This window comes from Vanellus vanellus, assembly GCF_965231255.1.
Source record: "Vanellus vanellus genome assembly, chromosome: 7".
Taxonomy (NCBI): domain Eukaryota; kingdom Metazoa; phylum Chordata; class Aves; order Charadriiformes; family Charadriidae; genus Vanellus; species Vanellus vanellus.
The window spans coordinates 23,499,843-23,636,508 of record NC_138912.1 but is presented as its reverse complement, the minus strand read 5'-3'; the positions used below and the strand labels follow the sequence as shown (position 1 = coordinate 23,636,508).

Below are 136,666 nucleotides of genomic sequence, written 5' to 3'. Positions count from 1 at the left end.
TTAATAACATGAAACTTTCGGTAGTACTAATTTTGTACTAATTTTCTGAATATAAAAAAAAAAGAGTATTATTTAAGATTTCCCAACATGTACAGGCCTGTTAGTTGCTCTTACTGCACATGGACGTGCCATAGCCAACTGCTAATTTTCTAGCTGTTGAAATTACAATTTTAGGAAGTGACTCCAATGCAGAGGTTGATATTTGGACAGAAACATTCCTGTTGCAGTTCTCTCTCTCCCTTTCATTGGTAGAACAATACTATTGGAGTAAAGGGAATCTGGGCAGAAGCAGCCCTTGTTTGTTTTCAGCTTTTTGTTAACTAGAGAAAGTTACAGTAGCCCCAGAATGCAAATGAGGACGTGGATGTGTATTTGACACTTTGCTTGACTACAGCGCTAAAAAATTCAGGTTGTAGAGTGAGGCTTAAGTAGTCTTGAACTCAATTATCTAAAAAAATAATATGCCAAAATAAAGTACACAGTCACCTCTTCAGGAATCAATATGGAGTATGAAACGTGTTCAAATAAAGAAAGTATGCGTGCTTAGATTTTTTTTTTTTTTAATTTATTTTAATCCTAGCTACTGGGAAGGAGGGACTACACTTCCATAAAGCTCTGCAGAATAATCCTGAGTTGGTGCAATTTATTTTAATCATCAGTGGTATCCCATTTTTCTTTATAAAGGGAATTGTTGGCTTTTATTCCATCATCATAGTTCTGCCTACCAGGTTTCAAAAATTACTTGCTATAAAATTAACTCAAACAGAGGCTTGAACAGGAAAAGTTGGAACTTAACCTCCTGACTAAACAGTGTGTTAGTATATCAGAATAGAAACAAACTGAAGTAGATTCAGCAATATATTTAACATGGGAGAAAATGCGAAGCTGGAAAAATACTTTTACTTCATCTGTAGCTTGTGCCTGCAAGTCTTGGTAAAGTCAGTAAGTTAATATTTACCTTGTAATTCATGTGACTAACTGCTAACTTGTCAGTCTCTTTGATGGTCTTTATTGGCTATTTAAACCCTAGAAAAATCAATTATGTATTAGTTTAATGGCTCCTTAACATTCACTCTTGCCTATAAGAAGGGTGAGGAGGAACCTTCCACAAGGAATTCAGCAGCTGTTTTGGAACAGTCTTTCTTCTTAGACTTTATAAAATTTGTAAGCTTTGATGCCATGCAACCAGGACTTTCTTTGTAAAATATCTGTTCCTGGCTGCAGAGTAGGTTAATGGATGGAATTAAGTGAAATGAAACTCCCACACACTGAAATTTACCTTTTTAAGATAATTTCATTTCAGTTCTCCTAAAAATAAATTTCTTATTCCCTATATTAGTATGATCTCTCATTGTGTCTGTAATATGCGTTTAGACCCAGCTGTGTAGGGGGCAAAAAAGAGCAATAGTAAAATGAAGAGTAACTTGGTGTTCTAGCAGTTGTAAATTTGTATAAATATAATCCTTCTGTATATGGAAAAAAAACTACCTAGCACAGTTCCTTCTCTTGAAGGCAACAGAGTTTGTGTACACTGTTTATGGAAATCCTACTCAGACCTGCTGAAATTTGTTCAAATGGAGTACATGCTGGAGTGTACAGCACTAGTGAGTTAACCAAAGCACACTCCCCGCGTTAGAGAAGTGAGCTACAAAAGTGCAAGGTAAGTGCCTGGTCCTCCCTAAACAAAGGCTGCTGCACCCATGTTAAAATGCGGGGAATTTGGGAAGAGGGAAGGAACCATCTTCCTGGTATTTCCCATGATTGCTAACATTGCTGGGATTGGCTTACCGGTATGGTTGGGGTAGGAGGTATGAAGTGTAGGCAGGATTCCAGGTAACTGGCAGTCATGCAGGTTTTCCATCAAATGTCGTTTGGGGAGAGGGCCAGGGTAGGAATGTGGCGAGAGGGAGGAAAGCAAAAGACAAGAGCAAGAGGGTGGATTGGAATAGGAAGGAACAGATGGATAGGTGAAGAAGACAAATTGAAAGAAAATGTGTGCATTACGTCTCTTCACTCAAATGTGTCCATCTTTCCAAAGAGCACCCAGTAATTGATCTGTCTGAATTTTCTTTCCTTCTTTCAATGGACAGATTCCTGTGCAGAGAGGGTCCTCAGCACCAGTCTGCTGCTGAAGCTTTTGAGAAGGGAAGATTGACTGACGTAGAGTGAGCAATGTCCTTTATAGGAATCTTTAATAATGTTCATGCCATGGTAAACGAAACTGTGCAGAAACACTTACATACCACTGCTATATGTATAAATAGGAGACATTAGGCAAACAGTGTAGGTTAAGTTAGTGTTTTTGCCAGCTGGGGCAAAGATAAAAATGTGCTTGGGTTTTACAAATACCTCACTTAAGTTAGATGCATTCTGGAGTCTCCTACTGCTGTGCTGTCTCCTGTTTAGCACTATGAGTGGCAAAAAGCAAAAGTGTGAGATTTTCATCCATCTGTGCTTGCTGCCTCTAGCATTTTATCACTGCATAGGCCAGAATGTTTTCAAGCCTAGTTAGATACTCCTTTTATTCTAGTTCTTCCACCATCATAACGATCACTGATAGAGTTACCTTTAAAACTTCAGAAAATGTTTTGGAAAAAGCACGTTAGATTAATTATTTTTCTTATCCTCTTGCAGTACTGCTGAAATTATTTTCTATCTGCATCATTTTTCTAGTTCACTGAAGGATTTTTTTTATCCTTTAAACCTCCAAAAATGTAACTTGGAAATGTTTTTAAGATTGCTATTTGATTAATGGAAAAATACGAATTAAGGCCAGCTATACAGTCACTTCAGAACACTGAATATGTTTGCTAGCATATTTATGGAAGCAGATGCAAATGGATGAGTTCAGCGGAAGAAATCTAAACTTCCTTATTGGCATCAATAGAATTGTTTTAGTATTCATTCTTGAGTGAGTAAGCACTGAATATACTCATGAATAAGATAACTGACTATTTGTAAACTAACTTACATTAGGTTTATTGAAGGAGGGTTATCTTGGATTTTGGGGTGGCCCAGTCCCAGATGATACACCAGTGAATCATAGGCTTGAGAAGCTTTATGTGTGTATACATCACTAATTAAAGTAATTTTAAATATGAATCCATGAGAAGTGAGTACAATGAAGCTGCACTTTAGCAATAAATCTAAGAATCATTTCACATTGTTAAATTTTGGCTTAACCTTTTTACTACTCAGGCAAAGTGATTTTCATGGCAGTCTAGGGTTATCTATATCATTCCAGGGGTTTTATTCAAAATTTATAGTGGTTAGTTGTTATGTGACTGTCAATTGAGGGAGTTCCAAACATAGAACTCTTGCTAACTACAAAAAAAAAACCAAAACAAAACACCACCACAATCTATTCAAGATTGTCTTAAGTAGCTTAGAGCACATTAAAGTATGAGCATGTTCACATGCAATGTCTTTGTGAAGAGTAAACAGTAGCTGAACACAAGTAGCTTTCTTTGATTTACAAATCTTGACTTACTAGCCTTGAATTAGTTGGTGGGAATGCTGCACGTAAGGCTATTTTAACTAATGAATGTATATTTCTACCCCTCTTGTCTGACAAGGTGTTGTGAGAGAGATCTATGTAATTGTATAACCTACCATCATAGCTTATATGCTATTTGAAAAACCTGTTTGCTATGGAGCTGCATGTTTTATTGCTTGAAAACAATTTGTTTTCAAATTTTTAAAGTTCCAATACAGCATACTAAACTTCAGCTTTTCTTAAAGGTTCAGACTAACTTTTTTAGATATAAAATATGTCAATCAAATGCAAGTTAACATTATACCAAGGTTGTAGAAATCAGGTATGTATTTTTAAGTACATTTAAGAAGAAAAAAACTGATTGTTCACGACCCTATGTATTAGTTGTTCCTAATTGGATGAAATAATGCATAAATAAACTTTCCATTTGCTCTGGTAGTTCAGTTAGTTTCTCCAGAGAGAGAAAAAAAATAAACCCTCAGTTGATGTTGAAGAACCATGTCAGCACTGCAAACTGGTTTTGGTTGACTGCCCTTAGAGGCTTAAAAGAAGCTATTTAATAAGCAGATATAAGAGTCAGGTGTTTATGACGCTACTCATCTGAAGAGGGAGAGGAAGGTCTGTATGTGAGAGTCTCAACTGATTTTTTCACAATAAACACAAAAATGTAATTCATATGAAGAGCTGAGATGGTACAGACCAGAAAATAAATGTATAACAACATCTCATAGTTTTGGGGAGTGGAAGGAACCCACGTGTCTCCAGAGGCTTTATAGTTTTCTAGTTGCATGTAAAGTTACTGGGACAAAATACGTAGTAGAAAGGCTTTTAAATCCTTATGTTGGATTATTTTGGGATATCCTTTTCTGCCTTCATTTAACTATTAGTCATGACCTCAGGCTTGCCCAGCTATGAGGGTCACTTTTTGTTCAACCACGTCTTACGCTATCTAGTCCCAATGGCACAGTTAATTATTATTAATATTTAATGTTGTTTGTTCTCAGTAGCTTGGTAAAAGGATGTAGCCGGGTAGGTTGGAGGCATAGTTGCGCTTCTGCCATCCAGTAATGATGGCCAGACGCGTTTGTGAGAAAATAGTGCATGTACTCTTCAGAAATGGAGTCGTCATATCTCTGCCTTTTGTGGGTTTGTTCCCCCCCCCAGTTTCCTTTACAATTGCTTAACGGTATTTCCCTGATCTAAAGGACATCGGGTTCATGGATTAACATGCTTCATCAAAGTTTTTAAAAAAACCAACAAATATCACACTGTTTTACATCATAGTTCCTGTTGTAGACATGATTGTTGTTTTTTAATGAGGTCCTGTACGTAGACCTGCCTGCCTTGAATACTTTGTCAGTTAAGTCTCTTGCTTGTGGAGGCTCTGAGAAAACTAGAGAGAACACAAAGGAGGGCAGCAAAAAGCAGAGTGAACTCAATTTTTAGAGTGAGTAGAGGTGACTGGATCATATTCTATTAATATCATCAAGGTAGTAAGATAAATGAAGAGAGGGAATTGCTCGGTCTCAGATGGTAGGAGAGCGAGCAATCGCTTAAGGCTAAGGAAGGAAAAGTTTGAACTAGATAATAAGGGCGGGGGAAGGAATGTTTAAGCAGAGCAAGCAAGTGATGTTTTGAGGAACCTAAGGAAGAGTTTGAGGTACCATCACTCCAGAGGTGTGAGATTTAAACTAGAGATGTGGCTGATAGGTTTTGGTACCAAAAAAAAAAAAAAAAATCACCTAAAATTCTAGAGTCAGGCCAAGTGGCACAGGCTGGGTTGCCTTAGCCTGTATTTTACAGTTGTGATATGATGCGAGGAACGACTGTGGCCTTGACTACCTTTTTATACGTAGTCTGTACTTCCACAGCCTGTTCGTAGAGATTGTCAGGGAATGAAGGATAACTGTGCAGGAAGGGAATGTAACAGGATAGAACTGTAATAGACCAGTAACATGTAATTTATACCAGCAGCTATCTAATAATTTGGTTTTGTTTTGTGGTTAGGTTTTTTTTTTTTCTTCTTCTTTTTATGTCAGTGCAGCTTCTCAGTACTGGATGACACTGGCAGCTAAAGTACTGCAGTGATAATGACTTCGTGGTGCTGGAGAAAATGGCTTAAGATTATGCTTTCAACCTTTCTGAATGATGCCATCATGTTATGGGTAGTAAGGTTTGCCATAAAAAAAAAAAAAAGGCTTAGGACTGCAGGGGAATCTTGTGTCATCTTAAAAGAAAGCTTTCAAGTATTCATATTGAAACTTAGTACAGGAATATGTCAAAATGTATTTAAAATAAAATGTGGCTTGCTCTGAGGCAGTCTCACAGTTTGTATAAACTGCAATACCATTTCTGGCAATTCAGAAAGGACAGTTTCAAACAGCCGCTAGTGAGAGTCAATGAAATGGAACAACCTCTTAAAAGTTTTGTCTTCCTCATCTTATTCTCCTGCTTATAGCACGTCTTCGCCTCTCAGACCTGGTTTATCTCTGCAAGATTTGCTCTATGCATCTTTTCTCTTGGGATCTGGAATATATCTCTCTCTCCTGTGATTCAATTTCCTTCTTAGAGTTTTCAAAAAGTCCTTGTTGGGTAATTAGATGATTCTGGGACATTGCATTGTGCCAGTTTTAAAGATATGTCGCTGTTAGAGTCAGAAGGGACTGTTCCAGTCATCTGACCTTCTGCATGAGATGGTTACAGAACTTCACGCAGTCATTTTCATGTCTAACTTCTGTCTGAACTTCAGTAAATGGCACTTGTTGTCTGAGGCAACGATTTACTAGAACACAGTTGCCGCTATACCTTGCAGTACTTGGGCAGGGAAGGTGTCAGAAAAGTCTAGGTTTTAGCATAACACCTTTTTGTTTAAACATCTTTTGCATGCAGCTTCAGTGTGTGCTGCTTTGAGATGAAGCAGGAGGAAGATGGGTCATCTGCATCCCAAATGTGGCTCCATTCCTTGTGGTATGGAATAAAATGGATTGGCTTGATTATTCCATGTGCTTCTCTTACTGAATTGTTTCTCTGTTATGAAAGCGGTTGTTCCAGTGCTAGCTAATGCTTTGGAATATCCAGTCAGGATAGGAATCAGGCTGCTTTTTTTTTTTTTTTTTCTTTTTTTTTTCTTTTTCAAATTAGGTATTAAAATGTGTGGAGTGGAATGGCCACTTGGTGGCAAAGCTGAACAGGAAGTAAGATGTGACTCTGCTTTTCAGAAATTAATGTCTGGCATTTGTGGGAAACTGTCAGGATTACAAAGGCATGCTGACTTCTACCTGCAAGGCCACGTTTCTGTTTGTAATTGTGTTCCTAAGTTCCTACAATCATAACGCTACTTGTGTGGTGCTAGTAGAAATTGTTTGATTCCTTGGCCACAAGATGTACCAAATCAATCAGCTTTGCTTTCACCATGAGGTAAGTTGGGGCAATGTGGATGCCCCTTCCAGAGTCTCTAGCAGATTTAGAGACAATACTACATGAAAAAGGTTCAGTGACAAGCTAAAGGGCTTAGGTAGAGTTTTGTAGTTCTCTCCCTGTTTTGGTACTGTGCTAATGACAAAGGCACACGCTCTGTATTTCAGTGAGGCAAGACACGATGTGTTAGAAAAATGACAACAATAAAACCCCAAGGTAACTGTGCTAGCTAACCTCTCTTTCTAGCTGCTGTTATTAAAAAAAAAAAAAAAAAGTCATTCAAATTATGATTTTTAGTGTTTTAAGGAGGTGTGGTTTGTAGGGAGACGTAACACCTCAACCTGATGTATTTATGGGGGAGGGGGAACCAGCAAGATTTCATCTGTGTGAGCCTTTTCTTCAGGTGGTGCCTGGATATGACTGGAAGCGTTTCAGCATGCAGGGCACTAGGTACGCTGCCAAGAAGCTGATAATGTTCTCCTTCTGGCACAGCATCATAACAAAATAAAATTATGCTTTGCTTTTTTCCTCAACCAGAGTTCTGACTGCGTCAGCCCCTTTTGCTTTGTACCCCAGGAGACAAGATGTATGTCAGCTGCAGGCTCATGAGAGGAGTGAGCAATTGAAAGAAGTAAGAGGCATCGCTCTTCCAGCTGCGCTTCAGGTGAGGTGAAGAGGTGATTCCTAACAGTGCTCAGCAAGGTCTCAGGCTCCCTGTGTGTTTGGATATGTATGGACAAATGAATTTCTTTATAATATGAGAATCTCTCTGCCGTTTCACACTGTCAAATGTTCAACCTGCATTTATTACCGAGCTTCCCTTGATTCTAAGTAGGCGACTGAATTCATTCCCCCTGCTCCTTGTTCCAGCCGAACTACTTTAAAGCTAATGCTAAGTCAAGAGCAGCAACATTTACTTACTGCCCTTCCTATCCCATGCTGTCATTGCGTGTTCTGAATGGACACACGTGCATGCCACTGGAGCAAATGAGCTTTTGTTCTGTTTGTTGTTTTTTTTTTGTTTGTTTGTTTTTTTTTAAAAAAAAAAAAAGGCCCTTTAAATTGGTTGTACAATGACAGACATTTGCAGAACATGTGATGCAAAGTAGTGATTCCTGCTACTGGAAAGCTTAGCGATAAATCCAAAATAGTCATCCAAGATTTCTTCCATGATACTCAGTTGTATCCTAGCTCTCTACTTGCGTGTGCACACACATTTTACTTGTGGACATGGAATTAATAGAATTCTGTCTTTCAGAAACCTTGGAGTCTTACAAGAGTCATTAATAAATAACCCAAGGGTTTATAATTCTGATTCCCCTTGCATGTCTTTACAGTGGTATTTCCTTCAAAATTTCATGCTTGGACTATCTTGGCCATGTAATAAAAAAGCAAGGTCAAACCAAGCTCTTGTAACCCATCAATTTTAATGTATTTTTGCTTGAGCCAAACAGCTTTTCATGCTCAAGATGGTAGGTACTCACCTCAGATGTCATCCTTTTCCCTTGGACCTCAATGAGGCAAGAACCAAGACCTTGCTGGAAACTATTACCTCTGAACTGCTTTTCTTTCTGAAATTCCTGATGTATTGTGTGAAATAGTTTACACAGCTCAGTACAAGTAATGTGCAAGAGCTGTATTATCAGCTGAGAAGCAAAGTGGCAACTCTTTAGATATAAACCATATTTAATCAAACACAGTATATGTATGTATTTAGATGTTTGCTAGAGCTGACTGAGTTTGGCAGATATTTAGAATCGTAGAATTGTCGAGGTTGGAAGGAACCTTTAAGATCATAGAATCCAACTGTTGATGTAACACTGTGAAAACCACCAGTAAATCATGTCCCTGAAATTTCAGTGGTGCCAAATTCAGAGGGTTTTGGTTTGGGTTATCTGGGGGTGGTTTTTTGTTTGGTTTTGTTTTTTTAAACCCAGCTCATTTCTGTGATCTCAACAACCCTGCAGCCCTACAGCCAACCTGCACTGGTACAACTGAGGACATGCAAAATTGGAGGAAAGAGGATGAAATTAACAGCTGGAGATTAACTTTCTACTGCTGAAAACCACCTAATGTAATACAGAATAGTCATAAGGAATGACCCGATTGGTTTAGGTATTGAACCAACCTTTCTGCCTTACGGCCTGCATAGGGTCAGAGACCCGTTGCTCCGCAGACCGCGTGTGTAATGGCAGGGCTGCGGCCTGCTGCACGGGCACGGGCCAGTCCAGAGCTGCAGTGCCACAGCTTTTAGGGGTGTCGGGGCCTGGGAGGGTGTGGTGGTACCCAGGGCTGGGCTGGCTGCCTCCATGTCCGCCATTGCCCAGCCCCAGCAGTGGGGCAGCAAAGCTCCCCTGAATTACCTGGGGGCAGGAGCGCGGGGTAAGCCGTGTCCCGCTCCTTCCCTGCGGGGGGAACTGCTTTTTCCTGCTCCCCCATCTCCTGCCCCAGGCTGCAGAGGTGAGGCCGTGGGGTCTTTTCAGGCGATGTCCTAGGTGAGAGGCGGCCCGCTGAGGGGACGGACGCAGCCCCCCCGCTCTGAGGCGCTGCCCGGGGAGGACCGACGATCCCCCCTTCAGCCTGGCCGGCAAAGGCGACCCCTTCGTCCCCTCAGCCTTCCCCGCCTGACAAAATGGCTCCCCCAACCCTGCTGCCGCCGGCGGGGAGCGGCCGGGGCGGTCCCGCGGAGCTCTCCATGGTGGCCGCCGGTCCTCGCCCGCTGAGGGGCCGCTGGGGGCCGGGCCGGGCCGTCCGTCGCGCCGCGCCGCCCCTCTTCCCCCCTCCATCCCCGTTACCGCCCCCCAGGCTCAGCCTGCGGTCCGCCCGCCCGCCCGTCCCGGGGGCGGGGGCGCACCGCGGCGGGGCGCTCCCGGCTCCTCGCCCGCCTCCCCCGGCCGGCGCGTGTGTGTGGGGAGAGAGATCCCGGAGGCGCCGGGCCGCAGCCTCCGCCCTTCCCCGCGCCCCGCGGCGGAAGCGCCGCCCCGGGGAGAGCGGAGTTTCGCCACGCTCCCTAACGGCCGCGCGCCGGCGGCGCGGCGGAGCCAGGAGTTTCGCCACGCTCCCGTAGTCCCCTCGTGGGGTGGCGGCGCGGTGCATGCCGGGCCCGAGGCGGACTGTCCCTTCGCTGCGCGAGGAGCTGGGAGCCGCGCCTGCCGCCATGTTCCGCTGGGCCGCCGCCGCCGCCCGCGGCCTCTAGCCGCCCCCGCCCCGCCTCGCCGCCGGCCGCCGCGCCCCGCTCTCCCCGCCAGCCCGCCGGCGGAGGAGGCGGACGAAGGCGCCGCCGCGCCCAGCAGCCGCCGGCGGAGCCCGGCAGCGCCCAGCGATGTCCGCCAAGGAGGGGAGCAAGGTGCTGCTGCTGCCGTCCCACGCCACCAGCGAGCGCGCCGTCAAGGGTGAGCGTCCCCCTACCACCACAGAACCTGCGGCCTGGCGCCGCCCGGGCCCGGGGCCCGGCGGGGGGTGCGGGGAACATGGCTGCCCGGCGCGGCGGGGAGCGGCGGCCGCGACCCCCCCGCCCCGGCGGGGCAGAGGCCGCCCGAGTGTCCGGGACGGCCTCGGGCGTGTGGTCGCCGCCGGGGGTCTGAGTGGTGCCGGGCCGCCCACGGGCGGGGACGGGAGCGGCGTGTCGGCGGGAGGGCCGCCCGGCTCCGTGCGGAGGCGTGGGGTGCCCGCACGGGCGTGGAAATACGCGGGGGTCGGCTCGGTTTGTAGGCGGGGAGGCCGAGCCGGGCGCGGAGGCTGCCCGGGGAGGCAGCGGGGCTGGCCCCGCCCGCCGTCAGCCCCCGCCGCTGGAGCTGCCCGCGGGGCCCGAGGATCGGCGTGCCTCGGGTGGGAGCGGGGCCCGCGGCCCCGGCGCGTCCCGGCCGGGTGGGCTGCGCGGGCGGCGTTGGCGGCAGTGTGCGTGTGCTCTCGGCCGGCCCGGCCACCGAGGGGGCCGCCGGCTTCCCCGCCCGGGGTCTGGCCCCGTCCCGCCTGGTTGTCTGCGGGGGTTTTTCCTCGGTCTGCGCAGAGGAGCTCCCGCGGTCGCAGAGGCTGACAGCGCCGAGGGGAGGGGGAGTGAGCGGGAAGGCGCTGCCGCCCTTTCTGTTGGCTGGGGGTCTCGGGTTCCCAGTCCCGGTGGAGAAAATTCACCTTGATCTATTTCTCCGTGGTTTTCCTTGGTGGCACAATCTCACGGGGAGCCTTTAAAAGTCGAACGTTATACTTCTGGGAAGAAAAAGTAAAACGTTTTAAAGTACCCACATCTGCGTAGAACTAAGATGGTCTAGCGACTAAAATGCTGTAAAATATCAAGATCCTTGCTCCAGAGCGCGTCGAGTGTGTCATTTTAGTATTTCTGGGGAGAATAATCCTTCACAACTAAAGTATCCTAAAATACATTCATTAGATCTAAACTGTCAGTTAAGAGGGATAGCCTAGGTAAAGCTTCCAAGAATGTCAAGGTTTTCTGTATTCAAATTACAGATAATTTTATTTTGATGTTGAAGGTTTTGATATTGAACTGTGTTTGACAATGGCAGCATGGATATTTGTGATAGCAGACCTGGGCTGTTGGAATTCATGGTTGTACACAAAGCAGTCTGCTTTTAAGATTGACGTTCCCAGGAACACAGCGTCTGACTGACTTCAAAGGGGCGGAGATCTGTTCCTTTAACTTTTTATACAACAGGGGGTCTTGAGAAACGAAAAGGATGTCTTTGTCTTCAGCAGGTCTTAATTAAAGCCTTGGAATCCCATAGTATGTTTTGGAAATCGGCATGTTTTCCAGTAAGCTGGAAAACTTTGCTCACAGTAAGTTGTTACTCATTTTGGATTGCTTAACCTGTTGATTTGTTTGGACAAATTGCAGGAGTAAAAGCAGAAAACGTTAAAACTAGTCTATTAGAAACTTGTACTCATTAGTGCTACTTTAACATATAGTGTTTAGACTTACTGAATTTCTGTACCTTTACCACAGTTTGTCTTAACAAATTAAGTTTTTCAGACAATGCAAGAGAACTAATGGTGGTTAGGTACTTCAGAGCGCACTGGAAAACCTGCTGATTTCCAATCACTTAGTAATTCAGCTTGTTAAATGAGACGTATGCATCAGGTTGTTTAAAATCATAATTAAGCCTTGCTTCATTGTAACAGGATTGCAGCCTGGGGTTACAGTATTTCTTTGAACCTGGGTGTGTAGGATACAGAACTATTGTAAAGGTAATCAGGCTTTGATAGCTTCATCTGATATAATTACAACCAGTTAAATGTTCCTATAGCAGCATTTTTCTGTTCCTTCTGTTGACCTGCCCTGTCCATAGCTATCGTGCTGAATCACTGGCTTCTGGAGAAAGCCTGGACAGCTGTGCCAAGCTGTCCGTGTTCTTCATGGGAAGGACAGGGTGGTTTGATTCCCCCATTCCCCCTCCTCTTAGGTGCACTGCAGTTGGAAATATTTTTTTTAGATAGCGACCCCACGGGTGCAAGATTGCAGGTTATGTCAGTGCTAAGTGGGAGTATCTATGCAACATAAATACGTTTGTTGAAACCATGTTAAAATGTAACAACTGTGCCACATCCCCATTCACAAACAGATGCGTGGCTGCTCACGCACCAAAAAATGTTCACCATACTCTTCCCTATTGTACAACGAATAGATTACAGATATGGCAATATTCTTTTCATATAGGCCCTCTGCTTTTGTCAAGACAATGCTGCATACCAGAGGACCTAAAAGTCCTGCTGGAAGTGTGTGGACCAGCCGTGCTGGTGAAACTGTTAAGGCTACTGTTCAAATGGTGGCACGCCTTACACTTTTAACTTGTGTAATGCTTATGAACTGTTGTAGAAATTGTCTCTTTTTCATAAATATCAGCTTATTTATTGGTACTTATTAGTGAATTTATTTACTGGAGTCAGGTTTTAGGATTCTTTTTAAGGCAATAATTTTTCGGGGTTATTTTGTTTAATGATTCACTATAGCAGAAAAAAAAGTGTAAAAGTGTTGTGAAAATGTTACTTTTTTTACTTGCCAGCTCTGTTTATTCCCAAGAAAGAACATGCTTGGGGCACCCAGGCTTTCTGTCTCTCAATTTCATTTATAATGTCTCAGGTCCTTGAGTACAGCCACAGAGCAAAATGTAGTAATATTATCTGGTGTATCTGTATTGGTCCATATTTCAGCTTTTATGCTCTCTGTATACTAGGTCTTTTTGGGAGGAAATGTGAATTCAGGACTTAATGTTTGCTAGTATTTGCATTGTTTCATCTCTTGCTTTTATTTTAGCTTTATTTTCTTCCTCTGTGTTACTGGAAGAGGGGAAAAAAATAACAGAAACCATTCAATTTCAGAGGCCATGAGAAATCAAGTTGTTTACCACTAGTAATATATGTTGGCAGAAATAGGCAAGAGCTGCTCACCCAAGAAAAAATGGTTAAATTATTGTATCATCAGTAACTAATCTTTTCTAATAAGGTAGGATAGTAACTAGGATGTGTCCCCCTTTATATGTTGACCTGTATATTTAGCAATTAGTGGGAAGTGCATGCATCTAGAAAAATATCTGACAGATTATCAAGTGTAGTGTTCATACTAGACATATATATAATAGATATAATAATGGCTTTAAACATGCAGTCTATACAGTCTAGCTGTATTGGTCTGGCATACCTTCCCAAGTATGAATTGTATCATCAAAGATCATTGGTTGCTTTTAAAGTGTATAAAAAGCTCAATTTTTCTCTTTTCATGGCTTAGTTAAATTGTCTAAGTAATTTGTACTTACAGAGTTCCCTATAAATTAATGGTTAGCTATGGAACTGAAACACCTAAAGTCAGTTTTCGGCATTTGGTTCCCAAAAGGTGTCTTGTGTGGCTTTTGTTACTGCTTTTTTTAACAGAGATGAGAAAATGTACCTGTCGTCTTGATTCACTGTTTTCTAAGGCACCCTCTGAATCTTTGGAGAATGATAGTTAGTGTTTTACTGTCTTGTGGAAGGTAGCATTTTCCTCTATTATGTTCTGTCAAAATCACGGGGGGGGGGGGGGAATAATTTTTCTTTAAACTGCTGTTGATATTTAACTGCTGTATCTGATTCGTTTGGTTTTGCCTTTTTTTTTTCTTGGATGATTGTCTGACTTCAGCCAGCACACTTGACCTTTTGGTGCAGGTGACTTTAATAAGTGAACCTTATTATTGTATTGTATCTTTTCTACTAAAACAAATATTTCACTACCTTGTAGTAAAGTGTTTTTCACTGACAGGGAGGAGGAAGCGCTTGTAAGCGCAGACAGTTTGACGAAGCGGTCCTGGGCATGGCAGGGACGAGCCTTCATTGGCTTTCCTTTGAGGGAAGAGCACCAGGGCTTCTTGGACCCACCTGTGAGCAGCTACACTGCAAAATTGTACTTGGAAGTCCTCTATCATCCCTGGAATTGCGCTTTGCCCACCATGGACACTGCAAGGCTTTGGGAAGCAATCCACAGGGCCTTGTCATGCTGATCTGTTAGATCTTTTTTGCTAAATTTGGAGATGATGTCTGTTTCTTTGGAAATGGGAGGCTTCAATATTCCTTTGTTTTGGATAAAAGTCATGATATGGTCTGTCTGGTTGGCAGTGATTTTGGCTATTAAGTGGTAGCTTCTTTAGAGAATCCAAAGGAGAAGTAACTCATAGCCTTGAGCAGGGCCCTAAATTAAGACACTAATAGCTTCTTTTTAACAATGATTTCCATGTAGGAGAAAAAGAAATCATCGCCGTATTTAACTTTAAAATTCAGTCTGGTAAAAAAATAATTAAAAAAAAAAGGTAAAAGGATAAATGCTCACAGGCAGCATGAAAGCTGTTTTAAAAGTATTATAAGGCATTTTACAAGGCCTTTATGCTGCTAGTCGGAAATTATTCTAAAATGATCCAGAAAAGCAGCAGAGTAAAGAGAGTATTAAAATGTCATACTTTAAAAAAAAAAAAAGCACCATTTTGTTTTGGGAGAGGCAACAGAATGGAACTGAATTCTGATAAGTTAGTGTTTGACTGGCCTTACTTTTTTTTTTTTTTTTTTATAACGAAACCCAAAAAACCCCACCCCAAAATGGAAACCTGCCTTAATTTCAGTGGGGCCAATTGGTAGTTGAGGCTTGGGAAGGTAAGGTCAGAGCAGAAAAATCTGGCAAGTACTTACATCTGTGTTAATTGCAGAAGGAACTAAGGACTCTTTCACACACGAGTCAATTCTTATTGCTGAATGGGACCAAAGAATTGTCTCATGTAAGTGGTTTCAGAACATATCAACAAAACAAATGTTCAAAGAAAATATCTCAGGACCAGAAGATATTTGTCTAGTGGAGCTAAAGGAATTCTTTGGGGTTTTTGGGTGCAAAATTGCAGATTTATTTTCCATAGCCTGTGGCACAACTCATCTTCTGAGTCTGAGAAATGGAGCACAGCAGTATTTTTTTAGAAGCTCTAGATTTTAACGCTCTAGATCAGTAAATTTAATTTAAGCGGACTCATAGCACTTGTAAGAAAGAGTGGACTAACTATGTCCCTGGGGAAATAGAGTATTAAAGAGGAGTTGGTACAGTTTTCATAGATGGAAATCGAGAGAAATTGTTAGAATATTTTGGAGGAGCCAATGAGTTGGTTGATCCAGGCAAAACTATTCATGAGGTTCCTTCATTGGAGCCTTTAAAGTAAGCAAAGGAAGAAATACCCTCTTTTGGATCAAAATTAGTTAGGAAAGGCTGTTAATCCTGTTAAAAGGTGAGAAACTGCCGTGATTGAGGGAGGTTTAACACCTGTCATTTGTGCTCTTTAAAGGTATCCATAAGTTATTTAGAAAACAGAGTGAATAGCAAATCCATAAGACTTTTTCAGGATAATAAACTTCCAGAGATGTTTCAGAAAGCTTTTGTTAGACTGAGTGCCTGGGCAAAGAAGTTATAGGAGATGCTGTTCTGATAAAAGCGGAGTAGGCTCTACAAGGGAAGGAACAATTCTTGCTCAAACATAGAGGGCGGTAAACTTGGGAAAGAAACGTTAGGGTCTGTATGGATAATATTCTGAAAACGTTAGTGCAGTGGCAGTCAAACAGGCTGGTAGGAATTTAGGGATTATTAGAATATCAGTTTAGAAAAAAGAGAATGCGCTGTCATGCCATTATATGTGTCTTGTGTTGTATGAGTGTCTTGAACAGCAGCATGTAATTTTGGTCCCCCTTCCAGTTATCTTCTTTTGATAAAGATATGTTCAGGGGCACAGAGTGGCTTTCATGCAAGGTGAGCAACAAAGATGAGAAATTCGTGACTTGGAAAAGGAGGAGGAGTACAAGATAGAGTTAGATACTGCTTACATCATGAATGGTATTTAATGGAGAAGTTGAATAGGAAACAACTGTAATTCTTGTCTCCCGTGAAAAGCAGAAATGAAAAGCAGAAATACTAAACAAAATTTTCCAGAAATGAATATAAACAAAAGATGAAATACCTTTTCATATAATGTGTAATTAAAATTGTGGAATTCATAGCGATAAGGTGCAGTGGAGGCACCCTATTCAGGGTCTCAGAAAGTAGTGAAAAATAGTTCTATCAGTGATCATAAACATGATGGTCTGGATGAAACTCTAGAGGAGATTCTTAAATCACCCTGTTTGGAAAACAGAGAATATGAGGAGGGAAAGAGCTATGAATCCATCATTGCTAGAAGCACATTTAAGTACTAAATAACTTTTTGGCATAACACACTATGGCCATTTTAATGGGAGGAGCATCTTTAAATACTTTTCAAACAAATAACTGTATTTTTCAGGAGAGAAACTTCCAAAAGCGTCAACCAAGTTAACTGAAAAATTACACAGACAGTATAAAAGATGGAATGCACCGTGGCATACTAGGTTTATCAATAGTTTCATTTGAGATTTAAAATTGTATGAAACTTTTAAGACTGCAAGTACATGGAAAGTGAGGATAAAATAAATAGTGCCTACAGTGCTTTTCTAGGGTTTCAAGGTTTACAGGGTCATTTTTCCTTGCTTCTAGAATGCTTGTTAATATAGCAGGCAGCGTGTGCTCAAAGAAACTGGAGTAAAGGGATAGTTTTTGTGGCATTTAGGAAAAATACCATAATTTGCAAGAAACCGACTTTGCTGAATCTGTGCTTTCTTGTTTGGGATGAATATGGTAAGTCGTATCTTTTGACAGCTATTGATTCTAGCTTTCTGATTCAAGTAGACGCTGCTGTGTATTTGTGCTTAACTAATATTTTCAAGGTTGCTGGTCCATAGACCATCTGTGATGTCTTTATGCTATTTCTTTTCAAATCTGTTCTGCCAAATGCAGAAGGATAATTGGATATATTCTGTCCTCATAGCAGTCATGGGTGCTACATCTCTTTCTGCTGTATAGATATTGGCAGAGGCGTGAAAATTCCAGGGACAGACTGAAAGATGTGCTAGGTTTTAGGCTTTTTGATTCTTCTGAGTGACAATACATAGACAGCAATGCATTTATAAAACCAAAAGCCCACAAAACCTGGCCAAACAACAGAAAAACCATAGACAGCTATGATATCGTGGTAATAAACCTGCTGACAAAATGAAGGATACTGGCCTATCTTTTCACAGAACACCATGGTTGTATTGATAGATGATATCACTTAGTGGAGACAAACATTATATACTGTTTCGCATATACCTACCGTCAAAGGAACAAATTCTTTACAAACACAATGTCTGTGTTTAGTAACCCTAGTAATGTGAGCTGAAACTTTATCTGTGAAATCAAAAACACTCTTAAACAGAAAATGAAATCTGGGATGTTGAGCATGCTTTTACAGCCAAAGCTGAGTTCATGAAACATGTCATGGGCTCCTGATATGGAAGAAAAATGGCTAGTTTTCTTTCACTGTCAGAGGAAAAGAATTGTATAAGTTTTAAGGTCATAAGAACAGAAAAGACTTTGCTTGTGGAGGTACAGTACCTTGTACGGTTGATCCCTGATACTTTTTCCTACCATTAGTCTAAAGGCTTTGATCTCATCTTGTTTCACGAGCCTGTTCCAACAGGGTGTCTCTGATACAAGGCAGATTTAACCAAGGTTATTAAAATGGGCATATATATCAGCGTGGTTTAAATTTACAGTGTCTACATCTAAGATTTTATTAGCAGCTACTGTTGTACTCAGTTACTAGGCAATAGGAGATCTGCTTTGGGTCTGGAAGTAGCATGTTTGTCTTAGTTGCCATACTGCACCTCTCAGCAGGGATTATTATATTGGGTAAAGCGCCATGCTAATGTAGTTTTTCTACTTTTGAACCTCTTTACAATGTACTGTGAATTTATCCATTCAGATTGGTGCTAAATTTTGGATCTCTGCAGCATGCTTTATAATAAGATATAACTGTACCCAGAGGCTTGTAGGAAGTCAGTGTAGAAGTAGGTTTAGAGGTTTTGCTTTTGATATCTGTTTTAAGTAGTACTGCAGTATAAAGGAAAGGTGATTTTTTTCTTCTTTCTAAATGCACATACAAATAGTAATAAAAAACATCAAAACCTTTTTGTTAACAAATCCCAAAAGCTACTCACTGTTGTTTTTCCCTCAACACTACTGTTTAAAATTTTGAATCAATATGGTCAAAATTATATCATCCATACGTATTTCAAAAGTAAAATTGGTTATTTTTTGACTAGTAAGAAATAGTTTGTTTCAGAAAATTGTGTATGTTGTTGTAAATCATGATGTATTATATTTGTGACTAACTTCTATACTTCTACTAATAGGATATAGTCTGTTATTTTGTACTGCAGTGTGTATTGCCATAGAGATTCATCTCTAAATGCTTTTCTGTTGCTTAGCTTTGCTGGTAGTGGAAGAAGGGAATCCTTTAATGACCAACACCATGTTATTTCCTTAGGGTAATTCCTCTTAATTACCATTCCGTTATAGTCCCGAGAGCGCAGGTTATGCACAAAGATTTTGAAACATGGATTATATTTCTGTCTTGGAATACATCATGCTGCAATTCTTTTTCTTTAGGCTATAACATTCTATTACTACTTCATCAAAGGTTTAATTAAACCCATTAGTTTGCAGAAATTGTCTACAAGCTTCAAAAATTATCATCCTTAACCTATTAAAAGATATTATTTGTAATATTTTTCAAAGGTATGAGCTCTAATATAGTGTTAACTATTGTTGAGACAAAAATTAAAGTATAAAAATTAAAGAAACAGTTTTCATAGTAAGTGTTACTATTTTATTCAGCTGGATAGTGCAGATAAAATCTTTATCGATGTTCTATTCTGCCCTCTCTGAAGATTATTCTAAAAAAAATGTCCTTCTTGAGCAATAGGAAAATACACACATGTTGTGTGAAAAGGATTTTGTTAAACTCTGAGAAACTAGTTTTAAGACTTTTTTTCATGAAGCAAATATAATGTTACAGATGCTTAACTACTGCTGATACTAACACTTGTGATTTTTGGACATTATGGATAATCCCTGGATATACACAGTTCTTAATATGAATCTTTGTAAGCATATTAATTCAAATAATTTGGCACAGTCCTTTCCAGACACTGGACAGAAACATCTGTTCTTATAGCCTCTCAGAAAACGTAACTTGCTAGACAAACTCAAAGCTGTAGTTTGTTAGAATAGTCAGAATTAATTTTTTTGCAAATCCAATCTGAAATATATTATGTGGACATAAGAGCTTTATTAAGAGAAGGAAATTTTATCTGCTGTATGCTTAGAAGCCCTGAAATACTTTTGAACTGTCATAAGCAGGAGGTCAACATGAGCTTTCTGAATTCTGCAGCCAGTAATGATTTCCATATAGGAGAATGAAGAACAGTTGGTCACCTTCACAGACCATTCTCCACCACACCCTGCATCTACCCAGAAAGCCTCCAAAAAGAAAGAAGGGTCATCTTTCTCTTAAGTAGTTTGTTATCTAGGAATAATGCTAGAACTAATGAAGCACAATTCCTGCAAAACTGTCTCGGAGGTGATTGACTTTGGTTCTGGGATCTGGTTCTGATCTCTAATGCTTTTTGCAACAATTAAAGCAGGAGATATCTACTTCATGAATTGTCTGCTCTCTTTTGAAAGGATGACCTCATCTTTGCATTGCTGAAGGCAGTTGTGGGCCCACAAACAATTGTGGGAGACCTCATCTGGTCCGAGGGATCAGAATGCAAGTTTAATATTGACCTTGAGCAGATACCTGCGTATCCTTGAAGAGACAAGGAGAGTCCTGAGAAGAGCTGAAGCAAACAAGATAAGGGTGGCAGACATCCTAGCTTTGACCAGAGCATGAACAGCGCGTGATCAACAATTGTATTGGCTGGCTGGTGTGTGATGTGAGAATGGATTGGGCAAAAGTAGAATGGTAGAGTATATGCATAGATAAGCATCCGGGTAAAAGGATATAAAAGAGCACTGCTTGTAAAATAAAGTACGATTGCTGCAACTTGATGTTCAGTGTTGTGTCCGTCCCTACAACGACACATAATGCGTTAAAAAAAGTGGGGGAAGAAATGGGCTAAAACTAATTTATGTACAGATTAATAGAAACTTCCAAATAATGCAAAAATAACATTAAGAGAATATGAAGGTTGGAAAGCCAAGTTCAAAAAAACAGTGAATGCTGGAATTGATGCTTGCATGGTCATAATTAAGGGCTTCTAGAAATTATTTAAATTTATCTTGTTGGAACAATGGATTTCTCTTTTGAAAGACAGATTTATGTTTTTAAACAATTGTGCATGGAACAGAAGCGGTTGTCTTTTGATTTTTTTAAATACGTTAAGTTTATTAAAATTTGTATTACATGGAGTTTGAACACTTCCAAATGAGACTTGAGTCATTACTAGAAGAGACTGAAAGGAAAGGCATGCCATTTCTTTTCTGTTAATAAAATACTTCATGTCCAAAAATAAGGTGCCAAATTTGTTCTACACTGTGTAATGTCAAGGAACATTTTTCAGCATCTTCCTACTTAGAAACTTTTATAAGAGGAAGAATTGACAATTCTCCAGTTTATTTTCTAGTATAATTTAATTTCAGTGAATATATGTCTGATTTATGCATCAGTTGTTTATTGACAGATTTTTATTATTGCATAAAACGGAAGGGTAGCAATGTGTTACTGGTAATCTAGAAGTCAATTTAAATGAAGTCAGTGAATGTCAGTATTTAAGCATTGATTTTTGGGATGTAAAGTTCAACTATGGAGAGTAAGAGAATAAAGTACGAATAGTCTAGCTACAAGTGTATTCATACTACTAATTGTTCTTGTCTTTGAATAGATGTGTTTCTTCAATTTTTTCTTTTTAAACGTTTAAAATAATATTTAAATGGAGAGAATTTGAATGGTTATCCTCCTTTTCTCTTTTATTTCATTCTTTCAATAGTGGTATGCTTTTTTTGTTAATCAGATTAGTTTTATTTCCTGTAATCCTGCATGAGTGCAATGATATTCTGATGCACAGTTTAGTGGCAATTTTGATGTATCCTCTTCATCCTCTTCTCCCATGTCCCATATCCATATTTCATTTGTGTAGTAACTGGACTGCCATTGTTTGAATTCATGTAAGCTGCTGGCCATCAAATGTGCTGGCTGGGCAGTTGCTGAGCCTGGGCTGGTCCCCAACTTCAGAACTCTCTTCTGCTCCTCTTCTTTGAGATACAGATTGCGTATGACTGCTTTTGACCCGTGAGCCAGGGTCCAAGGGCTTCTGATACTTCCTGTAATTTCTAAATTTGCATCTAGTATAAGGACAGCCTCTACTCCTAGTTTAAACTTTTTAGAGACAGCACAACAGGAAAATAAGGAAATCAAGCTCAAAGAAGGAATTTCAACGTATAATGGCAATGTTGTAGGCTCCCACAATTACTTTTTTTTTCTGATACTATGAACTTTGTTCTGCTGCTTTGTTGGTGGTTTGGCAGAACTTCAAACTGGCAGAGTCCAGCCTGCCCCTTTCTTCCGTTCAGGGGCTGAGAGCACGCCATGGCTGCTCTGCCTTCACCTCCTGCCACGGACCTCTGTTAGAGTCCCCCTTAGTTTTCATGGTTTCATGCTGAAGAAGCCTAGTCTACTTACTCCTGTAGCAGAAATCATTCTGGTTTTTATTTCTGTTGCTTGGATCTTTTTTAATTATTCCTTCTTTCTTATAAGGTGGGCAAACCAGAATTGCATGCTAGATTTATAAGTGGCATAATTGTATCTTCTTTTGTTTTCTATTTGCTAATAATGCTTAACATTCAGTTTTTTAGGTGTCTTTGACTTGTCAGCATCAAGTATTTTCCTAGAACTATCGGAAAGACCTTGCTTCTGAATAGTAATAATAATTCTATAATCTGTGATTTTTATATGTGAAGTTAGGATTTATTTCCTTCATTAATTTGCATTTATTAATATTTAATGTGTCATATTTTGCTGAGCCACGCAGTAGCATGAATGACTTCTGTAGCTGTTCATAGCCTGCCCTATTCTTCATTGTCTGGAATACTTACTGTTACCTGAAGGCCTCATCACTCCATGAGTTACCTTCTTTTCAGTGTAATTTATGAATTTATTAAATAGCACAGATTCTGGTGGGCCTCCTCTGGTAACCTTCGCCCTTTGCAGTGCTGGCTATTACCTCCTTTTATTTCTAGTCCTTTAAACGGTATTGTATCCTTTTCTTGCTAGCTGGATTTGTTTTGGTGGTTTTTTTGTTTGGTTGAGGTTTTTTGTTTTGTTTTGAGCCTTTGATGACTGGCTTATTTCAAAATGCCTTTTGCAAGTCTGAGTGGATATTAAATGGATCTTCTGCATCCCCAATTCTTGTTGAGTCCTTCAGAGAATGGCATTATATTGGAGAAAGATTGTGTCCCTTTGCAAAGGCAGTTTTGACTCTTCCAAATGTTGTAAATGTTATTATGCCTTCTAATTCTGTTCTATAGTTTCTACACACTTGCACATTTATAGATGTTAATTTTTCAGAATACATACACAGATAGCACTATTCCATCCACCTTTTAGTGATGTCATCAAATTGCTTGATTGAAAGACAAGTTTGCTACTTTGGATAGCAACTAATTCATGATAGAGCCAATCCTAGATGGAGTATATTTTTAAAATAGCATTGTTGTGACTATTGTGTCATCTTTTTAAATTTTAGCTGTCCCTTTTCCACCAACGCATCGCTTGACATCTGAAGAAGTGTTTGACACAGATGGAAGACCAAGGGTTGACATTTTGAAGAACCACTTGATAAAAGAAGGTCGAGTGGATGAAGAAATTGCACTTAGAATCATCAATGAGGGTGCTGCAATATTACGGAGGGAAAAAACTATGATAGAAGTTGAAGCTCCAATTACAGGTAATATTTCTAGATAATTTCACTCATAATTAAATTGGAAAGAAGTCAGATTTTTGCAGTAGTAGAGTTTGTCTTAAAAATTGCTAAAGTAAAATTTCTGTATAATCTTATTGAATTACCCCTCACAACTGCATTTGCTTAATAATACTCAAATGGTCTGAAAAAATAGGCTGCGCATTATTGTGCAACATGAAGGCATTAAACCTATTGGAAAGTAGTATGATTGGTATTAAAATGTCAAAATAGAAAGTAGTTAAATGCTGATGAATTACGGATTTCTAATTCCTGCAATGTTGTAAGTGAGAATAAAGATATCTACCTGGAATAGAAAAATGAACTCAGAATTATCCTGAAATGTAAATATGTGAAGAGAAGCTAATTGCTGTGGTTTGAAGCAAATACTGTGAACCGGAATTCTGAGTGAAAAATACACTGTTCCTCTGTAGGTGAGACTGACAATTGCATGTAAAACCATGTTCTTGTGAGGGTAGTAGTACTGGAAAGTGTTGAAAGATTGTTTTAGCTTCTTCTAGGACCAGGTCTGTTGTGATGCGAAACTGACTCTTTGGGGGTTTTGGAGTATTTTCATGGTTTGACTAGTTCTATTTTTGTTTGACCCGGTGAAAGGTAGAATTGGTGTCCTTTAGTATTCTTACTTATAAACAATGTAGACTCAGAAAATAGTTTATGTTGCATATCTGTTATTGATGATAATGAAAGTAGATTTGATTTTTGTGTTCAAATCAGATTTTCTTTCATTTCAATGTGTTTTCTTCTAAAAGGACCTGTATCAAATTAGCGTCTGAAAAACTTCTTTTAGGGCATCAGCTTGCTTTAATTTGTTAGTATTGGGTAAATGAAAACATTTAAACAGTACATTATAATTACTGACATTTTTAAAAAAAAAAAAAAATGATTGAAATGGTGGAAACTGCTAAAGACTCTGAACTCAGTCTTTTGAAGTTCCAGATAAAGCTCAAAACTATAGTGTTGTCCTTATGTTTAGAATTTTTATATTTCTGTTTGTTCAGATAGTTACTCAGAGCTAGTGGTATATTGGCAGCTGAAAAAGAGTGAAAGTTCTTGCTGTGTTGGAGTAGAAATCTTAAGAAAAGTGACATAAAAGAGGACACATTCTACTTAGTCTAATATTTTGTAGGTCACGATGACAAATGGTCTGCTCCAAGGGAATAACAACCTTTAACGTGTGGTGTGCCATATCCAATATTTCTTTCCAAAATTAGAACAACTTTTTTGCCAAAAAAATTTGCTGATAAACTCTGAGAAGTTAGAAGATGCTATTCGTCAGTTGATCCATCAACAGAAGGCATAATCTCTCAAATTGCTGTTAATTATCAGCAATACCTCATGGAGAAGCTAGAAGGCAGCTCCTGACTTCTGTTGAGCTGGGAACTCCTGTGGGAATGAGGAGTTGGGAGCAGGTGTCTTCTTCCATACATTTTTAAATACTTTTTTTTTCAAATTGTGAGATGACCTGGTTTTGCTGTATGCTCTTCAAAGTCTTCCCATCTGCTATCTTTGGCACTTCTGCCTTAGGTTGCTGACCACTGGTCTTGTCCTGTCTCATATTCTAAAAACACAAGAAAAATCCACTGTTGAAATAGTGAATATTTGAAGGAGAAAAGTAACTGAGCAAAGAGAAGATATGATGATATTAAAAAGGTATGTTAGTCTGACTCAGAAACAAAAGCGTACTCCCTGCTTTTTCAATCCCACATGGACACAGCAAATTGTTGCAAAGCAGCAGGCATTTTCAAATATGCATACCAAGGAGAATTTGCAAAGATATCTAAGGGGTTGGGGAGAACAGTAAAGAGCTGCTGAAAGCTTTTAAGACCTCAATGCTCAGTGCTTTAATTGTGTTTGAAAAATATCCCACAATCCGCTAGATTCAAATAGGTCTATCATCAGCGTTGTCACAGGTAGCGAGGACAGCATCTTAATGAAAAACAAAGGGGGAAGCTTCAAAAATTTCTGTTATTTCTGCTTTATACCTGCCTTTCCTCTTAATTAGAAGTACTTTCTGGCTGTTTACTTAACTATAACTTAGTAACTTTTCTGTTAGATTTTTTTTAAATTAATTTGAACAACATTTTTGCTTGCAGTGTGTGGTGATATTCATGGCCAGTTCTTTGATCTAATGAAGCTGTTTGAAGTGGGAGGATCACCTGCTAACACAAGATACCTCTTCCTCGGTGACTATGTAGACAGAGGTTATTTTAGTATAGAGGTAACTGAATATATTAATCTGTTTTGTCCTAAATTTTTCTATAAGCACACTTTCACAGAGGTTTTCAAATTAAATTTTAGGTCTGCTTTAACATTTGAATGTGTTTTCCCTTGCTGTGCTTTCTCCTATGACAAAGGCCTGTTTACAGGAGGATATTGACCAGCCATTTGGACTGTTCTGTTGAAATCACCAGACTTACTCGTTTTTCCTCCTCTTTCTTTAGTTAGTTTTTTAAAAGTTGAATTCTATAGCATTACTATACATAATTCTGCTTCTCTGCTAATATGCAGGAAGGTGTGTTTGTATGTTTTTGGAGAACAGGTGAGTCATGACTGCAAGGACTTTCAATTTATTATAACTTTTTATCTGTATAAAGTAGATTCATTTTACTTATGTAATCAAATGTTTTTTTAATAATTATTAATATTTTTCTTTACTAAAATTCTGAGGGCGATTACAGATATTCCCTAAGGATGACCTGTGTTTCTGCCATTAATTTTTCAGGTATTTTGAATTCAAATAATTTTTTCATTTTCAGAATGTTTATTAAGTATACTACATTCCAGAAATATTCACTTATTCATATTAATTAGTTTCAGAGCTATGATTTTTAAGTTATCTATTCTTCTGGAGGCAGCTTGGGAAGTGCCACAGCTTGGGATCTCTTCATACATACCAAATCTAATAGAGTGGCATACCATTTGAAATAGTATTTTGCAAGTCATGATGTATGATACTTCATTTCCGTATTAAATTTATGCTGTTCTAATAACACGTGTGGGTATATACTGTGAAGGGCACACACAATGCCTTTTGGGGTTATTAGGGATGGTAGACAATCCAGAGATGCAGTAAGAGTGATTGCCTCAAAGTCATTTATAAGGAAAAATTTCAACAGACGTTCCCTGTTTATTAATGTGATCTTCTTGGACTGTTCTTGATGATTACAAATAATGTAATTGTCCTTGAAAAGGACATTTACACAGCAACGCTGTATGTTAATATGTCAAAACATGGTATGAAAGCTTGTCAACCATTACGCTTTCAAAAGTTTTTTATACAATAGATGTTCTTGAATACATTAATAAGAACAGTCTCGTTTTTTACCCCATATGATTTTAATTTAATTTTTAATATCATATTTGGCACGCTAAATATACTTACAGAATATGGAAGGATATGCTAAATATACCTTAGAAAACCACTCCAAGGTTCTTAAAATGCTTGTCTGTCTCTATTGAGATAATCTGCTCTCTTCTACTCTAAGTAACTGTTGAAGTGAAGTACACAGCAGATTATCTGAATGAAGTTGAATTGCTGCAAGTGCGTGAAGGTGCGGCTGTGCTTTGTGGTCCTGTTGAGGAAGAAAATAGTAGTACATGAAAATCAGCCATTTGTTCTCCATTTTAACCTTAAAATTTTTCCTACTCAAGTTTTTGCCTTAATTGACATTTATGAAGTTTAAGTTCACCTTCGGGAATTTTCCTATGTGGTTTCTTTAAAATCTTTCTTAGTGATTGGAAATGCAGTATACTTCTGGTAAAATATTTGACTTTTCACCAAAAAGTGAAGGTGAAATTTTCCAAAAATGTATGAACAGTGAAATTTGATTTTTAACTAATAAATTCATAGTCAATTTGTCCTGAAACATCTTTAATTGCATTGATATTTTAGTAGTAACCCATTTCCAAATTAAAAATGTCATCACTTCTAATAGGAAAGATAACTACATGCTACTGTGATTGTATATAACAAACTGCTGGGATCAAGATGGAGTCCTTTACATAAGTGTGTGCAAATTCTTTTCAACACTGGAAGTAATAGAACGTAGAAAACTCTGACATTAGTTTGTCTATATTTGATAATAAAAAATAAATATGCCAGTACAGGAAAGGTAAAAAAAATTCTTTTTGTACTTAATGGGTAACATGCTTGAGAATGTGTAAATCTCAGCAATTTAGTCAAACATCATATCCATTCATTGAAAGGAAGGCATTATTTTGCCACTTTTCTATTAAATGTTTTCAAAGTTGCCAGCTTTTATAAATTCTTTTGTACAAACTGTCTTAACTGAAACAGTTCGCAATTTTAGAATTTGCCAGATTAATTCATATATTCATTTTATGATAAGCAGTTGTTTTATAAGAAACTGATTATGCTCTCTGCTAGGAAGGAGTCTTGGGACTTTGCAATATATCAGGATATTTTAGAGTTATAGAAACATTGGAAAACAAGTGGTATCACTAGAAAAATTACTATTTTGCATGTTTTTACTGAGAAGATAAGAAAAATTCAGTAACTGGTGACTAAACTTCGCAATAGAAGTCTTTGATGTATTTTTCCATGCTTGCTGTGTTTCAAAAGTGTTCCTTTGTTTTCTTTCTTCCTTCATGTACTTACTATTCTATGGAAGAAAAACTTTGAAAAATTATAGCTTCAGGGTACTCATATTGATTAAGAACAATGATAATAACAACTTGTGGGTGACCTTAGTGTAGTCCAAAACTTCTGGGGTTTTTAGTTTTCTCTGCTCAGTTAAAAATACAAGAACGGGATTTGAAATTTAAGTAATACATTTTGGGCATTGAAGACTGCTGGGTGGTAACAGACTATAAACTGAAAAAATTGTGCGTGTTTTGTAGCTCTGTCCTCAACTCTGTTTGCTGCTGATGTTGCAATAATAATAATGATATATAGAAACTTCCTATAATTCTTTCAATTTGCTGCTTGAACACTCAATAAGCAACCAGCTTTCCCGGTTTTGGGGGAAGAAAAAGGTTTACTCTGTCCATTCTTAGTTTAAAAACGGTCTCCAAATGATACAGCTGACTTTAATGTAAATAGTTTTGTGTTGTTTTTTTCTTCAATCTCTATTAATAAATGTCTGCTTTCCTTCTTATGCCGGTGTTTAGAATCATATTATAAAATCAGATTTTACGCACAAACACATACATTATTTGTCTAGATGAAAGTATTCTGCAGTATAATACTGCTGAGTTTATTTTATTATTGAGTATCCAGTAAATAAACATATTTTTTCAGCATTCTATGTGGTTGTTCTTAAGAAAATTAATAAGCAATTTACTTAACTCATGTCCAGAACTCAGCTCGGGGATGTAGTACTGTATTTTAAAATGGCACATTAAGCGGTACTTGCTTTTGAAGCTGTTAACATTCTTACTCAATATTTCTCAGTAATAACTTTTAAAGTTCTTATAAACTAGTGTATTTTACTGGATATCTTTGTTTTTCAACAGTGTGTGCTGTACTTATGGGTCCTGAAAATTCTCTATCCAAGCACATTATTTCTTTTGAGAGGCAATCATGAATGCAGACACCTAACAGAATATTTTACCTTTAAGCAAGAATGTAAGTACTGTGTAAGAATGTAAAATTAGCTTAGTTTCAACTTGTTGATCTACGGTCTGTCATTTTGCTTGAGAGATCTGTTAGTTTAATTAAGAGTCTGTTAGTTTAATTAAGGTTTTGCAAACATTTGGAGACCCCATTGATTTCTGTAGAACTGCTTGCAATTAAGCACGGCATCGGAGTGGAGTGCAAGTTATGTAGAAGACCGCTGTCTGTAAAGATACATTATGGAGTAAATTTTTATGTGTCAACCCTGATTTTAAAATCCTGGAGAGAGGAAGGCTATTTTGTTGTCTTGCCTATAATTCGGAGTGCAAAGTAACTTGCTGAGCCAGCATTGTGAAGCTAGCAAGAAAACCCTACTACCGAGTAATTTTTCCATTTGGGGAAATGATTTCAGCTACACTTGTAAGATAACTCTTTTGGTGATGGAAGCTACTCCTCTGTTTGGAGACTTGTGCAAGTATTGATCGAGTGATAAATGAATCATTTGCCACGGTAAAACCCTCTTTAGTGTAGTTAAAAGTGATGTATTCTATAAGCAGTTCTTAGCTTTTCGCTGTAAATGAGAAATCACAAACTTCTCAGTAGTACTTTACACTGAAGTATGCTGTATAATTGTATAAGGCAAAATAATTCTGTGATTTTTTTTTTTTTTTTTTTTAACCAAAAAGAGTTTCTCCACTCTTGAGATAACAGAAGAAGAAATGAAGAAAGTTTATGGTTCTGGAACAGAATATGTCTTAGAAATGTGCTTGCTGTTGTGGTCTTTGGAATTGCTCATTTAAACCCAGAAATATTCATTGTTTTGGGGTGTATTTTTTTAAGCACTCACTTTGAGATTTGCTCTTATCATTATGATAGACTACATTACTTCTTCCTTCTAATATGGATTTCTTAATGGTTTATATTTTCTTTCCTGCAGGTAAAATAAAGTACTCAGAAAGAGTCTACGATGCTTGTATGGAAGCATTTGATTGTCTCCCTCTTGCTGCTCTTTTAAATCAACAGTTTCTTTGTGTTCATGGTGGACTTTCACCAGAAATTAATACACTAGATGACATTAGGAGAGTGAGTATTTTGTGTATTTGAAAATAATTGGAAATACAGATATTTATATGATGCTATACAAAGTCATTTTTGTGAAATTGTCAGCATAGTGTTTCCTGTTCTTGTCTCTTTGGAAGTGTAAATCGGGAACTGATATGTACTCTAAGCAGTAGCATAATTAAAAACTCATGGATTATTTAGTGCATTTTGCATTAGTAGATCTCATTGGGACAGCTGGGACTGCTACAAAACACACATGCACAAAAAAAAAACCTCAAAAACTTCGCATAGTTTCCTGACAGAAGTAGTACACGTAAAGAGCTTCATATCCAATCAAAAAAGTGCTGTGCATTTTTTTGTAGGTAAGAGCTAGCATTCTTATGGCTTTCAGGACAAAACTTGCAGAAGTTGATTGTAGTCTTTAAATTGTTTGGTATATCAAATACCATATTTCAATTATTGTATTTCTTTGAAAACTTCTTTTTTACTCTCGATCATGTGGATTTTGGTTTTGAAAGAGTGTGAAATTGCAGTATTTAATAGAAATTCAGATTGCTATTTAAAATGGCAAATTTGGTAGGCATTTGAGTAACAGCTATGGAGTGCTTCTCACTGTGGTAAATGTGCTGAGTATATCAGTAAGAAGATTGAAAACAAGTTTTAAAAATTATACAATGAACACTAAATACTGACACACAATTTAAAGGGAAGAAGTTTTGATGACATGAGGTATCTGTTTCTAATAACTTGGTTTCAACTTGCATGGACTGCTGATGTCAGATGACGATTGTATCAGATGGGAATTTTCAAACTCAGTTCCTTTATGTTTTGCATATTCCTGTTGACTTATTTTAGTTAACTTAGCCGACACCTTGACTGCTGTGTTTGGAAATCAAAACCATTCCTGTTATGATTAGCAACAGCTAAAGTGTAGTTAATTTCAGCTTCAAATACAAATAGGTGGTTCTAAGAAAGCTTTGGGATGATAGGTAAGGATGGAAGAAAAAAGTTGTTTATCCACATATAGAAGAAGGTATGTGGGGGCCTATTTCAGAAGGTATGTGGGGGCCTATTTCAGAAAAGATCTAAGTATAAGAGGGAAGGAAAAATGTATGTTCCTAATTTGGTTTTACAGTATATAAATATTGATGGCCCATTTTGTCTTTAATCTTCTTTTATTGTATTTCTCATTTTCTTACCATTTTCTCCTTTATTTGTATTCCATTTTTTTTTTTACGTCTCCTCTCCTCAGGTTTATAGGATGCTGTCCAGTTGAATCTTATTTCTGAATTCATGAGATTTTTTTTTTGTACTGACTGGACCGTTTCAGAGGCTGGAATGTCAGCTTATTTCACTTACAGATATTACACTGCCAAACAGAATGATACGAGAGGAGAAGAAAATGGTAGAAACAGAGAGGAAGCATATTTACAAGCTCAGTGGTATAAGTGGAAAAAAGTACTGAGGCACATTGCGTTTTCAGAGCAAATACTAACGTGCAGAAATCTATATGCATTGTGCAGAGAAAGAGAAGTAAGAAAGCAAAGCAAGTAAACAGTGCCATTCTGACAAGACCTTAACACTTCTGATGTTACAGTTGAAAAGAAACACAGTCAAAGCTTTTTGGAAAGTAATGTAAAGGAAACGTAGTCTGCAAAAACACTTTGGAAAGCCACTGTCGTAAGAGAACTGTGATTCATTTTTCTTTTAGTCTCAGTCTTGCAACTAATCAGGTTTCAAAGTGTCAAGTAAATATAATTAAAAGGTGATTCTCTCATCTTGGCCTGTACTTTCTTATGTGCTTCTATAACACTCAAGCCTACATTAGGATGAAATATAAACTTGTATGTTTATATATATATATGAAAATCTGCATTGTATATTGCTTCTGATGAAAACCACATTTATAAATGTAAGGCAGTGTTATTGGAACTGTTCTTTGGGCCTTCTTTATTTTTTGAAGAGTCATCTGGTAACTTGAAAAGGCCACTATTCATGGGTTGGCAGCAGCTTCAATAGCTGCATTACAGATTGGCATGCACTGATATTGTAAATGTATTTAAATTCAATGGGTGATGTGAAATGCTCTTTTTGTATCTAGGAAAACATCATATACTTGTGGTACAAATGTGGTGTGTGAAATGACTTCTGTAAACAGTTGAAACAATTATATAGTATTACAAGCCTTCTGGTTTATTAGCAGAAGTTCTTATTAAGGAGAGGTCGTCTTTGCAAATGTGTAGGCATAATCATCTAGCGTAAAAAGGGAAATCACGGCTCTATAAACAGTATAGCAATCGCCTCAGAAAAAAAGAAAAATTCTGTCCAGAAGCAATTTCTTCTGGGTGAAGTATTTTGTCGGTATCATTGGCATTCAGGAAGGTGATTAAGCTACACAAATTAAATTATTATTTTTGCTGGCATAGACTTATTTCCAGTTGAGGACAGCTGTCATGGTAGGTATGACAGTAAAGCCTAACCAGAAATATTCCTGCAAGTGCTTCTCATTTCTGGGAAAATGGAAGTTTGTGAGTCTTGCAGTAATCTGATTTTTATTCTCTGAACTTTGTTTACAGAAATGTTCTGATTGTCTGATTCAGACACATATCCATCAACTTAGAGATGCTGTTTAGTTGATTTAATTTATACTGCCAGGACTTCTGCTGAAGCGAAATTCCAGGGATTGTGATTTTAAGCCTAGTGATTTATAAGGAGGGAAAATGTCCAGATGAGATTATGGGGACTATTAATTTAAAGAAGAGAGACAGAGAATTTTCTTCCTTGTTTACAACAGACCGTTATTCTTTTGTTTAGTTCTTGGTGATACGGAGGCTCGATCGGCAAAGTGCCTTGAAATATATGGGGGCGTTACTAGGAATCTGTCTTTATAATACCTTGCTTGCTTTCTGCAGTCTGCTGAAATTTCCTTTTCTTTAGTAATATAGAAGATGACTGCCACTCTTCACTGGCCTTCACATCATTTTTAGAGCTTTACTGTGTGATAGTTCTCAGGAAAATTAGGACAGATTAATTAAAACTAGTGTCTCTGTCTTCAAGTATGTGAACTTCTGTGAAGGTCTTTTGCCTCAAAAGTAAAGCAGTTTTAATTTGCTGTACCTTAATCTACCTCCAAGGTTTTGCTACTCCTGAATTTGAACGTCCGTGTGGAGGTATGATGCACTTCCGTTTAGTAGGCCTGCATAATACCTAGAAATCAATTTATATTTAAATATCTTATGGTATGTATTTAAAAAATATACCACCTATTTCTGTTTTAACACCAGGTGTAGTGATTCTTATTCTTGAATAAAATTGTTTTTCTTGGTTAACTTAATCATATTTAGAAATATGTTAAGCTCAGTTGTATTGAGATTCTGTTTTGCCATAGTTGCAACATGTTCAGAAACAGTTAATTAGTAACAAGTGTTTTGAATTGACTCATGTGCTTTGTTAACTTTCTTGCTGTCCCAATGTAGAGAAACCCTTAAGTTGATTATTGTGGTTTGATATATTCAGTCTGGGTTGACTAGGTTGCAGTGACATTTCCTTAAATTTTGAGATGTCTTGAGAACCATGCCAGTTGGTAGACTGTCTAGTGAAGGAGGCACTGATTTGGTGTCTATGTAAGTATATTTATTTTTTACAAATTGACCTCCTTACTTCAAGAAATGGCTACATTTTTGTTCCAGTGCTATGAGAAGGTGGTCTGGGAGAAAGGTGCGTTGCTTGCAGCAACCAAACCTTTTTATTTATAATGTCTCTATCATTTTGGCCAAAGTCATAAGGGAAATCCTTGGAGAATAAGTCAAGAAAATGTCTTAGCAATGCTTTCTAGACTTTCAGCCTTCTGTATTGCAGGAAACATCAGTCGGCAGACAGTTGAATCTTCCTTGTGTGAATGCTTCTGTTAGCTTCTGGATCCAAATTTATTGCTGGAGGTTTAGAAACTTGATGGTTTAATCTACAGAAATTCGGGTACTTGCAGAAGTTGATGGACTGCCTTCTTCAATCTGGAAGAAATATTCCATACCAGGTTTATCATCCAGTGTGTGAAATGTTAAACCACTGGATTTTTAACATTGAATAAATTCCAACAACAACTTCAGTTAATACCTGCCTTGCCATTATCTGGCAGGAATTTGTAAAGATCTGGACCTCTCCACTTATGTTACAGGTGGCAGCCTCGGGAGCTCTGATTTTCCAGGGCATGAGAGAGCTTGGCACTACTGCTGGTTCCATATTTGAATGGATTCCTATGGACCGTTAGACTCAAATTCACCAGGTGCTCACCAAACCTCCCTTCGAACCTGTCATGAAGAGTTAAGTGTTCTCTAGTACCATCAAAGTCATCTTCTTTGGTATGGGAGGTAAAGTGAGATAATGCACTGTCCATCAAAGAACTGTTCCTACATTTCTTGGATGAAATCATCTTGTGAACAAACTCCAGCTACATAAAGATCAAATGAACTTTACCTCGAATCTGGGATATCTAATTTCATTTCTGGGACATCAGAGGTTGATTGACTGTTACTTAAGCAGGGTATTTTCCTTTTATGTTAACAAATGCACTGTCCTCCTTACCTCTGCACCTTTTCACTGTGGTTACTAGGAAAGTTGCAGGCTGCTAAAGCAGGTGTTTCCAAGTGGAAATCTGTAAAGATGCAGCTAGAGAAAAGAAAACAAAGGAAGACATCTCCCAAAATGCTTATCGCCCATTACACCAGGGCTATAGCTGAGAAATAAAGCCTGTACGAAAGAAGTCTGAGACAGCTAAGCTAGTTATCTCCTCATTACATTGTTAAATAATGGTATGGAGATGGGTGTTTCAGGGGGTTTTTTTGGTTGGGTTTGGTCCTTGGTTTTTGTTTTTGTTCTTATTACGTATTTAGTCTCTTCTAGTCAGTGCTAATTATTCATGCTTTTCTTTTATAATTCCTGTTTTCTGTACTGTTTCTCTTTGCTAGTTCCTGGTAGTGTCTCCAGATTGGTAGATATGGCATGTGCATGAAAAAAGACCATTTTGTTCCTTGTCTGTAACTTGACCTTGTATTACACATATCCATCAGTCTGGAATTTATCTCCCTTCTTTTTACCACTAATAAATCTTATTGCTCTTAACAGGTTTGGTTCTTTTGGCATGCCTCTGCCTTATTTCATGAGGAGGAGAGGAAAAAATATACAGAAACTACTTCTCTTTGATATGGTTGGGATTTATTGTAGAATGCTTGGTATTGATGGATATGTAGTTTAACAAATGTGTAAAACTTACTGATTTAATATTCAAAGAGTCTTTGTGCTGTTGCCTTTTCTCAAACAGTTAGATAGATTCAAAGAGCCTCCAGCGTTTGGACCAATGTGTGACTTACTGTGGTCAGATCCTTCAGAAGATTTTGGAAATGAAAATTCGCAAGAGCATTTCAGTCACAATACAGTCAGAGGATGCTCGTACTTTTATAGGTGAGAGTATGCTGTGCTCTATTTGAAGTTTTAATGCTGACTCTTGCTGCATATTTTAAGAGAATTTCTTTTACTCATAATTGTTTTCATTTCACAGCTATCCAGCAGTTTGTGAATTTTTGCAAAATAATAATTTGTTGTCAATCATTAGAGCACATGAAGCACAAGATGCAGGGTGAGTACTCTGTGTCCTCCAAGAAATTATTCACAGTGTAAAATAAAAATTAATTGCTTATTGCTGTAAGATGTAAAATAATCTGTTTGGTTTTGCAGTTATAGAATGTACAGGAAAAGTCAAACTACAGGGTTCCCATCATTAATAACAATTTTTTCAGCACCTAATTACTTGGATGTCTACAATAATAAAGGTAAGAACTTGTTATTAATAACTGTATGTAATAATAAAATAAAAATGTCTTACTAGATAAGTCATCTAATATCAAGAATTTTTTGCCAGGTAAGAAACTAAAGGACAAAAAAAAGTCCATTGATAAAAGTTGTATTATGAAAAAGAGCATGTGACATAAATTACAATCTCCTGTAAGAGTACCTTGAAGCACAAGTGTGGGCAATCATTTCCTTTGTGAAAATTGTTGCTATTTAGTACTTATGAATGTATCACCGGGTGTTCTCCAGTCGGGCAAGGCTTTTCTGTGCTGTGAGTTTTCGATCCTCTGGTTGTCTTTAGTTTGTAAACCTAAGTAAGGAAGGGGGGAAGCATTGATCAGCAGCTGATGCATAAGGTAGTTTGTGTTGTGTATCATGGCATCTGCGAGTTTGATTCTGGACAGAAGAAATTACATGTGGATGAACTCCAAGAATTTGAATTGTGGTAGATGCCTTGGTGAAGAAAAGCAAAACCGCTGTGCTTATAAATAGGCGGTCACTGGGAAGAAAATGAGATAGGGAAGGTGTGTGTTTTGTGATGGTGCAGGGCCATAATGTCTGCGTCTGGGGAATCGAGAAAGAGCAAGTACTGATCTAAATACTGATCACCAGGGGAAATGTTATTAGGGAGGTGTAACAAAGAAGGAATTAATTTTTGTCCATCCTCTGCTTAAGATAAAGTTGCATAGGAGAATCATGCTTAATAGTGTGGAGAAAGATTTACAAGTCAGAATTACAGAGAAGAGCTTACCTCTGAATTAATATTATTCATAGATGAGACCAAAGTTCAACAACAGAAATAATTAGAGATAAAGCCTGCTGAAATTCAAGTATGACATTAAAGTACGGCATTTCAAGTATGTCACGAATGAATGATCTCCAAATGTTCAAACAGTGTTCCTTTGAAACCAAGACCTCTTTTCTATTAAATACATTTTGTTTTCTCCCACCCGCCTCCAAAGAACCACCCCCTAACACATACCACTTACGTGGAGTGATTAACTGTATAGACAAGAAGATGAGCTGTTGTTACTTGCACTGATTGTAAAGTAAAGGAGAAATAAAAATAGCTTCAGCTGGCTTTTTACAGTTTTTCACCATCTCTGTGGACGTTGCATTTTAAAAATCCATATTCACATTGGCTATTCGCAATGTAGTGCAAGCTTAACTACAGAAAAATGCAATCAATGCTTATTTAGCTTTAGAATGCTTCTGGTTTTCTGCTTTGTTTCTCTGTGCTTCCCATTCTCCCTCATCTTCTAGATTTCTATGGTTTTACTCCAGGCTTACAATGTGGAAAGACACATATAGAGAATAAAACCTGAAACTGAATACACTGCTCTTCTCAGGATTTTGTTAAAGTTGCTGAAATCCTTTTCAGGATCTTTTAAAATCTTTGTTCATTGTAGACCTGTAATAGGGTAGTACAGAGCTGTATTGGCATGTAACAGTACCTTAAACTGGTTAATCCAAAGCTCTCCATTAGAAATCTGTCCTGTAAATACTCTGAAAGGAAGAGAATGGAGTATCTCTGTGTTTATTTTGCCTATACTATAAAATAAAGCTAAAACAACCCTGTGACTTTACATTTGTGGTACTCACAACTTTTAAATGTTCTTTCCAAAATGTCTGAATTTTATTTTAGCTGCTGTATTAAAATATGAAAACAATGTGATGAATATTCGTCAGTTCAATTGTTCTCCTCATCCTTACTGGCTACCAAACTTTATGGATGTTTTCACATGGTCTTTGCCATTTGTTGGAGAAAAAGGTAGGCAAAAGTTACACGTCAATAAATTTCTGTCCTATTTCTCCCAGATTCATGATGGGAAGTTTTCTTTTTTTTAATATATTTACCAATGAGAGATTAATTGTATCATTTATGTGAATATGGGTATCTGTATTTGTCTTTATCAGGTAGACTTCTTGGATGCTTAATTAGAAAGAAGATTTGGTAAAGTTTTTAAACTGATTTGGAGGGTGTTTTTGGCATGTGAAAATGCCATTTCTGAGAAAGGATAGACTGGAATACAACTTGTTCTACAGGTTTTGGTTGCTTTCTTCACCTGTTTCAGTCAAGACAGTTAAACCTGCATCTGATAAAGCAGAGGTGTTAACAGAAATTGTAATTCCTGTTGAGGGTATATACCTGCATTGTTAAGTAGTACCTTTGAAGTCAATATGAAAATTGTTTGTATACTACAAAATGCTAGGGTTATATACGTTATTAATCCTGTATAGTTATAGGGATATACTATGCTGAGATGTTAATGTAAAATTTTTACTTTTCTATATGGTTATAACAGATTGACCTTCATTAAAGATAACTTTTTCAGTTATGATTTTTCTTGTAAAAAAGATAATTTAGCACAGATCCTCTTTTTTTTTTTTTTTTCTTTCCCCCTCTAGAGTTGATAACTCTGAATCTGGGACACTGGGGCTCCAAGTAGTCTTCAGTTAAAAAGCAATGAGGTTAGAGGCTATTTGGGTCTGTTTCAAATCCTGTCTGTTCCATGACAGGAACTACTGTTTTTATAAAAGAGATGTGGAAAGCTCTTTAAATTTCTTTGAAAAGTATACTTCAAATGAGACATTTACAGTCATATAAACATAGAATTCTATATTTGTTTATGTTATTTTAGTGAGCAGTTAAAAGCAAATAATAGGGCACGTTTTAGTGTGGTTAACCCACTCAACAATTTAATTTTTTTTTAAATGGAGGGACCTGACATTTGAAAGGAAATTTTTGTTTGTATCTCTCTTACCTGATGTTGCAGTAGATAACCCTTTGCTGTTGAAAATATTAATACTGTTTATTTTGCTTTGTTTATCATGCTGGTAATGAGACACCAAGTACTGTTAAATAAGTTGCTCGTTGACCCCCACTGTATGCTTAAGACTGCTGGAATCCTGGCCCTTGTAGGTTGTCTTGCCTGTGGGCAAATGCACACTTCCACTTTTGATGAAGGATACAGTGTCAATATCGTCCAGTCTGTGTTGAAAAGATCAAAATCAGAATAATTCTTTTTTTGTTGTTTTTTCATTTAAGTAGAGAGTAACTCTTTCCCAAGAATGCAGAATACCATAGCAGATAACACGAGGATTGTATGAATAAATTTAGACAGCAATTTACGGGGTTTTTAACCACCTGACTGAACTTCTGGAGTAGGTTTCGGAACACTCTGGGGCAAGGAGAAGTTTGACTGTTCTATGAAAGAGTCTGATAAATGTGGGAAGCATTGAGTGGCAGAATAGGGAGATTCCTGGAGAAAGAATATATAGGCTTTTTGTGGCAAGTTTATGTATTCATTATGTTGATACTTTTAAGGGGAGTTTAAAAAGACAAGTAGATTGCACCGTATTTATATCCCAATATTTTTTTGCTTCAGTGCTTCTACTACATGTCTGCAGGTTCCAGGAATGGAATGGCTTTCTCATTTTAAAACCTAAATTTGAGCAGTCAAAATGTTTCCATATTTAAGTATTTTTGCATAAAAACTAGTTCACATACTTGTCCTAATGTAAAAATACTGATAGACAAGAAGACAATCTTATTTAAAAGAACTTGTTGTGAGACAGGAAATGAAGTTCTGCTGTGTTCTCTGATTGTTTAGTGGTATAATTTTTACCTGCTTGTTTTTCTGAGCTTTTTAAATTCTGTGACAGCGCACATCAAGAAAACCACATATTTTTTGAAACCGGATTACTGAGAAGCAGCTGTGATGCGGGAAGTTCATTCACTGTAGTTGCTGGTGACTAGTTATATCTTGTGTGCATGGAAATATTTAAAATTCTGCAGGGAATGAATTAAGATTTATTTTTTCCTATACAGTAACAGAAATGTTGGTGAATGTTTTGAGTATTTGCTCTGATGATGAACTGATGACAGAGGGAGAAGATCAATTTGACGGTAGGGGTTACTTTAAGATACATAAATCTTTTTAATGCTAATAACTTGTGAAACAGTAGTTAACTTAGACTGGTGTAATATTACCTGGAATTTGAAGGAAATTTACTTCAGTTTTTTTTAGATAATGACACTGGGGGAGGGGGCCACAGAAGGGAATTGTGATTTTGTGTTTGTAATGGTATCCTTTGCAAATATTCGTATCTGATTTCTATTTAAAACTCAAACTTTTCATGATAAATTCTCAGAATTTGAAACATACTAAACTTACTTTGCTAATATTTGGAATAAATTTATCATAAGATCTTAAATTTCTTAATGATTGCTCTTCAGCAAAGAGTTGACGTAGGTGAAGGGTGAATATAATATTTCTTATGGCAAAGTACTATACAGAAAGTATGAAATACAAGTTTAAGTCTTGGTGTTTGAGTTTAAATCATGAAAGCTAGAAGGAGAATGTTTCTATGTGCATTGTATAATATGTATTTATGTAATGAATTATAACATCTTTCTGTCTTGTAAACTGATACAGTAGATTGTTAAGATGTTCGTAGCATGATGATTAAGATGCAACGTTAGCATATCACACTTTATTTTGTTGTTTTTTTACAGTAGTGCTTAATGTCACACCTAAAAGTTTCTCAGACTTGCTTCATTTTATCCAATAACAGAACTGATTTGGTGGATTATTTGATGATGGGGAGGAGGAGGGAAAGTTTCAGCAGCCTTTAAGGAACACTAAAGATCATTTATAAAGATATTACAGATGTTACCCCATTCTTATTGTTTGAGAACTACTGTGTTCAAATTTGATAGCAGAATAGTGTTGAGCTAAGCAGCTGTGTGTTTTAGATTGGAATGTGTTGGTTATGAGACACTTGAACTTTGCTGCCATTTAGATTGTTGCCAGAAGTGTGAAAACTTAGAAACAGTCTCAGATGTGATCCTGGAAACAGTTAATTTATGCTTTCCATTCAAGTAATCCTACTAAATTGAGCATAAAGCAATTACACCAAGCATTTACAGGGTTTCGTGGTATTGTGAGGTGTTAGGATTTAGGTTGTCCAACCTAAGTGCAGTCATCAGTTGATTGCATATGCTCTGTCTTTAGTACAATAGTTGCAGTTTCCTAATTTGAATTATTTTATTCTTCTGTCTCCTTTAACAATTTCTTTGCTTGATGCGTCTCTTAATGCCACCTAGGTACCGTCTATGCTTTATCTTTCTATGTGAATGGATTTTTTTTTTAACTGTTGACTTTCAAGCTTTCTCTTGTTTATCATCAAATTTTAAAATACACTCAACAATTCCACTACTTGTTGGATCAATGCATATTTAAGTGTTGCAGTTTTCCATTTTATTTTTTCACATTTCTTCTCCATTCCTTCTTTATTACCGCTGCCAAGTTAAATATCTTTATTTTATTTGTCTCACTCACCTTTTTCTCCATCGTTCACTTCCTTTTTTTCTGGACTCTCCATCTGAAGAGCGACTCATATATGGCAATAAAAAAGGTACAGACCAGACAGAGTAGGAATGTTTTGAAATATGACTTCATAGAACCTGGCAGTATAAGTATTAATGCAGAAAATACCTTTCTGTTGAGAGACGTATGTAGCATTTTATTATTATTACCCATTTTAAAGGGATGTTTATAAAGACTTGTGTATTTTATTATCAGAAGTCATATTCCAAGACATCTGTCTTTCTGTGCATGAATTTTTTTCCTCCTTTCTTCCATTCCTTTTTTTGTAGAATTTCATTCTTTACCTATTTCTAAAATTTTATCTTTGGTCCTGCATGTGTAGGGAGCGTTCAGTTGTCTGTCTTGCTCTTTAATAATTTTATTGTGAGCTTTTTTTAAGATTGTGCATGGAATGTGTTTATACGATGTTCCAAAACCTGGTTTGTATAGTACTTTTAGTTGCCTTCAACTGAGATGTCAAAAAGGCACTTGTTGATTGTATGTGCAATTTTGAAGATGGCTGGATACAAGATGTAAAAAGAAGCCTACTAACTTAAATTCGTGGTTTTTGGAAATTCCAGGATAGATAATTCTGTGCAGAAAAATTCTATCTGGCCATTACTTACCTAATAATCAATTTGCTCTCTGTATAAATTTGTCACTTCCGGAGAACATTTCTAATACTTGGAAATGTATTAGATTATAGAGATGTTTCCAAAGGTTATGTGAATTCTTTGGACCATAATAGTATGAGTGTTTCCAAATTTGTTTCTTATGCGGGCATTGTGTTATGGTTTGAGGAACTCACAACAATTTATTGTCATTTAGACAATTATTCTATAACCTGATGACACCTCCCCACCCAGGAAGGGGAATTGGGAAGAAACAAGGAAACCTGAAGATTGAAATATAAACAGATTTAGTAGAATACTACTAAGTAATTAGCATTAATAACAATAATGAACCAATATTGATCCCAACACCAATATAAAATATACAGGAATTATACTCAGCCCATTCTATCAGTGGGAATCTGTGTGCTTCCAGCAGTGGACAGCAAATATCAGACACTGAGAGTGCTGCGGCTTCGGGAGAAAGGGAAGGGCTCAGGGGTCTGGCACCAGGGCAAGAAGGTCTCAGGATGGCAGCCATCAAGGGAGAGAGACCTCCTCAGCAAACTTTCTAATTTATATTGAATGTGATGTTCATGGTATGAAATAATCCTGTTGCCCAGCTTGGGTCAAGTGCCCGGGTCTCGCTCCTCATTCCTGCATGTGGTGAGCTCAAAAACACTGAGACCTTGAAACCCACATACCATAGCTGGCTATAAAGTAATTATTTTCACAAATTTAGGCACTAGAGTCTTCTAAAAGTGCAGTTTTCCCAGACGTTAGAAGATAAATCAGTCCTGTGTCGCTAAAAACAGGACACATTGGGAATGGAGAATGGGAGAGTTGTTTGTTGTGTCTCCTCTAATTTAGGGTTCTTCTGCAAACAGATGCCACTTACTGTCTCTTTTCTGAACTTCTCTGAACTAACCCAGATTCAGTGGCCACATTAGTGCAGTGCTGCAGCCTGGAGTAATATGTTTGGACTTTTGGCTTGGCTGTGTCGCTTCTGGAGCAAACAGAGATCATGTAAAAAAAAAAAAAAAAAAAACAAAACAAAACCAAACCATGCTAAAACAAATAAACAAAAAAACCCTCACCAAACACACACCAAAACCACCCCAAACCAGCCTCTCTCCTTCTAAGGCACGGAGACCTTCCAGAGCTGAGATATGGGCACTAGCACTGCCTGAAATCTTTTCAGCCGGCACATTACAGCTCTGCTGCAGCGTAACCCTCAAACAGGGGTAGGTAGGAGGAAACTCGTGGGACTTGTAGGGCCCCTCATTTAGGCCCAGCCTTTTCAAAAACTCTGAAAGACTCTCCTTCTCATTCCAGGTCCTCAAGCTGTTGATGAATAGTGCTCAAAGAGAGAAAGTAAAAACTTACAGAACTTTAAAAATTAAAAGTTAAAATTTAAAATCAATTATTTTCAGTAAAAATTGAATGTTTCAGCCTATCCTATTCAAAGTTTTTCCTGAGCCTTCTGGTTGTTTTTTTTTGTTTGTTTGTTTGTTTGTTTTTATTTTGGTGTCTGCAGTCCATTAAAATTGTTCCTTTGTCTAAAAAAGCTTTACTTGCTAGTTCCTGGCTTTTTTATTTCATTGAAATGGATTGGCAGATATTTGTCATACCCCGAGATACTATCATTGTGTTCATAGAAGGGTTGTCTCTTGCTCCTCTTTAATTTGTCGCTACTATACCTTTTCCTTCTGGTGTGATTTTGTTGCTGTCGTTTGCTCCTATATGCCTTATCTTTTGTATTTTATTCGGTTTGGTGTTCGGGGTGGGAAGTCAACCCACTCTTGTGCAACAGAAGGCCTCGCGTTCTTGGAGCTGTGGTCGGGAAAGGGTGACTGTTGTGCTAGAGTGTATGTGCTCTCACATAGGTAAATACTAGTGAGCAGGGATGTAAAAAGGTTTCTTCCACAGCTGCCTCTTTTGAATGCGAGTAGACAAATTTGTGGATATGCAGTTTTCCCCTGCCCGCTTCTGTGGGCCTCTCTTCTACATTCTTGCAAATTAGTTTGACAGCTTTTTAATGAGTGTGTTTCTCCCAGGGTGGAAGAACAATGGTATATGGAAGATCTGGAATACCTAACAGAGCTGTCTGAGTTTGGTCGCTTTTGGTCCCCTGTGGTTGAATTCAAAGTATGACTGAGTTACTCTTATCTCGGTGTGATTAATAGTCTCCTTCCCCAATGGCTGAGGAGAAGTAAGGATTTTAGGTTTGGTATCTCCTCATCTGCCTTTACTGTTCTAGTGGAATTGAGGAGTCAGCAAAAGGAAAGGAGGATGGGGGAAAGGATGACTTTGACTTATACATTGAAACAAACCAGCAACACCTAGTGTTGGAAAAAGGAGCTTCTGCTTTTATAATGTCAAGGCAAGCAAAGGTGGCTCTCCTTCCCAAACCAAGCCTCCTTTCAGAGTTTTGTCTTCACTTTTATCTGTCACACATGGTGTATCTCTGCTCTGTGGAATGTGCAGCATTTACTCCAGATCTTTGGTATTTGTAATTTCTGCAAATAATGCAAACCTAAGATGATACGGAACGTAGACTTAGACGGTAAAGGAGGTAACACTGCATTTCTTTGGCATTTTGTGGGGGTGCGTTTTGGGGCGTTGACATAAAACCAAGCAAACTACTATTTTCTCTTGGACAGCTGTGTAAGAATTAGCAACAAATCTTTATTTTTTTGTGGCTTTAATATCTCTTTGGTTTCTATATTGGGCTGCATGCCTACATCTTGATATACACAGATGTCAGTGAAGAATTTCAAGTGTAAAATTTAGGCAAATGATTTATGATAGTTACTACACTGTAGTGGTGGTAATTTAGATGCTTGCTAGCTTTAGGAAGTCACCGTGAACATCCTCAACTTCTTTGTGTGTCTGTTGTGGAGACGGAGGTGATGGTGGTTTTGATGGCATTCTGAAGCCGTAACTTTATAACTCTGTGCCTGTAAGTGTTTGGGTACTGGCCTCCTGTGAAGAGTACTGAACTTAAACAGTTGTGTTGAATTCGATGCACTTTAAAATGGTGACCCTGTAAAATACTCATGAGCTTGAGACTCTTCTCTTATTCCATTGAAAGTAGGTACAGCTGCCGCACGGAAAGAAATAATCAGAAACAAAATTCGTGCAATTGGCAAGATGGCAAGAGTCTTCTCTGTTCTCAGGTACTTGCATGACTTCTGCATTCCTAAAACCCCTCTTATGTATATTAGCAAAACATCTCTCTACCAGGATAATGGATGCCAAACATTTTTCAGGGAGATCATTGTGCATCAGAATCTTGTTTGGCATATTGATGCACCCCATTGATGTTGGTATTTTTGGTTAAAGAATATTTTTAAGTTATTTTTGAGCATGTTTCAAGAAATTAAAGAACACGATCTTTATCTTACAAGTTATTTGTCCAACCATTAACTATGAGTGTTGGAAAGACAATACCAAAATAGAGAGACCAAAATCAAGGGTGTAATGGAGGTCGTCAGGACTGGCTCGGAAAATTTCTGGCATACCAGAAAGTTGAGGACTAGGGTTTTTTTGTTTCAGGTTTTTGTTTGCTTGTTTTCAGCTTTTAAAAAATACCATTTTCATTTACCTGTCTAGATCTAGAGATTGCGTGATCACACTTACCCGAAATGTATAGTTTTCCACAGACCATAATTGTTCAAATAGGGATAATTTTTTAAAGTTGGTATTTCCTGAAGCGTAGACACTTTGAACAAAATTGTGGATTGTTTTATGGCACTGAGCCTATGTTCAGTACCTCATGAGGCATTCAGTGCTAATTTCAAAGCTAATGAGCCTGCATGTGAATAATTGCTCAGAATTGGGTTCAGAAGTAATCAGTGTTTATAACTCCTAGGCAGAGGAAAGACTGGTATGGAATAGAAATATTTCCCCTTTCTAGTTGTTTGAATTTGAATTTACATTCAGTCTTGACACACATAAAGCACAGCAGAAAATAGGCTCTCCCCCTCCCCATCCCTTATTTTACTTTAATACAAGTTTTCCTGAGCGGATGTTTAAGGTTTTGTTTTTTCTCGCACCAGGGAGGAGAGTGAAAGTGTGCTGACACTCAAGGGCTTGACTCCCACTGGAATGTTACCTAGTGGAGTGTTGGCCGGAGGACGACAGACCCTGCAAAGTGGTAATGATGTTATGCAACTTGCTGTGCCTCAGATGGACTGGGGCACATCTCACTCTTTTGCTAACACTACACATAATGCATGCAGGGAATTTCTTATGCTTTTCAGTTCTTGTCTTAGCGGCTGATTCGAGCATAGTGTTATGTGTTAATCAGGCAATGTGAAATGGATACTTAACCAGGGTATAAAACTAAAAGCAAATGTGTTCAGCTGTGTCAGGCCACATTTTTCAGACTTTGAGCTTCCTTAGTTTACAATTTTTCAGGTGGCGCAGGTGCCTGAAGTGGGGTGACCTTACAGACCTGGTATTGAGGCATTTGATCCTTACAGATACAAAAATGGCAATGTAATTTTGCATCATTACTTGTCTGCTTTCCATTAAAATGGTTTTATTATAGATGCGTTAGTATTTTCATTGACAATGTCAAGTACTTGTTGATATTAATATTAACAAACAGCTACAGGCTGCAGGGTTCCATATTACACTCCATTGGTAGATTGAAATGTGCTACGTTTTGTACCCTGGTAATTAATGCCAAAGTTTGTTCTCTATGTTGTTTGTCAAATGTTCTATGTATAATTGACCTCCCTGAATTGTCCTTGTAACATGCTGTTTCCTTCCTCTGCAGATGTAGCTGCTTTCTTAGATCTGTCTGTCTCTCTCTAGGTATAGATGTATGTCTGTATAAGTGTTAAAATTAAACCACTATCCCAGACACTTGTCTGTCTCTTGATGTAGAAGCAATGTTGTAGCACCTTGTTTTTGAGGTTTGCTGCATTTGCTGCTGCACATTGTCTGTGCATTTCGAACAATAATGTACTTGAAAAATATTCAGTAATTGTTATAAAATCAGTTGAGAATAAAGGGATTGACTTTAAAACTTGTAAATAAATCAAAATAAAAGGGTGTTATTAAGTGTGCATATATTTTTGCATGAAAATAAAAAGAACTCTATACAAAATATACCTGTAATCTGGCTCATTGAATATTTTGTAAAAGGTTTTTCTTCTTTTTTTAGTTTGTTGAGTCATTGGATCATATTTTTCACAAGGCTCATAAATGATTAACTCAGCTTAGGGAGAATGGTATCAGATTGTACCAAATGTATTAAAAGAATGAAGTCCAGGTTTCTGTTCACAGTGGTGGATAACTAAAATATACCAGTCTGAAACTGGACTTCATATCAGCAGCACTCTTAACATAAATTATTCAAAGACTTTTTATTGGCCATCTTCAAGCTTTAATAGAAAGTATAAAACTTGTATGGGACCACAGAATTTTATAGCTATTGAAAGATTGTGATATACAAATACCACTTTTCACACAATCTGTTTTCCAAGAGTAGCTGCTTTTCTCATTTTGTGATTTAGGCTGTTTATTTGAATTTTTAAAGTTTTCTATGTAGTTTTTTTTAAAGCCTTTCACTACATTTTCTATTAAACTATCAAAGCTGTTTTTAATAGCTTTGAAACATGAATGTCACATTTTAAGTCATTTTTCAGTGGACATATAATGTCTACAAGTAAGTTTATATGTCCAGTGTACGTATGTGATTGTTTTGTGAATGTCTATAACAAGAAATGGTGTATGTTTCCTAATCCATCCAGCTCTTCCAAAAGCATATGTTCTAGTTTAAGTTTCATTGTTTAATAAGATACTTTATTATGCTTAAAAAAATAAGTCTGCATTCCTCTCACTCATTTAACAGATTTTTATCCATGTTGCATTACAAATATCAGAGAGGATCAAACTGACTAGAAAATTTTTTTAACATAAAACATATGACTTCCTACCATTATTGAAAATGTGGGACATTTGGAAAGTATTGGAAAGTATGCAAAATGCATTTTGGATTTTTGTGGGTGTGTTTTTTTTCTTGACTAGAACTTCTGATGGCAATATTCCTTGATGCACTACATTATATATCTCATTTGTTGTAGTCATGTTGATTGTTCAAAATAACTCATGCCAACCCTTAGTTCTCCTTAAATTGCAGTAACTTCTTTTTGCTGATAAGAATTTTATTGATTCGGTCTTTAAAAAGTAGATTTCAAACTATCATGCTCAATCGCAAAGCTAGAAGTAACCCAAAAATAAAACAAAACTTCACAAATTTACATTTTTCTAAACGATCATAATATCAGTGAATTCATATTCTTGGCAAAAATAGTCTTGGTCACTGGCAGTATAGTAGGATTTCTTACTACAAATATTTAATTACTTTTTGAAGTATATTGTACTGTGTTGATCAATAGACTATCAATAATTTAAACTAGTCTAGACTTGAGAAAATAAAGCAACATAATATTAATTGCAGTAATTTTTTTTATTCTATTCTTTTGTTTGCTTGAAAAGTCACAAAATTGACGGATATGTCAAGGGGTTTCCAGGTTTCAGTCTTACGAGTGCTCATTTTTCAATGGCACATTGAGAAAAGGTTTAGTTGTGCTGGATGCTAGTAAATCTTGTAAGCAACTTTGAAAGCTATAAGAAATTGGTGTATATCTGCATTTCTCCAGAGAGCTGAGCTGAATTTTTTTTATCAGGGCAAGTATATATATATATTTATATGTAAATCTCCATTAATGCAGTGCCTCTGCAATTTTTGCATATAAGCCTATTATAATTCTTAATGTCAGTAACATATTCTGTACTAGATCTTAGCAAATACCACTCCTGTTTCAGGAATTTGTTCCGCCACACCTGCTGTCTTGGGTGAGATATTGGCCGTTCGCAGAGGAGGGAAGTTTCTTGGCATTGTCATATTGCAGAGGAGGGCACCGAACACCTGAGTCAGTCTAATACAACTGCTCCACGGGCAATGCTTGAGCAGCTTCATACTGCAAAACACAGCAGTCTGAGCGTGAAATACAAATTCTAACTGTAGTGTCACTTGCTGTAGGTGACCCTGCTCTGGCGGGGGGGTTGGACTAGGTGATCTCCAGAGGTCCCTTCCAACCCTGACCATTCTGCGAGTCTGTTAAACAAAGACAAGTCAGTTAAACTAGATAATTTTTGGATAAAGGTGCTAAGTACATCTTATGGAACAAGTCAATATATGATTTATTCTTTTTCCCCAGAAATATATGGATATGTTTTTGAAAAACAAATCATAGGTTATTTTCAGACAGTTTTAACGTGCTAGGGTAAAAACAGACTTTGGGAAATCATGGCCTTTGTATGTTTCTAATTTTTTTAAATGTAAATTTATGGGTTTTATTAATTATGTTATTTGCATTATAATAGCTGAAATATTAAAGACCATGTTAAGTACCATTTTTTAAAGTAGCATTTCCTAGTGACTTATTCTGTGAACTGAATCCAACAAAATTATTTTCCAAACTGAGCCAACATCTGTTAAAAAAAAAATCCCAAACACCTAAAGCCTTATTCAGCAACATACTAAACACAAGCCAAAATTAAAAATTATAAGTACTTCCATAGAAATCAGTTGAACTGGCCAAATACTTCTTATCTTTCATTGCTGCTCTTGCTCTTAGTCAGAGGGGCAGTACGATAGATTTTTGGATTTATGTTGAAAGTTAGCAAGGATTTTGTACCAGATCCGTCCTTTAAGTAATGCAGGGGCAGAGCTGGAATTGAGGATGGAAATGCCATTGAACCCCGTTCCTTAAAATTTGCTCTCAGGTTGAAAATTTTCTGAGCAAAGACTTCAGGATTACCCATTACATTATTATGAGACAGTATTTATTTGAGGTTTATCAGGGTTTACAAAGGATGTAGGTTTAATTTAGATGTACCTGCAAAAAAGAATCCAACAAAATTATTTTCCAAATTGAGTCTTTACTGTGTGTTTTTTTTAAGTGCTTGTATTTTCCAGTCAGTTTGTTCTTTTATGTCAAGTTGAAAATTATCTTTTTCTTAACTGTGATGTATATTCCAAGATCTTTTTGGAATAACAGTACTACAAGTAGAATGAACTGGGAGTTAATTTTTAAATTTGTATTTATGACCAAGCTACGTAATTTACAGCGATAAATCAGTATTCGTGATCTTTTCAGGGAAAGATTGAAAACAAAGACTTCACAGGTAACAGGAAATGGTGGAAAGAGGTGGTTTTTTTACATAGTTTTGTATTTCTATGGCAAATTGATTATAGTATGAAAGTATATATCTGGTGACCTTCTAAAATAATTCTTAAACTTATTTATTTTTACAATTTGAGAAAGCTTCTTTCCCTTAACATAAACATAAATAACCATCCATTCAAGTGGATTCCTAAGGATTCCACGTTACTTTAGTAGCACTTAATGCAAGTATCTATTTTATTTTTATTTTTTTAGAGTATCTCAGTGGAAATGACAATTTTAGGCAACAGTGAGGGTGAGGTTAAGGCACACTGTAGGCAACTGGTACATAATGACATAGTGTAGGCAATTGAAATGTTGTGTCTGTTTTTTGTTGGATAGGAAATGAGAAGTAACAAACCTAATTTGCTTTAAAGAATTCTGTTCTGATCTAATGCCATATTTTCTTATATAGCTAGTTTCCCCATCATTTGCTTGAATACTGTTACATTTTTGTTGTGAACAATATGTATCAAGCATTACACAAGCAGGTTTACCACTATGTATGCTATTTTTGGTTCATACTTCTTAGAGGTATGGCACATAGTAGGGGAGGTTAAAAGTTGCAACTTCTCTCTACAGTTCAGGTCGTAGTTACAAAGTGGTTTCTGTAGCGAGTCTGCCCTAATAGAAAGTGATTTTGATATCCTGATAACCTTGTGTTAAAGCTTTGACTTCTAGAGCTAAAACAATTGGGAAAGATCTTACACTTGGAAATTACAGCAGATGTGATGGTTATTTAGTTCGAAAGACAACTAGTAGGCTAGATTTTTTTCATATTTGTATTAATTTACCTACCAAGACTATGTTATATCCAAACCTCTTCCTGCTGTAGACTTTGTTGTTGGTTCAACTGAACAATTTATGAGACTCTGTAAATGAGACTCACATAGTTCAGTTCTCAGAGATCCCCGTTTCAGCTTAAAATAGGGTAGAAGTTGAAGTACTAGTTAAACTTCAGGGAGTGAAACATAAAGAGAAAAATAATCTCTTATTATTAGAACACCGCTAGTGTTATTTTTATAGCATCCTTCCTGGTAATTTAATGAAGTCCACTATAATGCATTTTAATCTTCAGAAATAGTAGTCTCAAATAGATTTTTAGTATTTTTGTTTAAACTGTACCACAACTTCAACATCAGTTGAAATTTTCTGTTGCTGTCTTAAAACAAAACAAAACAAAACAAAACACAAAACCCCCAAACAAAACAACCACCCAACTTGTAGAAATGTGCAGTTAATAACATCAGTGAATTAGTGTTGCTTTGATATTCTTTTAGTTGACAAATTGTATTAGTTAAAATTTAGAAGTTTCACTAAGCTTAAAAGCAACCCCCCAAACCCTTAATTATCATTTTAACTACTTGTAATTGAGTCTGGCGTAGCGTACTATATGAAATTGATCATTGCCTTTTCTGCTGTGCGATATTACACTCTTCATCTTTCTCATTCATTTTGCATGCATCTGCTCACTTCTGTACAGCCACTGTAGAGGCAATTGAGGCTGAAAAAGGTATGATCAGAGTCTTTGCCACGGGCAGAGATCTGTGGTGTCTGGGAGGGAATTCAAAAGTACTCTGTGTGGGTGTGTTTTACTTTCAACTTGCACAAGCAGAGATGAATCAACTGCATTGATTCATCCCTTTTACATGTAACATTCATTTCTGGCTTTAGGGTGATGATTATCTTGAATATTTTAGGGAAATTCTTGGGGGGGGTTGGTCATTTTTTTGTTTGTTTTTACAAAACGTGCAGTAGGTTTTTGTATAATAGCATGTTGTGATACGTGGTGTTGTCTTGAAGTCCTTAAAAATGGTAGTGTTTAGTGTTTTTTTTTCTGCACTCAACCGCAAGGTTTTGTTTGATTGTGAGGGGGGGGGTTATATGTGGAAGGATGGTTGTTTATGCATGCCTTTTCTCATCAAATCTAATTTAATGGCTTTGAACATATTTTTTAAATTTTTTTCGTAACACATCTGGTAGTGTAAGACGTATACATGTAATGTTTTTTTCTATAGACATTGAACATAATTTGTTGACCCAATTTATTTCCAGTATATACCCCAGCCTGCCAGTATGAGGCATATTAAATTCCGTGGATTATCAGTGCTTCTGTGCTAAATAAGTTGTATACCCGTCCTATGTTAGTGGTATTGAGCAAAATGCCATCAAGTTACTCGGTGTTCAGTGTTCAACATCGGACTGTTGTCTTTTCAGAGATACTTCAATGTCCTCTTGCTCAATATTCAATGAAGTGAATGACAAACAGCATAGCAGCTGAGCGCGCTGCCTTTGGGGGTTTTCAGATTTGGTTGCAAAGCACCATTTAATGACTGTATTCTTTGTTTTTTAATTAAGGAAGTCAGATCTCCAAAAATATAAACAAGTGCCATATTCTGTTCTCACACACACGTGCAAGAGGTCCTGTTGTTGTGAGTGGAAAGCTGTGCTTAAATCTCCAAAGAATTGTTCCATCCCAAATAAATCAGTATTATTAGGTGGTCAACCATTTTCAGGTCTAAATTCAACTACAGACCTCATTCATTAAAATAATCAGTAGCAAAAGAATACCTATTTTCTAGACTTACTTTAAATACATCTGTATTTAAGCGATACCATTGCTTACCCACAGTGCTAACTCAGTGGTTGTGGTCGTGTCCATTTCCATCATCCCCCCGATTAGCGCAGAATGTGAACCGCATCCCGCAGCTTTGCCTGCATGAAAACTGCGGGATCAGGCCCGCGCGGCGTAAGCAGGACGTAACCCGACCGTTACTGCCGTAGCCCCGTGCTGCTTTGCCTCTGCCGCACTTGCTGTGCTGCTGAGATCCTACTGACATTCCCCCCAGGCGCAGGGGGATGTCGAGATGAGCCCAGGCGCTGGGCAGCAAACGCGGTTGGTCGGGAACTGGCCGCGCCGGGGACGGGCGGAAGCAATCAAGTGGGCTTAAACCCCTTGATTCCCACTCGCAGAATATTTGCCATACTTTGTTCTTTCTGTTACGAGCTGAAATCAGGATTGCCGTTGAGCGTTTCAGGAAAGCAGGTTAGAGCAGCTTTTACTAATGCAGATGCAGAGCCACACCTTTCTCTGGCTGATTTCTTACCTGTTTTTAAACATCGTTTGTTAGAAAAAGTATATGCTTTCAACTTATTTTCCCATTACTGACATATCAAATTTGCATTTTGTTAAGCAATACGAGGATTCTCTCCGCAACATAAAATCTGCAGTTTTGAAGAAGCAAAAGGTTTGGATAGGATCAATGAGAGAATGCCACCAAGAAAAGATGCTCTTCAGCAAGATGGTATTAATACTATAAACACCACAAATGCCAATGGAAACAATGGAACTGGCAACAACAATGCACAGTGACCACGTCAGCTTCTGGTTTACTCACTCATGTCTTGCCTGAGAATTCCTAGATTACTGCTTTTTGATGTGACAACAGCTGAAATAGCCAGGGGGATCGCTTGAAGGGACTACTTAATATGAGGTGGGAAGCCATCTGACTCGATCCCGCTGAAGAAGGACCGCCAGGCTTTGGAGACAACAGCCCCTCTCTTTACGTGGTGACCCGACCTCCTGGGAGAGAGCCTCACCTACCCGCGCACAGTCCCTCGCTGCCTGCCGAAGCTTCCGAAGAGATCTGGGGGAAGAATCGGGCTGTTGTCACTAAAGCACATCTAGACTAGCGTCTTATGCTTATCCTTGTCGACACTTTTAAGTTTACAAATGGGATTTTTCTTTCAGTAGAGGTAGTTTGTTTGTTCGTTTTTTTTTAAATCAGACTGTCAAATACAATCCTAAGAGCTAACTATTTATTAATGGACGTCGGTTTCATGAAATGTCTTTAAAATGATAGATTAGGATGGTCTTAAAATATCTGAGGCTGCGAAAACTGTATTTTAAAGAGACAGAAAAAATGCCAAAAAAAAAAAAATCTCAGTTGGTCATTCTGTAAAATGCTGACCTCAGGTTTATTCCTTAGATGTTGCTAATTCTATATTGTATTCACTGTATTTTTTAGTTACAGCTTATCGGAAGATTTCTATGTAGGAATGTTTATTACTTGAACACAGATTTAAAAAAATATTTAATTTAGAAACTTTTTTGCCCAGCTTTTTCAAGACTCTTCCCCACCTTGAATTTTAAAAAAAAATTATTATATATACTAATTTTAAAAGTAAGGAAAATATGGAAGTGTTAATTTTAAGGTACTTTTAATTGAACTTTGTACATTGTTTAAGTAAATTTTGATTCATATCAAGTCTGTAAAGCTTGGCATTGTATTTTGTGTATGCATGTTTTCATTTTGCAAATATTTAATATATAGACCTATGATGTACATCTATAGGTTACCTAGATGTTATGGGTACTTTTAGTTTCTTGTGAGTATTACGGTTGCATAAATAGCTAATAATCACCGGGCTGAATAGCTGCAAGCTTTTTATTATTTTTAAATCTGTAAAGGAAACTGAAACTGTACGGGACATACTTTTTGTTTAGGCAAAGCAGCGCGTAAGCAATTGCTCTGTTCAACTGCTAAGGCATTAGTGAAAGTGTAAACTTGAGACTGCATGTATTTTGGTATCTACGGGACTGCTTGGTTAAAATAAAAATTGAAGCCCTGTGCTAATTTGTTCACAAATAATGGACTGTACTGATTGCCACTGTACTTTGTTATATATTTTGACATTTGCTACATGTCCTCCTCATCCCCTGGAACACAACTTGAAACTTATGTCACTAGAGTTCATCTCCCCCCCCCCCCCCTTTTTTTTTTTTGTTTGCCATAACGTACAATCTGTACATACCCCTAAGTTGGAAATTTTATGCATGTTCTGAACTATTCAAGTATTTTATAAACGGTAGCACACAATAAATTTTGTGCATGGGCTGCGGCTCCTATCATTGTGTATTGGTTTTATTTGGCATATGTAGGTCTAATCTGACCTTAAAAACTGTTTAGAAATACTCTTCAAAATTGAAGCAATTGAAAAAAATAGCCTAAAAGGTCAGATTTAACTTGCAGAGAACTAGTTTAATGTAAATGCTGTTTAATTTGTTATTGCTGCTGCTTTCTTTGCTTTTGAGTTCTCTTTCATAAATAAAATACCTGGGTGTTTCCTGGCTGCTAAACGGGACGCCCGTTGTTGGGTTGCAGAGGGCTGTAAGAGCAGCGGGGGTTCATTCAAGAGAGGCAGAGGAGCGTAGCTGCTTTGTGGGTGTTGGTTTCACTCAGCGTCCAAAACACTGGTGTGTACTGGGGCTGCGCTTTGGGCAGAAGGGGAGGACTGACTGTTTTGACGGTCAATACAGATACCTGACTTAGTCTTTCTGATGTATTCTTTTTAAAGTAAGGACAAGCTGCTGAACAGGGTGAGAATTAAGATAAAAGTAATTAGTGATGCACTATTGCTAATGAAGTTTTAATGTTTGATTTTACTTTATTGCAGATGCATTCTAATTGGAAACTCTTCTCAAAGCTTGAGTGCAGAAGATCAAGTTAAATAAAGGTAAGGGTTTTTTTTTTTATGAAGTACCCGCACACTGGCGAGCTGTACAGTCTGCGCACGATGCTGTATGAGAGCAGAACAAACACATTACTGAAGTACTACTGAAGTTTTACAGGAGGAACACCGTGATGGTCCCTTCCTGCTTGAAAGCGCCGGTGGAAGATTGCTCAACCTCACAAGACAGTATTTTTTGTGATTTGATCCTCAGCTGTTAGTTGGGATTAGTGTTCTGACTAGCTGGAGTTGTGTGTGTGGAGAAAACACAGATTCAATCTTTGTCTGGAAAGACCTTATTGTAATTGGAGAGAGCCGGTTCTGATACTTGTACATGAGTAAGGGCCCGGCTGCAGTGGTGCTTCCTTGAGGATTCCCTCGCAGTATCTGTGGCCTGTAATAGTTTTTGCCAGCTGTGAAGGCAGATCTGCAATAAAGGAAAATGTCTTGGGCAGTTGTTGACCTGATCCCTCATGCTGGGTGTCTCCTGCCACCCTTTGAGCAAGTAGTCAGGTAACAGGAATATGTCTGTGGGTTTTCTTTGTTTGGAAAGTAGGTACTTACTTTTTACTACTGTGTTTCTGAAAGGTGGAGTCTGGAGCTGTCTATAATTCTTGCATTGTTGGGGAGAAGAAATGATATCCTCCCTCCCAGAAAACTGTAAGTAGTTTGCATTCCTCATTTTCTGCTTCCAGTGTTTTAAGGGGGAAGAGGGGTGTCTACGTGGCTGTGCTCGGGTAGGGTGGGGAGAATGCCTGGAAATGGCTCTCAGCCAAAGTACACGGGCAGCACAAGCTCCGGGATGCCTGGCTGGTTCCTGGGTTGAGTTGGAGCGTTCCTGCCTTGCCCTGGGCTCAGCCGACAGCGTGCGGTCCCCGTCTGCGGCGCTCCTCGGTAGGGCGCCGGCAGGGAGCGGGCGCATTCAGAGGCGGGCTGGGGGGTCGCACTGTTCTGGGAAGTGCAGATGTATTTCAGTCCGCCTGAGAAGCCGAAGTACGGAACGTGCTGGAGTTACGGGCGCGGTTGGGAGGTGGGCTTTTTTTAAAGCGGGGACTCGTGCTCTCGGGAAACTTGCTGCCACCTGCTGAGCCAAACCGGGAAGACCAGCCGAGTTCCCAGAGTCTGCCTGCGTTGAGTTTGACGGCAAACACACAACTTCGTGGTTCCGAGTACGAACACTTTTTGACGGGAACGGTCTCACAAACGGCTTTCTTTTTTCTAACGTTTAATCTTGAAACGCCATTCTGTTCGTTACATAGAAAAATACGGCTTTTTCAGAGGCAGGATAGACAGTATCTGTTTGTTCTTTCCTTGCCTGTTTTTGCTACAATTTCATTATCAATCATTCAATTCTTGTCACCCATTTAACAAGTTTTTGTTACTAGCATGTAACGAAAATAACTTTTTGCCATAAAACAGGTGAACATCAATAGGACATAGAACCCTTTTCATCTGTTCATTGTCTTGTAGTAGTAGTATGTATGAGCCAGACTTAATTGATAGTCTGCTTTGAATGACGAGCAAAGTGGTAGGAACTTCATATCAACTGCCATCTATTGTTCATATATGAAATAATTAATTTTCATTTGACCCAGGAATTTTAAACTGAACTGTATTTCTGAGTTTAATGTCAGAAAAAATTTATAGTCTGAAGTCAGATTTAGGTTGCAGAACATTGATGTAAGTGAAATGCTTCAGCTTTTTTGGTATGGTAAACTTGGTAGCTATTATTGTTTTTCAAAAACCTTTCTGTACATGCTGTGTAAGAGTGAAAGGTTTGCTGTAGTAGAATCAACTCTACCAGCCCTGCCTAGCTTTGTTTGAAGGATAATAGAAATAGGGTTTTGCTGTTTGTGTGAGCGTGTCCTGTAACACGATCGTTACTTGTTAAGGCATTGCTTAGAAATGTTAGGGAACACATTGCTTGCTGCCGGACTCGAAGCTTCTGTTACATTTGTGGCGGGGGACAGATTCACTGTGGCTTTCTAAAAAACCAAATGTGCTATTCAAAGCTCTTCTTTTTAAATCCTTTGAAAACATCCACATAGTCATTTATATTGTCTAGGTCACAACCGCTTTCAGTTTGGATTTACACGTTCTATAGTGTCAGCGTTCAGATTGGGGCTTTTGTCATTGCTCAGTCATTTGCTGTATAACCCACTCCTTTACAAGGAGATGCTTCAACATTAGTTCCAAGATGATTTTTCCTTTCCATGGCTGCCTTAAACATAATGGTAACTAACCACTAATGGTAACTGATTTAAGAAATTAAATAGAGGGGTACAGTCAGATTCTGCCAAGGTCCTTAAGCTGTCAGTGTAATGTGACTTAAACTGAGCACTTGTATGTTTTTCAGCATTACGATGGAAAGACATTAAAGAGGGGGTGTAAAATGCTTTACATCACAGCCTCAGGCCTTTTTTGGTGTCCACAGTTAGCTCAGCAGTTAAGTTTAGGTATTTCAAGAAAGTTGTTGAGTGCTGGAGATCTGGCTGAGACAGTTTAATCACACGGGAGTCTGGCAGAGAGGAGGTGGTCTTGTCTGAGTCAAAAGGACTTAGGCTTAGGGGCTAATAGACAAGATATATCTTTTATTATACAATAAAGAATATTATGTGCTGTAAATTAAGGCAATTGTAAGTGCAACAAGCTTATGGAATCATCAAGAAGGCATATTTGATTATACAAAGTTTAAAGTTATTCTTTTATGCACAAGGATAGTCAGTGTCTGCATAAAGCATGTTACATGTCCTTCAGTTTGTTTTTAAAAAAGACAAAAAACCAGATAATCCTCTTCTATTGACCAACAATTGCCAGCAGCAAACGCCTGTAATCACCGCTTGTATCACTTGCTATCATTGTAGCCAAAGTCTTCTGATACATTTGCGTGAACATCTGTTTAATTTGCACAAGGTCAATCTATGCAAAGAAAAAAAAAAGCACAAAACTTAAACACAGTGTATGATTTTTAACTCCTAGACAGTCACCCGCATCTCCTCCCTCATGGACTAGAGAGCACATGCCAAGGGTGAAATGTGCAATTGATTAACTCTGCTGGTCTTACAAGCCAGCCGGTCCCTCCAAGGAGAGAGGAGCAGCTCCCCAAGCCAGGGAGTCCAGCAGTTGTTCCTTGCTTTGGTGGATCCTAACTCTTAACAGCTGGACCTTTGAACTCGAGGTGCTTACCTTCTACGTTGACAGGCAACCGCAGTTAAGAAGGAAGACAAGCAGTATTACTATCTAGCCAGAGATAATTAAATTACTATATAAAAGCTGGCTTTCAAACAAATTAACACATTGATCTAAATCTGAACCCCATAAAAGCTTCATTGCAATACATGATCTCTACAGCTGAGAAAGAAGGACCAAGTGAAGAGCTGGTTAGGGTAGACAGCTTTCTGCTCCATCTGCTGTTTACAGAGGAGAAAGTTTCTTACCTCGCTGCGAGTGACTATAATTCTGATGAGGGTAGAATCATCTGTGCCAGCGCCTTTCATAGAATAATAAAGTCTTTCTGCAAAAAAGGCTGGGCGATTTAAAGCACATTGCACTGCAATAAAAGATATTTTTAGGATTAGTCCCAGTATTGTATGCTGTATCGTGATACCTGGCAGGATCAATTCAGGATTGCTGCTGTAGACAGCTAGACGTAGGTATTGCTGAAGAGCCAGTCACTGGGGATTACAGGAACTGTTTTATAGAGCTAAGCTTATTTTCAAGCTGATCAAATGAGTTATTTCTTCAAATGAAAACTTAGGTTATTAGCAGTTAGCTTCTCTGAAAGTGCTTTTCAAAGCTGGCTGAAACCTTAATTCTCAAATAGATAATTTAAAAACAGTTGTTCTCCTTGGATAGCTGGTACTGGGATACAAGGTATTTTATCACTAAGACAAGTACAACTGTGAAAAGTTCTCACTCTACTAGTTACAGAACGGATCTTGTTTCAGTCAGATCGTTCACTCTCAGACAAGCCTTTATTTTTCTACATGATTCTCAGAGCTGATTTTTTCCCATAAAACTCTTGAGTAGAATATAATCTGGGAAGTTTTTGCTTATCCGTTATGGCTACGGAAATGCTGTCATTTTGGTAAGCATTGGTAGGACTGGTGTATGCAGATTTACTAGTAAATCATACTGATTCTCACTATCAGCAAATTGTGCTAAATTTGAACTGCTTTACTGTAACAAGTCAACAGGAAAAAGTGAATTCAAAACAGGTCTTCTATTTTGCTGAAGTCTTCCTTACAAATGCTGAGCTTTTGGGGGGTAGGTGGTGGTGGGGAAGAGGGGTGGAAAGGGAACTGTGCCTAAAGTAGGTTCGTGTTGGTTCTGAGATCATGTGTGGAGGTGGTTCAGCTGTCCCTACTGGGGTGCCACACAAGCAGAGTCACGGCTCTGCTACCCTGGTACTCACATCATTCTGCAGAGCTCTGAAAAAATCCAGCTACAGGCACTACCCAGTGACCCTTGTTTCTGCGCAGTTGCCTGCCTTCCCAGAGAAGCGGCAAGTAGTTCTTATGGAGCCTTTTCTTGTTTCAAACTGACTTATTCACGGTGGACGCTTATTTTCTCCAATTACATGTAAAGTGAATAATTTGAATAATCGAAGTTACTTTTGTGCTAGCAGAGTCTCAGATTGTGTGTTCATTTGCCATATGGCCAATGCCGAATTGGATTCTTCTTCAATTACATTTACAAGGTTTAATTCCTAAGGGATAAGGGGAGGGAAGAACGTATCACTTACAAATAGTCTTCAAACCACGTTCCACGTTGCCAGAAAATTCTCGGTCAATGCTGCTTAATAAATCACGATTAGCAATCTACAAAGAAATGAGATTAATATGTGGATAATGAAGTGCAGTAAAAACTGGAACCTTAATTTAAAATGCATTGACCAAACTCATTTGAAATTAGTGAAGAACTCCTACCCTGGAGTATGCCTCAACTGTTGCTTTCAGCTGGGGAAAACTTCTGCTTGCCAGAACCATATTAAAGCAAGATTCATCAGTCCCAAGTTTTCCTTCACCTGCTTGGTACAGACGCTGAGCATCTTCTTGAGCTTTTTGATAATCCACCGTTTGATTCTCATCCCGATTACCCTAAAAACAAAGACAACAGATGTCAAATGAAATTACACAGAGAAGACTATGCTTTAACTGCTTGCAATGTAGACTCCAAGCATGTATCTTCAAAGCTTGAAGCAGAAGGAGTAATACCAGTTAGAAATACATTACATTGGTTTAAAACTGCTCTTTGGTTTAATATTTCTTATAGGGAACAGATATGCAAGTGGCCCAGAATCCTATCAGTAGGGCAGGCTTTAAACTGTAGATACAGACTTAAGTAATTTCACCCCTATGTACCATCTCATAGTTCTCATTAAGTATTGTACTTAATTCTCTATTTTACTTAATAATGTAAGCTTTCTCTTGATTTTTTTTTTTTCTAGGCTTCAAGTTGCAAAGAATCTTCCCAAACGAACTAATGAATTATCTTACAGAATATGCACACCTGAAATATCTCAGGTCTTCTATTTTATTTAAAATTTGCTGATTTCAAGTAAGAATGTGTCCAGAAAGCACTTGCTATAGTTGTAATATGTCAGTAGAGCTTATATGACATTTTATGTGCTTTGGTTTTGGGTTTTTTTGCTGCCCAGTGCATGGATGGATACTGCTAAATATCCTGGCTGAGTATATGCTCTCCAATACTGTTGTATCTATAGTGGTTAATATAATATTTAAATTATGTGGTTGTTAATTATTGTGAAGTACTGGATTTATCAAAATAAAAATTAGCAGCATGAGCTTCTCCAGGTTTGCCTTCTTGTGGATTTTGACTACTTAATCCAAATACCTAGTGCATAGCTGAACTCTCACAAAGGTAGAGGCAAATGAGATAGAAAAGGAGGCTGAGGGGAGACCTTATCGCTGTCTACAACTACCTGAAAGGAGGCTGTAGGGAGTTGGGCGTTGGTCTCTTCTCACAAGTTACAATCGATAGGACAAAAGGAAATGGCCTCAAGTTGTGGCAGGGAAGGTTTAGCTTAGACATTAGGAAAAACTTCTATACTGAAAGGGTTATCAAAGACTGGAGCAGACTGCCCAGGGAAGTGGTTGAATCTCCATCCTTGGATGTATTTAAAAGCTGTCTAGATATGGTGCTCAGGGACATGGTTTAGAAGTGGGCCCGGTAGAGTTAGATAACGGTTGCACTTGATGATCTTAAAGGTTTTTTCCAGCCGTAACGAGTCTATGATTTTAAGTGTCATAGAAATTCTAACAGAAAATAGGCAGATTGATAGAGAAATGTGGGGAGTTGCATTAGTACATATTTCTTCCTAAACATGGATAACTGCGCGTTACTATTCTTCAATGCAAAAAGAGCCCTAGTAAATGAGATGGGATAGGCAAGCTCCAGGGTTCACCTGACTTCAGTAGTAGCACCTCCCTAATTCTGGTGATGTGAAGGGAGTATATGGTGTAAGTTGGGAGGTAAGTTTTGCCCTGCCGTGCCTCTTAGCTTGTTCGTAGGGATTCTCCCAGGTATTCTGCATACCATAAAGGTTACCCTATCACATTCACCCACATTATTTTGTTAACGTATGCAGAAAATAAAAAGCATCTCGCTGTAACAGCAGTTTGGAGCACTGCTTTATAGTACCACTCGATCGCATGTGCACAATAAAGTATTTACACATAAATTCTCTGAGATGAATATATATAGGGTGCTAAATTAGGTCACACAATTCATCATAGATTTGTAGATAGTAAGTATCTCTTCCTTGAGGAGGGCATGAAGGGATACCTTGACATTAGGGAATAAATTAATGGCCCTGGGATAATTTCTTAAAAACCTGGCTCTTGCTAAGCATATACAGGCAATTTATTTATGGAGCCATTACGACTACATGCATCAAAGTCAGACTGTACACCATTATCTTACCAAAAAAATAAAAATTAAAGCTCACTTGGCACATAGATATAAGTAATCGTTCAAAGTGTCCTGAAGTGTCTGCTCTGATGTCTTGTTCGATGTCCCTTCCAAATTCTGATTTATAGCACTTCACTATTTCTTGTATTTCCTGGTTTGTCCTTGTGCAAAGGATCTCAATCAGCACTCTCTCCTGAGTGCCTGCTCCCTGTAGGCAGAGGAAAAGAGGGTGTAACTACAAAGCACTACCTATTCATTTTTCTTCAACTGTGAAATTAAACAGTCATTTGTTATTTCAAAACTTAATACAATCAACATTGCAAGAACAGTATCGTTGCTTGTAGTGTGAAAGCACCAAGTCTTCTGTATACTTAAAATGCAGTGAAGATTCCTCAATCATTCAATTCTGCACCAGTTAAAAAAAATACCCCAAAACTGTATATCCGCAACAGTGACATCAGCCAAAGTTAACTGGAAAATGATTTAGGAAGGAAATTCTTTGGCAACCTTAATCTGGAAGCATAGTGGAGGAAGGTAGAGCCTTATGATAATCATTAAAGCCAAAGATACACACATAAATTCTGTTTCGGTCCACATCCAAGTGTTCCCTGTTCCAAATGTGGCCACTTCTGCAATGTGGAGCGCCAGCAGGAACTTTTTATAGATGCCTCCCTCTCCCCAGAATAAAAATGAACCGTGTAAAGTAAGATCTTACTGGCATGGTCACCTCTATTCACACAAGGATTAGATAGGAGTGGATCTATATGAGTGTGGCTTCTAGGTAAAGTTATATTATAAATATTTTTAAATGGTCAAGAGTGGCTACTGCCTCCACTAAAGCCAGATATTCATTTAAGCTCCACATTCTTTAGAAGGTCTGCATTCATACATGGCTTAAATTGCTCATTTCCAATGTCAGCTAGCTGCTGGTAAACTGGATGTACCAGTTTACCTGAGTTAAAAGTTTAAACCAACTAGCTCACCTAATCTCTAATGCAGTCTTAATACTTGAACAGATACATGCCTCATCTGACCTTAAGAAAATATTTTTTTCATTGCCCTTTTGGAAAAAAATGGGATAATAAAAAAATTTCTTTCAGTAACAACAGTTTGCTCCTAGTAAGGAGAGGTAGGTACACACCTTCAATTTAAGCAGTGGTTACAGTTTAAACGGCACCTTGGCCCTTTCTAGGTTCTAGCAAAAATTATGACCAAGTGGCATAGAACAAAGTTCTGTCCTGCAGCGTTTCATCCTGTGCTGGATGGACAGCTGCTCTGAATTGGCTAATCCTGCAAAAATTGGCCAGAACTGAGGGACGCAGCAGAAAATAATTTTAAGCCCCACAGTCCTGAAATTTGTTTGCCATACAGGATTTTTTCAACAATGCAGGGATCAGGTATTCTCTTTTCTTAGACAGGAAAACCATACCTTCATTGCATGACGTAAACTCCAGGCATCGTAGTAGGTGCTAGGCATGAAGAGTGCTAGAATCAATTCTTCCACGTTTCCACTTAACTCAGACTTCAGATCTTTAATTAAATCCTGTTCAGTTATAAACAAAAAAAGAGCTTTGGAAAGTGTTAGCTATGTAGATTATATACTGAAAAAAGATCAAACTAGAATTTACTTTCGTGACTGATTTCTACTCTTGTGCTGTTTTTCTTGTAAAGCTTTGGTTTATTTCTTATAAAGAACTTCCCTCTGTCCAAAACTTTGACAGCCCAGCTCTTCTCCATTATCTCCTCACTAATTAGGACCTAGTCAGGTCCTGAAAAATGCCACAACTATAAAATTTCACTTTAAGTTGCAAAAATGACAGAGGGAAAGGTTGAATTATCTCGGCCTTTTATTGACTAACCAAACCTCAACCAGTTTCTCAGTTTGTTTCTTACAAAAAAACAGATTTCAGTGCTGGATTGTTGCATAAAAAAATCGGTTGTTTCAGACATTAGTACAAGGACAGTTTAAGCTTGATTATTTTCTATCTGTCGAGCATTACAAAAGCAGAGAAGCTTCTTGTTTCACCAGGGACAGAGCCAGCCCCCAACCTTCCCCCACCCCTGCTTCTGCCAGGTATCAGGACAACACCCTGTTAAATACCAGATGTCCCCCAGTACACATGGAAGGTAACCAAAGTGCATTTTAAACATGCCCAAACCACTGCCCAGGACTAAAATGCAATCAAGCAGTTAAAGCAGCAGCTGAAAGTTTGGTTTTGTTTACTGATTCAAAGAACTAGTGAACATACCTTGCCATACATAGTCTTGAAAGCTGCCTTGATTTTTTGCCTTTGATCATTGGAGCGGTTAGCAACAACATCGATGATAGCCTGCTCATCAGTTCCTTGGAAACAGAAGGGCAATTTCATGTAAGAACTCATAATAATCCCCCTGAGACTATGCATTTTATAATCCTGCATTTGGGCATAGTTACATAATAAATGACTACCGTTTAAGTCTACCAAATTTTCTATGTGACTTCATCTACTAAATTGCCTGTGTCATTTTGAAAGTGTGACTTTGAAAAACTTGGGGAGAAAAAATATATGGTTAAATAGAAGTTGAAGAAAAGGACAAAATAGCATTAATAATTTAGCTCAATAGAAATTTTAAGCTTCTATTGCTTACTTACCAAACCCCTTCATAGCTTTGCGTAGAATTTCTGCATCCCTTCCAGCATCAAAGTTTGGAGCAGCCTGAATTGTGCCCTGGGTACCCTGAACCATTGCTGCAGGCTGAAAATGAGAGTCACATGTAACTAGCTATCCTGCACAATATAAATTCAGATTAAAATCACAACTTGGCAATCAGTACTTCAGAAGGAGTTGGCCGTTAGTTCCCCATTTCTTCTGTACTACAGAATTAGGGCAACATTTAGTTGTGTTGAAAAGCTTTGGCCACACAGATACAGGGTTATGATTTTGTTCTGGTTGTACTCTGAGTGTAGCTGGGAACTCTTGATGCAGAACACACTGTAACTTGTTGGAAACCAGTTGTAAAAACATTAAAACTACAGAAGCCACATAAGATTGATTATAGAAGAGGATACAGCACATACCGGACCAGGCATTGGTGATGGTGCTTGTCCACCAGGAAATCCTACTGAAAATAAATTAAAGAACAAGATAAAAGGCATTAATTAGGTCTCCTCTTATTATGTAAATGCTATCTAATCTGAAAATAAAGCCGCTTACAGACCTACCACTGCACAAAACCTGTTTCCTAAGTAATGATACCTATCATGATCAGTAACTGAATTTCTTGCCCTTGGGAAATTCCCGAAGGGAAGAAGCAATCACAGATGCATCCTGGTACATACACTAGCAAGACAATTCTAAAAATACTAAATTTACTGGTGCTGTGGGAACTGGAAGGATCTCTCCTTATTAAATACTGCTATCTTTGACAAAAGCTAAGATAGCCCATGCAAATGAAGAATGTGTGTCCTGTGCTCGCTTTTAAAGTCATATTATACACTTAAAATGTCTAGCATATAAAGGATAAATATTAAGAATTCTGGGTGCAAAAAGAATTGAAGGAATCTCATTTTGTGATTAAAAAGCACTGTGAATACAAAAGCTACAACTACAATTTTAGTACTGGAATTTTATTTTTATCCATAATACATATGTCCAATTATTATAATTTTAACAGCATCTTAGTTATTATTAGACTTAAGAAAGCAATTATTAAAAAAAAAGGTTTTGCTGCAAACACAACTTACATATTCCAGGACAAAAATAGTCCTGATGGTAACTGACCACTCAAAGCATTAAAAACACTGCACCATTTTCAAGCAATTGTGTGCGTTATCCTTTCCATCTCCCCACTATGCTGGGGATCACCATGATTACACAGATCTGAAAAATGCATCCATTTCTTTAAGATTATCAGAACAGCTTTACACATATTGAAAGTGGACTCTGGATTTCACAGTTCTCATCACATACTTGCAGTTTGAAGAAGGATGAGCACCTAAACCACTACATGATGACCATTAATCAGTGACAGCCATCCCTTTTGGATGTAGCACCTATAGAGATCATCAGCCCTCACCAGTTCTCATCAGCCCTTCAGTGGTCTTATCAAGAAAGAAGGTAGGAGGTGTACAGCATACAAACCTCAACAACTAAAAGTATTAAAGGTAAGGGCCCAGTTTGTTACTACCTATCCTGGGATCTCTTGGTTTAACCTTGGATGCTTAAAGGTTCTTATATATGACATACCTGGAATTTGCGCTGGTCCACCTCCAGCATAGCTTTGGGCAGGAGGCTGTGGATAGCCACCAAAGCCAGGACCAGCGGGAGGCACACCAAACCCAGGGCCCGCAGGAGCTAGGAGGAGAAGAAAGACTTTAGCACGCTTAATGTTTTGTACTTCTGACACAACATGAGCCAGGTAATTGAGCAGAGCTATGCAAGAGACTAATTTCTCTGTGTCTGTGCAGTGGCCTAAAACCATCAAGGCCCTGCCATTAGCATGCAGGTATTTCCTGCTAGATAGCAATCTGTGTGGCTGCCTACATGCTGCTGCCAAAATTGACTGCTGAACAAAGCAGCTTTTCTTTACTACTTCTACCAAGCATAGGGAATGGTTACACCAGAAGTCACTCCCGAGGGGTACTCTAACAAAGGATCTTACCTCCAGGATAAGGTGGCATTCCTCCAGCCAGGGGAGCTCCAGGGTAGCACCCAGGGGCAGGGTAGCCCCCCGGGGCAGGATATCCTGCTGCATTTGGTGGTGCTGCAGGATAGGTCCCTGCTCCTGCTGGAGGGTATCCTCCAGGAACAGCGGGATAGGAGTACTGACCAGCTGGTGGATAGACAGACTCTTGTCCTGTTGGCTGAAACACGAAAATGGGATGTCTGTACGCCTGCTAATAGGGCATTAGAGTAAAAACTCTAATGTAAAAGCAACCAAAATATCCACGTGTATAATAATGTGAATTATATAATTAGATTCAGCACTTGAAGCGGCAGCAGCAGAATTCCCGAGGCCTGGATGGGGGCCTCCTGGCTGGGTTTTCTGATGCATCTCCCATGTTGACACAGAATCAGGGAGTGCTGAAGGGCAGAAGGCATCTCTGGACTGCCTCTGATCCCATCCACCTTCAAAGCAGGGTCAGCTTTGGAGTTAGATGAGGTCACACAAGGCCTTGTCAAGTTTTCAGTATCTCCAAGGAACAGTGAATCCACGGCCTCTCTGGGCCCCTGTTCCAGTGTTTGACTACTCTCATGGTGAAAAATGTTTTCCTCAAATCAAATTACAATTACAACCTGTGGTTGTTCCCAGCTGCCCTTTCACTGTGTACCTCTGACAAGAGTCTGATTCCAGTGTCTCTATCACTCCTTCTTATGTAGCAGAAGACTGACTAGATCTCCGCTTAGCCTTCTCTTTTCCAGGCGAGCAGCCCTCCCTGGATACACTCCTGTTTGTCCATGTCTCTGCTGTACTGAGAGGCCACAACTAGGCACAGTATTCCAGACAGGGCCTTATGAACACTAAGCACAGAGGAATAATCATTTCTCTTGACCTGCTGGCTTCGCTCTTGCTAAAGCCTAGTATGTCATTAGCCTTCCTCCCTGGGGACACACACTGCTGAGCCGCATTTGACTTAACCACTGGGACCTACGGTCCTTTACTGGAAAGCTGCTACTTCTATCACGCATAACTAGGAGGTGAGCTCAGCTAGGCTTGCTCTCTATGAATCATTAGGAGCTCACCTCCTGTTTTTATAGCTTAGTATCCTTGAAACTTCTGCCTCTCTTGCACAACCAGTATTTTCAAATGTTATGTAGTGACAACTTACAAGAGGTGGGGTTAAACAAAAGGCATCTATATGCCTTTGTTCTGCTACATGTATGACTTACAGTCATACCACAAAGGTAGCATTAACATACATTAGAAATATATACTTGAATGACCAGGATCTCTAAGGAAAAACCCTGTAAGTTAAGAGTCATATACTTGATCTTAAAAATCAGGTATTTAAGATCAGCTTCATAACAAAGCATAGTCTCTATGGACTCATTACTCACTTGCTGGGAATCATCTTTACTGACTAGCTTTAGAAATATGGGTCACACGTTACATTCAGTACACACTCATTCTTGAGCCCAGAAATCAGAAATAAACTGCAAAGCAGTAAAGTCTAGCTCAAACGTTCTCCTTGGGTTTGGTTGCTGCAAGATTTTTACCCCCAGATAACTGGGCCCAGGCTATATAATATTCTCTTCCCCAGCAGTACAGTCTAACCTTTCTCTGCCAGACTCAACAAAAAGATTTTAATGGAATTTAGATTTACAAATCCAAACTTGGGATCCTCAAAAGCCTTCCTCAGATAACTATCACTATTGCAGAAGAAAATAGTTTCATATTGTTTTTTTGCACCGGTTATCACTTTCGGCATCATCAATGAGACTAGGAAACCTAGAATTGTTGATATCAAATCTAAAGGGTCTTCTAAATTAATCCACTGAAGTTGTCTATATTTTAGATACTAGCTAAGAAAAAAAAAAATATTTTCAGAAGTAGTTAAAAATGAATTACAGCTACAATCATGAGGGTTCAGCAGAACCTCGGGGGGAAGAAATCCAAGTGTTAAGAAAGTCTGGCATCTAACATGTTTGTCTTTAGTTTGACTGACTTAAGTGTTTCAGAAAGAGTAAGGGTAAATTGTAAAGCAAAATAATCAGATAATTTATTGCATGTATTTATATACATTGCATGTATTCATAGCTTTTCAGTAGCTTAGTGGGCTTCAGGCTGAGCTCCATGCTTAAGTCTAGTTCTGTACTACGTAAAATACAGACCATATAAAATTCCCCCAATTATATATGATCAGTGCCATACTAATAAAAGCACACAGTTGCATCTACCTTTGAACAACGATGCAGGCATATCAAAAAGACTGCAGTATCAGCCACACCTGATACATTCCAGCCTTCCATTAAGTTTCATTGGAAATTTTAGTCCATTCAGTCATGAGCTGAAGGTGGAACAAAGTCCTGTGGCGGAAGGATAGGGGGTCAAAGTCAAGATATGGCGTCCTTTATCCTCAGAAAAATATTTACTTGGTGTCGTATGAAAGCTGGGCTACATGAGTAAAGCATTCCGACCTCTTCCTGAGAGTAATGGTGTAAATCCTGGTATATGGGTATGCAAAATATTTGGTAGAGACTGGTTCAGAGATTACCGCTGACCCTGTACATAAAGATCCTCATATGTACGTAAGAACTACTTTAAGATACTTTAAAAACATGATTTGCTGAGATAGCTAGCTATATAAAAAGAAGACCAAACTCACAAGACAGAGATAAACTAAAACAAGACGAAGCAATCAAAGACCTTTCTGGAATAACAGGCAACATTAAAAACCAAAATCTTAAACTTCCTTCTTGGAAGTCTTATGAAACAACTGTAAAGTCATCCTCAGGGATATATAGACAAAACCAAAGACCATAATCTCTAGAAAATACTGTATATGAACTGACAGCTACTATTTACATATACACAGAGCATAGTAAGAAGGGGTATTCACAGAATATAACTACATTAGGAATGCAACGCATTCAAGAGCCATACTTACAGGATAACCAGGAAAAGCAGGGTAGCCGCCAGAAGGGGGATAACCCGGGTATGACATTCTGGGGAAAAAAAAGGTATTTTCACTGTCAAGGCACTATATATGAGTTTGTAGTAGTTATTTCCTTACTAATTACCTGTTAAATCACTTGAACAATATGTTTTGTAGGTTTAGAATTGTTCAGGAGTACTTTTCAGCTATTAAACCCACAAAACCTTTCCTTTTTTTCATACATATGACCATAGCAAGCAGAACTCAGAAGGGAAGCATCTTCAACTTTGTAATTAACTACCGCTCTTATTTAGGGTCAGATAGACATTGAAGCATGGCAAGAGGCTTGAAACTCCTAAAAGAACTCTGAAATACAGGATACGCTTTGAGGTGCCAGCAGAAGGGGGCTGAGCCCTTTGCCAGAACAGAAACAGAAGGGTCAGGCTAAAGCAGGGCCCCAGTCCTGCACTGCACCAAGCACCTGTCTCCCATCACCCTGCACTCCTCCGCTCACAGGGGTAGTCCCTGTGAAAAGAGCAGTACCCCATGTATCACGTGTAAAATGGTGATTTGATAAAAACGTGTAATGCCCCAGCAATACTTCACTTGTGTAGAAGATTTCTGTTTCCTGCCAGTATTTTATTTTAGTTGCATTTTTAACAAAGGGGCTTGGGGAACAGAACGGGACAGAGATCATCCCCCATGTTGCCATCCAGTTGAGCAGGGAGTTTCGAGGCCATTAGCCAGGTTACAAAACTTTTAATGTCAGGAAAAAAAATCATGTTAACGCTAACCAGTCAGATTGCCTGATCAGGGCCTAGGAGTTATGGCATGTTTCTAAGACAGCATGTACCTTAGCTGCACAAGTCAAAGGACATAGGAAATATAAAAATGAATGCAATACAGCGAATGATTATTCACATTTTTAGGTATTCGCTGGCCAAAACGAATGGACTGGAAAGCAGAATTCTTACTGCGTTGGACCATTAAGGCAATAGGTGGTCATAGTATTGAACATCTGAGACTTAAAGTGGAAAACATGAAAATTTCAAGTAGCTTAGTTCAAATAAGAGCCCAAACCAACGTGCAGAGAAGCGCAGCTATGCAGTCTCACACTGATAAACTTGGATCATCACTTCCAAATAAATAAAGGGCGAAGAACAACATGAGGTGTATTTGTAAATCTGTGCTTTAATCATAAACACTGCTAATGGCTATTTATTTCCTAAAGAAGCAGCATGCTAAACCCATGCCTGTACAGTATTTATTGCTGACAGCTGCTTGAATGGACTTTAAATTTGGCTTTCAAAAGCACATTTCTTTTGGTATTTCTGACTTTAACACTAACTGTAAGTTCTTTCAGGAACAAGATGACCAGCAACACTTCCTCTGATTTCAGTTTCACTCTTTCCGCCTACAGGAAAATACTGTGTCAGCAAAACTATTAAAAAACAAACAAACCAAAACTTTTTCAGCTTTTCAGCTTCATGTAATTCAACCAAACTTACACCGTTAAGAAGACAACATTGTAAAGCTTGTAATACTTGTTGAGGTGCACTGTGTCATTTCCACTGTACAACCTACAGTGTTTTTCATGATGCAAAATCAACAGCTGGTGACAGCAACTCAGCTGTTTCAACAGCTGCAAAAAGTTTAATTTCTACAATAAATGAGACCCAACAACCTTTCAACCATATTACAATATATCAAATTTTAGACTTATTGGTAAGATACTTAATTTAGAATGAATATAAGTTTTCAGCTATGTCTCTGATTTACCAGCAAACACATTCTGGCAAAAAGCTTTATAAGGCATGAGTTTCCAACATCTCATTTTCAAGCAAACAAGCCATCAAGGCTATGTCATATTTTTGATTAGCAAATTAACCACCCGTGTAAACCTGTGACTTACAGTGTATCAGTGAATTGTTTAACGCTTTCCTTGCTTTTGTGGTATCAGTTCCTTTTCTAGGATTCAATTTGTGATGTGAGTTCTTTTGGGCCAGGTACTGGGAACTGTGGTATTTCATTTAATCATTCCCTTTTTAACAGGACCCTGATTCCTATTTGTCATTCTTCTAAATTACAAAAACAAAATAAAAATGTTAACTTTGCATTTGCTTGATCTATCTGATTTTTTTTTTTTATTGGGAAAAACAAGATTTTAGAGTAATAAAAGGGTCAAATAAGGACTGCTGCTTCAATTACTTCAGGCCTTTTTGTAACTCAATGGACGTGATGCTCAATTGGGAATTCAGACTTGCCTCTGACACCAGTTACAAGAGTCTCTTCAAAACTTACTATGAGCAGACAGCAATATTTACCAAACCAGCTTTCACTATGTAGATATGTTTTCCAGGAGACAAATTAAGTCACTTACACAATATTCAGTCCTTTGCAAACGCTGGCCTGACGCTGCCATAGCGCATGGCCTCACTCATCTCTGCGTAAGCATCCTCAGGGGCTCTGACGCACCCGAAATAGCAACAGATTTGCCCATCAGATTTTAATTTCCATCCCGTTTTCCCCGGCCGGGGCTCAAGGCGGGGCCCGGCCGGGGGCAGGGGGGTGTGTGTGTGAAGCAGCGGCCAGGCCGCGGCCACAGCCCGCCCGCGCCTGACTCAGCGGCGGCACCGGCTACGGGCCGCGACACCCGCCGGTACTCTTCTGCGAGCTGGAATCGAAATCTGGGGGGGGGGGGATTGATGTAGCTCTGACGGTGCAACATCAGGGGACGCCCTAAACTCGGCGTGTGGGGCAGGGGTTGGTACACACAGACAAGCGCCCCCTCCGCTGCCGCCGCCCGGCCCCTGAGGGACCCCCCAGGCCCGGCCCCGCACACGGCGGGGCGGAGGAGGCACCGCCCGCGCACACCTGCACCCCGGCCGAGGCCGCCCCCGCCAGAGCCACACCCGCCCCCGGAGCCTTTAAAGGACCCCGGTGGGGCCAGAGCCGCCCCCGCCCTGCCCTGCCCGCCGGGCGAACCACCGCCCCGCTCTGTTTCGGGGCGGGAAGGGCGGTCACGTATCGCCTTGGTCTCTCCCCGCTCTCTCAGCCGCCAGCCCCGGGCCAGCGCGGCGAGCCCTCCGGCGGGGCATGGCTGCGGGCGGACGCAGGTATTGCTCTCCTTACTTCTCCTGAGGTGTCCGGGACCTCGTCCCCGCTCCGCACCGGCAGGGCAGGCCCCCGGCCACGGGGGTGCGCCGCTCTGGGGCGGGCCAGGCGCCTCCCTCGGCCGGACACCTGCCGAGCCTCGAGCTGGCGGGCGGCCGCGGCTCCGGGAGCCCTGCCCCGGGCTGCCGCTCGGGTTGCCCCTCGCCTCAGCACGCCCGTGCCGCAGGGCGCAGCGGGGCTGCGGCCGAGCCCCCCCTCCCCCGCCCCGGAGGCGGTGTGTGAGGAGAGCCGGGCCGGGGCCTGAGGCGAGGGCCGCGCGCGTCATGGCCGGCCTTAGCCCTACCGCACCCTTCTTACCCCCCCGGCTGCCTCACCTGAGGGGAAACCTGCGGAGCCTCCGGCCTCTCTCCCGCAGCTACACCGCAAAATGGAGGCTGTGGGGCCGGGCGGCACCCGCCCCGCCCCCGGCACCGAGCCCGCCCCGGTCCGGCCCACGGGCCCCGCTCCCCGCGGGCAGGGGCGACGCGGGCGAGTCCCGGCAGGGCCGGGCCGGGGCGGGCCGGGCCGGCAACGGCAGCCGGCGGTGATCGCCCTGCTGACCCAGGACCCCTTTTCTGTCTGTGCAGGTTTGCCCCATCTTGCTGAAGGAAAGCTGCAGTATGCCCAGTTCTCCTTCAAAACGGCCGAGAGGTAAGTTCAAAGACGCAAGTGCCACAGAAACGCAGAGCGACTTGCCCGTGGAGCTGTGTCAGGGGAAGCATTCAAGGGAGGCGCCAGGCGATGCCATCCCAGGGGAGCCCTTAGCCGCCCGCCTAGGAAAGGAAGGGAGAAGTCCCCACTGCCGTTTCCCTACAGCACCACTGCAATGGAGTTCAGCCCTAATGTATGTAGCTCTAAATCGAATCTATTAGCCGGTAACACATGAGTCTTTAGGTCCAGACCATCACCCAGTAGCTGGCAGGTAGTCAGCCAAGTCATCTAGGCCACCAGAACAGTGTGTAAGAGGCAAAGTACGTAAGAGATGTATGCGGGGCTGGAGGAGTTGCTCCTTTTTATGTAGTTACTCAAGATCAGGATCTAGGTCCCAAGAGGGCATAAAGGTAAGATTGTCCTGACTACTACATACCTTTCTTTAGAAAGAAATCTTAATTGTAGTTATTTGTATGCAATTGTGGGAAGTGCGCTTAGTGTTTTGCTTCTGTTGTAATGTTTATTCATATTATACTTAGAACAGACACTACATACACATAGTCCTTCTTTTACCTGGTGGTTAATTATTCATAAGAGATTCCGACCAGCAAGATACAATTTATGAAGGATCCACCTATGATATTATGCACCAGTTACTTGAGATTACTCAAAATAGGTTCCTACTTTTTATGCTAAACATGTTAGGAGTTCAGAGACAAAATGCAAATAATTTTTTTCCTGTAACCTGGTGCAGCACTTGTGCTCTAGATGAAACAACAGCCACTGTTCTATTTGTCTGTAAAACTGCATTAAGTGCAGGCAGCAGAAAATAGGTGGGTAATAATTTACAATGCTTGCTCACTTCAAATGAAAAGCACCTATATCACATAAAGAATCTAATAAATGACCTATCTTCAGCAAAATTGGGCTTGTTCTCCCTTGTTTGCCAGAACACATCAGGAGCAGCTTTAAAAATTTAATCCTCAGAGCATTCTTCAGCTGGCACTCCCAGTGTATGTCTACTTTATTTCACCTCTGTTAAGCACGTTTCTTTCAGGACAGGCATATATTTAAATCCCTGTTCCCATGGGAACCAAGTACATTTATAAAATACACAATTATTTACCTCTCCTATTTAGTGGACTGTTTGGATTTGAGCTATTCAGGAAAGGAAGAATCTGTTTTCACAAACAACTGGGAAAAGAACAAGAGAAAACATTTTAATGGAATGGCATATGTCTGAAGAATCTGTTAAATGTGTTGCACATTTATATGTTAATATCTGGAATGACTTTTAAAGCATGGAATGGAACCATTGCGGTCATCTAATTTCACTCTCTATATTTAAGGAAATCCCTTGGCTTGTTACTATAGCTAGAGCCAGCACATTTAGGAAAGCTTCTAAAACCTCATGCAGAGTCAAGGCAATTTCTCACTATTAGAAAATTCAACTTTAGTGAAGTTGGGAGGTATACTCTTGCTCCTCTCTTTTGTAATATCCTTGCATCTTCTGCTAAGAGATGATACTGGACAGAATTCTGGTCTGGAGGGACTTGGCTCTCAACTATATAGTCGTGCTAACTGAGTGCTATCAATAGAGCCGAAACAGAACTTCTTTTTTTTTTTTCCAGAGTAATTTATTGTTGGTGACCTAGAGAAGCAGCAATGCTTTAGTGACCTGTGCTATGTATTCTGGCTGGAACATTATTTCACACTTAAATAATATGAAGCATTACTTTTGATGTTCTATTTCAGCCAATAGTTAAATAAAAAAAAAAAAACAACCAAAAAAACCCAACCAACTTTCCCACAGTTCATTGTAAGCAACAAGATCTGGTCAGCTTTGAACCATAGGTCAAAGTATAACAAACCAACAGGATACTGCAGTGATCCAAGTCTAAAATACGTACTAAAAATACTTTTCCTGTTACACTACCTTGTGACTGCAGTAATTAAAATGCAGATAGTCAAAGTTAGCTGTTGAGTTAACCTTCCATGTGCACAGGGAGCAGAGCAAGTTCAGGTCACTGCAGGAAGAGCCATGTGTTTGCGTAGCTGTTCAAGTGAGAGTCACTACCCAGTGAGTCATGGTAGGGCTCCACCCACTGTAGTCAAAACACCAAGATTTCACACAAACCTTACAACTGAGTTGCCACCAGCATCTCTAGTTCTATTGTGTGGAACCACACTAAAAATAGAAGCTTCACCCTGCCTCAAAGCACAGAAAGAGAATAGCAGGTTGTTCTGCTAGACTACTTAAAAGAGCAGCATGTCCAATGTTTTTCACCATCAACTTTTTAATCCTTAGGATTAAACCCATGCATTTCAGATTAGTTACTAATAGATGGCATATGTCCACAGGTTCACAAAATCACACACCAAAACACTACTTCCTCTTTGCAGCAGACTTAATTATTCTGCCAAGAAACTTAAATGACTCAACTAACAAGGCAAACTTAGTGACGTTCATCTCAGTATATGGAAATAAGCAGCAAATGAAATTGTAATCAAGGTAGCAAGAATTATTTTTTTTAAGTATCAAATTGCAGATAGTAAAACCAAAAAGTTTGTGATTCTCAACAATATAGAACAATTAGTCTTATCTTCACTTTCCAAGGCTTACAACCAAGCACATGGTTTATCAAAGATCAATCACTGGACATACTGGGTCAGTTTGACACAATGTAAATTCTAAATGAGGAATTCAGTATGAACCACTTGGATGTCCACAGAAGGCTTCACAAGAACCAGTAATTAGTTAAACTGCAGAAGACAGGAATGAGCATGAGCAAGGATAAACAATTTATAAGAAAGAACAAAGGCTGTATTGAAAAGGGGATTTGTAGAATTCTGTTAAATTGGTCTGGGATCAATTACAAATTCTTTCTTAACTGAGTAGGGCACAAAAGTTAGAAATAAGCTAATGATACCTGCTGACAAAACTGTGAAGTGTCACCAATGCTGAGAATAATACAAACAAGGAGAAATATATGGATCTAGATTTTTTTAATTAAAATGTGTCATAATGCTAGGTCATGCATGTGAATTAATAATTTTCCTGGCAAATTGGAGTTCAGCTGCAAATGACACTAGGGGCAACAGATTGGGGTGCTCAATCACACTACATGACAGACACCAAGAGGCAAACAAGGAGTTTATAATAGGAAAGTATTAATGTATTCTTACACTGAATGGTCTATATGCTGATACGGGTATGGTCTTTACCAACTCAAGTTTGAGAAAGACTGAAATTAAGTATAAAGTGGGCATCTAAGTGATCAAAGCATAGACAGCATGTCAGAAGAAAGGAGATAAAGCTTAATATGTTTAATAAAATGAAGGCTACAGTATGATGGCTACCTATAACAAATGATGTAGAAATACCAGGAAGAACATGAAATAAGAACTTTAGTAAGGACAAAGGAGTTATATTTAGCTATATTTAAAATAGAAATTAAGATGTGGTTGGTCAAGACAGGAAAGAACTGAATTTGTGATTCGGTTCTTTCTAAGAACTCTTTCTTTTTTCTAAGAGTTTCTAAGAACTCTTTCTTTTCCACTAAGGGAAACCCCTTAGTGGACATGGAGAACCAGAGAAGACAGCAACAATGGAGTGTCTGTTAAACATACCAAATTAGCAGCGCAAACTTTGTTCCCTACCCAGAGAAACACATAGTATTAGCCCTTTCTTCAGTCACATGAATTTAGAATGTCACATTTCAATTGCTTTTAACTTAACCAGCAAACTGACAGTAACACAATGCAGTCTGCAAGGACTCCCTTTAGATCTTACTGTAATCCTAGTCACCACCACCGCCAGAAGTTGTGTGCAGCATTGATCCTAAGTACCTGATAGCAGTCACATGAAACCTGACTGTTACATACTGCCTATCCACTAATAACTTTTGAAGAATCATCTAAATGTTATCTGCAAGCCTTGCAGCACAACAGAGCACAGGGAAGCTAATTACCATTAGGTGTCTGCAATTTCCATTGTGGTACACCACTTTCTTTCTGCTGCTGAGACTGTCATCAGTTAAGAAATACTGGAGTATTATCAGCTCCCTCCTGCAATTTTAAGAAGGCGTTTCTGTTAAAGATAGTTCCTACTGCAAGTATTGATTTTGATAAGTAACACAGCCTACTTTCATGTGCTTGTGGGTTTTACATGCACTTGCTCAAGATGCGAACAAGCACAGTCTTACTACGCTAGGAAGATGTCAGAACAATGGATAATGTCTGAATGCTAATTAAACTGCGGGTTGTCACAGGTCACCATGCTCACTGAAAAACTACAACGTTTCATTACCTCTCTGTACTGCCAAGAGATGCTTTGCTGAAACTCCATTCCTTTATTGAAGCTGACTGAGATTATGTGTCTGAGAAGGGTCCAAGGCAACAAGGTGGACTAATTTTATACATTCCTCCAACTTTTCTAACTACACAGTATACTCAAAGGGAACAAGAGAATCAATTGTAACAGTAAACTGTTCTGAATATCGCTACGTATATTGAGGAAAATAAGTTTTCAAGGAGAACTTCATGCTGAGGTGAAAACCCACGATCAGCTCAACTAAGCCCGGATAAAAAAAAAAAAGATCTTATCATCATTTGAGCAATTAAATACTCGAGTGCTAGGAGCTGGTAACAGAGCCATTTAAGCAAGGTATTTTAAAGAGTAATACTTACCAGGAAAACATGCGTTGTTGCCAGAAATAAACATGTAATACAGTAATGTCCAGTAAAGTTTTATTCATTCAGAGAAGCCATCTAAGAAAAGAAAAAGGCTGAACGTGTCACAGAGGATAGAAATTTTTTTATTATATTACTGAGGACACTAATATTACTAAATATAATATACAGTGTATTTAGAAGCATACCCAGAGAACTATCTAACTCAACTGCCTAAAGCTAGACTTTGTCAAAGTTATTTGGATGAACACATCCTAAACAAACAAAAAAAATGGAAAACTCCCCTACTAAATTCAAGAAATCTGTGATTTACAAATCAATAGCAAGTTAAAGCTTGAAATCCTTGGTGATGTTTCTTGACTCCCAGATTTTCTATTGAATTCAAAATTTTAGATAGATTTCTGTTAAGTGGAACAATTTGAATAAAATACTTTTAGGAATTCCTGTCTAGATTTTCAAACTCCAGAAAAGGAAAGCCTCCTAGGTAATAATACAGCCCAGGCTTTACAATTAAGCAAAATGATGCACCACATTTGTGTTTGCAATATTGTCCTTCATAAGAGTGGTCCCTGAACTTTGAAATCGGGCATTCAAAGTTCCAGAGTCAAAGTGAAGTTCACAATGTGCTGTTCAATGAGTTAAAAGGGACAGAATGGATGGGATCAGATACAGAGTCTTTAATAAAGCCACTATTTTTTTCCTACTCCAATTCCAAATGTTCGTCACTGTGTTGTCTGGCATACAACCGAACCTATGGATTGCAGTCTCTTTTGACACCTCTACTTTGCAGTGAATCTTTCTACCTAGGAAGACATAACCTCAGTCCCTTATGACATATCATCATTAGTCTTCAGGTACTTGCAAGGACTGGAAATTCCACAATACCTTTTCTATAACAATGATCACAAATTCATCTTTCCGTCTCAGAACTTTGCATTTTGTGCACAGCAGCTTATTAAATAGCATAGCTATTAAACTTGTTGAGCACTTAAAATCTTTTTTCTTACATTTTATCAGTCCCACAACTTTTTTTCTGTAACTGAGAAACCAAGGTTTGCTGCTTGCTCTTTTCCTTCACCTATTTCAAGGCTTAGTTTATAAAACAACTTGACCTGAAAATTTGTGAAATAGTTAAATGGCCAAAGTTATGAATATTAAGTTTAAAGAAGAGAAGGGAAAACAAAACATTTTCATTCAGACTAATAAAAAACAAGAGCTGAGTTTTACCACTTATTTAATGCTCAAGAATAACACTTTCAAAGAGATGAGAATCTTTGCTATACCTTCAGTTTTCATGTACCTTGTCCTCGCAATTAGAACTTAGAATTTAGCATTGAGTCACTGGAGGAATTCTCCAGATTGGAACTACAGATTTGTAACCCAAGTCCCATTCTTGAATTTACCTGACAAATTAGCACAAAAATTATTTTGGGAACATCGGCTTTTAGGCTTCTCTAACATTTCAAATTCATTTACCAAAACAGATGTGAGGCATCAGAAATAGTCATTCATAATTAGGTGGGAACAGTTATGTTGTAGAAGAGGGACACTTTTACTCTATTAGGCAAAACCTCCTCAGTACAGCTAAACAGACTTGTAAAGGTAATGTTATTAGTTAAGACTGTAAAGTTACAGCTCAGATTGGTATTGGCTTGCTTTCAGCTAGAACTCATTTCACATGAAGTAGTTTGGGGAGAAAATAGGAAGTTTCCATTCACATAATTTTAGCAGCAGTACAGGGTCATGAAACATAAAATTCCCATTTGATGATCTTTTATCCTCAAAACTTCATGAAGTATAGTTTTGCTGTGCTTTTCTTCTTTTGCAGAGATGGAAACTCCAGTAGCCACACTTGTTCAGCCAAAAATGCTTTCCAAGCCCTTTTAACCATGAACTCAGTTGCTAGTTTAATTCTCTGAACCCCCACTTTATGAGGGGCTAATGCTATTGACCTTGATTTCCTTTCATAATGGATCAGATGTGCATACTCTGTCATTACCCTGCTGAAGAAGGGCATATACACAGCGCCACTAATAGACCAGTGACCGTTCCATAGTCTTCCATGGAAAAGTATATTATGGGCAACAGAAGAAGCCACACTTGCAGTGTGCTTTAACAGCTGGAAAAAAAAACCTGCAACAAAATCTGCAGAATTGGAGTTGACTTGCGTCCACTCTAGTTTTCTTTCCTGATGTCATGTTATCCCCCCTTTCCTTCAAAAGTGGATTCATTATACAATAAATGAGAACAGTTTTTTCTGGACAGAAGCCATTCACGCCATTGCAATGGAACTTTTATTTCAAATACATTCTTGCAATAAAGCTGTATTTTGTTATACAAGTAGATAAACCCAGGAGACAAAAGATTCACGTATTCCATTTTAAAATATTAGGCTCAACTAAGCTGCAGCCGTTCCCATTCATTTCCTAAACCATGTTAGGGGTTTTTTAGGGCAATGGAAATAAAAACGTAAACCAAGTCACATCTAGGTAATTAAATTACGGTCCAAGGAAATTTGTAAGAACACCGTAGAAAAGTGTATCTGCTCATTCTTCAGGCTCTTTGAAGTGTAGGGTGGCAGAAGTTTCTTTATAAACTCAGAAGTTTTTCATTGAGAGCAATTTGTGACTGTGTGAGGTTTGCCAAGTAGGTTACCATCAGCAGGTCCTGAGAAGAGGAAAAAACCCCAGCGATCAGAAATATTAACAAATATGGTAGCCTATTAGGGAGTTGAATTTTTAACAGCTGTATGGCAGTTTACAATCAGCTACTATAATTACCGTTAGTCCTGAAAGTCCTACCCTAAGGAATGCTTCCCTTGCAGGAAGAAGGTTTTGGTATTCCCAGAATATGAAACACTGCTTGTGAAATTTTAACTCCAAGTTCACCCATGTTAACCAGGCAAGTCAAAGGGTATAAGCAAAATTAAAAATTAGTTCTGGTCTTGCAGACTCTGGGTGAACAACACATTCAGAAACTTAGCTTTTGCTTTCTAAAAATCTGTTACAGATATAAGGTAGCACGCTAAAAACTTGTTTATGTCCTAAGCATTATGCAAGGACACAGAACTTCAGCTCAGGCAAGTCACCAGTTATCCTTGAAATCCATACTGCTTTAAGTTTGGTAATTCATATTGTCCAGTCACCCTAAAGGAAGAATTGGTGCTGGCTTTCAGATTACTTGCATAATTCCTAAGTACTTTAAAACTTATTCTCTCGCTTGCAGTTGCTTGCAAGATTATTGTGGTGAGCTCCTTTATCCACCTTCAGCTCTTAAAACATGAAATTACTGACAGAAAGGGCTGTATTTTCTATTAACTTATTTGTATAAAAATATAAGATTGTTTTGATCACAGACAAATTTGTGTCTGTATGGCAAATTTTCAAATTGCTGGCAATACACTGAAAAAATTAGATGATGAACTTACATTGATATTGCTGTTCAACATTGTCTCAAAGTCCTCTGGTGAAATCTTTGGCACCTGGTTAATAAGATCCATCAGGAATCGCCCAACAGTGTTGTCAGCAGCCACTTTGCCAGACTAAGCATAAGAAACATACACTTCAACATGAGTAAAACTCAGCAAGTTTATGGCCCAGAAAGAGAATATATAAAAACAAGATGCACAGGCTTCCATCAAACTTATCTGCTGACTCATAAAAAGCTGGCCGTACCAATACATCCTCTGCGTACTGCAGCACCATGGTCAGGGTGTCCTGAATCCTGGCTGACGCTGACCCCACCTGCTGCAAGTCACTGGACAAGCCAATCACTCGGTTAGGGCTAAAACAAGTCTTCATAATAAGATCCACTGAAAGCAAAAGGAGTATCGGTGAAAAAAAAAAACAAAACCTGACCGCCACAGAAAACAGCTTAAATCCTTAACTTTTTGAAGATTTTTATGACAGTTTCAGCAAGGCAGTCTAACTCCCAGTAGGATGGCAATCTTACCAGGGTAAAAAAAAGTATTTAAAGAGCATCACAACAATGGTTATAACCAAAACAGGAAGAAAACATTCACCTCCTATCCGTTCTGTATCATAATAAACATATTTCACTGTTAGAGGTGTGAACATCACGCCCATAGTTTTACCAGGGACTCCCATTGGGGCACTAGAAAAAAAAAAAAAACAAACAACAAAACATTTTCAGCACAGACATATTTAAGGGAGGAAGTAAGAAGTTTCCATCTCAATGATTCTGTTAGCACTGAAGTGTGAACATGAGTAGGTTACTCATTCTCACCAAAATCAGCAATATTAAGACCATGGATAACTGAGGACAGAAAATCAGTCCTGGCATACTATTAATTGCTCATTTTCATCCAAGAATATTCCTAGCTGGTCTGACATTTGTCAGCATGAATGCATGAAGAGCTAAGTATTATCTTCTTAGCAACAGTTCCTTCTTGCTTACAGAGCAGGTATTCTATCCTGAAATACTCCATGCTCTTTGAGAAATCACTTAAGGAAGAAACATAAATATGACAAAAATTCAAGCACAAAGCACTCTCAACACCTTTATTATTCCTATTATTCAAGGTATTTGAAGTTCATTTATGCTTTAAGTAAGAAAGATGTCACAGAACAGTTTCCTTTTTGAAGATGCACAGTCAAGAAGCAGTAGACTTCCACTACAAAGAGGAGAGCTCTTCAGCCAGTACTGGGAAGAACACTGAGGTGGAATAGTTTCATTTCTCCGTATTTAACCTCCATTATTAATTGATAAAAATGGAACGGATTAAGGGGAAGAAAGACTGATCAAGAAGATGCTGTTTAATTATATTTTAACTGCATTAATCCCCCAACTTGTATAAATAAACTGCCGAGCAATAAAGCCCAGTGACTACAGTTTAGCATTCACAGTGTGACAGAAGTTAGTGACATTAATGCCAGCTGTATGAACCCTGTAAAATGTCACAAAGATATTCAGAGCATTGTTAAAGTTAATTAAGTCACAATTCTCCACCTCAATGAGGTACCAGCTTATGAAAGGTTAGGTCTTTCAACTTACATACGGTGGTCAAGACATTCCGATGGGAAGTAAGCGATGATCCCTGGCTCACAGCTGTGTTTTAGCTACTGCACAATATTGTCTGAAATGAGACACTGTAGCCCACTATGTTTCTTGTTACCCTGATGTGGTCTCTCTCAGTATTTCCCATAGCTCCCGGCCCAGAAATGCAGCTTCCCAGAGTACCTGACGTAGGCTTTAATGCTCATGCGTGAATTCTGGAGGCTCGTGTCCACAGTGAGGTGGATTGGATTGTGCGCTTCCCGGCTGTAGTACTCATGGATCAGGACAGAGTGTTCCGTGATGTCATGACCTGTTGCATACCTTCAAAAGAGCACAGGTTGAGGAGCCATTCTTCCAACATTCAAGTGCCCAATGTTTGGTATTGTTGGTATTTAACAAGTTTGTATCCTAAAAACACTTTTCCAAACACTGAGCTGCAGAAGCATACTAAATACAAGTGTTTTAACTAGGGAATTTGTAGTTTTATGGCCAGCTGTCCTGGAATTGTAGGAATCTCAGGCTGAGCGCACCCATGCCCAAAACACGCACGGGGGCAGGGCTGTAGTTCCAGCCATAAAGAGTCAGTGCAGTTGACATCAGACACCCAAGATTCAGTTATCTCCAACTTATGTTCTGGACCATCTCTTTATTTCTCTGTAAGTCAAAGCATGCTGAACAAATCTGGACCAAGCAAGTACATCTTCCACAAATCAAACATCTCTCTCTGCAGGAGGTACAACCTGTTAATCTGGCTCCTTTAGCTGCTCTGCAATTAGCTTCTCACATACACAGGAAAACTCCTGTCATTAGAACTACACTTTGCTGTGCTATTAGAAGGTTGCTGAGGAAGCTTGCTCCACCAGAACAGAACTAAGCTATTTTGTCGGATCAGAGAAGCATGAAAAGACCGATAAAGCTATATCTATCCACTCAGACCCTGTTCCCATAACACCCTGCTGATCTTGCTTTGCATCCCACACACAAGTACTTCCACCTTTTCCTCAGCAGAGAACGTCTGCATGCTCAAGCTGATATCACTGATTCCTGCTGAGACCTCCAGCACTTGAAACTACTCTTTCATGTTCTCCCTTCTTTCTAGTTATCTTCTGTGGTGCAGGTTGTATGACAGGTGGCTAAGTTCTAACAAAGCTGTGCGAGTATTCTCTTAACTCATCACTCCTCTGTGATACCTTTGTTAGACAGAAACAAAACCAAACCCTTTAAGTCTCCAATACCATCTCTTCCTATTATGAATTGCAGCAGACTTACAACTGACTCTGTAACAGGATCTTACTGTCACAAGCATTACTGCTTCTGCTTGTCAGCCTGTGACAAGGAGAATTAACGTATTTCAAGTAGTTTAAGGGACCGACACAACCGCTTGCATGTCCTTGCAGATGGAGAACTTACCAGCCCAAGATGATCTCGCTAGGAGACACCTTCTTGTGCAACTCATACATGTTTTTGGCAAATTCCATATCGACTGCCACCTGAGAAACGGGACAGGACCTCGTCAGCTGGTTACTGGGGTGCTCAGCCCTTAGCAGAGGACAACACGGGCACAAGCCCTAACGCCGCCATCTGCGGGGCCGCCCCCCTCTCCAGTGGCCGCCCCGCCGAGAGACCCCCCCGCCCGCTCTGCAGCGCGGCCCCGGCGGGCTCGGCCGGCGCACCCCGAGAGCCATCACGCCGGCCCCGCTCCTCCCGGGCCGCCGCCGCGGGACGGCGGGGGATCCCGCGTTCCGTACCTCATCCTCGGACTCGTTGTGCGGGACAGAGAAGCAGTTGGTGACCTCCACCGAGTGCTTGTCCACGGTGCCTGCGGGAGGGCAGCGCGGTTAGTGTGGGGCGCGGTGGGGGTGACGGGCTGCTCGCCCCCGGGCTGGCAGCGGGCGGGGCGGGACGGGACGGCGGCTCTTACCCAGAAGCGTCCCGATGACCCGCGCTGCGCCCTCGTTGCGCCGCTCGAAGCTGTCCACGATGGAGGCGAGCACGACCGGGTGTAGCCGCACCACGCGGCCGCCGGGGAAAGGGCCCGAGAGGGCGGCCGACAGCGGAGCGGCCGGGGGTGGCGGTGCCGGGGCGGCGGCCGGGGGAGGCGCGGCGGTAGGGGGTGCGTTTCCCGTCGGCGTGGCGGGGGCCGCTGTAGGGCTCTGCGCTGGGGCGGCCGCGGGAGGAGCCGAAGCAGGAGTGGGAGCTGTCGCCGCCATTTTGCAAGAGAGAGGGGTGGGGTGGTCCGCGCCGGCAATAATTGGCTGATCTGAACGCCTGTCAGGCAGTGCTACTTTTCTATTGGGGAAAGGGGTGTGCTTAAGGCCCTCCTGCCCTCTGCTAACCAATCTGGGGAGAGCGATGAGGGAAGACGCTCTGATTGGAGGAAGAGCACACTGACTGGGACGGAAGCGAACTCTTGTTCCCACCCTCTCGGGGCCGAAAAGTTTTTCGATTGGGTTCTGGCATCCCCCGCCTCCGTGCGTATCTGCTCTCATATTGGCTGGCGCTGCACTTACCTTCTGTCTGTTAGGGCGGGAAGGCCTATTTACTGGCTGTGGCAGTGTCAGTCATTCTGTTGGTTGCTAGGTGAAACCACGTTTTGTGTATGGCTGTAGTGCTGAGCACTGGCCTGGCCTGGCAGCCCTGGAGCTGCCCGGGGCTGAGGGCCCTGCTGGAGGTAGGCTGAGCAGGACCGGGTGTGCCAGAGCTCCCCGTGGCGTTCCAAGCCCCACCACCTCAGGGGTGTTGCTGTACCCTTGGGCCTGCCTCAGCTACCTGCGTTTCTCTGGCACGTGTCGGGTTGTGCTTCAGGCCTGTGTTGTCAGCTGTGGGTGGCTGCTGAGGCATTTGGGCAGCGGCAGTGTCGTCCTGGCCGTGGTGGCAGGGCCATGGCTGCCGCCTCGGCCTGCTTGTGGTGAGGGTAGAGGCAGCAGTGCTTCTCTTGCTGTCCTACAGCTGTATGGTGGTGTAGCAAACACAGCAGCCTGCAGGTGTGGCACTGAGCTGCCATCGTGGTGAAGAAGGTTATACAGTAGCACTGTAGGCAAGGGCTGTGCAGCCCTTAGGGTATTGGCCCTGTGAGGCAGGGAAGGGCTGTTAGCCCTGTTTTCCAGGCCTTTGTTGCCAGTAAGGCAAAGAAGAGTAAGTGGTTGCTGAGTATCGTGTAGAGAGCAAATGCTGGTTACCTTTATCTGAGGTTTAATGGTTACCCAACAAATTGACTTCTAGCAAATAACTTACCTACTTACTTGTAGCGCCCCTTGTGTTCACTCAGGCAACAAACCTGTGTGGGTGGGGCAGGTATGGTTGTAAAATGAAGCATGTATGCTTTTATTAACTGGTAAGGAGGCTACATTCATTCAGAGCTTCCTTTTTCCATTTTTGGCCATATGCTTGAAGCTGTTATCTTAACAGTTGTAACAAAATAGCAACAGATTTACCTCTATAAACCAAGTCTCTTTGTTCAAAACCTTTTTGCGCAGTTTTTAATATTAGTGTAACAAACGTTAAGGGAGACCTTCAGGTATCATTCAATTGTTTGGATTTTATTGGTCTCAAGCTGTTCTTTTCCCACAAGTAAACTGTTTGTGTGTATATACACATATATAAATACTGAAAGGTCCAGAAGTCTCACCTCCTGTCATAATGCTTAGTCCAGAGAAACTATGTCAGTCAAAAACTGCATCAGTTCTCTGGCACCACTTTGTCTGTCAGGTGGCTGTTTGAATAATTGAGAACATTTCCAGGTAGTTGTTTCCCAGGTGTAGCGAAGTACAGCATTGGTTACTACCTTAGGTGCAATTACCTTTACTCTTTTAGAGATCCACTTTGGGCTCCTGGCATACTCTTTCCCATATTTGGTTACTAGTTAAAGTCATTTTAAAAGAAATAATAAAAAAAAAAATTATTGTGACTGGTGACTTTTGGAGTTTTCTCTGTTTCACTAGCTGAGGGGTGAACACCATCTGTTGATGAGCAGTTTTGACTTAGTCATTGAAGACAGGTTCCTGAGTATGAAAGGAGCAACTCAATAAAATGATAATATATTCTGCCCATGTGCTAGCAATTTGCTTCTTTTGCATAAATGGGGAACACCTGTCAAAGCTACAAAGGAGAGCTAATGCATGGGAACATGAACAGATTTTATCTCTTCATAAAAGCACTTCCAAGCTTGTGTACCATTAAAAACTGGATCTATTCTTAGGTTTTCACTGTGCAGCCTTCATTTCTTGTAGGTGTGCCTGGGTCAAATTGCATAAAGCTTTAAAATGTTTCTGTTCTTGGAGCTTTGATGTGTCATTGAGCAGTCTAATGTGTGAGGCGTTCTTGCTAGAGAGCAGCTGTTTGATCTCATTCTTGTTTGCATCAAACTATCCTTGGTGCTTAATTTGACATAGTCAGCTGCAGATTCAGTTGAAGCAAGCAAGGCTCTTTAAGACCTGCTCATTATATATGTTGCCACCTTAAAAATTGGGCAGCTTAATAGGGAAGCCACAGTTGTGCTTCAAGACTGGTAACTGTGATAAACTTTTTTTAATATGTTGACATCAAGCTGCTGGACAGAATACCGGAGAGTGTAGTGAATAAAGATGGATGGCCTGTATCTCAAAAGTCAAAGATCAGTGGTTGGCTCACATGAAGCTTGCTTAATACAAAGATTTTATAAATCTAATGATAGACCCCATCCTTGCTGGAACCAGGACACTCAGTCATGTGATAGTGTTTGGAGCAGATGTGTCAAAGCTACAAAACTGTTTTTCCTTGCTGAATGGCTGCTGAAAAATAGAGACCTTCATAATTAATATTGTTTCACAAAGTATTAGTTTACTTTTAGAGGAGGGTAGTTACCAGTTACATGTATTAATGGTGCCCATTGTTGAAACTTTAACGTCCATCTAGTGAGATGATTAAGGTGTTTAGATACTACCCCTTTACAGTAAAATCTGTCTGCCTAGAGGAGAAACAGAAGACCATTCTCACGTGAACACGGATCAGCGTGGTAACTCAGGGCCTTCTGATTTTGTGTTTTTCCTTGCTTGGTTTCCCTGCATCTGATTTTGGTGGTTAATATAATTAACCTCCTAGCTCTGCTCTTGTAGGATTTCTCTTTATAGTCCTTATGTGTGACTGAGTCATTATTATTGCATTTGCTGTCATGTCAGCTGCATTTTCATAGATGATGTATAATTTCTTTATCAGTAGCTATCTTCTCATCTTGCTTGTATTACTGGGAGCAACATAATCTCTTGCTCTAAGGAAAAATGTTTCTTACATTGCATTACAGGTAAAGTAAAATATTTGCAGTTTATTTGATTCATCATTTCAGTATGTAGTTTCATGGTTAGTTTCATGGGATTGAATCAACATTTTTATTCCACTATTATAAGAATAATTTTCTCTTGTGCATTCTGTCTAAGAAGTTAGTAGAGTCAGTTATTTCTGCCAAGAGAAAAATCCATCACTGAATGGTTATTTTGTATCATCATGCTTATTTAGGAAAAAATTAATACCAAATCTCATTTTCCAAATAATTTTGAGGTCAAAGGACAGAAGTCCATTTCCCTGCCTGGAATTTCAAGTTAATGTTTCCAGCTGCCTTTATGCTCACAGAGCTTCTTCTTTACCTTCTCTCACAGTCGAGTTACATTTTTTTTTTTTTTCCTATTAGAAAAAGTAATAGTTCCCTTATTTAGTCTTAATGGAATGTCTTAGATACTCATCTGCTTACTGTGCATTTGGGATTGCCAGTAGATGAAAGACAGTTGTTAGGAGCAGTCAATTCCCAGCGTAATGTGTCAGCTGATTCAGTTTCATATTAGCAAGAGAGATTCAAGCCCTTCCCTGCTTTTATGTAATGTTTTGTGGGATTACCTCAATTGTTAGGGAAATAACACTGATTCATGAGACTACTGATGTAATGCTTAGAGTGAAAGTCCAAACACTACCTGAAAATAATGAGGCATAGTGTTAATTGCATGCCACACTGATACCTTCTCTAAAGTTAAAATGGCAATGGAAGTTATTGTTAGGTGCTCAAAAATAGCACATTACAGACTGCCATGTGCTTTTTAGTCAATATGTGGAAATATAGAGATCCAAGCTAAAGTAAAAGTAACTTCACTGAATATCTTGCAATGAAAAGTAACAGAGAGAAATGTACACAGGCTGACATACTTACGGCAATGGATACTTTCGTGGTCAGTTTTATACTCATTGAAGAAGGGAAAACAGAGACAGTATTGAACAAAGGATGACTGTGGAAATAAATGCTCCCAAACCCTGGCAAACCCAAATGGTACAAACTAATTGGCTCAGACAAGTGTTGTAAATTTTAAATGGTCAAAATATGTCCCAAAATTATTTCGCTGTTCATGATTCTTGTATGTACCAGTTCCATTGCTTCCTATGACTAGTGAGATCTGTCAAAAAAGAGAGAAGATGAACTACTGCGGTAAAAGGCCTTTTGATCTAAAAGGCAGATTTCTGTTATTGCAGTACCGTAACCCCTCTGACTTCAGTGGGAATGTATCAGCAATAACTTGGAACAGGCTTTTCCTGAAGAGAGGGTGGGTTTGGTGCTGCCTTTTTTTTTTTTTTTTTTTTTTTGTAATTCAGTGCATGCCGTTGGGATCAATGGCTAACTGCTTTTATTCCAAATGCTGATAGGGTATTCCAAAAGAGTAGAACCTAATGAGGTTCAACAAAACCAAGTGCAAGGTCCTGCACCTGGGGAGGAAGAATGCTAGGCACCAGTACAGGTTAGGGGCTTACCTGCTGGGAGATAGCTTGGAGGAGAAGGATCTGGGGGTTGTGGTAGACAGTAAATTATCCATGGCCCAGCAATGTGCCCTTGTCGCCAAAAAGGCCAATGGAATCCTGGGCTGCATAGGGAAGAGTGTGGCCAGTAGGTCGAGGGAGGTCATTCTCCCCCTCTACTCGGCACTGGTGAGGCCACAACTGGAATACTGTGTCCAGTTTTGGGCTCCCCAGTTCAAGAGGGACAGGGAACTGCTGGAGCGAGTCCAGCGAAGGGCAACTAAGATGATTAAGGGCTTGGAGCACCTCCCTTATGAGGAAAGGCTGAGAGAGCTGGGACTCTTTAGCCTGGAGAAGAGAAGGCTGAGGGGAGACCTGATTATGGCATACAAGTATCTAAAGGGTGGGTTGAAGAAGGATGGAGCCAGGCTCTTTTCATTGGTTCCAAGTGACAGGACGAGGGGCAATGGGCACAAGTTAGAACACAGGAAGTTCCGTTCAAATACACGGAAACAGTTCTTTACGGTGAGGGTGACAGAGCACTGGAACAGGCTGCCCAGGGAGGTTGTGGAGTCCCCTTCCCTGGAGATTTTCAAGACCCGCCTGGATGCAGTCCTGAGAAATGTGCTCTAGGCAATCCTGCTTTAGCAGGAGAGTTGGACTAGATGATCTCTAGAGGTCCCTTCCAACTCTGATAATTCTGTGATTCTGTGATTCTGTGATTCTGTTGACTTGTACCATGCCTCTCCAGCAGTATGTACAATTGTGGGTTCACCCTGTTTTCCCAGCTGAGTTTAACTGACTGAAAATGCTAGCCCTGACATTCTATATAAAAGCAACAGTGTATTTTATTATGAAGGTCTCTATCACATTTGTATATAGAAAACAGTGACTGAACTCATAAAAGCCCTTATGGAATTTATACTGTGAGGACACACCCTTGTCTAGATTATTTTTGGAAAAGTGTGTTTCAGCTGTTTTCAGGGCTGGGTCAAGATCATATAATTTTTTGATTATTAAATCAAGGTGCGTAAAAAGGTAGTCCTGCATCCACTATTACCTTCTTCTTTGTACTGGCCGCAGCATATTCAAACCCCCGTAGCAGGGTCTAAGGCTGCTCAGACAATAATGGACAAGCTCAAAAGGCATAACCCCCATGCAGGCATTGCCACAGAATACAACTGCCATATCACAATTTATTGAGGAAATCAGAAATATTTAATAGCGATGTCCTAGCTTACATGCACGTATTGTGAACATTTCAATAAGGAGAGATGTTGCCAGACATTACTAGAGCAGACTCCTGCTTTTTGGACCAATTGTGTATGAGGCATTTTTGTCATTTTATGCATTTAATGAGAAATCGCTTACACTGTACAGATCATCACGAATGCTTCAGATACATGGATAGAAAGAGAGGAGAAATAGAATCTTACCTCAAGTGTACTATTGTCTAGGTTTGGGTTTTGAAAACATAAGAAAAAGGCAAGAAATGAAATAAAAGGATGAAGTAAGAATAATATATATCTAGGGCATGGAGAAAAAGAAACTGGATAACTAGAAATAGGATTGATTGGGAAAGGTGTAACTCCTTGACACACGAGATTTATGGCCAATGAACGATAGGAGATCTTGTGGTGGCTCCCAGAAGGGACCTGGAATAAGTGTTTACGTGCCCGACAGGCAGTCTGCTTTTCTTTCCAGCAAGACGAATTGATCTAATAAAAGGAACTACCTCTCCTGCCAGCCAGGAGAAAGGGAATTCACGCCGGTGTTTTGCGAGAGCTCTTGCTGTGCGGGCCCTCCGGGGGTGGATGCTCCGTATTTCCACCCGCGTTTGCGGACCGAAGGCGGCTGTGCCGGGCTTTCCGACATCACCGACGGCCTCCTCGACAGAGGGCCGCGGCCCCGGGGACGCCGGAGCCTGGGCTGCACCGAGCGGGGCGGCTGGGTGGCGGTGCCCGGGGCTGCAGCGGTCGCCTCCCCGGCAGATGGCGGCAGGCACACGCCGGCTCACTCACCTACCAGCGCTGCCTCGTACCGGGTAATTAGTTCCAGCCCTCTTTTTCCTGTGGCCTGAAATCATTGCCTTTACATGAGTTTCATGCTTAATTGGATTTACTGATTATTGCTAAGAGATGCAATTTTATTTTCCTCTGATACTAAAGCAATTAGGTAGTCGTGAATACAAACCACATCCTTTGTAATCACTTAATGCTAATTAATTAGTCACTTAACTCTGCCTGCTTTGAAGTAAGTAGCATAAGTGGGAAATTGTACACATTGCTTTTTCCACCAGTATTTATTATACCTATTTGACTTGCCAGTTTCTTCAGGTAATAAAATTAAGGTAGAATCAATGAGGTAGAATTCATTAATTTTACCTTAATTCTTCTGTGCTATTTCACATAAGAATGTCACAGAGAGCTTTACTTACAGATGTTACAGCAGTGCAATCCTAAGATGTGCTGTACAACCCAAATTTTACTGAAATATATGGCAATGAAAGCACAAAATCTCCAACCTCCCAGGACATTTCTTCTTCTTGATTGTCTGTGATTGTGATTATTTTCTGCTTTTGACTTAAATCATGTTCAGAGTCAACTTTCAAGTGAGATGCACGTTATGCTACTCGTAATTAAAACTAAGAAAGAATGTCCATGCACTGACCTAGCAAAGCAGTTAGGTGCACTACTTTGCAAGATAAAACCTTGTGTCATTATATTAGATTACATTCTTCCTGCCTACCCCATGCAGTGAGAACTGAAGAAAACCCAGATATGACTCCCGGCTTTTCTTTTTTTTTCCCAGGGTGTACGGGGTAGAAATGTGGCAGCGCTACTGTCCTTTCCGTGTAATCAAGCTGAATAACTAATCTCTGGCAGACAGCCTTTAACACAATGTCCCTTTGTCTGGTAACTTGCTGTTACTGTGCTTGACTTGAAAGCATTTGTAACAGAGCAGTGCTGTGTCCTTGAATACCTACTGACATCCAAATAAAATGAAGTGTAATGTCACTGATAGCAGATTAGTATGAAAGTTCTTGTGCAGGCGGATTTCAAATATTAAAAATTTCTAACACTTGTAACAGCTAATGTGTTACTGTACTATTTGTTGTTGGGAAAATAATCTCTTCTCCGAGTCCCTTGTTCTTATAAAATCACTTTACAGTTTATGAGTATGTCCTTTCCTTGGTGTTCTTTACAGCATGGGCCAAAGTCATCACTTTCCATACGTTTGAGCCCAGACCAAAATTGCATATGTCCCCGCAGGCATTGACCTAGACCTTTGGGACTGGCACTGTTAGCCGTGTCACTCAGCACAAACATTTGCTTTGGTGTCTTGAGGTAGAATCTGTATGCAGAAGTGGAGTAACTAGACTGGAAAATACATATTTCATTTGATGGTGTAGGAAAGCATGCCGAAAGACAGAGTGGCAAAAATATTGTTATTTTGTGAACTCCAAAGATTATATGATTTTTACATCACCAGAGTCTGACAGTGTTGTCTATCCCTTCAAACCTCTGCTTTTTTTTTTTTTTTTTTCCAGAATGAGTCAGCTGCATCATCATGTGTTGGATGAATACGGGGGCAATGATTGAAAAGGGAGGAAGATAATAATTTACATACAGAAATGGGAGCTGAAAAGGAACAGGGATAGTAAAATCTAGGGGACGGTTTCTGTGGAGGAGCCTGGGAGACCTGAGGGCTCATTGCATTTCTATTACTGGCATCTTGTGCAATGTTAAGGCAAGTCATCCATATAACTCAAGTAACGATAGAGACATGCTTTGGGTAGTGTTTTAGCTCTTTCAATGTGAAGTGGTTGATAACAACTAGATAGTATTATTCTTCACCGATCTGTGCCACTGACTTTGGGGAAGTCATTTAACACGTAGATCTGTTTTCCACTTCTGCAAAATGTGACTAATGATACTGTAGTGGCTAGGTTTGTATATGTGACATGCACAGACAGTTTACTGAGGAAAGGCAGGAAAGACCTTATCCTTTGAGGAAATAGCTTTGAGAGGAAGCTGAAGAGTGCATTTCCTGACCCAGAGACTATGCGCTTTGGAGAGGGAGGAAGTGTTCAACTAGCCTAAGCAGGAGGGGAACAGCAACTGTCTCTGTACTGTTTTCCAATAATAAATGGAAATAATTCTTTAGCTGAGGTAAGTTCATGCTGCTGAGACTTCAGGTGTGGCAGCAAAATTGATTGCATTTTATATCAAACCTGTTAATTGTGAAAGCTTGGACTACGCTATAGTATTTGCAAGGGCTGCTTTTGCTAAATGCTGTCCAAACAAATCTGTCTGTAGATTTTAAATACCCCAAGCGCTGACATATAAATTCAACTTCTATGTTCTGTTTGCCAATTTGTCTTTCTGCATCAGAAAGCATGATACAGCATTGGCTGAGAGAACTGCATAGGGCTGGTTGGACTGGTCTGTACAAACAGAGGATTGATTCCAAGCTGCCTAGCACTCTAGCTGAATCACAAGCCTTTACAGCTCTGCTCAACTTGAGTTACTGTGGCAGATGATAGGGGAGTACACAAACACAATTAATTAGGCTGTTCAGGTGAGATTTCCAGCACCCTTCTGAAAAATCAAATTTCTGTTTGCAACTACAACTTCACAGCTAATTTCTTTCACCCACTGTAATTGGTCCTGAAAGTTCAGAATTTCCAGAGTTGTTTTTAGATGTTCTGGGGATTTCCTGTTCTAATTCTCTGAAACATTTGGGATTTGCCACTTACTATTCTGAATGACATCCCTTTGTATCCCCTTTTTTGCATGGGAATAAATAACAAGAGCTGATCCATCACTGAAATACCATCCCAGTCATTTGTTTCCATAGCTGCCAGCAAGGCTGTCTTCTGCCAATGGCAAAATTCATGGGAGATATCCCTCACCATGCCCAGTCATCTTTCCTTAGCTAGCTCTGTCTAGAAATTTCTATTTAATTCTCTGCCCTCTGAACAATACAGTAGATTCTGTCTCTCTGAAAATACTGTGAAGCTTCTCCTCTAGATCCTTTTGTTGTTAGGATTTTTTCTTACCAAAAAGGAATACATTTCTTCATTTTTAAATGTGCCAGTATCTTACACTTCATCTGTGTATGCCATGAGATACTCCGTAGAGTTCATTAACAGAATGGTCAGGTTTAGTAAGTATGTCTTTTCTTAAAGACAGTAGAAGTCACAACCTTTTGCATTTTTATGTCTTGTCCCAGTTTAGCAAATGTAATAAATAAATCCCATCCTCATTTCTGAAAAAAAAAAAAAGAAAAAGAAAAAGATTTTTGAATGGTAGGAGAAACCTCCCCAGAAAAAGACATTGCTTTGACTTCCTAGTCAGAAGTCTCCCAATGGCTTTAGCAGGGAAGAATATGCATGTGTTGGAGCCTTACTATTCAGTTTTAATTCCTCCTATACCTCATTTGATGTTTTAAAAATTAGGTAGCCAAAAAGTTATTGCGTGATACTTTTCTAATAACTTCTGGCCAAGGGACATAAGCATGGGTAGTATTTCCACAGTCTGTCTTGGATGATTGTCCATGTTTGGAGCCTGGACTCTCTATGTTCTCTCTGTGGTCAGTGGTAAGAGAAGCATCTCCAAAAGACAATTCAGTCACCTTGCTAAAGTCTAATACAAATGCTCTTAGTTGCTCTCTTAAGGCAATTGTCACTCTGAGTATTGATTGCATGGAGGCTCTACAGAGCCTAGATGTCTAATGTTAAACATCTAATTTACCTGCTTAATACAAACCATCTGAACAGAGCCCTAACCTGTGAAAACAAGATTACAGCATGAAACAAAGAACTGAGGTGGCATCAGCTTGTGATGGCACTGGCTGGCAGTGGGGTAGCTAAATTCTGAATATTTGGAAGTGAAAGGTAGGCTTTTCTGTTCTTGCTTCTGCACTCTAATCTCTGTACTGAAGTTCATGAATGCATTCTGTCTCATTCTGAGCTTGCTTGCCCCTATGGCTTCAAATATCTCTCAGCTGTATAGCTCAAAAAAAAAATCTCTCAAGCATCTAATTTTTGGGAAAGGGCTTTGTTTGTTTCTTTATTTTTTTTTAATTTTAATTTATTTTTTTTAAGAATTGAAGAAGTTATTAGAAACAGAATAGCAGAAGCTAAAGGCTAGTTTTGGGGGTAGCACAGCATCCCTCCAGCAAAATGAAAGCCTAGAGCATTGGACTTAGAAACATATGGTCTCAGAGTGGTAGAGGTTAGATGTACGTTGCGCCCACTGGAACTGAGTCAAATTTTATCACAGTCCCTGCACTGTGTCCTGTATTGGCTGATGTGGCTTTCAAAGATACCCAGCCTGTAGGAAACACTAAACTTAGGGGCATGGATGAACTATTGGTCATCTGAATATAGCCTAGAGTCTTTCTGCATCAGAGTAAGGCAGGGATAATAACACCACCTTGCTTTGCAGGAGAATTATGGAGACAATTACTTTAGTTTGTGAGAAGCTTGGATATTCTGTCTTGTGAGATGTATGAGTACTGTAGATAAACAGAGGGAGTGAAAAAGCTTCTCTCTATTTCTTCTGTAAAACATTTCTGAGACTGGCAGTCAGCAACCTTTCAGCAGTGTTTAAATTCACTCTCTTGAAAAGAAAAGCATTTCGGTCTCTACAGTACTGTTTGCTGGTTCCCAGTTTGAAAACAACTTGTAGGACCCCAGAGGCTTTCTCAAACAGCTGACCATTAAACACAGTCAGGAACAAAGATCAATTGAAAACACATTTAGATTGAAGCTTCCTGGCCTGCTTTTAATTTCTTTGAATCAGCATTGGGAGTTATTACCATGGTCAGTCTCGTCTTTTATTTGTTCTATGGCTTGTTCATGTAAACAGTCAACTTCAGGCATGCCCAACTGCTTTCTGTTTTTGTTTTTTTTTTTTTTGTTTGTTTGTTTGTTTTTTGTTTTTTTTTTTGTTTTATTTTATTTTATTTTTTTGTATCTTCCAAATATTCCCAAAATTATCAAAGGATTATGGTTTTAAATGCATAAAACGTGTTAAATAGAAACATGTTATTGGAAACAGAACTATGAATCTAGAGGGAGTTTGCAAGAAACTCACTTTGCAAGCAGAATGCAAGGTCATGGCCCCTTAAAGCTTCAGTAGCTTTCTTGAGTCTGGGATCTGGATTTGTGGCAGCCTGGATTATTATTTCTGTTCAGACGGACTTATACAGGCACAAAAGGATATATAGCTCCAAAGAGTTTGCAGTTCAGACAGAAAGCAGGAATAGTCAGTGGTTTGGCTCAGCTTACTTATGCCTTTAGGGGACAGGAGGGGAATCCTAAATGTAGTTTGTAGCAACTTCTGGACATTAAAATGACTGAAGCCTCTGCAGTTCTGTCCATGGTTGTTCTGAGCCCTGAACACTCTCTCTTGTCTAAGGTGCTGTGCTACTGTATTGCCACCAGAAGCGTGATGCCAAACACATCGTTTTGTTGCAAGTCTTGCAATAATTTCTGGGTTTGGCTTTGGGTTTTGTTTTGATTGTTTGGTTGTTGGGTTTTTTTTAAGACAAGCTACTGTAGTCCTAAAGTAAATGATAATACCAGCTTTTAGGGTTTTGTATTATGTTTTTAATTCTCAATGTTGCAAAAGAAAAATTATGACTATAGGAATACTATATCAAGCAAATATTGTTTTGTCAATATGCAAAGTCTTTCACACACTTTCACAGTTTTGGGGATTGTTAGATAGGATATTTGAGTGTTGAAAGTTGATGGTAATATAGCATCACTGTCAAGAAGAAAATATTTAAAACAAACATTCATATGTTTGTGTTACATATGTTAGAACAAATACATTGGCAAATACGTTGCGATGCAGACACACTCAAAATAGTTCAGGTACGAGAAGCCCTAAGGCTATGTTAGTATAGCAGCCTCCCTGGACTAATATACCCTTCACAGTGGGACCACTTAATTTCTGTGCTCAGTCAGCTATATTATTTCCCATATTCAAGCTAACTTGCTCAGGTACTGCAGCTATCACTGTATGGCGATCTCTGTAACACAGGCATATAACTTCACAGAAGGACAAGCACATGGGAACAAACAACATCCCCAGCAGAGATCCCAGGCTCTGAGTCAGTATGCTAAACCTTTTTAAGGGAATAGCATTAGTGATAGCTTCAATATACAACAGGGTATTCATTACGAATAATGGTAGCCTAGAGCCAGCTAATTATATTTGGAGGGTGGTTTCCCCTAAAAAGCAGATGTTGGACAGATGGTAGTCAAATGATCAGTCATGCCAGCATCTACAGCAAGTCTGAGGGCTGTGGGGAAAAAGGTGGTGTGTGGCACATACATACTTCTAATTTCTGTGGGAGCCTTGTACTTTTTTACAGGTATACAAACGCTCACAGAAATATGTAAGTTGTCGGTTAAGAATTGTAGAGCTGCTGATGGTTGGCTACAGCAAGTCAGCAAAGCTTCACCTTGATGTGCATGTTACCCTTGGGTGACTGTGAATCCTATAACAGAACTCTCCAAAGGTTATCAGACTGCATGCTAGCCAGAGCTTCGCAGAAGCCTTTTTTAGGCTGGAACACTTCTTGCTTCTCTTTTTATTCCTTTTCCTTGGAAACTTTTGTATGCTTTTTTCCAGTCTGCTTTCTCATGGAAGCTCTCTATTCTGTTATGTTGTATGTCAATAGCATTGGAAGAGTATCCCTTCAACTGAAAACTGTAGGTCAATATTCTGTTGCAACTGAGGTACTCAAAGCAAATACCACTGCCTGTGTAGGTAGTGACTTGTAGCATAATCCAGTATTTAATAGGGCTTGCATAAGGCAGTATTCAGTCTTTATCATCTTTGTTCAGCTTGGGAACTAGAATTGTATTTCCTGTGTAATAGCAAGCCTAATTCTGGCCATAGGTTCATAATAGTACTGATTTTAATGTATCTTAATTGTGGCTAAATGCATTTGTTTTGACAGCTGAAGTCAAATTACAGGAAAAATACTATACAAATAGAACATGGCATTTAATTGTTTTAAGTGGTATGTCCAGTTTGTGTCACCATAGGAGAAGTTCTTTTGGGTTTTGGGTAGAACTTTTGCAAAGGCTCAAGAATGCTCCATTAAAATGAAATCTTTGGTTTCCATTGCCCTTTAATCAAATGCAAACCAGAGCTTCCAGGGATTGTAAGGGATTGTAATAATGTCTGAAGTTGAATTTGGCTCTTTTGCAGCCCATCAAAAGAAGTTGTCCTTGACAAAAACAATATTTTAAATATCTGCTCACAAGCACTGGAGCCGAAAGGTTGCTATTTCATTTGGCAAAATACCTTCCCAAGAACAAGACTGAGATCTGAAGCTGAGCCAAAATAAGCTCTAACAGATGCTTAGCCTAAAAAGCACTAGACTGAATGGCTAAAATTGTTGAAAGCATATATGGGAAAAGGGAAGGGCAGCTAGCTAGTTCTGCTTCTGACTTGCTGTGCGGGCAAGCTGCATCCCTTCTGTCCCAATGCTCTGCCAACTAAAGGACCTGTCTTGTCTGTCTCCCATCTCACTTCAGGTTCTGGGGCTTAATCCATTTCTTGCTGTGAGTACTGATGCAGGCAACAGTAGACCTTCTTCTGTTCATAATAGCTGAGGAGTCTAATCTTGTACTTTCCTGATGGATTCTGTTTACCTTGAATAGTGAAAACTCTTTGGATCAAGAGGCTCTGCTGTGGCCTTCCGTTCACACTTTCCATACCGCATCTAATGCTTGAGCTTGCAAAAAAAAAAAAAAAGAGTTTCAGATGCTAATGAGATCTGAGAATTGCAAAAGCTGGGCTCCTATGATATGAAGTTGATTTGATTGGCCACACAGTCATCCCATTTGCTGGTTCTGGCCTTTTATCTGTCCTCATATAATGCTGTCTTTGCTCTCAGATCTGGTGAGAAAGTTAGTAACTTTCTTGGTATCTTTTCTGTTAATGCAAAGAAGGGGTGTGAGACTCTGAGGCAAGGATGGAGCAAGACTGGGGTGGCCTGCACTTGGATTGGTTCATGTTGTTGTAAAAGTACAGCCTGATGATGCTGTTCTATGACAGTTTCTGTGAAACTGCAGCTTAAGTACTTGGTCATTCTCCAGGTTCTGGCAGGGAGAGGAGATGAGGACAAACAAGCTAAACAGCGTTCCTGCGGTACAGAGATGCCTGATCCATAACCAGAACTGAAGTCCTGTGTTCTTAAGTCAGACTGTAATGACAGTTATCACTGGGATATAAGCAGCCAATTGCTGATCTTCTGGAAAGAGTCAGTCTAGATGGCTTTGTTAAAAAATACCAAGCATCAGTGCTCAAGAGAAAAGCTAAATAAATGCTGGTTGTGCTGCAGTACATATTGGGACAGATTCTTATCTCATTGACTTTGATGCATGCCTGGAGTAGGCCTTTTATCTGGTGTAACTGATATCACGGTGTCTTGTGAAATTAAAATTTTCTGGAGCTTGAGGCGGAGAGGGGAGCAAGTGACAAGGATACCAACCCTGTTCATAAGTCTCTAAATTCAAAGAAGCAGGTGTTTGTTTGTCTGTGTGGCTTTATTTATTTAGACTGGCTTTGACACTGTGTTTTTTCCCTAGGCAAAATAAATTCAGACGGAGCTTTGCCTTAACTGCTCCTGTGAAGCCTGTGCCCATGGAAATAACATAATATGACTGATGCTCCTTTGCATAAACTCCAGCATGGCTGAATCCAAGGAACAGGTAATCTCATTCCATAACTGTAACTCCTAACATCTGAAATCCAGGATCACATGGGAGAAAGATAGATTGCTTAAAAAAAAAAAAGTTGTTTGCACTTAAAAATAGCCAGCATATGTTTTCTCAGAAGCATGCTGTGATGTGATATATAACAAACTAAGACAACATTAGTGGCCAAAAAGTACTCATAATGAACAGGAGATATCCTCTGGAAGGTGTTGATTTCGTTTATTGGACAAAGGGGTTTCCAAAAGTGCTGACTTGGGCTTGTCATAATCCTGGTAAATTATTACGATATTACTCTAATGAGGTGGGATGAGCAGGCAAAGCTCTTGGGAAGTTAGGACCAAGGGGAAGCCATTGAAAATCTCAATTTGACCAAGAGCATCTGACTCTCCCTAGAAGTCTGGCTTTATACTAAGTATGTGATATCACTGTGTTACCAAGAATGCATCTTGGGAAAGAACACTGCCAGGAAAATTTCCTAGGAGTCAGTTTGGCCATGTCTTGAGCAAGATTGCTGCACTGCAAACTGCTTGTTTTGTATGCAGGCTAAACCTGCTTTGGGAGGACATTTGAGCTTTGTTTTGGTCACTGGTCCAGACCTTGTGAGGTGTGGTAGAAGAGGCTTTCTCCATCCTATATTTAACAAAGCCTTAGTGGGTTGCTCTAAAGAACTGGGGTATTGGCTTCAGCTTGAAGTTAATGAAACCATAGCAACGTGCTGTGGGATGCAGCAGGTGACAGGCTATATATCAAGAATTGTTCAGTCTCTGTGAAACTGGAAATAAACTTCCAATACCTGATTTTAAAGAACTCCTACAAGTTTGGTTAAGACTCTGAATTTAACAGTGAGGGGTCTAGGACATAAATAAGCTATTCAGGTTCCATCTAGGAGAAGATGGATGTGCTTGCCTTAATGTAATTATAAGGAACTGTATCTTCGCAGAGGGACTAAGCATAATGTGAAAACAGTTGTCTCTCTGTAAGCGTAGACAAAGTCACAACAAGAAAGACATGCTGATCATTAGATAGAAAATGCCATGAAAAGAATTGGTGGCTTAAGGAGCAGGCATGTTATTCTCTGTAGTGGCAGGAAATTTTTTTTCTCAGTCTGGTTTGACCTCGGTTTGTTTTCATTCTGTTATCAGAATTGGTGATCTGTAAGCCCAGGACACTGTCTTTTAAATGATGCCTATATAATTTATCGCAGTTCTTCTCTTCAGTTCATCTCTGACATTGTGAAAGCTAAATTGCTGCAGTTAACTTCTTTGGTGTGTTTGCGGGGTTTTTGAGTGCTACCCTTAAGAAGCCATTTGCAAGGCCTCAAACACTTATGGATGCTCTACAAGCAGTGTTTATTCTTGAGCATTATTAACTTGCAGTATTTCTGGCTCTTAGGAAATCTTAGCTCAAGTTTATCCCAGCTCAGAATAAAAACCCTGCTTGAAGGAATCTGCACATCAGAAATTTTTACATACCCCCTTGGAAATGGCAGTTGCTGATTGAAAACACCTGTTTGCTTATTACATGATGAAGTGTTGAGCAAGGGAGAATGGCTGATTAGAATCTGGAAGCTTTGAGGTTTCTACTTTGAGGAGTACTGGAACCCCAGAAAGCCTGTGCTTTGCCTTGAGGTCTTGAGGTTCTGGCTTACATTGGAGAAGAAGCCTAAAAGCCCCTACTTTCAGTAGTCCTGGTTAGTGCACTGATCACTACACTAGTCAGACTAGATGAGAAATTGGAGTAGATAGGGCTTGAACTAATGTGATTTCTTTTTAATTTTTGACCAGATCTACCAGTGAGGTCCTATCTCCTGTGTGGTCCTCTAGCAACTAGCGAAACAGAAGTACTGTGTGCACATAGATCTATAACAGGATGTGTTGTGCTGTCCAAAAAGGTAACAAAAATCTGCTATGTTGTTTCTCTTCCCCCCTGGTCAAATTCAGAGATTTCATCCATTTGAGGCTCCTTCTTTAAATCAGATCTGTACTCCAGCTCTACTGGTGCTTTCTTTGTGTTTTTACTTGAAGAGGTGCTTGGGTTTCTCAGTCCTGAGATTGGGTTGAAATTTAGCACAGACAAGCTAAATAACAAGCATACAGCAATGCCCCTGACTTGGGATGCATGCTTTTATTGGGGATCTCTGATTCTCTTCTACTCTCCGTTTTTGGTGTGTGCGTCAGGAATGAGGAGGGTGAGGACACTGATGCATAAAGAAATATAAGGGTTGCTTTGCTATTGCAGCTCATAGCAAGGCAGGGTGTGCTTACAAAGTCTAGTATGACACAAATTAAACCAATTTGTTAATCGGTTAAAGAGAAGTTTATAACAAATGTGCCTATAAGCATTTTTTCTAACTATCTTAATGCAATTTATGGTTGTAAGTGGGAGATACCTACCTACATAAGGTTGACTATGGTGTTATGAATGGGACGTGTTTTAGGGTAGTGAAGTCCTCAGTTCACTGCCAGCTGATCTTGGCCCAACCAATAACAGAGTTTCAACTACTTTTGGTTGATCTAAGACTTGCCCCTTGTATGAAAACTAATTGTGCTTGGAAGTCTCCAAAACCTTACTTCTGAAGTATCCTGTTCCAATATAAGGATTTTTGAAGGCCTGGGCTTAATCATCTGAATCTTCTAAAGCATTGTTCAGGCCCTTCAATGTGTTCCTTGAACATTCTCTTAGAGAACGCTTGTACGCTTTTGACTATGTAAAATTGCAGGTGTGTTTCCCTGAAAAGCTACCATAACTCCACGTGGCTATGTGAATGCAACATCAGGGTAAGTCAGCTGGTGGTATTGTGTTGAATAAAAAAAACGGTTTCTTACTTAGGAGGAACTTATCTTGAGGGTTTTGTAACTTTTTTTTTTTTTAAATGACATTGTGTTGCATTCTCTGTTTCAGCTGACACTTCCTGTTTTCAGTTTTGCTGATGGACTTCAGTAGTATTTCTTTCCACAGTGATCAATTAAGGAGTTTAACTTCCTTTATGTTGTAAGCAAATAGCCTCGTGTGGTGGAACTTGAAGTCACTATCCAGTTGTAGCAGGAAAATATTGAAGGAAAATAATCATCTCTCTAGCTGTCTGTGCATATGACTGAATTAGATGAAAGTTGATGAATTTGTGTTATAGCCATTCTGAGAACTTTATTTGGGCAAGTGACCTTCTTTGTTGCATCTGACAGCTGTATGCAGCACAAGCAAGTGAATAGGAACTACCACATTTGGTTGGTTTGGGTTTACAGGTCAGCACTCTTGTCTCCAGTAATACATACTTGCAATTCCTTCTTGCCCATTGCAAGGGATCGGAAGACACTCTGCACCATGAAGGTGTCTTCCCAAAGGAATTAAAAAAATGTTATATAAAGCACCAAAACTAAGAGGTAATAACAAGTTCCTCTGTATGTCATCTGTTGCCTTTTCAAACTGAGGGATGCAGCTTGAGTACTGGCTCCATGAACATCTCAATAATTGATAGATCCACCCTCAATCCAAACGTCTCTGGGTGGTTCTCCTGTGCTCAGAGGGAAGGAACCAATTCCAGAACCACACTCCCCAGTCTGTTATGCAACCTGAACATGCAGGCATTCAAAGCATTTCACAGAGGTGATCTTGTCAGCTCTCTAAAGAGACTAAACTTGTTGCCTCCACTTTGATGAACTCTGGCTGCCTTCTCTACGTGTCAGGGAGGGCGATGGGAGTGGCTTCTAATCTCCTCTGCAAGCACTATGGAACACCATAGTGTGTGACACTGTTAAGGTCCCACAAGAAAGGACACTTGCAGCAGACAGTGGCAAGGCAGAGCTGGCAGGTGTAATAATGAGCCAGAGGCACTGAGAAGTTTGATCTGCAGCGTATGAGGAACCTTCTAAGTTGTGCTTTATGTATGTAAGGCTAAGCTGTTTATCCACATTTTGTGGGGCTTGTTTCTAGCTATAGCAGGCACTGTTAGAAATATTTAGACAGATCTTCAAAGCATCACCACGTGTTTGAGACCAACAGTCAGCTCAGTGGGCCTCAGTTTTGTTGAGATGGTATTTGATACTTATAAAAATCAATGCATTTGGGCATATACAGCAGAGAACACAGCTATGACTGTCAGCTGACCTCTTCTCCCTGGCGACAAGTGATAGGACAAGAGGAAATGGGTTCAAGTTATGTCAGGGCAGGTTTAGATTAGATGTTAGGAAGCATTTTTTCACTGAAAGGGTTATTAAACATTGGAATAAGCTGCCCAGAGAGGTGGTGGATTCACCATCCCTGGAGGTGTTTAAGAAAAGGGTAGATGAGGTGCTTAGGGACATGGTTTAGGAGTGGTGGTGTTTTTATCAGGGTAGGTTAATGGTTGGACTTGATGATCTTAAAGGTCCCTTCCAACCTCACTGATTCTATGATTCTATGATTCTATGACAGTAGAAAGGTATGATGTTGCAGTCTGTCAACTTTGTATATACAACGCCATTGATTTGAAGATGTATATTATAATTTTGCTTCCTAGTAGACCATTTGTCTTTGGATGGAGAAGGAACAAAAGGGTTTCCTGGAGAGCTGGGTGCTAGGAGCAAGCTGGGAATTGGAGGAAGTACGCCCAGTCTAATGGATAACTGAGGCAGCAGTGGCGGTGCTAGTGTTAAGACATTAAAATGAAGCATTCTGGGGATTTGTCTGAATATATCTAGTGAGCAAACTTTCTTCTTGGTTTCAGTGGAGACCCAGGTGCTGAGGAAAAAGCAAAAAAAGTAAGAAAAGAGATGAAAGAACTTGTAACCAAGATTGCTTGTGCCAGATTCTGGATGAACAGCAAGATCCAGTTTCTATTGCTGTTGGGAATCTTTTAACAGCAAGAAGATGAAAGGAAACATACAAAGCTACAAGATGGAGGTATGGAAGAATCCTTGACATAGCTAAGAAATGCAAAGCTGGTCTTAGTGTATCTATTTGTTAAATCCTCTATTAGAAATTTTGCCGCTCCTTAGAACATTCTGCCTCTACAGGAAAGCATTGTGTTTACAGCTCTGTGGAAAATTATCTTGGGTTTCCTGCAGACTTGTAAACCAGCTCTTTATTTCCTTCAGTCTTAATCTCATGCTTGTAAGAAAAAGTGTTTGGAAGCTTGAAGTTAGGCTGAATTGTCTTCCATTTGTCTTTCAAATCATGGTCACAGAAGCCAGTTCTGGTGCTTATTACTAGTTAACTGTGGTATCTGAACTGCTAGGTTTGTCCTGTTATCTCTATAGACAGTCTGCTTTGTTACCAGGTACTGTTAGGCTCAAGAAAGGGAAGGGTCCAGAAAAATAATTTGAACAATTTGTGTTGGTTTAAATATTTAGATCTAACAACCAGCTTCTTGTGATTATGCTGTAACTGTGTGTTTTTATTTCCTGTCTATAAAATGTGACCAATACTTTCTTCTTCCCATAATATATAAAATTATAAGCTCTTTATGACAGTGAGTTTTCAGTTCATAAGGCTCAGAGGACTCCATATGACCCTTAAGCACACCGATGCTGTCACCAATAAAATGACCTTAAGTCTTCGGCCACTGGCTCATTATGCAAGTCAAGCAGCATGGTTAGTTTCAACACTTGCACAACAACTTGTACAGTTTTGCAAATGCAATTTCTACTGGCATGAATTAACAGGCTTCCAAAAAATAACTGGTTCTTACACAGAATATATGGTTCTGTTTTGATATTGCATATATCTAGCATTATATATTTATCTAAAAGATAACTGATGAAATTAAAGTAGCTTAATACCATCTCCAGCTGAAAAAACACAGCTTTTGTACAGCATAGCCCTTGGGAAGTTTGGTTTTGTGTCTTTTGGATCAAATTACTTTTCAAAGTTGGAGACCACTTTGAAATTTTGGATCCTCTTTAAGTTTAACATATAATCAAAAGGGAAAATTTGGCATGTAGGTTCCCTGTGTCTGCTGGTTCAGAATTTAGTGGTAGGAGTTCTTCTAAGAATTGGTTCAGTATAATTTTTGGAAAACAATCTGATGTTAATAGAGTATTATACAATGAGAATATACATGGGTGATTCTGACTAGACCCTTATGTGTCCCCAGAGATGAGTTTCCAGGCAGTTGCTGGGTGCTAAAGCAACTGTCTGGAGAAGAAATTGGGTAAGTGTTTTCTGTCATGATACCTATCTGAAGGAGGTCTGAGACAGTTTTGGTGGGATGTGGAATGTCTTCCGTATAAATATCAGTAGTCACTGCAAAGCTGGTTGGGCATTCTGACAGGAACCGCACAGTTAGGTGTGTACTGCTGAGCACAAAATTCTTCAGAAAATCAAAGCAACAGCCATAGAATGGAGAACTGCTAAATAAGTGCACTGTAGAAGACTCAAGAGTAGTATCTAGTCCTTCCTTTCATTTCTCATTTAATCTTCACCTAGGGTGAGTACCAGTAAAGTTCAGTTTAAGTCATAAGTCCTAAACTTGTCAAAACTACTTGAATATTTGATTAGCAAATATAGGTCACCTGGAAGATAGAGAAAGATGGTTTGTGATGGGCAAGTGAGAGAGCATACATTGTAATACTTTAATGCAGTTTGTGGTATTTGAGGTTGACCTTTCTCTTTTGGCAGTGCAGAATATTTTCCAAAGCAGGCACAAGACAGTAAGTTCCAACTTGAGAGCTCTCTGAGCTGTGAATCCATTCCTAGCAAGGGTTCAGATTTAAAGCATCCATCTTTTCAGTTGTCTTGAGATACAGCTCCTTATCCTTTCTGCATAAAGAGTGGTGTTATTCTCTTGTAGTGAATTAAAATGACCTGGAAAGAGTGCTTTTAAAAATATTTTTTTTTTTTAGAGTTCTGAAGTTTGTTAATAAATTGGCTTTTTCATTCCTCCCCAGTCACCATCTCATTTCTCCCCCCCCCCCCCCCCCCCGATATTCAGGTTTTATTTTTAATCATTATTTGCCTAAAACCTATCTAGCTATGACCCTGGAAATACTAAATATAACTGATTACTTTACACTGCCAAACTCTGTAATAATTCCTTCTCCCATCCCAGTTAAGATTAAAATATGCAACACAGTGGCAATGGGAAACATCTTGCCTGTTTGAGAATTACAGAATGGCATTTTGGTACACTTGCTTACAGTAGGACCAGGAGTTAACTTTGTTGGAGTAACTAACAACTAGTGAGGCCAGAGATCCACTTGGTGGCAATCTCTGTGTTTCTGATGAAGGTTATAAGGTCTTGCATGGTGCATTTGCAGAAAAAGTAACTCTGTGTCCAGATAGGCAGTAGTTTGATGCTTCCTGCCACCTGGAAGGCCTGTGCACAGACTACGTCTATGAGATAACTCACAAGAAGAAAGAAGATGGTTTTAATTTCTTATCATCTCTTAAAAGCATCCACTACTTTTTAGCTCAAGGGAATTGTACGTGATGACTTTCAGAAAACATGGAAAACTTTGTTGTCAGTATAAGAAATCAGAGGACAACAGGTAAGAGAACTCTGTCAGCAAAGTTCAGTCTGTTTCTGACTATTCCCTGCACATGTTTAGTCCTTGTCCCTGTCTTATTTTGCCCCACAGCTTTGGGGGACAACCTGACATAAATACCAATCTAAATACGTAATTCACAGCCTAATGTTCCTGTAAATCTGGTGTCCATTAACCACTGCATAATGAGAGTTTTGATCCAGGGTTGGAGACTATGGTTGATTAAAAAGAATCCTTTCTCTTGATGGCTGGTAGTTAGTATTAAATGATGGCAAAGGTACTCACCTGCTTGTCAAAAAAAATTAATTGGTCCTGGAGACTCCTACCAGATGTAAATGGGGAATGTCTGGCTTGGTTCACGTGATCCATGCTTGCTGTATAAACTCTGAAGACTGCTTATTGTTAGAGAAGTGATGAGTGTAGCAATTACCCTCAAACAGACTCTGTTAATTAAAAAACAATTTTCTCCCCAAAAGGCACTTAACGAGCAAATAAAAATGAGGAAGTTTGAAGTTACAGGACCACTTTACCATTTACAGCAAATATTTCTTAGTAGCAGAACAAAGCTTCTACAGCAGTATCAAATTTTGTTGCCGTTGTCAGGAATGGTGTGAGTAAACTGGCCATAACAAGCAAAACTTCAGTAGGCAACATGCCCTGTGAACTTGTGTTTGTGTCGGTATCACTCTATCGTTCACATTATGCAATGGACAGTGTAGGAAATTACCCAGGGTCAGCAGAACCTGAAGACTTGGGTTCCTCATGTGGCCCATCTCTGCTATTTGCTTCTCTCTGTCGCTAACTGGTTTATTCTGGTAGCACAGTGCATTACAGGGCACAAAACCAGAAGGTTCTCTGCTGCTTCCTGGAAACCTGATAGCCTATACTATTAACTTTCTAGTCTTTCTTTTTTATACAGACTTTTCTAAACCGTTAGTTTGCTTGCATTCTGCCAGAAGAAGATATGTTCCTCCAGGCAGTTGAGAGAATAATCTGCAAGTATTGTGGTTTTGGCTAGTGTACCACAAATGCTGGTTTGGGCCAGGCTGCTCGAATGGGCATTCCTGGGACTCTGGACCAGTCCCAAAGGCATATTAAGAGCAAAACAAAAGGCAAACGGCAGTAGTTAGAGATCTAGAACTGTCTGCCCTCCATGGATTTTTAAGGTAGTGCCAATGCAGAGAATAAGAGACTCCAGTTTCTTGTGAACTGATTTTGGTTTTGGAGGAAGTAATGTGTGTGTGTGTGTGTTGGAGAGAGCTCTCATTATGGAAATGGATGGAGAAAGGCTTTTACAGAAGACTTCAGGATGCATCACAGCAAACCCAGAGCAGCACACTGAGTAAGTCATCACCAAATTTTTTTAAGGTCTTCCTGGAAGACTGTTTTAGTGATCTTTATGTACTACCCAAAAGGAGCTGGAAACCAGTCTGGCAGCAGTACATATCTTCACTGCCCTTCTGCAGGCCCAATGTGAAGGAGAAGGTTATCTAGGGTCGTTGGTAGTGGCATGAGTTAAGAAAGATCTTGAGTTGCCCAAGTTCACAATGTAAGTGAAAGACATGCTACAAAAGTAGCTTAACTGGTAATTTGTTCTTGCTTTTCCTTCTGATTTCTTTACCTTTAAGCTTCCCCTCATCAACCTTATCCCAAGAGGGCAGCTGGAAAGGAATGAGAAGGAAACTTAGAAATAAAGGTGAAGCATTGAATGCTGAATAGCATTGTCTTACTGATGTCTATGCTTGCTTAGCGTAGTCTGAAATTTGGGAGGGCGCTCTGTTCTTTGTAGTTTGTTTTTTATATCACTCCTTACATAACGTTGTGCATAACGTTATTCATGTACTGCAGTTTAAGGAAAATCTGGTAAAATGATGACTCTACTTATGAGATACAGGGATCCTACAAATTTTTTTTTTCCTATTTAAGATTTTGCAGAATCTGTTGAATTCTATTAGAAATACTCATACCACTTTTGTTTTCTTCATCCCATCCTTTCCCTTCTCAGAGGGAAAAAGCAGCTGGGACTATTGAGAATGCTTACTGCAGCTCGTTACTGATATGCAAAATCTACTCCCATTCTCAGAAATTATACTTCCAAACTTATCATGCAGCATGAATTCCAACTTGCTGGTGAGCATAAAATTTCCTGGTTCCTCTGTAATAGAGAAGACCCTCTGTTTGATTCCTACTGTTACTTGGCTCTCAAGTATTTTTCACAGATTGAGGAGAGACTCTACAGACCCCTAAATTGCCAGTTTTCTTTTTTATTCAAGGATCAAGCTCTTGTCTTCAATGGGTAGTTGTATGTGGAGAAAGGAAATTGGGGGTGAGAGGAGAGGGAGTACAAGCTGAAAATTTTTGTTGTAAATTAAGCATCCAAAATTATACTAAGTAACTTACTGTCCCTTTTAAATGATGAATGACATTATTTTCTAATGCAATTGATCAAGTGGTGAAGCATTGTATTGCTAAGCTTGCTGGCAACTGCAGAATAATATCACAGTATAAAAGCACAAATTAGTGGTTGGCACAACAAAATTGATTTGCAAATTGTGTAGCTGTGTTGAAGCTGTGTTCCTATATGAGGAATTCTCCCCCCGTCCAGCCCTGCATTTCTGCAGAACATTTTTTCCATTTCAGCAGTGTGATTTAAGTTCTTAGGTTTTAGTATTTAAAACACTGATGCTGTGTGCAAAAATCTGAGCACAGAAATGTTGCTTTTGGAAGGATATTGTAGTTGAAATTGGAGAGGCGCTGAACTAAAAGAGCTATGGCAGACTAGGAAGGAACAAAAGTACTGAACCTTGAATTTGTTAATGTAGTTTCCACTCCACGAAAACAGAGCTGTCCCAGAAACTTAACTACTGTTCTGAACAGACTTCACAATGAATCCCCACAGCTTTAAGCTGGCCTGCATGAAAAGCCCTGTATTTTAAGGGATATCTCTAATTCATATGCGAAATGAATGACTTAGCTGTTCAGTAGCTTGAACTCTGCAGAAAAACACTAAGAAATATAGATACTGAACATGCTCCCTTGTTGGTATGGACTTCAGCCTGAAAAAGCCTTATGTTTGATCTTAATAAAACTAACTATACTAGGCTCAAATATTTCTCTTATGTTGTTCGAAGACTATGCTTAAAAGAATAGAAATTGTGTGTGGGTAGTAAATCATGGATGTATTTGACACTTTGCCATTGAAATTACAGGTCGGGGTAATACCATGATTTATACTTGTGACCCAGACAAAGAAATGGAATACCATGTACAAACTTCTGAAAAGGCTCTTTAATGAGTATGTAAACAGCAGGTAGACACTGGTATGTCTTAAATCTTTCAGCTGATATTATGTCCGGGATAGGGCTTGTTGGAGGCCTGGTTTTGCAATAACTCATCTGACTGGGCCATAGTTTCTAGGTAGAGGCCTTCTGGAAATCCTTCACTGAGTCCATAGGCTATCCCAGAGGAAAACTTTACCTCTGGGGGAGGTAATACCAATAAGTATTGGTACGATGCTGGTAATAAGTAGCCTGAGGAAAAGGTTCATGGCTAAGTGGTAGAACTGGAAGATGAAATTGCTTCCTCCAAAGTTGAGCTGAGAGTCATACTTTAAGGACATTCAGGGAAGCAGTCTATATGGAAGTTTCGGAAAGATGGAAGTGCCGAGTGCTTAATATCCCAGAATTATGGAGCCTCTCTCGAGGGACTTGACTGTGATCTCAAATTATTCTTCATTTTGCAGGCTTTGAATATCTGGAAATGATGTGTGTGTTGTCTATCCCCCCATTTCCCCACCACCCATGGGGATCTCTTAAACTCTGTAGCTGAAGGGATTTTGAGTGTTTTCCATTGGTTAGAAACATTCTTGTACATTGAATAAGGACTCTCTATTTGCAGCTAAGTTCTTTAAGGATTACTAAAATGACAGGCAAACTATAATTACGCTACAAATACTAATTATTGGAAAAATGTGACAAGTTCTAATTTTAAGACTGCTAAATATTCAAAACTGCTAAATATTGTTTTTTCAAGACTGAGCTTCAAATTAACTTCACTTTTAATTTAAGCAATCTTATGAAACTGATTACAATATTTTGGAATGTTATAACTGGTGAGCTTTAATATTTTAATATAATTCATAGTTGAAAGCCGGTGAAGACATCTGAATGGGGAGAAATAACCATAATTCCTTAAGGGCAGTATACTTGCTATAAAATATCCCATAAAAGAGATGTGGCACCTTTTATTTTTAAAGAAACGTGCTCATACTAGAACAACTGCCAGTGACTGAGTTTGATATGGAGCCAGGCCACGGTGAACTCTGTTCTTCCTTTGTTTTTATGTTCTCTGTCCCATGCTACTATAACCCGTGGCATTGCTAGCACTTAGCTGGAGCTTCAGCAGGTTGTTGTGAGGTCCAGACAAGTCCTGCCCACTGATGAAGAAATAAGTGGGGAAAGTAACAACAGGGACAGTCTAGGCACTTAATATCACAAATACTGAACCTGTTTTCTTCTTTTAAATTGTACTTTAATGCATTACTAAAGTTCTGTTTAAAATATTTGGGGTTTGATCTTTGTAATTAAAAGATGTACTGTATGAAAATACAAAACCCATGTAATCCCTGCAACCCAGCAAATGCCACTTTATATTCCCAAACAAGGAATCAATTAGACGTAAATTGATAGCTTATGAGGTTTGTCAAACATGATCTGTAGCATGAACTGGGATATAAACCATGTGGATTAACAATTCAGTTGCCATAGAAACTTCTTCTGAAATTGGAACTAAAACTTGCTGAAGAATACAGCCCATGATATTCTTTTAGCTCTAAGCCTTTGTATGAAATATTTGCTGTAACAATAGCTATGTGATGTGATTTCTTTTTTTTTTTGTCCTCCTAACTTCCGTTAACACTGGAAATGGGTTGTTTATGGTTAACTCTGCAGTTGCTCTAGTTGTTCTAGCTGCTAGGGAGCACTCCATACAAGTGATCACTCCAAATCCTCATGTTGCAGGTATTATGTGGGGAATAATAAGCTGCAATTACATATTTGCATCCAAATGGCTTTGGCAGTCACAGACCATATTCAAGAATGTGCACGTACCTAGTAGTTATACTCCTATATATACTGTTCACTCTTTAAAAGCTATATATAGCTGAATTCCAGTTTCCACAACTTGGCTTCTAAAGTAGATCTGGAGTGACTCTCTATGCAATAACAATTAGCTGATTCAAATGGTGGATGGTAGCATGTGGACCTTCCATTTCTAGGACAGTATTTTAAATCTCAGTGTCTTCTCATTGCTCTCTCCCCTGGGTTTATTCAGCTCAGTGCATCTGCAAATTAGATAACTATAGCTTTTGAGAGACACTACTGTTACAGTATGCAGAGACATGTTGCTGAAGTTGAAGTCTGCATTTATATCAAGTCCACGTTTATATCCACCAGCTGGATCATGGGGAGGGGGATGAAAGGCTGCTCTGCTGCTCTCCTGTGTTATGTGCTCGCTGTCTTTTGCCTTCAGAGCTGGGAGTCCAATACTCCTTGTGTTAAAGTCACTTGAAATAGAGATCTTATTGAGCTGCTAGGATATAAAAATAAAATAACTTTGAAGTGACTTATTGCAAGAGAGAATGTCAAATCCTTGTTCAACTGAAAGTGAAGGAATAGAAGACAGGAGTTTTGATCCAGCCATTAAGTGGGCTTGAAGTCAAGCAACAAACATCCTAAGCCATAACTTTGTTTGCAGTTGTTATTTTCAGCAGTTTTGTCCTGGAGAAATCTGAGACTTGGCATGAAAAGAGACAGCAAAATCTTTAAATGATGACTAGAAAGCCAGGCCTGGCTAATCCAGATAGCTTTTAAAACCCCTGTTAGATTAATAGAAAAGCCGACATTGTTAACCTATTGGTTTGCTTACACTGTAAGCCTTTGGATGCCTAGACATCTGGATGGAGGCATCCATGGATTAATGAGGTCTCTGTGTAGTAATAACTAATGGAATCTCTCTTTAAACTTTAGCTTGCTGTTTAACATGTATTTACAAGTGGTCAGTGCTTTGCGCTTGACCAAAATATAATACATAACTGAACTCATTGCTATTAATCCTATTGCAGAATCCTATTTGAAACTGTAGTGTCTTGTGCACCCTGACTCCTCAGTCAAACTAGGTTTGATTCCTCCATTTTCAGCATTTTTACAAGTTGTAAGATCTAGCCTCTTGCTGCTGTTTTCACTTTGTTCTTCTTTTAGGACTGTTGTTTAGATTTTAACTATTTATAAGGGTCCTGTGATATGCATTTTGGCTGTTCTTACCTCTTATTGGAAACTGAGACCGGAGTATTATAAAAACATAACTGGTGCATGCAGTCTTGGGCTGTGTGCCAAAACAAAGAAGGGACTGGGGGGCAGGGGAAGGTAGGAATAACCGGAATGAGAAAGGTCATGTTCTCAGAATAAGTGGCTGCAACTTGGCAAAAGTTTGGAAATTGCATCTGTTTATGCTAGTGATGAATTTGGCATAAAGTAATTGCAAGTTCTCTTCAATGTATAATTTAGTTCTGTAGCCCTTCTGAATATCACGTGGAATTCTAATCGTGACCCCGTGTGTCTTGTTTCCTTTATTTCTCTAAAGTTGATGGATTAATAATGTTGGCTAGCTAGGTCAGAAGATTTGGAAAATTATTTGCGCATTTAAAGGGGCTGAAATCCTAAAGACTCTTAAAGTGAATGCAGTTATAGCAAGAGCCTTTAATAAAGACTTTGTAAAATAATAATAATTAAAAATAAAATCATTAAAGCTGTAGTTAATGGATATAGTGGACAGAGATATCAGTCTCTTTTAAGACCATAGTTCCACCTAGGACATGAATTCAGGAAAAAACAGGGGCTCTGCTGTATAAACAATTAATGCAGTTGGGTCTTTGAATCTTTATGGAGCTGTGCCTAAGATGAGCAGTTTACAGGAGGGGGACATTGACTTCTTAGTGTGTAAAATTGTTGTAGTAAATATCCTTTTTGCATCTTACTATTTTCATGTATCTGATAATCTGCATAGAAATAACAGGGAGCACTTATGCTATTGAAGTTAGCAATTCTGGTCTAGTTTCTGTTGTTGTGACATAGTGGTGCTTTATCAACAGGAGAAGATTCAAAAACCTTTATTTTTCTGCAGTTGGGTTTCCTCTTTTGGTTTGGTGTTTTTTTTTTCTTTTTTTTTTTTTTTAAACTGTTTAATTGACAGCCCAGCTAGTTACCATGCAATAGAAGGTAATACAATTCCTTAGTGCCTAAAAGCTAGAAAATTGTTTCTAGAGTTTATTTATACTTGAATCTTTAGCAGTAGTAGAGTCAGGGGTTGGGGAGGGTGTGGGGAATTATATAACTGTAAAAACAAATACAATTGGAGTGACATTTCATAAAATTATGAACTAGACTAATGGAAAACTACAGATAAAGAATGGTAGGAAATGTACACAAAACCTGATGCTATGGGAATCACTTTCCACAGCACTTCTCTTTTGACAGCATGTAAAGGGCCGGATCCTCAGTTGGTGTTAGTTATCCCTCAACTGAGTGAAAAGAGCTGCAGCGATTACCGGCTTAGGCTCTGACAAAGCCCAGCTGACTTCCAGCTTGCACTTGTGCGTATGATAATACTTTAATTGGTGTAGGATATAAACACATGCATGGCAGAAACAGAAAAATGCTGCAACTTTTTTTCTGCAAGAATAAAAGCTGGCAAACCCCTGCAATTTCCCCCCAACAAACAAAAAAACAACCCCCCAACAACCCTTGAATCTTACTTTGTTTTCTATTAGTATTTATCCATGCAAACTTTTGCTTACAAGAACGTTCCTAGAAAGAGAAGACTAAAATCTTTGCAAAAAGTGCTTGCGTGAGTACTTGTGCATGATTTTGTGTAGTCACTGTGATTAGAGTCATGCAGTGAGCCACAAATCGATACCATGTAGGACAGGGGAATGAACATGAATGGTGGGTGATTGATGTAAAACAGCCTCGAGTTGGTTGGCATAAAACTGTCTTATTTACTCATGCTATTAGGAGGTCAAACAATGATCATACTTCAAAGTCTGGTCAAATGTTTTTCTACCAAAAAATATAGTAAATGTTGAAGATTTCTGTTGCTGTGAGCAATTATTTACATCCGTTTTCATTCATGTTTTGCAAAATTTATTAGAACCGTGGCTTTGTAGAAGAGCACACTTAAATCTGAATCAAAACAACTTTTGCAAATAGATTTTTATTCTGTTATCATTCCCAATGCAAGTGACCGCTTTTCAAGAACAGTTCCACTGAATTCAACATGATCATTTATGGAATGATGAAAATACAGTCTAATGCTAAGACCTCAGTAAGAAAATGTTTCAAATGCTACAGCTAAACACAGGTGTGCAGCATCAGGTTGAGACAAGTGTTGCAGACATAAGGGGGTGTGGATCTGCTGTGATCATTGCATCCTCTATACTTACTATAATTTATTATAAACTCTTTTGTCCATGCTTTTCACATAAAACACCTTGTAACAGTAACAGTACAGACTTGCTGCTACTTTGTCATAAGCTTTCCCAGCTTTAAGAACTGACCTTACATTCTGTAAGCTGAATCTTAAGGAGCACAGATGTCTGTCTTCACCTGGTCATAAAATATCTGCACCCAAGAGTGACGCAAAAGTTCTGGGAAAAATCATTCTTGCCTGCTTCATTGAGATTCCCTGAATCTCATTTGCTAGCACCTCGTTGGAGCTATGAATAAGAAGCCTAAAAAGAGGGTCATGTTGTACTTAACTGCAGAGGCAAAAATGATTTCACAAGAGACAGCCTGTGAAAAATCAGTCTTTTTTTGTACAAGTAGGTGTAAATTTACCAGAAGAAAGAATGTGGGAGACTAAAAAGTCCATAGGTTTCCTATAGTACTACCTAATGCACACAAACTGGCAGTCACATGACACTTTTACAGTCACGCTGCTACATCGCTCCAGCATCTTCAGTGTCTGGATCCAGCTCTGCCTACAGTTTTGCAATGTCATCCTTCTTTGTGTGATCTTGCACAAGTATGGCCAACTGTGTAAGGTGATATGAATGTTGCCTAGTAACCTCGATGCACAAAATAACTATCAGAATATTCTCTACAGGGATTACTTGCTTAAGGCTTCCTAGACTCAGGCAACACTTAAAATGCATATTTTAAAAATACGTGACTACATTAATATGCTTAATCATTCCTTAACTTCTAATGTGAAGTAACACTGTGATGCCAATAACATTGAGATTGGCCTCATTACCTACAATATGCCACTCAGGCTCAGTGCTTGTAGAGTGACTATATCACTGTATCATTATCTGTGATAAGGGTAAAATGATGGCTATTTTTCCTTTTATTTGCAAAAGGTGTTCAGTCAGCACTATTGATGTGAATGTTCCACTGTTGTCTTGTAGAATTCACACAATGCGATAGATGAAAACTTTTTTCTTATCTTTTGTAACATTTCAAGTGGCAATTCCTTTGCCTGTTAAATGTCTTTCTGAGCATTTAAAACATTGAAAAATGATTTGAGTAAAATCTTAAATACAAACCACCTTAGATCATCAGGTTACTTTTGTCTAGTAAGCCATGATAATCACCATGTATCCTAGGATTCTCTCTCAAGAAGAAAATTGTCTTAAACATTTTGCCTTTGAGTTATTACAAGACCTGGCAAGTCGTGTAATTGTGTTAAACTACATTTTGGGTAAGGCTTCTAAGCTGACCATGGTCACTAGTTTAATTTTGGAAAAAAAAGTGCAAACCATCTGAAGACCTCTTACTGGTCTGATGAAGATGCAATTGGTAATTCAAAAGCTTAAGGAGAAGTTTGAAAGGCAAGTGATGACTAGACAAAGCCACTGTATTTAAAAAAAATAAAAAAGCACAACTATAAAACTAGTCTGTGCGTGGGGATATGCAGTCAGTAATGTTTTCTAATCTAATGCTGTTATCAGGCACTGAATTTGTCCCCTGTTTGTCCATTCCATATCCTTTAGGGGGAATTATGGAGGTGGAGTCTCTGAAATAAGCCAGAACTTAGTTTCTATCTTGCTCAAGCAGCTGAGTTTACCTCCTGATAAAAAAACCAGTTGCTCTTCAGCTATCTGTCAGGGATCCTAGTAACTGCTATTACAAAATATAATGAACTGAATATGGCTTTCTCAGTAAGGGTCTGAAATCATCTACATTATGTACAAATCTGATGCAATTTGAATAATGAAATATGCTTGGGGTTCATGGTTTTAGCTGAAGTTGGCAGAGTGAAATATCGCACAAAGGAAAAGCAATCTAGGTAGCTCAAACTAACCTCAGAAAAAAAAGGAAAGTTTACATTCTCTGGAAAAGGGGGCTGGCAACTTACGAGGACTACCAAGATATAACAAAGCTATGTAGGGGGAAAATGAGAAGGGCAAAAGCTCAGTCAGAACTCAGCTTGGCCACTGCAGTTAAAGACAATAAGAAAAGGTTCTTTGAATATATCAATAGAAAAAGGAAGACTAGGGAAAATGTAGGCCCACTGGTGAATGAGACAGGTGCCCTAGTGGTGGAGGACGCAGAGAAGGCAGAGTTACTGAATGCCTTCTTTTCTTCGGTCTTCACTACTAAAGCTGTCCCTCATGAATCCCACACTCTGAAGGCAAAGGGGAAGGTCTGGAGAGTGGAAGATTTTCCCTCAGTTGAGGAGGACCGTGTCAGAGACCACTTGGCCAAGCTGGACATTCACAAGTCCATGGGCCCTGATGGCATGCATCCGCGAGTGCTGAGAGAGCTGGCGGATGTTATTGCTAGACCACTCTCCATCGTCTTTGAACGGTCATGGAGAACAGGAGAGGTGCCTGAGGACTGGAGGAAGGCCGACATCACTCCAATCTTCAAAAAAGGCAAGAAGGAGGACCCAGGGAACTACAGACCGGTTAGTCTAACCTCTGTCCCTGGGAAGGTATTGGAGCGACTCATTCTGGATGTCATCTCCAAACACGTCGAGGAACAGGAAGTTATTGGAAGTGGTCAACATGGATTTACCAAGGGTAAATCATGCTTGACCAATCTGATAGCTTTCTATGATGTTATAACTGGTTGGCTGGATGAGGGGAAAGTTGTGGATGTCATCTACCTTGACTTTAGCAAGGCTTTTGACACTGTCTCCCATGACATCCTCATTAGGAAGCTGAGGAAGTATGGGCTAGATGAGGTGACAGTGAGGTGGATTGAGAGTTGGCTGCGGGACAGAACTCAGAGGGTTGTGATCAGTGGCACAGAGTCTAGTTGGAGGCCTGTAACCAGTGGTGTCCCCCAGGGGTCAATACTTGGTCCTATTTTGTTCAATATATTCATTAATGACCTGGATGAGGGGACAGAGTGTATACTCAGCAAGTTCGCTGATGATACCAAACTGGGTGGGGTGGCTGACACCACAGAGGGCCGTGCTGCCATCCAGCGTGACCTGGACAGACTGGAGAGCTGGGCAGAGAAGAACCTAATGAGCTTCAACAAAACCAAGTGCAAGGTCCTGCACCTGGGGAGGAAGAATGCTAGGCACCAGTACAGGTTAGGGGCGGACCTGCTGGGAAGCAGCTCGGAGGAGAAGGATCTGGGGGTTGTAGTAGACAGTAAATTATCCATGGCCCAGCAATGTGCCCTTGTTGCCAAAAAGGCCAATGGAATCCTGGGCTGCATAGGGAAGAGTGTGGCCAGTAGGTCGAGGGAGGTCATTCTCCCCCTCTACTCTGCACTGGTGAGGCCACAACTGGAATACTGTGTCCAGTTTTGGGCTCCCCAGTTCAAGAGGGACAGGGAACTGCTGGAGCGAGTCCAGCGAAGAGCAACTAAGATGATTAAGGGCTTGGAGCATCTGCCTTATGAGGAAAGGCTGAGAGAGCTGGGACTCTTTAGCCTGGAGAAGAGAAGGCTGAGGGGAGACCTTATTATGGCATACAAGTATCTAAAGGGTGGGTTGAAGGAGGACGGAGCCAGGCTCTTTTCAATGGTTCCCAGTGACAGGACGAGGGGCAATGGGCACAAGTTAGAACACAGGAAGTTCCGTTCAAATACACGGAAACAGTTCTTTACGGTGAGGGTGACAGAGCACTGGAACAGGCTGCCCAGGGAGGTTGTGGAGTCCCCTTCCCTGGAGATTTTCAAGACCCGCCTGGATGCAGTCCTGAGCAATGTGCTCCGGGCAATCCTGCTTTAGCAGGGGAGTTGGACTAGATGATCTCTAGAGGTCCCTTCCAACTCTGATGATTCTGTGATTCTGTAAAGCAGAGATAGATAGTCATGGGAAGTGGAAGTCAGCAAATTTAAGCTCAAAATGATAGGTAAACTGTTAATACTGCGGATAAATGAACAATTGCAAAATGTGCCTAGAATACAGTGGGCTTTATGTAGTTTGACATCCTTATATCAAGACTGGCTCTTACTCTAAAGTTTTTGAATAGTTTAGTTATTGTCTTCCTACTTCTTAACAGGGAGTGCATGGTAACCTTGTGTTGCAGTCATGGAACACCCACCCCCTGGCAACCAGTGTAACTATCAGCATCAAGGTGGTGGGGGAAGGTGAATCCCTGAAAGATTAAATATTGGATCATGGTATACCAAAGCAGTGTTGTGGCTTGGCTCTGGTAATTTTTGTTTGCCTAAGTTGATGCTAGCCATGGGAAACTGTGCATGCGTCTCAGAATTGTAGAATCATAAAATAGTTTGTGTTGGAAGGGGACCTTTAAAGGCCATCCAGTCCAACCTCTCCTGCAATGAGCAGGGATGTTTTCAGTGAGACCAGGTTGCTTAGAGTCCCGTCCAACCTGACCTTGAATGTTTCCAGGGATGTCGCATCTACCACCTCTCCGGGCAACCTGTTCCAGGGTTTCACCACCCTTATTGTAAAAAATTTCTTCCTTCTATCTAGTCTAAATCTACCCTCTTTTCGCTTAAAGCCATTACCCCTTGTCCTATTGTATCAGGCCCTGTTAAAAAGTTTATCCCCATCTTTCCTGTAGGTTCCCTTTAAGTACTGAAAAGCCGCAATAAGGTCTCCCTGGAGCCTTTTCTTCTTCAGGCTGAACAACCCCAACTCACTCGGCCTGTCTTCATAGGAGATCCATCTCTCTGATCATTTTTGTGGCCTTCCTAGCTACCTAGTCTGTGCTCCTGCAGCTATAGACATTCTGTAGTTTGAAGTATAGGAACTTAGCACACTTTTTGGAGACTGCTTAGTGTTTTTTTGTGTGACTTATGCATACTGGGAGTCTTGGCTGCCAGCTGTCAATAGTGATTTGTAACCAAAACAGAGATTAGAGAGGTCAGAGTCCTAAAATGAGAAATGTCATGGCCTGATGTGAGTCCTCACACGGGGGAGAAAGCAATCTAGGCAACGCAAACTCAGTGCCTACCTCAGGCTGCACTGTAGTTGGGTTTAAACACGCTTTATGGAGAGGATGTATTATGTTATAGTGATAGGTTTCCTTTTTCTGGCTCCAGTAGGAGCAGACTGAACCCTCTGATAGGGATGCTTAGCTGAGTTTTAGCCCTCTCAGGCAAAGTATTCTGACTCTCACCTCCACTCAGATCCTTTGGAAAAGTTCAGCCTGTTAGAATAGGAGATTATGTTTAAGCTACTGGAAGTAAGGACTTTGCCTCCTGTCATTATGTTTTACCCGCAATGAATAGCAGTCCTGCACAGAGTACAAATACATTTGTGTCTTGCTCTCTCTGAAACAAGATTACCTTTGTTTCACACTAGAGTGAAGAAGCTAGCACTTTTAAATACTGGATGGTAACGGGGACTGTTTCCCTCACCAGTACTTTCAGCATCTTTAGCACTGTGTGCCATTTTCCAAATGCCATGCACATGGATTTATTAATGTACCAAAGATGATAAATTTACTTAGGGAACTATTTTCAGCCCAGATCACAGTGCTGCTTTTATTTGCTGATGGGCCTCTGTATTTCTTTGCCAACATTCCTGCATGTTTCTAGTTCTTTTTTTTTTTTTTTTTTTTCTGGTTTCCTCTCATTAATCACTCTAAACCTATACAAAAGTGATTTTCTCATATTACATGCCCTCTTACAGGGCATGGACCTTATGTTACTACCTGAATATATTATAATATCTTCATTAGGCTACATATTAAATAGCAAAATACTTGATTAGATCACTTACTATTTCTGTCTGTGGCAAACTAGTATCTGCAAGCTTAACCCTAGAGACTGATTCTGGCTAATCATACAGTGCATAAATCATGAATGGCCTCAATGTAAGCAGCTTTGTAATACCTCAGTCTCTCAGCCCTGGTAGGCCTCTTCCCTAGAGGACAATTCAACACCTGGTTGTTAAGTATGTAAGGTAGATACATTTGTCTCCTTCTTACAGAGCATAAGATGATCTGGCTAGCTCTGATTTTTCGGAACCCGGTCCAGGACAAAAATAAGATTGGGCTTTTTTAGCATTAGGTGACTGAAATACATAAAGCAATCCCTGCAGCAGAAATATGTGTCAGTTATAAATAAACATCATCTGTATGTGCGTGGGGGGAAGAGGACTGAAATGGGTGATTTAAGAGCAAGTTCCTCCCACGCTGCATCACCTAGTGAGAACAGGAGTGAGCCTTGCTGCACTGCAGTGGTCTTTACATCTCTTCTGTTTTGGAGGACCCAAAAAGTGGTCAGGAAACAAGTGAGTGCCTAAAAGGAGGGGGATTATAGGGAAGGAATCTGAGGCGTACTTATCCCACTTGGTAAATCTGCATCAGTCTGTAAGGTTTGGGACAACTGTGTGTTGGGAGGATGGTCACTAGAATTTCAGGAACCAGCTCTTGTTGAAGAGGAAAGTGATTTCTTATGCCAAATTGCATTTTCTGGTTATTGCTCATTCATCCCTGTTTGAGGTTCATGAAAGCAATTTTGGGGAGTAAAACTACATTACTTGGAAAAGGTACTTCTTATACTGGAAGAAAAGGTATTTTGGAAAGGGGAAGGAGGAATATTGAGGGAACGATCAATATCATTCCCTGCATAAAGCCTTCAGCACTGCTTTGGGTTGTACCTGCTGAGCTCTGTGCGCAGCTATTGAGTATGCTCAGTACAGCTTTCGGGAGAAGAGAATAAACACTTCCAGCAAATTTACTCAGGAGGAGCCTGTCTGCCAAGCGGAGCCACCTCCCTCCTTGGTTGTGTTTATGAAAACGTTGTTTAAATGGCGAAAACAAGAGAAGAGCAAACAGATTCCTCGACCCACCCAGCACTTCTCTGCAGCACAACCACTCCTGCTGTGTGGGATCCGTCACATGATGGGGAGACGCTTCTGGGAGCTGTTATTTTAAAATATTGGCAGCACATAATTGGGTGGGACTGCTCTATCTTGTATCTTCTTACATTCTCCTAGTAGCTACTTTTCCTGTTTTATAAATCTTCTTGCTCTGGCTGTATCAGCTATAACAACATAGTTCTTGTTTGTCCTCCATGAGACTTTTTTCATATACTTTGAATGAGGGTTGTTCTGTGGATGATGTGCCAAAGACCAGTCACCAAATCTGACACTTGTGAGTCTCTGGAACTCCAGTGAGGAAACAGTCATTTCCAAATGGCACAGGTGGCTTTTGACACTGTATTAATGCACCTGCACGGGCCAGAGTCTGTCTGTGCCCAAATGCATAAAGAGGCAGATCATCTGCGCAAGGCGTGATAAATGTCATTGTGTGTCCTTGCTCCCTGGTACAGTAGTGTAGCCAGAGCTTCAGTCTGACTGCAGATTCCTGCTGTGCGCTTTACAGCAGCTTGCACTTAACTCCGAGCCTGGCTCCAGGAGGTCCTGCCTTACAATATCCTGTTCCATTCACTAGACAGCAACCTCCTTCCCTTTTATTGTTTGGGACAGTGGTTGTGCGTAGGGAGAAGGAATGGCAGAGAAGTGATAAAACATATGTAAGCCCTTGCATTATGTTTTTTCACTGTCTTGCTGTTTTGAATAGTAGCTAATGATATTTGCAAGGCCTCTTGCTGTTATGCAGGGTTGTTCCATTCCAGTGAGAGGACACCCTTTTGCTTCTTGCTGGGTGTTCAGAAACAATAGGCCAGTCACAAAAGGATTTTACTTTAGCAGTTGTTTCTGTTGGCTAGCCTGCTCCCGATAACATCTCCTCCTGCTGTGTACAAAGAGTGCTTTAGCTAAGGGCTTTAGTATCTTGTATGGTCAAGGTTTTGTTTTAAAGGGTGTAGAGTTTATTTTTGGAAGGAACTGAGGAGCGGCCACATAGCATTGAACTCTCCTATCCTGTTTATCACCTCCAAGCCCAGCCCTTCTCCCAAAATGGGTTTTCAAGATGCAGCACGGTGCTTAACTACAAGATAAGATTTGTCGGTCAGTTTTCTGCTTTTGGCAAAGTATTAGTTGGCACAGGAGTTTGAAAATGGAAATTGCTTGGGGATAGACTACTTAGGCTGATTCACACCTAGAATAATATCAGACGCAAGTTCCTTTACAAGTGAATTTGTTCTTTTTTTTTCCATGTGTCGTCTTAAATCTGCTGGAGTGTGACTACCATAGCCACCGTGGAAAGGCTGATTAAGTCAAAGAAGGGCTAATCCACACCTTAGCCGAAAACACTCTTTAAAAAGTCAAATTCTTGAATTTTCTTATTTTATGTATGTTGTCCTGTTTAGTATTTTGCTTGTGCTCTTGGCAGAATCCTGCACAGGGCTTTTTTTTGCATTGCAGGCAATGTAAGAGAAGAAAGTAGAGGGAAAATTACTCCTTAAAAGGGCTGTCTAAGCTAGACAGATGGATACCAGCAACCCTAATTTGCAGTGTCTTGGAGTTCCGAATAATCTAATTTAGCTGTCTGAGGAGTATAACTTTGCTAGACTTCCAGTTGTGTGCTCCAGGAGCATGACTAGAATGCTGCACCAGGAACTCTGGTGTGCCTGAATGTGTTGCTTGTATAGTTTCTTGAATGAATGCTGATAAGAAAAGCTGCAACAGCCGGGGTACTTATATCTGTTGACTTTAATGAGACTTAAGCCTCTTCTCGAGTGTCCTTCTTGACTTGGTATCCGGTACATCCTAAGCAGTTGGATTCAAGTCGAGAGAACTGAGAAAACTCAAATTGAGCAAAGCCCCACAACCTGCCTCGGTTAAGGGGAGGTGTTGAATATTCATATTGGAGTGATGGGTAGGAGATAATGAGTACAGAAGACTGCAGTGTGTTCCGTACTGCTGTAAATGCATCTTTAAAAACATCACCAAAATCCCTTGCTTATCACTTTGACTAATTAATAGAAATAGGGCAAGCCTTTTTGTTTTGAGTGTCATCCAGCCTAAGGTAACAGGGCTCCTCTTTGTACAGGCATATCTACAAATGCTTATCTACAGGGTTTGAAACGGTTCTTCCAATTTTAGAAAAAATTCATGAGAGTTTTAATCATGTTCCGCTTCCCTTCTGCAGAAGATCTTGGCATATGCATTTGAAATGGTAGTCAAGCACAGAGCTCTGTGCCATCCACTGTAAAAGTGAACAGATGTTATCTAGTGAGGTTCTGAATTAATTGGAAACACCAGCTCCCTGAAAGAGTTGCACCCTACAAGACTGTTTTCTCAAACGTAATTAAGTGCTGAATGCAGATGGAAATAGGGTTGGGGACAAGATTAGGGGTGCAGAGAACACAGTAGTTTCCCAATTTTGTGGCGAACTGTGCTAAACTTGTCCCAGCAAAATTTGTCAGTTTGTACCTTGCTTTAAAAGTTATACGAATGGTTGCTGACTCGTTATTCCAGAAGCTGGGAACAGAGGAATTGTTGCTGTCCAGGCCTTGCTAACTTTCCCAGCTGCATTTCCTATAGCAGGAGCTGAGGAAGGAACAGCTGCAATTGTCTTACACAACAAAAGGATCCCCTCTCACAGAAGAAATCCCCTGCTGGGTGGACTGACTAGGTTTTAAGCCTGTTCAGTGCAGACTGTCAGACATAGGGCAGCTGTAACAGCTACAGAATTGGGTCTTTCAAAGATAACACTAGATATAGAACAGCTGATTTCTGAGAAGTGGGTGTTAGGATACCTTTTCTGATGTTCCCCTCTCATGGATTTCAGTGCAGAGGTTTTGTGCGTCCTGTTAGGCACTACGTATGTGGCTTGCAATTCTCTCTAGTTAGCACAGTTAATCCATAACTGTGGGGTTTCTGGGCCTTGTAAGTAATACCACCTCTGACAGTAATGCTGTACTGTCCCCCAGAAAGGATTTATCCTCCTGAGTACTGCATGAAACTGTAACCTCTTCCTGCAACTGTTCATCTAACTGTAAACAGTCTCTTTCAATAACTTAATGTATTGCCTTTGCCTTCTCTAGATCCTGTGTGACCATCTTATTCCTAACAGTGACATAAGTAGCTATCTGCATGCACTACATAGGTATTTCACCTTAGTCTCTCCTTCCATCAATTCCAGTGATCTCTTCTTTATTAAAAATAAATAATATTGACTGGATCTGTTTCACAAAGAATTAGAGAGATTAGTGGCAGAAACTAAATGCAGAAGTAGTTGCTGTTTCTTCAAGAGGTCAATTTGGCTTGTTAAAAGTGAGAAGCCTCTAGCAGTACCCCTACATCCTTGGTCTTTGGGTACAGATCTTTGGGCTTAGAAATGTTTAGCAGAGGCTTGATACTAGGTTAACAACAACCGTAATGAAAATGGCATTTTTATCTGTACTGGAAAACATTTTAACAAGTCTACAGTTTTTAGAAGACTGGTCAGAGCAACTGAAATGGGTTGTGCTAAATGTTGCAATTTTATTGTGTGTTTTGAACAACTAACATTTTAATGAGTGTTTGAATATACATCGTGTGGATAAAAATTATCACCGAATTTCCATTCCTTTTAATAAAATAAAATACTGTGGCATCTTTTCCAGCCAATACTGCAGTAGTTCTTTTTCCTGCTGGAGGCTGTCGTCTTCCTTGAACAGTATTTACTTAAGCATGGACAATTCTCTCATGTTTCCTGATAGTTTGCTTGCAAAAAGGTAGTAAAACCTCAGTGCAAGCCACATAATTACTGTAGTAGTAAACTGCAATATGATGCCCGCACATTTTCTGGTGTTTAATTCCTGTAAGCTTTTGTTATGAAACACTTTGTAATGCAGATCAACACATGCTAGATCAGAGGTTTCCAAACAGACTTTTGCTGGGACAGCACATGTGGCTAAAAGTAAGTCCACAGTGGATGGAGTCCTGATGACAGCACTAGTAGTGACTTGAAACTGTCCTGGCCTTGCGCAATGTTTCTGGTGGCTTCATTTGAGAGATGCTGTGCCAGGCCTGGTCCAACCTGAAGGTCTTTAGGGCACTAATTTTCATCCCATTTTTTTGTCCTGTGAACTATGGAAGAGGAATAAGCATGGCACAAAAGGGCTTGCCTAAAACCAGACTGCAGGCCAGTGATAACAGGGAAATACAATACGCGATGGGGGGAGGACTGTAGTGAATCACCTCTTTTGCTAGCTTATCTGCAAGATCCTTCATGACTGGGAGGCAGCAGATGGGGTTGCTACAAAAACATTGACTGCCCTATGACTCAAGCCAGACAGCTGAAACAGAATGAGGAAAGTTTGGCTGCCACTGCTGCAGAAGCACATAGGAACAGTATAGGCAAGCTCCCAGCACACTCGTTTGAAAGAAAGGCAGGTATCGTTGCTGAAGGCTGTATTTTGGGCTGTATCTGTGCTAACAAAATAGAAAGCCATGTTTCTCTTTTAAAATAGCTCAGCCAGGACTCCAGGTGTTCTTATCACCATGGTATCTAACATTACGTTGATATCAGTATTGCTAAAGGCAACAGAGGAAAGATTGACTGTGGTTTGAACTCTTATCATTGTTGAGCAGACCGAGGGTCATCACTGCTGGGGAAAGCCATTCTCTGCAGCCTCCTGGGACACGCTGCAATAGGAAGAGATTTGGTCTCTGGAATTCCCATAAAAGAGACTTGGCTGACACCTCTTCATCAATGCAAGCAGTCTCATGCTGCAGTGATTTACTGCTTTGAAAGCCTCAGATGATTATAAGCTGAGATTGGACATGCTCATTGGAAAAATTATTTCAACTGTAGTGGCAAACTTCATGCCATCTATGCTCTGACTTTCACTACTGCTGAAGTTGCTTATGTGTGGACAGATTCCTAGGTGATTATAAATAGCACAGTTTTTAATGGGATAGAGCTGATTTACACTCCCTAAGGATTTGGTTCTGTTTGTCTGGAAGACACCCGGCTATGACGTTTCTGTCAGAGAGGAGGTCTCTGTCTGTGGCCGCTGTGTTGGCTGGAGCACAGGAAGCTAAGCAGTCACCTAATAGGCTCTTGAGTAGCTGCAAGAAGCATTCCCTAAGAGGAAACCCCTGAATTTGTCAGACCAGTACCATCCGCTTAGATGCATTTGGACCTTCACTGTGCGGCCTCCTCTCCAGAATTGATGCTGCAGCATCAGCATTACACCAGTGGTGCACTGACCTGGGAGACGAGTTTCTTTCCTCTGCTGGTTCTGAAACAGATTGCTAAAGTTCATTCAAGTACTACTGCTCTCGTTCAGGTTGTGAAATTCACAGAAACTTGTAGTAAGTGTAAGTTTGCAAAGTGCATTTTTTCCTCCATAACCAGCAGTTGGAGAACAAGTTTTCTTGTTAGGTGCTGTACTAAGTGTGGATTAGCACAAAACAAATAGATTGGTGCTTGATCTGCTCTTCGTTGCAATTACTTTTAAAGGAAGTTTGTGTTTATTGTGAGAAGCCACGTGAAAGATATGACAGCTAAAAACAATTACTCTTTCATCTGTACAGTCCAGTCTTTAGGTGGTGTTTGGAATATAAAAGCATGTGTATAACAAGCCCCTTCCCCTGAAACAAGACTTTATTTTAGATATTTATCTTTCCCACTCCTATTGTGCTTGAGAGACTTACAGTCTTTATGTAGCAATTATCTGAGTGAAAACAAGGTGTGCATCTGGGAGATAGGGTGTGTGGTAGTAGGTTACTGGATGACTGCCTTTGATATATAACTGTAACGTTAATTTTAAACATGAGTAGATGAAAATAGGTTAGCACTGGAGCTTTCTAGCTTTTTCTCAGCACTCGCCATAAATCAAGAGATGGTTCTGTGAGACATATGCTCTGCTTTGTGATCAAATGGCATTTCTGGGGAAACATCAATATTCTCCTTATGCTACAGCTTTATATGATGTGACCTGAGGGCTGTGACAAGGAGACCCTGCACTCTGGCACCAACAGCCAGGGCTCTTGATGCTGCCTTCAGCAAAAATGCTAACAGAAATTATTTCCTGAAGTACATTTTAGCAGCTGCCTTGAAACGGGAGAATCTGAGAACAGAATACAGTGTAAGATTGAGCTCTATCCATAGAAGGGTGAGGAGAAGAAAAGAAAAGTGTCCGCCCAGGCGTTACAAAGGAGAAATAAATCTCAATCAGTGCTATGCAGAGGCAGAAGTTGAGTCAGGGAAGGGCCTTTTCTATTGTCACCCACAAGGCGGTGGCAGATCAGCTTCATTTCCCCATTCCATGTTAGCTGTGCTGAACCCATCCTTGGTTTGTTTTATGGTTATTTAGTTACATAATCAGGGAGACCAAAATATTGTTGAGCTCCAGCTGAGTAATTCCTCTTTGTCAGAGAAACTAACTAACTAACTAACTAAATAAGAGAAATTGCTGAAGATGGCTCCACGGAGGTTAGAGTTGGAAAAAAAGAAAGCCAACGTTTGAATGAATCCTCACCCTTGATATATTTAAATTGAAATCCATATAACTTAAAAGCTGTTTTCAAAAATGCTGCATACTGTAGACACTCGCACTTGTGAGGAAGAAGTAAAGGCCCAAGAAAATTCAAATTGGGCACCTGCAATCAGTAGTCACTTAAAACTATCTTTACTCTGCTGCTATCCTCTCTAGTCTTATTCCTTTTCCTTACATAGTACAGCCCTGTTTTTAACTTCCATGCTACTGCATTCCTAATGTCATGAGAAAAACGCTACCAGACATGTTTCTACTTCACCACATTTAAATTATTTGACGTTTATGTCACTGAGATACTTGATTTGTGCATTCAGAGTGTCAGCTTTAAATAAACACCTCTCATTTTAATACTTTGTAGAAAGCTATGAGTGTTACAAAAGACCTCACTCACCAACACTGAATTTTGGAAACTACAGCCATCGAGCTATCCTGATATGCAGTTGTTGAAAAAGAGACCCCACTATGTGAAAAGCTTTTTACAAAATAAAACTATATAATCACATTTGGTCACAGTTTACCCTCTGCCTGTGTACGCTGACCTGCAGCTGAGACTAACCAGAGCCTGCATATTTTGAGGTTTGTGATCAGAAGTCAGGAGATACTTGTTACACTTCTGCTACTTACTGACTGGCTTTGAATAAGTTTCACCTGTCTCTTTAAGAGCTTCCTCATTTGTCAACTAGAATAATGAACAGAATCTTACCTTTTCTGTTATTACAAGAAAACATTTGAAAGTTGAAATGCTGTAGAGGCTCTAAGTTTCGAGGTGCAGACCTAAGAAGCCCTGCATTTGTATTTTGGTAACAGGGATCTGCAGCATTGGCAACTTCTGAAAGAGATAGGTCTGATAACAACATAAAAAGAAGCCTAGATGTGATAGATCACTCACTTGTGCACTTGACTGTCCACTGTGTGAAACTTACTACCTCTCCCTCTGAAGCAATAAGACCTCTCTATTGATGTTGAAAAGAAAAACATCTTGGCAGGTGGAAAAGCCATCCCTCTGTGCTGAGTACTTCGCAGATGTCTTCATACAATTGCAAGAGTATGTAGAAATGTTTGTCAGAAATGTGAAAGCAACTATATTGCATAGATATCATTTTTACAGAAATAATAATCGCACGGAGCAGAGAGCAAGACTATTACATTTAGGAGAGTTCGCAGGTAGATACAAAACTGTTTCTGTCAGAATAAAGAAAGTGCTGTTACGTAGAGAAGCAGCATGAAAAAGCCAATGTAAGAAGACCAGGCAGTGGAAGAAAGGAAACATGCCTTTTGGTATAGAAGGAAACAGGAAAAAAGAGAGATGAAAGAAAAGAGTCAGAACATGTCATTTATATAAAAGTAATTAAGAAGTTATCCATTATTGGGCATTTATATGGCTGGGAGGAAAAAGTGAGCATTCACTGTCTGAACTTTTATCTTGGGATTCTTGAGGTCATTATTACTTAGGTTCATGAAAACTATGAGTACTGAGAAATAGGGGCAGGGAAGATAGATGGACTTATACTTTCAGGCCCCAAGGAGGTACAAGATCCTACTGGAGTAGGAGTGGGGAGCAAATAGTGTATGTGCCCCCAGACTCCCAAAATCTTGAGGTAATTCTGATTACTACACAAATGCTGGCTGCACAGGGTCCCAACAGAACCTCAGTATTCCCTTATTTCCTTCCAGTCCAAGAAAGGACTTTGATCAAGGTTTCCCTTGTAGCAGCAGATCAAATAGTAAGGATAAAAAGGTAGTATGACACAGGAAAACAAGACATTCTGTAAACAGAAATGGCAACAGCTTCTCTTTAAAAAGTAAACCAAGATATTGCCACAATTTGATCACACTGTGGCATAAAAACGAAAGCAAACCCCACAGCATGTAGTAGACAGAGCAGAGGGAAATTGAAGACTAGAAAGGGCTTGCAGGGCTTTGAAGGAAAACATCCATTCCACCCGGCTTCTAGTCTCTTAAAAATTTTCTTTAACAGTGCTCCAGTGCTACACTGGACAAGGTTATTTCTGTACTGGGCCATTGGTTCACGCTGTGAAGTTTGGTATAGAAGATGAGGCCATGTCACACGTTTCAGGCTTTGATAAGAAAATGCTATGCTGGGAGACTTCAGTTATACCACGGCATGTTTGCAAATACTGTTAAATAGCATGGCATTCAGCTGACAGTACTTGTGGGTACGTTAAACTTAAGGAGTTGACAAAAAGGAGAATACACACCAGAACTCCAGTCAGTGTTGTCAAAGTTGACCAAAACTGCATTAACAGTCCCAGCATCTTTGCACACTCCAACAAGATAATTTTCATGTCTTTACAGAAGTAGCATCATTCATGGAAAAGAGTAGACTGAATAATTTTGATTTGCTTTCGGGCCACTGATATATCATTTGGGATACTAATTTGGATGCAGAGAAAGACAAACTTACCGAGCCAAAAGGCAGAGTACATTTAGCATTCAAATTCAAGAGAGTTACAAATTATCTTCATACACAATTGTTTTGTTAGCAGACAATTCCATTTTATTTAAATTGCCATTGGATAATAACTGTAGTGCATAAATATGGTGATGTACAGAGAATTTGGTTTAAAAATATGTGTTTTAGGAAATAAAACAGCAATACATTCAAAATTAATCATAATTTTCTGATTTACTGATGGGCATTAACAGAATAGGAGAGATCAGAAATATGAATTATTAGTGTAGTCTTATCTGTTGTTAGAAACATTAAATAGGACATAAATGATACTGTCATCATGCTGCATAACACCTCCCACTAAACGTAGTTCTGCTCGTGACAGCCCCACCTTTTCATGGCCTAACAGCTCTGGATAAACACACGCTGCAGCTGTATGTCCTGACCTTTTAATGAAGTAACAGAACTGGTTTGCCAAGACTCTTCATGTTGGGTTAGATGGCTTTAGTTTCCTCTTCTCTGTCAGGGATAGACCAAGAAAGTGGCATTTGAATTTTGAAAGCTTTTGGCAAGATTTGGATCAGGATTTTGTAGACTTTACGAACTGTGACTTTAGCTACTTTTCAGTCCCAGTAAGAGAAACTTGTTGTCAAATGATTTCTGGATTTTGTAGTCTACATTTGCAAAAAGTATTAGCCACATCCAAACTCCTGTCTGACACAAACTTAAAATAGATGAGGGAGGGGAGAGAGTAGCTAATGTTTAGATTTACTCTGTGGATACATGGATTGCATTAGAAGTTTTGGCCGTGTTCCAGCTTGTGTATGAACCTTGCACAGCGTTTGTGAAGTGCTCAGATCAGTTTGAACACACCAAGTGGAACAGGGACCTCCTGCGTTCCCCGGCCTTCCTGCTCTGTCCCTGAATATGAAAGAGCAGCCTGTGGTTCCGCACCCTCCTGGGGAGCTCCTGCTTCCTCCCACTCACAACAGACCAATACAATGACCTGTAACTCATCTCCCACATTAAAAGTGCTGAAGTTAGAACTGGTCATTAAGTAACAACAGCAGATACTTGCCAGTGGAAGAGTCCTTACCGAGTCACTAATGGTTAGGCACTCTTTCTCTTTGATTGTTTGTGTTGGTTTTTTTTTTTTTTTCAGGTAACAGTGTACAGTGTATATATTTCAAGCACAGTGAACTTGTTTGAAGTTTCTCTTTGAACAGTAACATTCCACTCAGGCTCTAAACAATTGCTTTCTGAAGTCAGATACATGCCCAGAAGCGGAATCTTTGTCTTGCAAAGAAAGAGCTGGTTCTTTAGGTTAGAGTGATGCTGAGACAAGTCTGTGAGCCAGTGAGTGGCTCCTAAAATGGTAATGTTTTATGCTTGGATAATTGCCCTCAATACATGGCACTAAGGAAGGTGTGAAGTTTCTCTTTGCCTTCCTAGAAATCTAAGGACGACAATGAATTTTTTTTTGTTTTGTTTTGTTTTTGTTCCTCCTCTTTGTCCGCTGAAATACAGAAAAATTGAGTAATGGTTTGCTAGATCTTCAATAATACTTGAATGATCTTTGCAAGTGCTCCCTCCTTTTGATCACTCCCCATGCAAATGAAATGCATGGTCTCTGTCAGGACCTAAATAGGCTGGGATCCAGGCTTGCAAATTGATGCTTATTGGGAACATCAGATATAGGCTCCTTAGACAGTAGATCCTTGGGAACAATTTTTTTCAGTGAACAGCTCCTGGCAAGAATAAATTTGATACAGAAGTAAAGTAAGTAGTCTGAATATGTCCGTGTCTTACTCAAGACTGTATTATTCTCTAGAGTTGTGTTACTAGTAAGTTAAATGGCATATTCAAAGGTTTGTGTCAGAGTCAGAGAGGGTAAATCTACTGGGAATGATAGAGTGTTTCTGTCAAAGATTTAGGAAGCAGACATCGCCAAAGCTTGTCTGTTCTGTCTCAACTATATCAGCTAATTTAGGAAGAGATATTGCCTTTGCCTACAAAACTTGTCCCAAAGGCTTTTACTAGTAACATAACTGCTAGCTAGGATTCAGTAAGAACTACCCAAACGTGGTACTACTGAAAGATACTATCAGTTTAAGCAGGGATATGAAGTATTCAGTGCTGTAGCATCTGATTTCCTGTGCACCTTGTGTCGTAACAATATACTAATATACTTGACCTTTCACCACTCTTCTAGTGAAAGTTCTTACTGTTTTCAGAATGTGGGTGTTCGTTATTTGTCCAAGTGGAAAAAAACCCAACAAGCTTGATAAGGTAGTATAACCCGGACACTTCAAACCAAACCAAAAATCATGTTTCATCAGAAAAAAATACCAGTTTTGATGCCAAAAAGCCAAAGGAGCAGTTTCTTTTTCATTGCTTCATCCACTATTTAATGCAATACCTGATTTCCTGTGCTTTATTCCACCAATATTTATCTCCTTATTTGTCTGCATTCTCCCACTCAGACACCTTCTCTTGCAAATGGAATTCGTCTGTCAAACTTCAACTACCCCCTAACTGTCCTCCAAAAGCCTCTTCAAGGCCTGTCTTTGCTGCACTGCCTACAAATCACTGTCACCTGGCAGTCTTGAAGCTGGAGGCCATCTGTGACCATGGTGACTGCTGATTTATGTTAGCATACCCATCTTCATTGTTATTCATGCCACTTCCACACATTTTTCCCTTAGTCACTCAATTTCTTGTCTTGGGAACATGGAGTGCAAAGAGTCTGGGGTGGGAACTGCCTAAAATAATGAATATAAGGTCCAAAACTGATGTGGAGCTTTGTGAAAAATATGTTGAGAAATAACAATATGTTTGGAGTGCATATTTGTAAAAACAAGATTGTACCAAATATAATTACAGAAGAGGACGTATCTACCAAAATACATAGGCCAGAATCATTGATCCAGCCAAAGACTGGAAGGACCTTGGTGACTTAAATCACTCACAAACTTCAAAACTAGACAAGCCGCCATCTAACTCAGCGTAACCTTGAAGCTTTTCTGAATTTTCTTGTCTTTCATAGTTCTCAAGGTGCACCAGAGCTTTGACATTTTGGGGACATATCCTCTTTTATACGGCTAAAACCCCAGCACTGGTGGCTGAGAACAGGGCATGGTGTGACAGAAATTTTTCTGGTAGATCTGTCCCATGTGGGACTCCTCTGTCCCTGAGACTTCTCAAGGGACACAGTAGGAAAGCTTTATGACTGCCATTTGTCTATGGAAAGGGGCCAAACACCCTTTTATAAAACTGTATTAGGGCAAGATAGGAAAATATACAAGCGGGAAGCTCATAAATCTGTGTAAAGAAGACTTCTTATATAAATCAGAAAACACATTGTTTTGGAAAACCTGAGTCTAGTAAGCATAAAATTAATTTAGTGGTAGTTCAAACATTTTGGAGGAACATACTATATTCAACAACAGGGGCCCAATCTTGCCACCTCTGAAGCAATAGTAGTGCTGACATAGGACAGAATTCCTAAGCTGTTAAGTGAAGGTTATTTCTTTTTCATAGCCATAGATGACACGTAATCTCTACATTGCCCCTGTCCTGCCTTTCTACATTTTCACATGCCATTGCAGCAATCCGAGATAACTTTGGAGAAAGTTGGCTTATCTATGCACAGAGCTGTGCTGCAGACTCAGCCTAGCATTTTTGATTTATTTTTCAGAGCTCTTCTGCATGGTTTCTGTCTTGATTTTCTTGTCAACATGATTTAGTGTAAATCTCTGGGGATGCCTTGTGCATTATATGAAACTGGTGTTATTGTTGTCGGAGCAGATTCAAGCAAAGAGCTTCTGTTTGTGGAACTGTTTTATGTTACATGCATTAATAATGTCAAACTTCTGAGGGAAAATCTCCTGGAGCAATCTAAAGCTGCCTTTGCAGAGCAATCTCT

General features: G+C 39.7%; 3 protein-coding genes across 8 annotated transcripts; 1 reads left to right on the top strand and 2 right to left on the bottom strand.

Annotated features, from left to right (window-relative positions):
• Nucleotides 1-23,068: 23,068 nt before the first annotated feature.
• On the top strand, nucleotides 23,069-54,894 carry PPP3CB (protein phosphatase 3 catalytic subunit beta). 5 transcript variants are annotated; one of them, XM_082486329.1, is made up of 14 exons: nucleotides 23,069-23,260; nucleotides 25,387-25,511; nucleotides 28,769-28,880; nucleotides 29,806-29,951; nucleotides 35,248-35,387; nucleotides 35,485-35,562; nucleotides 35,661-35,755; nucleotides 37,420-37,545; nucleotides 39,607-39,684; nucleotides 41,169-41,195; nucleotides 44,852-44,936; nucleotides 45,819-45,916; nucleotides 51,487-51,516; nucleotides 53,198-54,894. In XM_082486329.1, the coding sequence occupies exons 1-14, from the start codon at nucleotides 23,233-23,235 to the stop codon at nucleotides 53,374-53,376; spliced, it is 1,347 nt and encodes a 448-aa protein (XP_082342455.1). In that variant the 5' UTR covers nucleotides 23,069-23,232; the 3' UTR covers nucleotides 53,377-54,894. The 5 variants fall into 5 exon arrangements, with proteins under 5 accessions (XP_082342455.1, XP_082342457.1, XP_082342456.1 ...); XM_082486331.1 differs by lacking the exon at nucleotides 41,169-41,195 and having other exon boundaries at nucleotides 23,070-23,260; nucleotides 44,855-44,936; XM_082486330.1 differs by lacking the exon at nucleotides 41,169-41,195 and having other exon boundaries at nucleotides 23,070-23,260.
• Nucleotides 54,895-58,085: 3,191 nt separating this feature from the next.
• On the bottom strand, nucleotides 58,086-73,570 carry ANXA7 (annexin A7). 2 transcript variants are annotated; one of them, XM_082486327.1, is made up of 13 exons: nucleotides 73,512-73,570; nucleotides 70,036-70,093; nucleotides 67,089-67,290; nucleotides 66,674-66,781; nucleotides 65,506-65,549; nucleotides 65,080-65,182; nucleotides 64,697-64,791; nucleotides 63,877-63,990; nucleotides 62,485-62,655; nucleotides 60,443-60,613; nucleotides 60,259-60,334; nucleotides 58,952-59,064; nucleotides 58,086-58,433 (listed from the first exon to the last, which is right to left on the bottom strand). In XM_082486327.1, the coding sequence occupies exons 2-13, from the start codon at nucleotides 70,090-70,092 to the stop codon at nucleotides 58,311-58,313; spliced, it is 1,377 nt and encodes a 458-aa protein (XP_082342453.1). In that variant the 5' UTR covers nucleotide 70,093; nucleotides 73,512-73,570; the 3' UTR covers nucleotides 58,086-58,310. The 2 variants fall into 2 exon arrangements, with proteins under 2 accessions (XP_082342453.1, XP_082342454.1); XM_082486328.1 differs by having other exon boundaries at nucleotides 65,506-65,546.
• Nucleotides 73,571-80,795: 7,225 nt separating this feature from the next.
• EIF3F (eukaryotic translation initiation factor 3 subunit F) lies at nucleotides 80,796-85,745 on the bottom strand (the record flags this gene model as incomplete). Its single annotated transcript, XM_082486035.1, has 8 exons — nucleotides 80,796-81,186; nucleotides 81,947-82,060; nucleotides 82,194-82,330; nucleotides 82,541-82,632; nucleotides 83,719-83,856; nucleotides 84,946-85,025; nucleotides 85,284-85,354; nucleotides 85,457-85,745. 8 exons carry the CDS (start codon nucleotides 85,743-85,745, stop codon nucleotides 81,109-81,111), a joined length of 999 nt encoding a protein of 332 aa, XP_082342161.1. The 3' UTR covers nucleotides 80,796-81,108.
• Nucleotides 85,746-136,666: the final 50,921 nt, after the last annotated feature.

What these genes read in the sequence shown, in the direction of transcription:
- PPP3CB (XM_082486329.1), top strand. Translation starts at nt 23,233, where the DNA reads ATGATAGAAGTTGAAGCTCCAATTACAG. An exon ending in GCCATTTGTTGGAGAAAAAG is followed by an intron (nt 37,546 to 39,606) that starts GTAGGCAAAAGT and finishes TTTCCTATACAG; the next exon opens with TAACAGAAATGTTGGTGAAT. An exon ending in AGAGTCTTCTCTGTTCTCAG is followed by an intron (nt 44,937 to 45,818) that starts GTACTTGCATGA and finishes TTCTCGCACCAG; the next exon opens with GGAGGAGAGTGAAAGTGTGC.
- ANXA7 (XM_082486327.1), bottom strand. Translation starts at nt 70,092, where the DNA reads ATGTCATACCCGGGTTATCCCCCTTCTGGCGGCTACCCTGCTTTTCCT. An exon ending in CTGCTTTTCCTGGTTATCCT is followed by an intron (nt 67,291 to 70,035) that starts GTAAGTATGGCT and finishes TTCGTGTTTCAG; the next exon opens with CCAACAGGACAAGAGTCTGT. An exon ending in TCAAGACTATGTATGGCAAG is followed by an intron (nt 63,991 to 64,696) that starts GTATGTTCACTA and finishes ATAACTGAACAG; the next exon opens with GATTTAATTAAAGATCTGAA.